The sequence below is a fragment of the Impatiens glandulifera genome, chromosome 3, assembly GCF_907164915.1.
Source record: "Impatiens glandulifera chromosome 3, dImpGla2.1, whole genome shotgun sequence".
Classification (NCBI taxonomy): Eukaryota; Viridiplantae; Streptophyta; class Magnoliopsida; order Ericales; family Balsaminaceae; genus Impatiens; species Impatiens glandulifera.
Window position 1 is genome coordinate 7,349,054 of NC_061864.1, and position 118,913 is coordinate 7,467,966.

At 29.6% G+C, this 118,913-nt stretch overlaps 15 protein-coding genes and 2 non-coding genes across 18 annotated transcripts; 12 read left to right on the forward strand and 5 right to left on the reverse strand.

The window, feature by feature from the left end:
* Nucleotides 1-2,881: 2,881 nt before the first annotated feature.
* On the reverse strand, nucleotides 2,882-5,333 carry LOC124931286 (auxin transporter-like protein 4). Its single transcript, XM_047471719.1, has 7 exons — nucleotides 5,065-5,333; nucleotides 4,746-4,934; nucleotides 4,540-4,652; nucleotides 4,283-4,466; nucleotides 4,108-4,205; nucleotides 3,363-3,828; nucleotides 2,882-3,291 (listed from the first exon to the last, which is right to left on the reverse strand). Exons 1-7 carry the CDS (start codon nucleotides 5,248-5,250, stop codon nucleotides 3,088-3,090), a joined length of 1,440 nt encoding a protein of 479 aa, XP_047327675.1. The 5' UTR covers nucleotides 5,251-5,333; the 3' UTR covers nucleotides 2,882-3,087.
* A 4,740-nt stretch (nucleotides 5,334-10,073) lies between these two features.
* Nucleotides 10,074-12,582, forward strand: LOC124932213 (60S acidic ribosomal protein P0). The gene is made up of 5 exons (XM_047472831.1): nucleotides 10,074-10,553; nucleotides 10,639-10,707; nucleotides 11,149-11,247; nucleotides 11,337-11,729; nucleotides 12,278-12,582. The coding sequence occupies exons 1-5, from the start codon at nucleotides 10,296-10,298 to the stop codon at nucleotides 12,425-12,427; spliced, it is 969 nt and encodes a 322-aa protein (XP_047328787.1). The 5' UTR covers nucleotides 10,074-10,295; the 3' UTR covers nucleotides 12,428-12,582.
* LOC124933187 lies at nucleotides 11,889-11,987 on the forward strand. Its single transcript, XR_007098897.1, has one exon. It is a non-coding gene; the product is annotated as a small nucleolar RNA Z161/Z228 (small nucleolar RNA).
* A 4,340-nt stretch (nucleotides 12,583-16,922) lies between the features above and the next one.
* LOC124932363 (nematode resistance protein-like HSPRO2) lies at nucleotides 16,923-18,404 on the forward strand. Its single transcript, XM_047472983.1, has one exon. It carries the CDS (start codon nucleotides 17,000-17,002, stop codon nucleotides 18,398-18,400), a length of 1,401 nt encoding a protein of 466 aa, XP_047328939.1. The 5' UTR covers nucleotides 16,923-16,999; the 3' UTR covers nucleotides 18,401-18,404.
* An 893-nt stretch (nucleotides 18,405-19,297) lies between these two features.
* Nucleotides 19,298-23,086, reverse strand: LOC124932662 (glycosylinositol phosphorylceramide mannosyl transferase 1). Its single transcript, XM_047473325.1, has 5 exons — nucleotides 22,685-23,086; nucleotides 21,019-21,415; nucleotides 20,089-20,252; nucleotides 19,933-20,003; nucleotides 19,298-19,859 (listed from the first exon to the last, which is right to left on the reverse strand). Exons 1-5 carry the CDS (start codon nucleotides 22,879-22,881, stop codon nucleotides 19,699-19,701), a joined length of 990 nt encoding a protein of 329 aa, XP_047329281.1. The 5' UTR covers nucleotides 22,882-23,086; the 3' UTR covers nucleotides 19,298-19,698.
* Nucleotides 23,087-31,730: 8,644 nt separating this feature from the next.
* Nucleotides 31,731-35,420, forward strand: LOC124931913 (eukaryotic translation initiation factor 3 subunit F-like). Its single transcript, XM_047472495.1, has 6 exons — nucleotides 31,731-31,994; nucleotides 32,917-32,996; nucleotides 33,996-34,225; nucleotides 34,323-34,444; nucleotides 34,579-34,692; nucleotides 35,157-35,420. The coding sequence occupies exons 1-6, from the start codon at nucleotides 31,770-31,772 to the stop codon at nucleotides 35,244-35,246; spliced, it is 861 nt and encodes a 286-aa protein (XP_047328451.1). The 5' UTR covers nucleotides 31,731-31,769; the 3' UTR covers nucleotides 35,247-35,420.
* Nucleotides 35,421-40,388: 4,968 nt separating this feature from the next.
* On the reverse strand, nucleotides 40,389-40,460 carry TRNAW-CCA. Its single transcript has one exon. It is a non-coding gene; the product is annotated as a tRNA-Trp (tRNA).
* Nucleotides 40,461-41,103: 643 nt separating this feature from the next.
* Nucleotides 41,104-41,996, forward strand: LOC124929616 (WUSCHEL-related homeobox 5-like). The gene is made up of 2 exons (XM_047470021.1): nucleotides 41,104-41,560; nucleotides 41,662-41,996. Exons 1-2 carry the CDS (start codon nucleotides 41,179-41,181, stop codon nucleotides 41,994-41,996), a joined length of 717 nt encoding a protein of 238 aa, XP_047325977.1. The 5' UTR covers nucleotides 41,104-41,178.
* Nucleotides 41,997-45,227: 3,231 nt separating this feature from the next.
* LOC124932460 (uncharacterized acetyltransferase At3g50280-like) lies at nucleotides 45,228-46,753 on the reverse strand. The gene has a single exon (XM_047473092.1). It carries the CDS (start codon nucleotides 46,749-46,751, stop codon nucleotides 45,339-45,341), a length of 1,413 nt encoding a protein of 470 aa, XP_047329048.1. The 5' UTR covers nucleotides 46,752-46,753; the 3' UTR covers nucleotides 45,228-45,338.
* Nucleotides 46,754-62,002: 15,249 nt separating this feature from the next.
* On the forward strand, nucleotides 62,003-65,806 carry LOC124929368. Its single transcript, XM_047469712.1, has 4 exons — nucleotides 62,003-62,587; nucleotides 62,752-62,867; nucleotides 64,505-64,745; nucleotides 64,826-65,806. The coding sequence occupies exons 1-4, from the start codon at nucleotides 62,252-62,254 to the stop codon at nucleotides 65,576-65,578; spliced, it is 1,446 nt and encodes a 481-aa protein (XP_047325668.1). The 5' UTR covers nucleotides 62,003-62,251; the 3' UTR covers nucleotides 65,579-65,806.
* Nucleotides 65,807-67,700: 1,894 nt separating this feature from the next.
* Nucleotides 67,701-68,669, forward strand: LOC124929369 (protein LIGHT-DEPENDENT SHORT HYPOCOTYLS 2-like). The gene has a single exon (XM_047469713.1). It carries the CDS (start codon nucleotides 67,767-67,769, stop codon nucleotides 68,409-68,411), a length of 645 nt encoding a protein of 214 aa, XP_047325669.1. The 5' UTR covers nucleotides 67,701-67,766; the 3' UTR covers nucleotides 68,412-68,669.
* A 2,618-nt stretch (nucleotides 68,670-71,287) lies between these two features.
* LOC124929367 (cell division cycle 5-like protein) lies at nucleotides 71,288-76,273 on the reverse strand. Its single transcript, XM_047469711.1, has 4 exons — nucleotides 75,798-76,273; nucleotides 73,947-75,671; nucleotides 72,742-73,023; nucleotides 71,288-72,255 (listed from the first exon to the last, which is right to left on the reverse strand). The coding sequence occupies exons 1-4, from the start codon at nucleotides 75,972-75,974 to the stop codon at nucleotides 71,695-71,697; spliced, it is 2,745 nt and encodes a 914-aa protein (XP_047325667.1). The 5' UTR covers nucleotides 75,975-76,273; the 3' UTR covers nucleotides 71,288-71,694.
* A 12,945-nt stretch (nucleotides 76,274-89,218) lies between these two features.
* Nucleotides 89,219-90,279, forward strand: LOC124929617. Its single transcript, XM_047470022.1, has 3 exons — nucleotides 89,219-89,280; nucleotides 89,377-89,955; nucleotides 90,027-90,279. The coding sequence occupies exons 1-3, from the start codon at nucleotides 89,219-89,221 to the stop codon at nucleotides 90,277-90,279; spliced, it is 894 nt and encodes a 297-aa protein (XP_047325978.1).
* Nucleotides 90,280-95,367: 5,088 nt separating this feature from the next.
* LOC124929618 lies at nucleotides 95,368-96,499 on the forward strand. Its single transcript, XM_047470023.1, has 2 exons — nucleotides 95,368-96,164; nucleotides 96,238-96,499. The coding sequence occupies exons 1-2, from the start codon at nucleotides 95,368-95,370 to the stop codon at nucleotides 96,497-96,499; spliced, it is 1,059 nt and encodes a 352-aa protein (XP_047325979.1).
* A 3,247-nt stretch (nucleotides 96,500-99,746) lies between these two features.
* On the forward strand, nucleotides 99,747-100,609 carry LOC124929619. The gene is made up of 2 exons (XM_047470024.1): nucleotides 99,747-100,264; nucleotides 100,351-100,609. The coding sequence occupies exons 1-2, from the start codon at nucleotides 99,747-99,749 to the stop codon at nucleotides 100,607-100,609; spliced, it is 777 nt and encodes a 258-aa protein (XP_047325980.1).
* Nucleotides 100,610-105,570: 4,961 nt separating this feature from the next.
* On the forward strand, nucleotides 105,571-111,762 carry LOC124931244 (inositol phosphorylceramide glucuronosyltransferase 1-like). Of its 2 annotated transcripts, none has more exons than XM_047471669.1 (10): nucleotides 105,571-105,971; nucleotides 106,099-106,219; nucleotides 107,823-108,008; nucleotides 108,084-108,247; nucleotides 109,792-109,914; nucleotides 110,121-110,258; nucleotides 110,346-110,453; nucleotides 110,557-110,845; nucleotides 110,915-111,038; nucleotides 111,393-111,762. In XM_047471669.1, exons 1-10 carry the CDS (start codon nucleotides 105,678-105,680, stop codon nucleotides 111,538-111,540), a joined length of 1,695 nt encoding a protein of 564 aa, XP_047327625.1. In that variant the 5' UTR covers nucleotides 105,571-105,677; the 3' UTR covers nucleotides 111,541-111,762. The 2 variants fall into 2 exon arrangements, with proteins under 2 accessions (XP_047327625.1, XP_047327626.1); XM_047471670.1 differs by having other exon boundaries at nucleotides 110,560-110,845.
* A 4,794-nt stretch (nucleotides 111,763-116,556) lies between these two features.
* Nucleotides 116,557-117,861, forward strand: LOC124930908 (phosphoenolpyruvate carboxylase kinase 2-like). The gene is made up of 2 exons (XM_047471276.1): nucleotides 116,557-117,376; nucleotides 117,461-117,861. The coding sequence occupies exons 1-2, from the start codon at nucleotides 116,566-116,568 to the stop codon at nucleotides 117,508-117,510; spliced, it is 861 nt and encodes a 286-aa protein (XP_047327232.1). The 5' UTR covers nucleotides 116,557-116,565; the 3' UTR covers nucleotides 117,511-117,861.
* The last annotated feature ends 1,052 nt before the right edge of the window (nucleotides 117,862-118,913 follow it).

Consider the following 118,913-nt stretch of genomic DNA (forward strand, 5'->3'; position numbering starts at 1 on the left):
TTCACCAGCAAGTGAAAAGACAAATTTCAAGGTGGAAAGAATTAACTCTAGACAATTATTATTCAATTTCTATACTATATATATTGCTTGGACATTTCAATCACATAAAAGTACTACGGATCAAGGTCTTACAATGAAGGACAGTTTGTAGGAAGTACAAAAGCATTCAATATGATAGTTATTTAATATTCATGATTGATCAATTGGACCAATTAATTTACAATTCGGTAGATTAGACATGATTAACTCAATAAATCGATGACAATCTTAACATCAAATTGTATTGTATAAAAGAGGATATTTCATATATAAATAGAATCCACTCCCCCTAATTGATTAGAGTTAGCTTAAGGAATTAGTACTATAAAAGAGGAGAGAGAGAGAGGGAGATAGTAATTTTATTTTGAATCAAGAGCTAGCATATAATTGAAATTGAAGTACTCCTGATGAGATAAGCGCAAACAAGCCTAGCTACTAGTGAGAGAGAAGTATATATACTACTCACAGTGAGAAGACGGTTAGCCCTTTCTCGGACGAGATTCTTTGGAAACCCGAAACTTCCCATTGCTTCAATGGCAGCGTCCATCCTCGACAAACCTGTCTGCATGTAGAATCCAGCAAAACAATTACTTAAGAGATCGAATTTAGACAGACAATCAAATGTATATACAGATCTAGCTAGCTAGCTAACACTGATCTAGCTAGCTAGCTAGCTAGTCCGATCGATTAATACACATAAAAGATTATAAATATACCTTCACCATTGCTAGCTAGCTGTTGAGCAGACACACACAAACACGTACAATTACACAGTCTAGCTCTCTCTCACTCTCTCTCCGCGCCGATAAAGTGATCTCCTGAAAACTAGGGTAAATCTATATCTATCTATATATACTGTACCTAAAATAGAAACCAAACCTAGTATACGAGAAAACAAAAATATACTTCTTTTAATTTGTCCAAATATATCCTTCAAACTCATCTTTATTCATTTTTAATCCTAAACTTAATTTGTTTTCACCATTATCTATTACACACTAATTAACTTATACTCATCTTTGCCAATGTCATCTTATATGTATGAATAAATAAGTGCTGGAGATTAAATTAATAAGTATTGTGTACCCTAGATTAAATAGTAGATTATTTTAATCTTAATTATGATTATATTTTATCTTGTTACCTACCGTCTTTTATAATAAAAGCGGTAATATACTTTATTAATTAATCTAAAATATGTATTAATATTTTAAATTGTTTTTTAGCAGAACCACGAATATACGACAAAAGGCGTGAACCTAATAATCACTTGTTTACGACAAATAAATGTTATTTAACTTTACCATCTAACTCTCATTCTTTATTTACGAGAATTCAATGAAGGGTTTTTAGTTACATTTTATTCTATCTTTTTCTTATTCTCAATCTAATCTTTTGATTTTATTATCATTCTTTTTATTATTTTTCTTTTTAAAAGGGAGAATTAATCATTTGGGAAGGAACTTCTTTCTTCTCTTAACATTTTTAATGACAAGAGAACATTCATTAAACAAACAAGTATGATTTAGATACTACAAATCTTATCATTTACCATGAATAATTAAGAAGAAGTTAATTACATGATCTCAAAATCACATCATTACTTCAAATCTTATATCCCATGATTGTCGGAAGTCCTCTTAGAAAATAAATGATTTTATTAAACTGTGAAATTGATTAGTTGAATTTTAAAACATTAATATATAAATACATGTATATATACTAATATAGACGTGAGTTATCTATCTAAATGAGATTTGACATTCACATGTAAACTATAAAAAAAAAATATAGATTTACTTAAATATTTTAATATCAATCATTTATATTATTTAAAATAATTTTTGTATTAAATATTATATATATATGAGTTTGATTTGTTATTTGATTACTAGAAGCTATTTTTTTTCTTGTTAATTTAAAAAAGTTAACCCAATTTCTATAGTTATTGGCCCTAGCCCCTAGTTATGAGTTATAACTAGTTGTATTTACAAATATTGTAAAATGAACACTTAAAAGAAGACGAAAATTGAATTAATTTTTCTATAATATTTTGATGTAAAGCTAATAAGTCTTGAAGGTTGCCAAAATGAATAAGATGGTCCCCAATGTTGGAGCCAATGTTAATTGAGAATATTAGTGCCAAAACTTTGGATCTTAACAAACTGGGTCTAGATTTAATAAACAGGGATGGAACCTAAACATAAATTCAAGTTAGAATTATAGAAGAGAATGTCCTAAGGATCAATTAGTATCTTTCTCATTTGATGAAGATAATAGTATATCAACCTATTAAGTTAGCTCAAAAACTGCAAAAAATAAATAATAATAATAATAATAATAATTAACAAAACCATCTCCACTGATTTTCCCAAATGGGATGAATGATCTGTTAGTTAGATTCACAGGGAAAATGAATTTAACAGAAGGGGTTAAAATGTTTTTCTTGTTTAATTCAGAATATAAGTACTATAACTACATAACCATTTTTTAAAAAATCTGAAAATCTGGAAAAATAAAATGGTCTCCTGATTCAACAAAAGTGTTCTTTGCAGGATCTTAATTAAAATAATTAAAATTCTGGCATCTGGTTATGTTTACAGTAATAACTTGTAATTCCTTCCTTGATACTTGTTCAGATAAAGACAATTTGTTTCAGTGTTTACTATTATTGATGACCATATATATACTGTACTGTATATAGGCAATCCTTGAGATATTGTACTAGACATTTGTATCCTGACATAATGTTTGAATCTAAACCTTGTCATATTTGCAAAAACAGTGTATCAAACATTGAATATAGAAACTATTCTGATCTATATATAGAGTAGACACATGAATAAAAATTTTAGTTAAAACCCATAACCATGATTGATTTATCATACACTAATTAATTCCCTAATGAAAACAAAACAAATTGCATTTACCCATGAATCATGATCAATCATATCACTAGACAAAAACTAACTGTAAGTCTGTATGAGAATTTACTAATTAAAGACCAAATTAACACATTTTGATGAACAAAAACACAACAGGGGAGGGTTAATGATGATGGGGTGATAGAGGCTTGCACTGATAGCATTTAGCAAAGAGCCCAAACGTATCAACCTGCTTGATGAAGTTAGTCATACTCGCCCATCCTCCAAAACCAAAACCAACCACCAACACCCAAACCACCACAAATATATTCACAGCATACATTCCAGTCCAACTGGGTAGAAAGAATGGTGGCTTCTCTACTGCATTCTGCAAAATATATAAATTTGGTCATGACTCATGACTCATGAAACTAGCTAGAATAATTGTATTAAAATTACCTTTCTGGCAGAAGCATCTCTGAAAGTGAGCATATGGGCAAGAGCAGGAATGATGTAAACTGTGAAGCTAACCAAAAGTGCACCCACAGCAGAGTTAATAGGCCCAAAAAATGGGAAGATTATGGCCAAGAACCAAATGGGTATGACCACAGGCAGCCTTGCAACCGCCCTCATGAATATACTCTTGGTCCCGTGCATACCTATCACCTTTTCCCACACAAAGTACAGCGGCGTGCAAGCAAACCCGAATGTTATGAACTGGTGGATCAGCATTAGAATAATGGCGGCCGTACGAAAACCAGAGGCCGGGAGGAGGGAAAAGGCGTTGGCGTGGGTGAGTAGCTGATCGCCAAACGCCCAATAGACTGCGGCAGCCGAAGGGATGGTCAAGGTGAAGACATACATAGTTGCATACAAATAAATGTATTTGAACTTCTTTGGTTTCCACATCGCATGCATTATCTCCCTGCAAATTTTATTTATACTCAATTTTGAAAAACCAAAACAAACTGTTCAAACCCTTTCTTCTTTACAATTTAATTACCAATTAAACCACTCAGTCTTATGACTAGACGTGCACACTACAAAAAGATTGCACTTTTTTTGATAGACAAGGTCTAAAAGACATCTTTCCACTATCAACTCACTTTCATCATTATATTTAGATATTTATTTGAAATCCAGTTTTACTATGGTCAAAATGAATGATTTTTATTTTTCAATCTTCAAGAGAAAGCCTACTTACACGGTGATGGCATGGCCGCCGAAAGTATACAAGATATTGGTGGCCCCAGTGAAATAAAGCACCATTTTGGTGGGTCCAGAATGGGTCACACCATCAACCTTGGTCAAAAGAAACATAATAAAAAAATAATAACAGTTATATAAAAGAAGACAAATGAATTAAGTAAGATAAATACCTGGCCGTGGATTACGGCGGCGATGGTCATGTACCAGGCTGTGTAAGTTGTCATAGCAAGACCGAGAAAAGACCAAATTCTATAATTGTGATATGAAGGTATGAAAACAGTGGTGGCACAACAAGCTCCAAAAATGTATGTCCATGTCCTCTTGTCCAAATTATTATTTATGTAATATATATTACTGCAAACAAAACCCAGAAATTAATATATTGAATTAATTAAACCTGAAAAAATAATTAATTAAATTAGTAAACCTTGCACAGGCTATAAGCTGAATGACGCAGCCAAAGAGGAGGAAGGTGCAATTGAAGGCCAATCCGACGGCTTTCCAGTATGGACCCAATAACCCATCTAATACTTCAAACCACTGTCCGCCGGCGATCGATCGATCGATCAAACTCAAAGTCAGATTAGTTTAGTAAACACATGAAAACAGAGAAATGAAGCAGTGAATCGAGACCTGAATGACATGGTTCTTGAAATTGACATTCTCTTCCTTCTCTTTCCTAGAACGATACTCAATGTATAAACAGCTGATCAGATAGGCCGTCCAGCTACCAAGGATGCCGTAGAACACCTGTAGAATGATGCCGGAAACCATCCCCAGCTGAGCGAAAGAGTAGGGCAGCGTTAACAGAACCTGCGCCACCTGCACCATCCATCCATCCATCATCAACTTTATTAGGGGGGTTTTGTAAAGCTTATTCTAAAATAGCTTAATTACCCATTTCTAAGGATTTTACAGGAATCAATTTGAGATTTTGTATATATATATATACCTGATTGGAGGCGCAGTTGAACCATGCATCATAGGCAGAGCCACCATTCCAGAGGAGGGTCTTGAAATGGAGAGGTTGAGAGTGATCTTGTTCATGTTCATGTTCATCTGAGTTGTCAGCAGGTTGATGATCATGAACAGCCATCACAATGGGATTCTGATCATCGGTCTCTTCTTTGGTTGCCATTTTCTTCAATTAATTCTCCACTACGCAAATTAAGCAGTTAGTGAAAAGCAATGACGAGACAGAGACCTGCTGCTGGAGAGAGATAGAGAGACAGATTTGAGACTCGGTTTGAAAACGTGATAAAAGATATATAGAAAGAGAAACAACCCAATGTGTCTAAATCAAGGTTTGTTTGAATGAACACATTTTCACAAATGTTAGTATTTTTAAGATTTGGATCGTGGTTTTATAAATAAAAATAGTTATTTAAAAACTTTGAGGTGAATTTTTTTTATTATAAAAATTAAATTATATTAATATATAATAATAATAAAATAAAAAATAATAATTTAAATAAAAAATATATATTTTAATATTTTGATTAATAAATTAAAAATAAAAAAATAATAATATTTTTTTATTATATTATTTAAATAACTCAATCCAAATTACTCCTAAGTTTTTTATTACAAAATTTTCTCTAAATTTTTTTATATTTTAACAAAAATTAATTAATTACTCTCAAATCATCACCTCACTTATTTCATTAATCAAAATACTAAAATAATATTTATTTTTTATTTTATTTATATATATCAATACTTTTTTTTTACTAGAAATAATCGTCACCACCTCAAAATTATCACCAATAATTATTTTTTTCTCCATCTAAATTTTAAAAAAAACTTCAATCCTAACATGGCCTAACAAAAATAAATTATTATACATTTTTATTTAATTTTTTTTATAAAAAACAAAATAAAATACTTTAATATTTTAAATATTTTAGTAATAAAAGATAGAATGAGATGGTTAAAAATAATGTGAAGATAAAGAAGAGATAAAAAATAATTATATTTGTTTAAGTAGTTCATTCTTCTTTGCCTCCAATTTCTCTCTTTATCATTTCCACAGGCATGGAATCGACCCAGATCCAGCCAAAGTAGTTGTCATCCGCATATTGCGAAGACCAAGTAACTTGAAAGAGCTCAAGGGGTTCATCGGAAAAACGCCGCGTAGTGGGGAGATTCATCCCCAATTTGGCAAAACTAACCAGGCCATTTTCACCCCTTACAAAAAAAAAAAAAAAAAAAAGCTAAAATATATTATAATTTAGTAATAAAAAAATATATTTTTTTATTAAAAAATCATATTCATTATTTATTGAAAAATTGTTGAGAAATGGAATTTGGAAGAATGATGTGCAAGTAAATGATGTAATTGATTAAAAAAATAATAATAAATTTCTTTTTACATTATTTTCGCCCAAATTTTCCAAAGTATCCTTCTTTTTTATTTATTATATAGTACAAGCTTCTGTGGGTAACTGGTCAACAAAATATATTAAGCCTTTTCCCACAATAAATAATCTAAGTTACTTTTTTTCATTGAAAATTAGACACTTGTCGGAGATCACGGATAATTTTTTAGTATTTAATTTTTAATATTTGTAGTGATGAAGTCAAATGATTAAAAAAATAAAAAATTAATATGTAACTTTTTTTTAAAAACACAAACATAAAACTTTATGAATATTTTAAGTATATTTTAGCTTATTAAGTTTTATTTTAATTATTATTTAATTTATTAATTAAAATATTAAATTATTTTACTTTATTCTTGTTAAATTTTAAATATAAAATAATATTTTAATTATTTATTTTAATAAATTTAAATAAATTATACTTTATCTAATATTTTTATTTCAAAACACTTGTAAAAATCCAAAAAATAAACTAATATCAAGCATTTGCTGCATGGTTGCACCTGTGCTCTGTAGAGTGTAGACTGTGAAAGCAGGCCACCACTGTCAAAAGCTTCCTTTTAATATTAAAAGGAAGACATTATTATTATTATTTTTTTTTTTAATTTTTAGAACGCGCTTTAAATATATACTAACTTTTGTTGAAGCTAGCTTATTCAATCTCAGTTTATTTAATAGTTTATTTTAAGTTTATTTTATTCCGCTTATAGTTTAATTTATTTATTTATTATATTTATAATATTATTTAATAATTAATATTATATATATAAATATAATGTTATTTATATTTATTATTAATAAATAATTAAAACTTAAATTTATTACAGTTTGAATATTTGAACAATGTTTTGTTTGGTAAATTTATTTAGTTGGTACTTTTAACTAGATGGTGCATTTTATTAATATAAAATATTATTATTATTATTTGTTTTAATTTTATCTATTTTTAATATTGAAAATAATTTTTATTTTATTTTTATAAATAAAAGATAATAAATGATTGAGATAAATAAATAATTAAAACGTGTATGTACATTAATTTAAAATATATATTTATAATAATAAAAATTTGAAGAAATAAATTATTAAGTATTTTTTAATAATAATAATTAAAAATATACATATATTAAATGCATTATATTCAAGAGATAAAATGTAAACATTGAAAAGAAATTAATATTATTAAAAGAGATAAATATTCCTCTCGTAACATTTTGCTCTCCTTTCATTATTTTTCATACAAACTTAAATAGTTAGTTAAATTGATTGTATATTTAAAAATAAAAATTAATATTTTTTATTTGATTATAAGTATTAATTTTTAGTCTATACATATTGTAACAAAAAAATCAAATATTTTAATAAAAATGATCCAAAACTTGAGATCGGATATGCCTTTAGAGATTTTTCAATGTCACTAAAGAAATAATTAGTTTGAACAGAGATTTTAAGAATGATTTAAAAGATAATAATATATTATATAAAATATAATGTTATTTATATTTATTATCAAATTTTATATTATTTAAATTTTGTAATTCTTATTTTTATTATATATATAATAAAATTATAATGTGATGTGTAAAAAATGATTAAGTTGAGATATATATTTAAATTTATGTTTTATTATAATAATAATAATTTTATATTAAAATATAAAAATAAATTTTAAAAAATGAAAGATAATAAATAAAATAATTAAATTCATATTGAATAAATAAGAGAATGAATAAAATAATTATAAATAGGTTGTACAGATGAGAAAAAATAAATTAAAAAAAATTAAAGTGATGAGAGAATGAATATTTTATTTTTTATTTTAATTTATTTTCGCTTAATGTCATGTCTTAATCTTGTTCTGGAACAATTTTCATTATATTTAATATAAATAAACCTTTCAAAAAAAAATAATTGAATATAAAAATGGTTTCAGTTACTAAGGATGTATAAAATTATAAAATATATTTAGAAATTAGAATTATGTTTATTTAAACTTAATATAAGGGTGAATAATTTATAAGAAAGTGAAAATTTTATTAATCGAGAAAATAAGAAATAAGAAAATATTGATAAGGAAATGATGGGTCATTCTCTTATTTGATTTGATTAAAAATTTAATTGGAGAGAATTAAAAAATTTCAATCTAGATCACACATCATTTCTATATATATTTATATTTTTGTCAATACTTTATTGTTCTCTATTATTTTACTTATTAATTATACAAAATGAGGTGTTATTTTTATATGTCATTGTACAAATAAGAACTGGTAACAATTGATTTCTAGCAATTTTTTATTATTAAAAAACAGTATTCAATAATTTTTATCTATTTAATGTAATGGTTTGTTATTAAATTATTATAAATAATATTTTATAATTATTAATATATATATATATATATTAAATTATATTATTTATATATATATATATAATTTTAAAAGAATATATACATTTTTTATACTTTAAAAAATATATAAAGAAAATAATATATATATATATTTTTTTAATTATTTTTTATATTCTTCTTAATAATTTATTTTATCATACTTGCTATAAAATTATTTTCAACAATATTATATAAAGTCTTATTAACTGAATTAAAAAATTATATTTATTTTGGTTAGGTTAGTCGGTCAACCCACGATCCAATCTAAGTATTAATTTACTCTCATATATATAAATTAACTACCCGTTAAACCAAACAAATTAAAATTAAACATTATTATTATTATATTAAAAAGTTTTTTTTACTTAATTAAAAACATCAACTCATTCATTTTAATTATGTTAACAAATAAATTGTACATTATAATTTAAAAATAAAAAACATTGTAGCGTAAAAAAATTGACAATTCCCGAGAGAAGAGTTTTTTACTCCATAGTCGCGTTACATAACTAATTTTTTCTTGAGTCTCGAGTGTGACGAAGAACCAAAATTGTATGTTTGACTATAATGTATTTTAACAACATTGATTTATATTTAATTTTGTTTTTTTTAAGTCGCCAACTAATTTAATATTCGAGAAATTGGAAAAAAAAAATTTTACGTATTCAAACGCATTTTAAAGATTTTTTTATTAGTTCAATGCTTGATTATATGTGAGAATGAATTTTCGTGCAACAATTTCAGTCTATATTTTAAACTTTTGGTCATTTAAAATAATATTATTATACACTTTATTATTTATTCAATCTTAAAAATGCGTCTAATCCAAGTCTAAAGATGTATCTATTTTTTATAATTCTGTTCCTAAAATATGCATCTATATAATAATTTTAAATTTAAAATGTAATAAAATAAAATGTTAATCCATAGTGAACTAAAAATGAGACTTAAAAAAAATAAAAGTATATTTCATAATCTAAAACACACTGTTAGTACAACCGTTAGGCCCATCAGGCCCAAAAGGGTCAATAATGGAAAAGCCTCCGATTGAATATTAACCGTTAGATGGAAAAGCCTCCGATTGAATATTAACCGTTAGATGGAAAAGCCTCCGATTGAATATTAACCGTTAGATCTAGGTCTAATGAAAACCACATCTTCCCCCATCATATAAATAAGACGGACACCTTCTCCTCGTCTAAGCTGCAAATTAGGTTTATTCTCTCAAGCTAGCTCGTTCTCCTCTATCTTACTGCAGCTGCAGAATTGTGAGGTTAAAGGGACAGCAAAGATCGTCGCTGCCCACCTTGACTGAGCTGTGCTTAGTCTTGGCCCTCGTTTTACTCTTATTCTTTACTGTAGATACATATATACCTTTTTGTAACGTCTTTGAAGCACTATCAATCGATTCCAATGGCGCCCAAAACCTCAAAGGCCGATAAGAAGATCGCTTACGATCACAAACTTTGCCAGCTTCTCGATGATTATTCTCAGGTTCTCATTACCGCGGCTGACAACGTTGGGTCAAATCAGCTGCAGCAGATTAGGAAAGGTCTGCGTGGTGATTCGATCGTTCTAATGGGAAAAAATACGATGATGAAGCGGTCTATCAGGATTCATTCTGAGAAGACAGGCAACACTGCTTATCTCAATCTTATACCTTTGCTTGTGGTGAGTTCTTTGGTAATTCATCTAATTATGTTATCACGTTATCCAATTTGAAACTAATTACTTGTGTATTGGAAATGGAAATCAGGGTAACGTTGGTTTGATTTTCACTAAGGGCGATCTGAAGGAAGTTAGCGAAGAAGTCGCCAAATACAAGGTAATTCTTATTACATATACTCAAGTTTTCATTTTTGTGAGATATTGAAACATTTGAAAACAAAATTTCATTTCATATTAAGCATAGAATGTTTACATGTATTCTGATAAGTGTGTTTACTAGCATATGCTGTAGTCTTAAACTTTACTTAGATTGTTAACATTTGAATATGTTAAACTGCTTGAGCTAGTTCCATGTTTGAGGTTTTAATCATGTATGTGAGAATGTTCTTAACTTGTTCTTTAGAAAAGATTAATTACTTCAAAATTGATTACTCAATTAAGACACATTCAACATTTTGGCATGCCATTGTTTAGATCATCAGTATTATTATGTTTAATAAAAGTCCATCTAAGTTATCTTCTTAAAAAACATTACTCATAAACTTAGTATTAGGTTTATTTGAGTTTTCCCTCATAATCCTTTTGCAATTCTAAACAGGTTGGAGCTCCTGCTCGTGTTGGTCTTGTGGCTCCAGTGGATGTTGTTGTGCCTCCAGGCAACACAGGGTTGGATCCTTCTCAGACTTCTTTTTTCCAGGTCCATAACAACAACATTGATTGATTAGTTGAAATATTTCTCTTAATTTTAATGACTTTATTCCTCATCAATCATTGTTATTATTTTAGGTTCTCAACATTCCTACAAAAATTAACAAGGGAACTGTTGAAATCATCACCCCCGTGGAGCTGATCAAGAAAGGCGAGAAAGTGGGTTCTTCTGAGGCTGCACTTCTTGCAAAGCTTGGGATTAGGCCATTCTCTTACGGTCTTGTGGTTATCACTGTTTATGATAATGGGTCAGTCTTCAGTCCAGAGGTGCTTGATCTGACCGAAGAAGATCTCATTGAGAAATTTGCCACTGGAGTTTCTTTGGTGACTTCGCTTGCTCTTGCCATTTCTTACCCAACCCTTGCTGCTGTTCCCCACATGTTTATCAATGCATATAAGAATGTTTTGGCAGTTGCTGTTGCCACCGATTACTCTTTCCCACAGGCTGATAAAGTCAAGGAGTATCTCGAGGTACTTTATTTATATTATAAATTACCTTCTATGATTTTAAATCATTTTCTATGAAAAAAACTAGTCCTTTCATGCCAGTTTAAAATACACATCCCTAAAGTTTTCAAATTTGAAATTTAAGCTTTTATTGTTCTTAAGAATCTCATTTAAGTTTATCCTATTCCATATGATGAAACTTGGATTATTCTCACGACGGTCGTCTGAAATGGACACCCTAACCGGTGTACTGATGCATTGTTCCAATTCTTTCTGATGGTCTATCTTCGCTTTATCATCCTTGAGAGTTTTTGTTTATAAACTATACTTATTTCTTATCCTTGTTATTCCCTTTCAAATTCAACGAGCATGGTGATGATTGTATAAACAATTACTGATATCTTCTTGTGAAGTGATCAATTTACCTCCTACTCATTCTGAATGCTCTTGTTTTTTGTTTTTTTAGTCTTGGCATTTCCTAACATGTAGGATATGTTTAACATTAATTTGTTGTTTTGGTATTCACATTTGATAGTATTTCATAAGATGTATGTCTGTCTGACTATCTGCAGGATCCTAGCAAGTTTGCGGTTGCTTCTGGCCCTGTTGCAGCAGCGGCCTCATTTGGGTCTTCGGCCGCAGCCGAAGCTCCCAAGGAAGAGAAGAAAGAAGAGCCTGCAGAGGAGTCTGACGATGATATGGGCTTCAGCTTGTTTGACTGATCCGAAAAGTCGTCTTATTATTATTATATGTTTGAGTTTTGTTGGAAAACGATTATGTGTTTCATTACAATATTGTTACGTGCTTTTGTTTTTTTTGGGTTTAGTTTGTCAGCAAACTTTATTCTTGATGGATTTTAAGATTTATTTAACTTCTATTCTTATATTGTTTCTAATAAATATAAGATTAGCATTAAATCAAAATTCATTAGTGTTACAGTTTTCTCTTTTTTGAGTTATTAATATATTTTCTTTGTATTTCTGTAGTTATATCTGTTTTACAAAAAAAATCATATTTTTCTTTATATTGAAAGCAGCCTAAGATTATGTTATCTCCATTCAAATATTACATTACCCATAATTCATTATCCAAAAATTAAAATATGTGACATTGAACAATTTTTCTTCACAAAGGCTTGTATTAACATGAGTAAAATAGATCCTCCTAAAAAGAGTATGATGGAACCATACAGGGAGATAGAGCAATCCTGGTATATTTTTTAAATTTTACTATAATTTATTTATTTTATTATATATTATATAATTTATTATAATTAAAAAAAATTCAATTCGGATCAAAATTGAACTGATCGAGATATTTTATACAACGTATACAGGGCAGGCCGTCCTAGGTAAGCCCACAACCCACGAACCCATACTAGGAATAATATTCTAAAAAAATATATATATTAATATTTTTAAAAATTAAATTAGGCAGCCAAATTTTTTCCTTGGGAGCCCTATGTTTTTTCAAATTATTCTTAGCAAAGCAAAAGAATATGCTAGCTTTCTAAAACCAATAAGATAGCCTATTTTTTTTTATTAGGGTTAATGTCCAATTCCATATGTGTCAACAACTTAGTTCTTATCATTTTCTTTCATCTCTTTGATCAAATTCTAATCTTTACTTTGGAAATACAAATACCTATTTTTTTTATTTTTTTTTATATCTAGTAATATTGCTGTTTCGTTGTTATTATTATTTTAAATATATATAGCTTGACTCAATTTAGAGCTTGTATGAGGAGGTTGTTTTGGGGTTTTAAAAAAAATTATTTAATTAAAAATAGAAAAAAATGGTTTTTATTTATTTTTGAATAAATTATTTTTTATCTCTCTAGATTTTTATTTAATAATTAATTATATTAAAAAAAAATAATTTTAGTATTTTAATAAATAAATAGATTGATGATGTGATGATTGAGTTTTAGGATAAAAATTTAGTTTTATCCCAATAACTTATTTATCAAACAAGCCCTTAAAGTGTGTTATAATAAAATTAAACTTAAGTAAATAAATGGTATTTTAATTGATTAAATGATAAGGTAGAAGGGTAAGAATAGTAATAATAATAATAATAATAATAAGATATTGTGATGATTGAGAAGATGTATTGAGAGTGCGTCATAAAAAGAAAGATGCTGCATGCATGCTTCCTTCATTCCTAGGAAACCATTCAAATGTCAAATCTCATTTAGCACGCCATAGCCATGCCATTCATGGTTTGTTTGATATTACTTATTTTGCAGGATATTATAATATTAATTATTTAATGAAAAAACAAATTATTTAGTTGAATTCTTATAATATTATTTTATTTAAATTTTGTAAAAATAAAGTAAAAATATTTTAATATTTAAAAATAATATATATAATTTTAGATAAAAATATTTGAATAACTCATATTAAAGTATCTCTTCAGATTTGTTTGATAATTAATTTTTGTGATAAAATTCCGTTTTTATTCAAAACTCGACCATTACATTATCAATTTAATCAATTTATTATCTCTTAAAATATCAAAATTATTATTCCTCATTTTTAATTATTAAATAAAAATTTATAAAGATAAAATATAATTTGATCAAAAAGAAATAAAAATTAATTTTTTCTTATTTTTAATCAAACAAGGATTTCTTAGAAAAAACCCAAACAAAATTCAAAAAAATTATTTTTTTACCCCCACCACCAATATTTATACATATCAACATTACAAATCGAGATTAATTAAGATGAATATTGAATTTGCATGAATCTATCTCTATCTCTTTTTAACCATTCAATTTAATTTAAGCCTTTCCAACTTATTTTAGATAAGCTTGAGTACTTCTTCTTCTTCCTTTATAACTAAAAGATAAGCTCCACTTAATTCTGACGTCCCCCCAACCTATACCTTTCCCGATCTAGTCCTAGTTGTCTTAAAGGTCATACTTTGCCCCTTTTCTATAATTATTATATTTAAGGAATAATTTTATTATTATTATTTGAATTAAAAATTATAATTAAGATCTTTTCTAAATGATAATAGGAGTAATTTTAATTACTTAAATAACTTTATCAATCAAGCTAAGGATTGGTTCATTTTGATATATTATTTAGTGTTATTTTCAAATAAATTTGTTAGGTATATATATATATATATAGATTATTGAACTTGAATGAGTTGGATAATAAAATTAATATTTTTTAATTTATTTTTTAAACCAGTCTAATTTATTTTGAATGATCGATCTCTATATATCAAATAAAATTACTTAAAAAAATAACCTATTTTATTCAAATAATGAAAATAACTATTTAAAAATCCAGTTTAATAATAATAATAATAATAATAATTAGAAATGGGTGACCATGCATAATTGTCTCTCTCTGTATTTCCTTCCGTGTAAGCCAACTAACCTGCCACCTGGCGAACCACTAGTTCCGCCAAACCAATGGGAATCGGCCATGTCATCCCGCCATCTAAGGGCATAATTGCTTTGCTGTAGTAGTAAGATGCACGTGAGAGCGGACTACGTGTCGGAACAGGTGGCCACTCCTCCTCCAAAAAGCCCATATGCTTGCTTAGTTGGACGGCACCAATATCATTCCAATGAGCTCATGCCACGTGGACCCACACCCACCTAATTCTAATAAAGTCGATCGGGGGGTCTATTTTTTCATTTATGAGACGGGTGGTAGCCCAGGACCCTACCCTGGTACAAATCATAAATCTTCACCACCCTCCCTAACAACTGTCATTCTCTCATCCCCTCCCTCCTTTCATTAAATGTCAATTTTAATTTATTTATTTAGTTGATAGGTTAAATTATTGTATGAAAAAAAAAAAAAGAATGTATAGGTATAATATGTGTTATAAAGAGGTTAAGACCTTTTTTTTTTTATTTACTTTTACATTGTCACGTTTAGTTGTCACGTTTACATTGTCACGATATCGGATATTAGATTCGAAAACCTATAAATTTGTGTGGAGATCTTATTGTTTTTCTTAAAAATTTTGAGTCAATTAATTATTTTAATTTATTCATTTGTACCTACCTCTTTTCATGTTATGTTTTTATCTTTGTGTTTAAATAATTTATTATTAAATAAATTATTTTAAAAAATAAACTAAATCTTATAAGAAATGACTAGTAAGTTTAAGAATGATAAGTAAAACATGTATTAAATAAGACTGTTGTCCTAGTTTGTTATATAAATGAGCTTAAACTTGCGGATATGTTTAATAATTAATATATATTAAATAAAATTCAGTATTTTTTTTATGAAATGAAGTACATTACCTAAAAATAAAATAAAATAAAAATATAATAATAATAAAAAAAAAAAAATATATATATATATATGGAGAAATAAAAAAAATAAATCAATAGTGAATTGAAGCGGTTAATGCGGAGGAGGCCATTGAGTCAAAACTTGGCCGCCAAAACATTCAAAACAAAGACGACCAATTAATATATTTAAATAAACAAACAACCTGCGAGACTGAGAAAGAATGGCTGCTGCGGGGCCCATAGGAAGGGAGAGCCTTCTTCGTCGAACTTTATCCGAAACTCAAGGGACCGACCGACACATTTATTAGTTTTTAATGCCCCCATTCTACACCGGTTTATATAAAACTACTAAACTACCCTTATTCCCATCCTTCTTTATTATTATTATTATCGTCATGGCTACGTATATCGAATGAAAAATATCCTATAATCACTTTTTATACAATAAAATTTATAAAATAAATAAAAATCAATTACCAATCAATATCTATCTTTGTCCAAAGTACAAACATAACTTACCTGAATATTTCTACTCTGTCTGAATCCTAAATCTTTTCAAGATGAACTTAATAACTTCATTATAATAAAAATAGAAATAAAAATAAAGGAGTGTTACAATTTTACAAGCAAGCAAACAAGCAAAAGTAGATTTATTTAATTAATGGGTGCATTTAGAGGGGGCATTTAAGTCATAGCGTTAAAATAGATACGTTAGGTAAGCTGGCATCCTATATATCTCATCCAATCTGGATAAGGTTCATTTAAAAAAAAAAAAAAAAAAAAATTTCTTTACTTTATGTGAAATTCTTGAATTTTCGTGATGGCGTCACCGCCCGCAACTTTGAAATTATTCGTTGCTCATCTTCACACGCGGCTTGTTTCTCTCTCCTCTCTCTAAATGGCCACTTATAAATCTCCAGACTCTTCTTAAATGTGAACCCCAACCAAAACCAAAACGAAAGAAGAAAGAAGAAGAAGATATCCATATATATTACACACACAAATACCTCAATATATAAACATGATCGATTTCGATAGGAAAGCAAACATGATTACCTCCGATAAGCAGCAGCCGATCAAGTCCCCCAGGCTCTCCAACAAACTCAGCATCTCAATTCCATCAGGTTTTCGTCTCGGAGAAGTGTCGCCGGCTTCCGATGCCGCCTGTTTAGCCTACGACCACTATCTCCGGCTGCCGGAGCTTAAAAAACTCTGGGATTGCAGGGACTTTCCCAACTGGAAAAACGAATCAATACTCAGACCCGCACTACAGGCTCTCGAGATCACCTTCCGTTTAGTTTCCACCGTTTTCTCCGATCCCAGACCCTACACCAACAGACGGGAATGGAAACGTAGACTCGAGTCCTTGGCAGCAAATCAAGTTGAGCTCATAGCTCTTATCTGTGAGGACGAAGCAGCAGAACCCGGCGAAACGGCACCCACCGTCGGTAGGACTTCCGCCGGCTGCGTTTTAGCTCGGGAAGACAGTTCCGCGGAGGTATGGAAAATGTCATCCTCCGATACCACGGTTGTAAACCGTGGCAGCGAGTCCAGCTTGCTGCCGCGGTTGGCCACGTGGAGGACGGCGGAGGACGTTGCACAGAACATTCTTTACAGCATCGAGTGTCAGATGAGGCGGTGTCCGTACACGTTAGGTCTTGGCGAACCAAATCTAAACGGAAAACCTAACCTAGATTATGATCTCATTTGCAAACCGGCTGATCTGCACGTCCTGAAGAAATGTCCATCCGATCATTCCAATTTCAACCACGAGAATCAAACTGTCTACACAACTCACCAGATCCTGGAGTGCTGGATCCGCGTGGGGCGGGATCTTCTCCAGCGAGTTGAGGAGAGAATCGATTCGAACGAATTCGAAAGAGCATCAAACGATTGCTGGTTAATCGAGAGGATCTGGAAGATTCTAGAGCGGATAGAAGACTTACACATGCTTATGGATCCAAACGATTTCCTCCGTCTGAAGAGTCAACTGGCGGTTAAGTCAGATTCCGCGGCGTTCTGTTTCAGATCGACTTCGTTGGTTGAGATGACGAAGACGTCGAAGAATCTCCGTCACAGAGTGCCGGAGATTATTGGAGTGGAGGTGGATCCTTTAGGCGGACCGAGGTTACAGGAGGCGGCGATGAAACTGTACAGGGAGAAAACGAAAGAGACGGAGTACGAGAAGATCCATCTGATTCAGGCGATGCAGGCGATCGAATCGGTGGTGAAAAGATTCTATTACGCGTACAAGCAGGTGATGGTGATGGTAATGGGAAGCTTGGAGGCGAAGGGAAATCAATCGTTCGTGAGCGTGGATACGGAGGATTTGTTGGCTCATATCTTCTTGGAGCCGACGTATTACCCTAGCCTTGACGCAGCTAAGACGTTTCTAGCCGATTATTGGAGTCGGGATCATTGAAGAAGGGAGAGGCCGCCGATCATAAAAATATATTAATTATTATTATATTATTTGGTTACACGATTTTTTCTTTTCTTTTGTGAAACTCATCCTTTTATATAATATTAATACTTTTTACGATTGATTTATAAAATTTATATTCTTACATTCTAAAAAATTATTTCTGTTTAAATATATGAAATTGAATTCACCATGATGTGGGAGATCAAATATTATTACTATTTTTAAATATATATATTTTTATAAACTGTGTTAATTTTAATAATAGGATAAATAATAAGTTATAAAAATATAAAAATTAAAATTGTATAAAATAATATATATTTTATGAAATATTTAATATATAATTTATCTTACCATGAAATTATACAATTATTTTTTTATAAAATTAACCTATTCATATTATTAGATTATTTATCATGAATACATCTTTTTAATATAAATATTTATAATAAATTTAACCAAATTTACTTTTTTATTAATAAAGGCATAATATATATATAAAATAATAATTTATAATAACTTCCTTTTATTATTATTTAAGTGACTTTATGATATATATATATATATATATATATATATCACTAGGGATAGTTCAAAATGGCAAGGAATTTTAAAACATAAAAAGATCACGAATACTAGTCTCTTTCTTATACATCATATTGTCAATATTTTTATTTTTTATTTTTGTATGTACATGTAAATTTAGTTATTTATAAATATTTTTTTGTTTACATTGCCTAATATAATAGATTTAATTAACATGAATAATAAATTTAATTTGGTAATTCAAGTATCAAAAGTTATATTTAGAGTCTACGGTTCGATTTCTATTAAAATTGCCATGAACTAATAGTTGTGCTAAAATTCAATAAAGATATATATATATATATATATATATATATATATATATATATATATATATATAATGACTATGAAAATTAGCAGCAGTGTAAAAAATTATACTCATTTGTCCAAATGCATGGTATGGTCTACTACAAAACAAGAATCAAAAGAATAAGAAACCACTAACATGACCACTTCACCTGAAATCTACATGGTTGGCTGGATGGCTGGCTGAATTATGGTGTTTCATCTTACTTACTATTGCACCAGAGCACAGGGGTCAATCAAAGGGATATTACTGGGTTGAGGGTTATTATGAGATAACCATACAAACAAACTAGTAGAGTTTTCTATATCAGATTACCAGAAATACAAAAGCTTACTTACTAGTGGAAATGGGACTGGCTGGAAAAGCCAAAAAAGAAAAACGTGATCGGTTAGGTGTGGGTAAATCACCAGAACCAGACATTCCGGCTGTCAACAGCTTTCATGGAAGTTAATGTCAAAGGCATTCGCCCATATTCAGCTACGAACCTGTTAACACAGTGTGACCTCTTTTCAATATGACCTCCCAAACTACTAATTCCTGTTGCACCAATCTCATATATCTTCCCTGTATTGGCAAACCTATTCAAATACTAAACAGAATATTGAAATAGAGATGCATGTAGGAGAGCATTAATTACCTTTCACCCATATTGGGGGAGCATTGGTTGCATTTGCCACAAGGAAAGACATGGCGATATCTTCACAGTTTCTGGTGAATTACATTAAACAACATTTGTATTGTAAGGAGACCAAAATAGAATACTTATTTCTACAAATCATGCAAAAAAATATACCTGTTCTTAGTTATAAATTCTCTAATGGATGCAGGCATCTCATTTGTATACATGGTAAGATACTTCTTGTGGAAAAAGGCTGCCTTTGATAGAACCATACTGTATGTACCTGTCCACCAAACGGACCACCATCCTCCATAAATGAAATTCTCTGCATTTCGTTTCTGCACAAAGTATTTTCTCATTTCAATCCAATTTTAACTTTAGCAACGAAAGAAACAGGAGCGATTCTTAAACAAATAACTATCATGTGATACCATCATACACTTTTCTTCTCTTGATATAAACAAGTCCAGCACTAATAAAACTATATAAGAATTACAGAAGATACAACAGAATAGACCATGAGCATCTTTACTTGTAATTCCTCTATAAGGGATGATTTCAAATCCTTTAAGCAAGTTTGCCAAGAAAAAAACATCTCAACTTGCAACTTATAGAGATTGTTTGATGTAAGTGTTTATTGGTTTTAAATAACTAGATTAGTTGGGGAAGAAAACCTTGTTTGACGAAAAAGTGGATTATATATAAGTTAAATGACTAAAATATATTTTAAAAGGTCACATGTTAACAAATGAAAGGTCTGGAATGATCACAAATATCACATTAAAAACCCCATGTTAAGTGTTTCTGCCATTAGGCATTCAGAACTCTTGCACCAACGTTCAGACATTCATAAATTAAAGCATTTTAGAAGTAGTACTCTAAGCACTGTAAGCCATACTACCACAAACAAAACATTTAATGATATAAAAACCCCATATTTGAAGCACTACTACCACAGAACCTTTAGGACAGGACATAAAGTTGTTATCCTCATTTTGTTTGATCCAACAAGGGCATGAAACTTTGTCAGTCAGAATAAAAGATGATTGAAATGACAGAGAAAAACATATATCGTTAACAGCATTAAGAATTATGCACACTTACTGATTTGTCAGTCCAGTGTAGACGAGGCACAAATCCCACCATGGCATCTGGTGCACTTCGCCAGACAGTAAAAGCAAATTCAACAGTAGAGCAAGGGAATATAATGTCATCATCAATTGAAAAGACAACATCCGTCTCAAGATCCTTAATTTCTTTGAATCGGTTGTTCAGACTATCCACCTTATTGATGTCAAATTTCAATTGGACTTGGCGTCCACCTCTAGAATTTGACAGTATAATGTGGTTCAAATATTTGATAAGAGAGTCTGATGGAGGATCAGGCTCACTCCAAACTATGTGTATGGAGTCAAGCCCACTGCATTCTGCATAGTGAGAAATGGACTGCTTCAGAAGATCATATCTCTTCCAAGTGTTCATCAAAATTGTATAGCCTTTGCTGTTCAAAATATAAAAAGAAAACATAAGTGTAAAGAGCTTATGCGCACACTATGAAATACATAAAATTGCAAAACATTAACTTATGGAAGCATTTCTAGTATTTTTTTACTAGTGTAAAGAGATAATTTGCTTAGTTCTGAAGGTCCAAACACTGATAAAAAACTAATATAGCTACAACTCCAATGACCGAGATATTGTAAATGGTAATCAAAGATGAGACATTTGAAGAATGGGATCTAAAATTAGAACTAACCAAAGAATAGTTATAAGCCTCGGTGAAAGTCATTATGACAAATTGATTATCCACATACACCTCACAAGTGGAAAGCGTCAACAGGCTATTCTGAGTTGACTCAACAAACACTGTTTTTACTTTTGTCAGTACAAGCATATGAATCACATAAACATTTAATAAAACAAGCATTGACATCAAGAGCAAATGTAAGCATGGACATGTAAAAACGTTCTTCAATGTTGACAATATCAGATATGGGAACTATGACAAGATAAGTAGCAAGAGTTGATCTTAGTTATCTGCATATAAAACTAAGTAGTCATTGACAGTGAAACAGAGAAATGACATTATCAAGAATTGGTTAATGGCTAATGTTGTCATTCCAAAATGAGAGGAAAAGAATTCAAATACCTACATTTTTAGACAGAAAGAAAAACATAAAGATCAACTCTTATCTGGGAAAAGAATCCCTATTGACACACTTGTGTAGGAAGCATTGATCTAGTCTTCTTTAAACCCATTTACCACAATTTAAACATTACCTAGAATCTCCAGTCTAAAGCAAAAGCTGCTGAATCTAATACAAGCACAGTGGAAGTGGTAAGTATGTACCTTCCCCAACCAACCTCCTGAAAATCATATAAATCTCCCTACAACATAATCTACACAGGTAAACGGGAAGCTGTGTTTCCAAAGAAAATTGGAGTTGGCTCGAAACAAAAACCTATGCAACAGATAATAAGATCAACAACATTGTAGCATCTAAAAATGGAATTTCTACAGTCCAATTTCCATCTATCTTGGGTAACCTTTTTCTCCAGTCAAAATCAATTGGAAAGTTAAAATTAAGAAACTCCGACTATTTTTGTGTTGAAAGTGAATATATTCCAGATGTGGAAAGAAATGATACAATAGGCCAATGTTGATTCAACTATTAATGACGATAATAACAAATAATCCCGCGCTAATCTTAGTAAAAGCCATCACTGTACTTATTAGTGCTCAATTTAGAAATCAAAATAACTAAACTACCTTGGACCGGGTAGAAGATTAGGAGACTCGGCTTGTTCGTTCCATCCTGTGAAGGACGAAGCTCGGCTAACGAATACGATGAGAGTGATGGCTAAACATCCGCAGAGGACAAGCTTGATCTTGGCGGATCCGACGGCGGAGATCACCGCCTGCCGAACTCTCAGTGCCGTACGCCGGCTGAAGAAGCTGGTTCTCATTAAGTAAGTTGGTGATTCGCCGGCCGATTGGAGGAGTGATTGAGTGACGATCGGCGGCCACCGGAGCCGCCTTTAAGAGGCTCTCGATCGACCGAGTACACTCTGGCTTGTTGGCTGGCTTATCATACGCCGGTAACAGGAAGCTTCATTTGAAATATAATAATTCATTAATGGTCTCATCATCAATAAGCCCCGAATCCGTGCATTTTAGCCACAATGAAGGAAGAGAGAGAGAAATTGTTTTTTATATCTACAAGTCATAAACAAAGTCACTATTTTGCTCCTCAACTTCATTTTTATTTTAATTTGACCCTTAAACTACTCCTTTTGTTTCTTTCATCCCTCTAACTTTGGAAATTATTCTATGTTGCCAGATCTATATACGCTGTCAAGGAGACAAAATCATTTAGGGTGTGTTTGATAGCCCTGGAATTGGCATTGGAATTGGAATTGGAGGGTCCAATTCTAATTCTTATGTTTGTTAGACACTTTAATATTAAGAATTGGAATTGGAATTAGAATTCCAATGAAATTCAATATAGTGTAATTTGATAGTTCTCAATTCCTATCTTTTTAGGTCGGAATTGTAATTCCAAATTAACACGTTATTCATGTTTTTGACATGTTTAACACGTTTTTCACACATTAAACACGTTTTACACGTTTTTAACACGTTTTTTACACGTTTAACATATTTTCATATTTTGGCACGTTTAACACGTTTTTGGCACGTTTAATACGTTTTTGGCACGTTTAACACGTTTTTGACATATTTAACACGTTTTTCACGTTCTTGACACGTCTAACATGTTTTTGACACGTTTAACATGATTTTCACGTTTTTAACACGTTTAACACGTTTTTGGCACGTTTAACACATTTTTGTCACGTTTTGACACATTTAACACGTTTTTCACATCCTTGACATGTTTAACACGTTTTTGACACATTTAACACGTTTTTCACGTCTTTGACATGTTTAACACGTTTTTGACACGTTTAACATGATTTTCACGTTTTTAACACGTTTAACACGTTTTTGACACGTTTGACACGTTTTTATGTTTTGGCACATTTTGCACGTTTTGGCACGTTTAACAAGTTTTTCACATATTTAACACGTTTTTAACGCGTTTAACACGTTTTTGACACATGTAACACGTTTTTTTACGTTTTTGACATGTTTAACGCGTTTTCACGTTTTTGACACATTTAACACGTTTTTTTACGTTTTTGACACGTTTACCACAATTTTGACACGTTTTACACATTTTTCACGTTTTGGCACGTTTAACAAGTTTTTCACATATTTAACACGTTTTTGACACGTTTAACACGTTTTCACGTTTTTGACACGTTTAACACATTTTTTTACGTTTTTGACACGTTTACCACATTTTTGACACGTTTTGGCACGTTTAATAAGTTTTTCACATGTTTAACACGTTTTTGACACGTTTAACACGTTTAACACGTTTTTACGTTTTTGACACATTTAACACATTTTTTTACGTTTTTGACACGTTTAACATGTTTTCACGTTTTTAACTCATTTAACACTTTTTTTACGTTTTTGACACGTTTACCACATTTTTGACACGTTTAACACGTTTTTCACGTTTTGGCATGTTTAACACATTTTTCACATGTTTTTGACACGTTTTCATGTTTTTAACACGTTTTTAACACGTTGACACATTTCACATGTTTTTTACGTTTTTGACACGTTTGACACATTTTTAACACATTTAACACGTTTTAACACGTTTAACACGTGAAAAACGTGAAAACGTGAAAAACGTGTTAAAACGTGTGAAAAGCGTGAAAACGTGAAAAACGTGTGAAAACGTGTGAAAAACGTGTTAAAACGTGTAGAAAACGTGAAAACGTTTGAAGACGTGAAAAACGTGTGAAAAATGTGAAAAACGTGAAAAACGTGTAAAATGTGTTAAAACGTGTAAAATGTGTTAAAACGTGTGAAAACGTGAAAACGTGAAAAACGTGTGAAAAACGTGTTGTAATGTGTGAAAAACGTGAAAACGTATTAAAACGTGTAAAAAACGTGAAAACATGTGAAAACATGTAAAAAAACGTGTGAAAACGTGAAAAACGTGTGAAAAACGTGAAAACATGTGAAAAACGTTTAAAAAACGTGAAAAACGTGTGAAAACGTGAAAAACGTGAAAAACGTGTGAAAAACGTGAAAAATGTGTGAAAACGTGTTAAAACGTGAAAAATGTGTTAAAACGTGTGAAAAACGTGAAAATCGTGAAAAACGTGAAAACGTGTAAAACGTGAAAAACGTGTTAAAAAGTGTGAAAAACGTGAAAACGTGAGAAACGTGTGAATAATGTGTGAAAACGTGAAAAACGTGTGAAAAATGTGAAAAACGTGTTGTAATGTGTGAAAAACGTGAAAACGTATTAAAACGTGAAAATGTATTAAAACGTGTAAAAAACGTGAAAACGTGTGAAAACGTGTAAAAAACGTGTGAAAACGTGAAAAACATGTGGAAAACGTGAAAAACGTGAAAAACGTGTGAAAAACGTGAAAAACGTGTTAAAACGTGTGAAAAACGTAAAAAATGTGTGAAGATATGAAAAACGTGTTAAAACGTGTGAAAAACGTGAAAAACGTGTGAAAATGTGAAAAAATGTCAAAAACGTATTAAACATGCCAAAACGTCAAAACATATTTTAAAAGTTAACATTTTGAACCGATATTTTATTTTACAAACATTGGAATTAGAATTGAATTACAATTCTATCATTTTCCCAAACATAGGAATTGGAATTGAATTACAATTCTATCATTTTTTCAAACATAGGAATTGAATTGTAATTCAATGCCAATTCTCATGGAATTGGAATTAGAATTCCAATTCCAATTCCAATTCCAATTCTCCATCATCAAACACACCCTTAGTTTTTAAAGTATGAGATAAAATCAATAATGTTAATAATTCAAAGGTAAAAAAAAGAAAACTATTATTATTATTATTATATTAGTATTCCAATTGAAGCAGAGAAGAAATATAACATAAGTCGCACAAGATGACGTATTTCATGACAACTGATTAACAATTAATAATATGTATATTTATAGCAAGCAATGATTAATATATAAACCAGATCTTATGGACAGCTTGTTTGATTTTTAGCTTTTTTAAGATTTAATAAAAAAATGTTTTCTTTATATAAAATTAAAATATATTTTTATAAAAATTAATAAATTTATTTATTTATTTTTTCGAATAATAATATTAATGTGATAAATTAATTTTTTTAAACTCAATCAAAATAAAAAATTAATTAAGCTTCATTCCTTTTCTGAAGTTTTCATAATTAGATCAAAAGACCAGCCAAAAATAATAATAATAATTTGATGTGCCTTCCAGTTTCTTAATTAAATTCATGCCTAAATATATGAAAATAACAATAATATGTAAGTCAACAATGTAAAAATTGTCTTTATTAGACATCAATACAAATAAAGAAATTCAAATAATTTAGGCAAGGTATATACAGAGAATATCTTAGTAACCATTATATCATTGACATCATATTGTTATTATTTTTATAACATTTACATATAATAATATTTTTTTTAATTATATTTAAGTTAATATAATCTCTCTGATAAATCCTGAATCAAACTAACATTATACCTTCTGTTAACCATTAATAAATATCTATTGCAGGATGATTATCTATTCTGATTTTAGATAATTCTTAAATTAGTTAAATTCTTAGATTTTAAAATTATAATTATAAAATGTTATGATTTTACAAATTATTTTAATTTTCGAATTTTAAATTTTAAATAAATCAAGTCATTTATAAGACTAAAAGATGCAGTTTGAAATTTTGAATAAGAAAAGTAGAGATGAGAGAAAAATCTTCAATGAGCTATTGTAACAACTCCAAAGAAAATTCTAAGTTATTGGACGGAAATGAAAAATCTTTCATAAAAGAAAAAAAAAAGACAGTGAAAAAGAAAAAGAAAATTAAGTCATTGATTGTGACCATGAACAAAATTCAATTTCAAAGATCATGGATATCAATTATTGTATTTTTATATTATTGATTTTATTGGAACTTAAAATGAATTTAGATTATTTTAGTTTTGTTATAAATTAATTTAGTGCATATTGGAATTCTTATTGATAGTTAATTAGTTAACTGATCCAGGACTAATTACATATTTTCTGATGAAAATATAATCAAAATTAATTATTTTTATCATATTCTGTTATTAGTTTGAGTATGATTTTGTCATTAGTAATTGGTTTGACTATAACAATTATTATTAAATTTATATCCTATGAAATCGTGGAAGCATTTATCGACGATTCAGAAATTACAGTTAGGTGAACTTTAAAAAAAATTGCGGCAAACTTGAATAAAATAAAAGAAAATTGTAAGTCCACTTGATCCCTAACATATGAGGAGTGATAAGGAAAGTGAATTTGGGAGAGTGAATGATGATGGAACTCCGATGTGTCACCACATCACTTGAAAAAATGTGAGAATAGAAAAAAATTGTTAATTTTTCAGCGAATCAGATTGCAACACGTAAATCCCTCTCCCAAATTTTCTATCCAAATCATTTATCCGGCCTTGATATATGTATGCCTATTCTCTTTACATATTATTTTTATTCATTAAAAAATTTGTTGTATACTTGTTGATTATTTTTTATGTGTATAGTTAAATTATTCATGTGTAAGAATTTGGTTTAAATGTTTTATGCTAATAAATTGATAAAATCAATGATATTTGAGAGCACTTAGTGGTTAAGAAATATAAAACACAACCAAAATAGTCAAAAGATAAAATTTTGAGCCTAGCAAGTCATGATATGTCCTACAATATCATAAGCTCATTCAAATTAAATTGCCCATCAAATAATGATAGAAATTAGAGTCAACAATACTCAATTTTTTTTGTCACATTTCTCCACATTGGAGATTAAGAACATTTCACTATAAAACATAAATTGCATCACCCTATGATCAGACAATAGACCTACAAGCCCTAATATCTTTCATTTTCAACATGTCATTAATACAAAATTCTCCAATAAATTACGTTCAATAAAAAAAACTTGAATTTGTGATTTTTGTTCAATTAATGGGGGTGATTCTTTAGTTGGTGTGTTTATTGAGTGATGCTAATAATCACTACAATGAGCCTTTGTGATTTGTGTGAGGTGACTGAAAAAACATCACACAATTCTTCTTGATTGCTTGTATGTGTAATGATTGTTATAAGATATATGTTGTATGTGCGATGATTGTTATAAGATATGTCGTATGTGTGATGATTGTTATAAGATATGTCGTGGAGCATAATGAACGTGAAATTGGTGATTTTGTCGGCTTGGAACTTCAAAAACATTAACTTTCACAATAAATTAATACATATTCCATAAATGATTTGATGAATCGTATTGGATGCGATAGAAATTACATAATATTTTACGTTAAGGGGTGTTGTGTTAAAATATTCAAGAGTTGTTTTATAACCACCCATGTTAAAACATATAATAACAATATTAGAGATCTAATCGGAAATCTGTGTTTATTGTTTAAAATTCATAAAAATGAAACGAACTTTTGATCGAAATTTACATTTTAGCAGATAACTATTTATCTATTTTTCTTTGTTTTACCTTGTACACTCAAACTAGCATTAACTTTAAAACTTTAAAATAAAACACTAAACCACCCCATATGAACCTCATCCTTTTCCCCTTACAATTGTCCTGAAAATATCTTTCCCCAGTTTTGCCTACAGACTGCCTGCCTGCCTAACCCCCCATTCTCTATTAATTGAAAAAAAAGATTCAATAAATTGTTATTATATAACATTTGTTCAATGTTTCTATGTTAAAATCTTGAAGAAGAAGTGTAAACTGAAATTGTATATTGAAAGTTATTATTCAAACAATTACATATCTCCCTTATATAGGAGTTCAATACTAACTAATTAACCAAACTAACTAATCGGTTATTAACTAATTAACAGTTTAATAAACCGTTATTTATTATTTTTACATCCTCCCCTCAAAGAGAAACGTAGTAAAAACAAAGTTTCACCTTGACAAAAACAAGTCGATGAAACATCAAGCTACGATCATGCAACCATCGTCTTCAGCTAGCTCAATTCAGCAAACTTCCATTTTTTTAGCTATCCAATTTAGACAGCCGAGCAAACCCAATTCAGAAAGCTCCATTTTTTTCAGCTACCCAACATAGACAGCCGAGCAAGCCCAATTCAGCAAGCTCTATTTTTTTTTTCTTTTCGAACTACCCGAAATAGATAGCTCAATCTTCGTTAGTCCAATCCACAACAATCATTATGAATTGTCTTTTCTTCATTAGTCACCAGTTTTCAACCTTTGCAGCTTTCGTTTATTTTTCAAAGAAAACTAATTTAGCAATCTTCTTGGTATTGACGAATCATGTCGACAAACCCATTTCTTTTGGTAATTGCAAGGGAATCTTTTTCCACGGCTTCAAGACCTTCAAAATCTCATTTTGATTCGACAAAACCGTCTTTGCCTCCACAAATATTTTTTTCATAGAAGCCAATTTAGCCTTCTTTCATTTTTAGTGATCCAGTAAAACTTCCTCTTGGATGGATCAGTCAACCATCACCTCTCCATCAAATATTTTTGAGCTTCAATTCTTTATTTCTCCTTAACACAGTTTTCACCTTTAAAGGAGATACTTATATACTAACGCTACAACCAGCAGCTGTACATTCTTCATCAAGACAGAATATCCATACATCCACCGAGAGGATCACCAAAAGCTGCTATGTAGTCTGCATCTTCACAAGGAAAAGTATTACCACTTTCCCATAGAATATTGATATTATAACCTTCATCTGTACATGGATAGAATTTTCCAAAATCGTACTTGTGCATAGAGAGTTGGTCTTACACAGTTTGATAATCACTGTCTAACCCTAAATCTAGATCTCAAGTCGGAGAAAGAAAAACCTGATCATCCTGAATCATCATCGTCCGACCAGCATTACATCTCATTGATATTAATCCCAAAATAAGCCCATCAAATCAATTGCAAACCAACCCATCAAAAACATCCACCCGCCGCCGTTTCCATTACTCCGACCACCACCAATTCCGGCGCCATCTTCTCCCCTCCTTTTACCGATGAAGAACAAGAAGAACAACAACAATGGTTGCAACAACAAGGAACAGAAGACAGAAACCCAGTATTATTATTCTCATCCTAACGAGACGAAACTGACGATTTCACTTCCAGTTCTTGATCATCATCATCACTGTTTTCTCTTGAATCGAAAAGCCTCCGACCCATAAATCTTCCTCCACTCTCAATTGCAACCAAATTAGGAGATCGCCGTCTGATCTGTTGTAGAGAAGACATTAGGTTTCTCGGTGAGTTATCAAGAAGACGATATAAATCGTTTTCAATTGAGACAGATTCACGATGGGTTCGTGATCGCGAGTTTGATGATCGCTTAAACGCCTCCCAATCCTTTTCAAGATTATGAAGTTTTTGAGTTAGCAAATGATCTTGATTTTCTACCATCGTTTTCTTCATATCTTCTTCTTTTCTTCTCCTTTTAGTCATTTCATCGAACAGTTTTCGTGCATCTCCTATCGGATTCTGAATATCTTCTTCAACAATAATAATAGAATAAAGCCCTCCACTAATGGCTATTCCTGCCACTAGTAGAGGTAGCGAAAATCCACCAAGATCCTTAACCTTGGTCCTCTGATACCATGTTAAAATCTTGAAGAAGAAGTGTAAACTGAAATTGTATATTAAAAGTTATTATTCAAACAATTACATATCTCCCTTATATAGGAATTGAATACTAACTAATTAACCAAACTAACTAATTTAAACCGTTAGTTATTATTTTTACCTTCTATAATTATTTATTTTATAAATCTAATAATCTTGACTTCATTTTTAAAACTACAGTCAATGTCCCCATCCCATCTAAACCTCCTTCCCGTCCCTTTATTCTGAAACAGCCCGTCTATGATTAATTATCAAATTTTGAATCAAGGGGAGGTCATAATTAATTACTTTTTAGCAGCTTTTTAAATAAAAGATAATGACATAATAATCATTACTATTGTTTAATCATCTCATTAATGGATTTTATAACTATATCATATATATTTATATAGTATTAACCTAATTCTTAAAAATAAAAATTTATATATAATAAAAATATACTAATTATATAGTTGTGGATAGTTAATAACTTAAATCCAATGCAATTGACCATTTTATACTTGTACCAAAAACTAATAATCTTTAAAAAAACGGTGCATGAAATGTAAGAATTGGGTTAGCTTTTTATAATAAAAAAAAGAATACAAAGTTATTATTTGAATCTTCCTAAGTCATAACTCATAAGCATGTGACAAAATTTATGTAGGGTTGGATATTATAAATTTATATAGGGTTCGGATGGGCTCAAAAGTCAAACCTAGCATGAAATTTAATTATTATTATTTTTTTATGATAAAAATATAATATTATTTTATATATTTTTTTAAAAAATTCAATATAATTTAATATTTCTGTTGGTGAAAAAACTTTAAATATTACAAAATATTTGATATTTCGAGTTCTGAATAGTTTAATTTAAAGTTCGAAACTAAATAAATCCTTTCATTTGAGCCTAAAAACAATTAAGGATCCATTTATTAATTTTTTATATTCTGATGATTATTCTTAGAAAAAGAAGAAAGATTAATTTAAATTAATTAACTGACTAAACCGAATCACCTTTTATCTCCAAAACCCTAGTTAATAACCCCGCTTTTCTTTAAGCTTTCGACTTGTTTAAGGAGAATCGAGTTGACAAGAGTAGGGAATGGCGTCGAGCAATCATCAGACAATATTGCAGCTTCCTAATTTTGCTACTAGCGTTTCAGCGAAGGTTCAGCCTCTCGTTATCTTCACCATATGCGATTGTTATGTCCGCCGTCCTGACCAGTCCGAGCGAGTCATCGGAACTCTCCTTGGATCCGTCTTGCCTGATGGAACCATTGACATTCGAAATTCTTATGCTGTTCCTCACAACGAATCCTCCGACCAGGTTCCAATTTATCACCTGCTCTTTCTCTATATCATCCTATTCATTGACAGAGTATCAGTTATTCACATACATGTTGCAGCAGCTTCATTGAGTTTCAGAAGTTGGAAACCAAAAATTCCTTCTTTGCCGGTCTGACTTTAACTGTCAGATAATTATTCTTATATCGTTGAGGTGTGAAATACTGACACAGAGATAACATGGGAGAGGATGTTTATGGTTAGCTTGCAGATTTAGAAGCTCTTAACCATGATGACCTAGACTAGACTGTGTTCCTAGATAACATGAATCACAGTGTTGTATTTTCAAAATTTATGATCTATTGAAAATGGTAGTGTGATATGTTAAATCGGTACAGTGTTGGAAATAGATTTGGAGTACCAGTTGATAAGTTGACATAGAGAACACACTTGTTATAATCTGCAGTTCTTGGAGTTACAAGTTGAAATCCCATTGCTGGAGTCTCCTTTGATCTATTGTAGACAATTTTATGTTTGATTGCCATATTTACTCATTCAATGTTTTTGAGATTGGATTGATAGAAGAGAGATAAAGAGATTTCTTTTTGAAGCAGAATTAGAAACTGATTTTGTGTAAACAAACACATAAATCTTCTGAAAGCCTAGTTGCTTCTTTGGACCTTTTTTCCCCTTCTAATACGTTAGGCTCTTGCTATAAGAATTGATGTTGAACGAGAAGTGGGGTTGCAAATTGAAGTGTTTTGACGAATTCAATCATATTCAATTGATTCTTTGTTATAGCTACTAGGGACCATTTCTGTAAAACATGATATAGTTATTGGCATGTTATATCCTTTCAAAAAGTTATAGGCATGTTATAAATGAATGGTTGTAGAAAACTTGAATTGGCATTTGAAGGAATTTGATTGGTCTTATCTTATTGTTTTTCTTTCATGTTGTTGTAGGTTGCATTGGATATAGATTACCATCATAACATGTTGTCATCCCACCAGAAGGTTAATCCAAAGGAAGTCATTGTTGGATGGTAACTACTTCTAAAACTCCTTGGTATATTCAATTTTTTTTACCGTGTTAGGGTTATAAGAACATCATATTTCTCTATCCTCTTTTTTCATAGTTGTATTTTCTATGATTCCTATTTTTTTTTCCTGTCATTTAAAGATTATCACGAAGATGCCATTCAGAGGAACAAATAGTCCCTCACTCTTTGATATATAGTTGCTTTTACTTTTTCTGTTTTTCAGTTAGACATTAAATCATGTAGACATACAAAATATTCAGATCGATTATTTCTAATAACTGGTAGTTTTTGGGTTCATGTAAAAAGATAATTTTAATGAAATGACACTAAATCGTTTTCTCAAAAAAAAAATCTTTGAAGAAAATCTTATAAATGATTAAGGAAAGTACCATACTTTTTCAGATTTTTAGCCAAGACGATTAGGACTTGGGCGGTGTTTGATAACACAGCTTATCACTTAATCTAAATGATTAAGTGTTTATTAGAATTAAGTTCATTTGTGTACTTTTATTTAAAACCACTTAATTATTTAAGTTAAGCTCAAATTAAGTCAAGAAATAAGCTAAAATATCGTGCTTAATTCAATAAGATATGTATGACTTAACTCGGTAAATATAGTAAGAGCATCCAAAGATTACTCTAACCCCTGAAAATTAATCAAACTACGTCACTATAAGGGTAAAATGGTCTTTAATGACTTTCTCAACATTAGTTCCTCATTTTATGAAATCAATTTACATATTTAAGTACTTAAAAGTCAGATGTTTTCATTTGGTTTATACAAAATTTATTTTTAGACACTTTGACACTTAAAATTTTAAACATTTATCATTTAATTTCAGTTTATGCACCCGTAATTGACACTTTATTTGTGTTATTTTATATAAACCTCCATTCATTTGGCTTATGAATGTTTAAAAAATATACATTACTAGAATACCATGATACATACTATGCATAAATCAACAAACGGTTCATTGTATGTTCTTTTCCATTGTGCAGGTTTTCAACTGGTTTTGGTGTTACAGGAGGTAGTGCATTGATCCATGATTTTTACTCCAGGGAGATTTCAAATCCAATCCATCTTACTGTTGATACTGGATTTAAGAATGGAGAGGCTAGCATAAAAGGTTTTGTTTCAGTTAACTTATCTCTGGGAGATCATCAACTTGCTGCACAGTTTCAAGAAATCCCATTGGATTTATGCATGGTTGAAGCTGAGAGGGTTAGCTGTATGTGCACTCTCTTCGAAAACAACACTCGGGATAAATTTCACTTATTTGATCCTTGATGTAAATATTAATAAGTTTTGTGATTATTAATTTATAGATGATGTCCTCAAGAGCACAATGGCGGACAAACTGCCCAATGATTTGGAGGGAATGGAAGCATCAATGGAACACTTGCTTGCACTTATAGAAGATGTCTACAGATACGTTGATGATGTGACGGTGAGAAGAAGACCTCGCTAGCTTTTCTAATTCCTTAATAATAAAAAATTAAATAAAAACTTTTTGGTTCACTTTCAGACTATATATAGACATTAATTGAGAATTAATTGAGATTATCTTCTTCTTCTACTCAGGAAGGAAGAGTTATGGCAGATAATGACATAGGAAGATTTATATCCAAAACGGTTGCTTCCATTCCCAAAGTTCCATCTCAAGCTTTTGATAAGCTTGTAAATGACAGTTTGCAGGTAAGATAATAGCTTAATTTCTTCTGAAAACTGAAAAATTAAGTGATGAATAATGAAAATATTGAATTTTAAGTGTGAAAAATGAATGCCGAATAAAAGACCAAATGAAAATACCTAAATTTGAAGTACTTGACATGTAAGTTGGTTTGTTCAAACGAGCGGGACCTTGTTTTCTTTTGTACATTTTTACTATATTAGCAAGTTAAGGCATTCATATCTGACCGAATCAGGCTACATATATTAGCTTAATCTAAATAACAATGATTAAATTAACTTAATTTAAACAAGCAGTTAATCATTTATATTAAATGCGATAAGCTTGTGATGCTATGATATAAGATTGATCTCATTTTCCTTAAAAGTGACTAAGAAAATTATATTGTTTGGTGGCTATGTGTGGCTCCTAGCTATGTTATATCTATTGGAAAAGATTCCAAGGCTAATTCGAAACCACCATTTTGCAGGACAATTTGCTGGTTCTGTATTTGTCGAGCATCATGAGGACTCAACTGAGTTTGGCGGAGAAGTTGAATACTGCGGTTCATGCTTTGTGACGGGCTAGCTGTTTGTTGTTGCTATGTTTTTCAATTTGTTTCCTAGCTTCTGCAATTTTGGCCTCCACTGTTAATTCTGCAATTGTGGTTGTGTTACTTGAGAGCAATTTTTAGTTTGTTTACTTTTATTTTGGTAATATATATTTATTATATAAATGATATTCAATTTTTTAATTGATCAAAGTCCCACTTAAAAGACATTAAGTTGAAGGGAGGTGATAGCTGAGGTGACTAACTATTTTTTTAAATAATAATAATAAATGATATTAAGTTATTAAGTTCATTTTATAATTGTGTTATTTGTATGAAAGAGTGAAAGATTTTAAAAATTAGTATTCAATTAGTCTGCCAGTTCATAAAAATCCAATATAGTTGGTCTTTATGTTATTATTATTTTTTATTAAATAAAATAAATTGATGTTCTTGTAAATAGAAAAAGAAAAAGTGTATAGGAAATGATATAAGTTGATTTAATAATATAAATTTGGTTGGTTTGTCACAGTCTAAAGATGCGTGCAGTTTGGTGGTGGTGGGTTTAATTAAGAAAACCGAGGAGAAGGGATGATCATCCGACACGACATAAACATATATATCATATATATATATGACTCTTTTACCTTATTGTTGGGAATTGGAGATTTAATATATTATATATATATATATATATATTAAACAGCAACACCTATATATATATATATAATAGGGTAAGCTAGAGCAGCAAGAACAACACAAATGGACCGTTGATCACTTTTTGTCATCTAGAGAACAACCAAACCACTATAGTACAATCAAATTCAAAACCTTTCTCTGGGGCCGACCAACACCACCACCAAATAAAATACTTCTAATTTTCCAAATAAATCTAATAAATTTTTTCTTACACTTAAAAAAAACTAATTCATTATAAACACAACTCAAAAGTTCAATAATGAACCAAAGGTAACTGACATGAGAACCAAAATCCGTGAGAATCGAATTCGTAATAATTCTGTATCATGTTGTTTTTGAATTTTTGTTAATTAGTTTTCGGTTCATTTCAAACTAAAATAGTCAAGATGGTAATAGGTAGGGGAGCCAATTCTTTTCAATTTTTGACTTCATTGGCTATTTAATGATCAATCCAGTCAGTCTCTCATAATCATAAACATACTTCACAACTAGCCTTCTTCTTTATCTTATAATATAGAATCTAATTTCTTCTTAATTGCTATTTATATAACATATATTTTGTTGAAATTAAGGGTAAAAAATAAATTAAAATAAATATACATATATGTGAGATATTTTACCAATTTATTTTATTATATAAAAATATCCTGTCTATAAAATCAACAATACCAAGGAACTGAATAATTTATAAAGCCACTTACATGACATGAGTAATTGCAAACTAATTATTCATTTATATTTGTCCCAATTCAACATATATATCAAACCCATATAATGTTATTGCATATGCCATTATGGGTTACAGATTATCAGTGGAACCTGCAGATTAATAATATTAACATGGACAAACAAAGTGGATTATTATCTGCCTAATTTATTGCCTGCTTTTCCGGACCATATTTTCACATTAATGTTTATAAAAGTTAAAAAGTTTTTTTTTTTTATCTCATAATTAAATCACAAAAATAGTATCATTTGATTAACACTTTTTCAATTCAAGAAAAATAAATTGAAACATCTATAGACTCATGAATTAATCATTGACTGCAGTACTGATAATTGAGATTAATTATCATAATACTCTAATTAATTATTAACTCCTAAACAGATACCCTTAACTGAAGCCTCAAATATTGTAATTACTAATTGTTTCATTTTTTTAGTTTCATTAGGTTTAATTTTAACAGATCACATTAAAATTAATTTTTTTTAATTAAGGAAAATTAACATGACACTCACACACATATGACACTCCGTTTTTATTGAAAGAGTTTGTCGTAGAAATCAAATTTACCCTTGAGTTTTTGACATGTTTGTATTTTGTAATCTTCACAAGAACATAGATTAATTAATGAAAAAATGTATTACTTTTTTAAAATAAGAACCAATCTATGAATATATATATATATATATATTAATAAAAAAAACCCAATCCATATATATAAAGAGAGAAAAGCAAGAAACTTGGACTAGCTCCTCGAGATAGGTAAAAGGTTGAAGATATATAAATGGACAAGTCATAAGATCCAATAAAGCTTATTCTTTAATATAAATAATATTTTGCAGGCATTCGGCAGTCACCTAGGAATCAAAAACCCATTTGCATGCATGCTTGCTTAATTTCCCATAAAAGAGGGAAATAAAAAGCTATCAAAGGTAGAGAGAGAGAGAGAGAAACAAAGCATGTATGCAATTGCATGCATGCATGCTTGCTTGCTTGCTAGCTGTATATATATGCCTAGGTAGCAGCAGTACTACGTAGTATACCCTAATTTCTAACCAAACTATGATATAAAAAAGAGAAAAGAAAAAAGCATGGTTGCATGCATGAGTTTAAAGGACACATTTATTGGCCAAAGACAATCAGGTCATGAATGTGACTTATCAAAATTAAGCCTTTTTTTTTCTTTCTTGGTCCACCTTCCCTTTCAATTCCTTTATAATATTCATTTTATATATTCATAATTTTTTTTTTTATAACTATGACCTCCTCAACTTAATTTAAGTGTTCTAAAGGAGAATGAAACCGGAAACTTAGTCAAAAATCCAATGCAAATGAATAGAATTTAATCAAAATAGTTAAATATTAAAGGTCTTATCTAATAGATAAATATCTTATCTTTTTTTTTTCCACTAAATTAATGTGAATAAAATTTTAATCACCCTGAAAATAATCAGGCGCCCATAAAAAGTGATATAATCATTTTTCATAGATATATACACTCAATTAACAAATTACCAAATTAATGAGATTGATGTAGAATATTATTTTTCAAGCATTAATTAATTACTAACTAGGTAGGCGCCATTAATATTAATTTATGATCAGCTAATTAATGTTTTGAACTAATTAATTAATTAATCTAAAATTGGAGGGGGTTTAGTAATTTTGTTTTTGGTGTCCTTTAGTTGCTGTCAAGACATATATATCCATCCTCCCACCTTAAAAAAGAGAGCATAGAAATCCCAATAAAGTTTTTTATTGACTGATATCGTCAACTATATATATATATATGCATGTCAGTGAACTTTTGATCACAACCGTCCAATGCAGATCCGACAATGTGAACTTTGACTTTCACACCCACCATCCTTCTATGTCAGCACTTATCTATTGTATATAATCTTAATCAATTAACTAAGCACCCCAAATTAAAAACTAAATTATAAAACCCTAGCTATATATACATATATAATTTAATGTGGGATGTTAATATTGTAATTATATATATAGTTGTATATTTAGATGCAACTATCTTCTTTCTAAGCTGATGATTTTAATTAACACAAAATTCTTGTGGAGGAAAGTGGATATTTTTAATTAATAATTAGGGTTTTTATGGTTAAAGTAAAAAGAAAATAAAGTAGGGAAACTTAAGAACTTCTTTGTCCGCTCGCCGACCGAAACGTTGAACAGTGGCAGCCTTTTGTGTATGTCTTCTCTCTATTTGCTTGCGCCAAGAACTAGGCACAATTTTATACATTAGTTAATTAATTAATTAATTAAATGGATCAAAGTTCTCTCTGTCTGTCTGGCACTCACATCTATTATATTTATTTATATACTATATATGACTTTATTGAATACTTTGATCGATTATGAGATATTTTTTATTTTATTTTATAAGATTATTGTGTATACATAAATATACGTGTTAATTTTATTTAAAGGTTGAATATATATTAAATTGTAAAATACATATTATTGGGTATATTTAAAAATAAAAAATGAATGACGGTAAATAACTGTGGTTGAAGATAATTTTATCGAAAGTCTTCAATCCAAACATTAACAAACAGTTTTTCTCGTCGTTAAGAGGCATTAATTTTTGCCTAGTAAGACGAATAAGAAGGATAAATTCACCGTGACAATAAATGTAAGTCATTTCCATAGTAAAATAGAAATAATAAAGTACGCTTTGGCTAACTCTTTAGATTTTTTAGAATTAATCTGGATAAACGTAATAATAATTACATTATTAATAATACGCATAAGACGATTACGATCACTGATGTTATACGATTTTTCTCTTACCAGATAATCAATAATAAAATAATTGAATGATAACTCAAATATGTAGTGAGTTGTCGATTCAACATTCTTGTAACAAATACGATTTATCATAATATAACATTTTTGCATTCACATATCATTCGTAAAAAAATTATCGTGAATAGTTTTTCATTAAAAAACGAGATCTTGGATGAAATTTTCTCAAAGTTTCTCCCAACAAAAATCATATGAAAACATCTTAGTGAACAAATTGTAGTAATGCCCAAATTAAAACTATCAATGTTTTGTTAACGACTAATGCTCAAAAATTGTACATTTGTTTGTATCCTACAAAAAAATAAAATTCTATTATGCGATTTTTTTTCTATAATGTTTAATCTTTTTTTATATTTAATCGGCAAGCGAAGTCACTAGGTCGATGATCAAACATGTTTTTTATTTTTTTATATATAATAAATTTCCCTTCAAATGATACACCACACGAAATATTTAGACATTTTGGTGAACCAACTACACCAATTTTGACCAAATTTAATCCAATCATCGGTACATTTGTTTGTATCCTACAAAAAAATAAAATTCTATTATGCAATTTTTTTCTATAATGTTTAATCTTTTTTTTATATTTAATCGGCAAGCGAAGTCACTAGGTCGATGATCAAACATGTTCTTTATTTTTTTTATATAATAAATTTCCCTTCAAATGCTACACCACACGAAATATTTAGACATTTTGGTGAACCAACTACACCAATTTTGACCAAATTTAATCCAATCATCGGTACCTAAAGATTATTCGGCTCCGTTGCAAATATACTACACATTTTCTATAGAAGAATCTTATTAAAATAAACAATATCACAAATACCAAGATCTCTTTGATCTTTAAAACATTTAACATTACTAACTAAATGATAAAACGATGAGTTCGAAGATTCTTATAAAAAATTACGAAAAAATGAACCTGACGTGAATCGAACACGCAACCTTCTGATCTGGAGTCAGACGCGCTACCATTGCGCCACAGATCCTTTTGTTTAACATTTTTATCTTTAAAGGATTAATATTTTGGTTAATAAATTTATGAGTTAATGTTTGATTATGTTTTTTTTTGCATATTATTTTAGTATATTATAATTTATGCAATCACTTTGAAATTTAATTGTCTATTGAGTTTTGTCCATGGTAATTGTGACTTTTATTATACTCAATATTATTGGAAAAAAATATCAAAAACTTATACGTACTTCAAGGGTAAAAAGTTGTGCCTAAAAAATAAATATTACAAGTTACATTATTATGATAGTCATTCACTAAAGATAAACATTATTTTCAAAGTTAAAATTCGATAGTTAAAAAATTATATCCTTCTTAGATTCACAAGTTCATGAACTGATGCAAATTTTAGGAAAAACCTGCAACACCTATATATATATGTGTCATTCATTTTTAAATATCTGCATGCCAAAGCCAAACAGACCCTAAGCAAACAGCTAGCTAGGTCATTATTTTTTATATATTAATATTTTATATTAGATAAAGCAGAGTATGAATTAAATAATGAATGATATTGCAGAGTGTTTATTTATTTATTTATTTATTTTATATATATATAGATGCACAGAGCCAAACCCTTTTTGAGTTCAGAGAAGTTTGATCGATCGATCGGTCAGAACCCAAAAGAACTGATATCAGTCAGACCCTGTCTCTCTCTCTCTCTCTCTCTTGTCTTGGTTCAGAAAATTCCATATGGATCACGATGGAATGTCGGGCGGCTTCTGCATAAGATCATCGCGTGGCGGCGGCGGTGCAAGCGGCGGTGGCAGTAAGTGCGGTCGTTGGAATCCGACGGCAGAACAAGTAAAAGTCCTAACAGACTTGTTCCGGTCAGGTCTCCGAACTCCGAGCACCGAGCAGATCCAAAAGATCTCTTCTCAACTTAGCTTTTATGGTAAGATAGAAAGCAAAAACGTATTCTATTGGTTTCAAAACCACAAAGCTAGAGAAAGACAGAAAAGACGAAGAGTCACTGTCCTCGGAGTTTCCTCCCCTCCTCCTCATCCTCCTCACAACAATAACCCCGCCGCCGCTGATCAAACTCACCACAAGTTGCCCCCTAATTCCTCAACATGTACGTTTTTTTTTTTTAAATATATATTAAGATAGCTTAAAGTGAAACAGTGATATTTCCTAAAAGACCCATTTCATGATATTGATTATGTGATGCTGTAGGTTTGATGGATTTAAAGGATGTGGGTGAGCCTGTGGAGAGATCAGTGAGGGAGACACTGCAGTTGTTTCCTTTGAATTCCATCATGAGTCAGTCCCCGGAGAATAATGATCATCATCATCATAAGTTCTTGAGGAGGAGATATAATAATAATAATCATAATTTGGGAGGAGATTATTGCAGCAGGCTGGAGATTAATAATAATAATAATATTAGTGCATCATCGGTGACAAATAATTCGATATCTTATAATGGTGCTAGGTTTGGTTCTCATGGTCAGCAGTACATGACGATCATGGATCATCCACCTTTAGATTTGTGTTTAAGTTTCATGTAGATGATCAACTGATTTGATCATTAATTAATTATTATTATTATATATATAAAATGAACAACTTTTTATTATTTATTAATCTCCCCTATCCCTATCCATATATGGTCGTCGATTCGGATCCAAATGCACGTAGCTCGATATATATATATTTTTATTGATGCTTGAAACTCTAAAAGATGCTTCGACATTCTCCTTGAACTGTATGTGCATGCTTGTTTTTCGGTTCTCTAGTTAGCTAGTTAGTCAATTATTTAATTTTAAATTATTATCCATTTTCTTTTAATAAAATTTTATAATTAGCTAGGGTTGTTGATTAACTATAAGGTGATAAAACAGAAACAAAAATCATATTAATTTACATTAATAGAAAAGACGAATAAAGATTACAATCTACCATGACCTGTAGATTATTAATGGACTGGGAACTAATTAAAGAAGTGGAATCTAACCTTTATGAAGATGGGGAGGGATTTTCTTAGAAAAGAAGAAGAAGAAGAAGAAGAAGAGGAACGTTGGATCTGTAGGGTGACAAAGAAGAAAGACATTTTACATAGAAAAAAAAGAATTTTACAGTTTCAGTTAATTAGGAAAGATATATAGTTAGACTGTAATCTAACAATATTACTATGGGTGATAGAGATATTGTTTTCCTCAAACAAACGAGTTTAGGGTTTTTTTGGGGATGACTTACTATCTCAGAGTACTATATATTACTATGAATGGGTGATAGAGATATTGTTTCACGCCTATGATTCTAGCTATTTATTAAGTTATGTGTTCATATATATACGTACACATGTTATGTTGGCATTAATAACTTGGTCACGCTGCTAAAATGTATTGGCTAGCAAATTATTATTAGATTTGAAATTTTATAGTGTTTATTTATATATGTTTGTGATTTTTTTATGTCCTTTGAATTGTTTGAAGTTCACCAAGTGTTCGAACAAACACACTTTAAATTGGAAAAATAAAGTTGGAATAAAAGTAAAAGTTAATTAATTTAAACAAAACTATCCAATAAATCATTCCTCCAATGTTTATGTGGAGAAGAAACTATTTAATTAATACACTTTTTTTTTTTTCTTTTTACGAAAACAAGAATCTTAGATAATCGTTAACGTCTTTTGTGATATCTCATCTAATCTACTCTACTCGTTCACGAGCCCCGCAAAGATACATCAGTGTTTCAAAATTAGATTGATAAAATAATAGACATGAATATCTTTGCGGGGCTCGTGAATGAGTAAATTAAATGTGATATCACAAAAGACGTTAACGATTTAAATCTGATTGATAAAACAATAGACATGAATACAATGTTATTTTTATATCCTAAGTTGACAATTAAGAATGTTTGCATGTAATCTTGGAGTATATTGAGACAATATATAACATCTTATTAGCTTATTTCACAATAGGAGAGACTTAGAATAACATTATGGAACTTAGTCTCACCTTTTTGTTCTTCAATTGTTTGTTAGTTAATTATGTCATCTTGTCTGCTTCTAGTTAATTAATTAAAGCCAATAATCATGCCTTAATAAGCATATTCAAATAATGTATCTCTTTCTAAATTTACCTACCTATATAGAGACTATAGTGGTTGATTTATTTTAATTACTTCCCGTTTATGCGCCAACAGTACATGTTTTATGCCACTAGCTATATAAATCTAGCTCTTATTGTTAAACATTTTTTTAAATTAATTAATAATGTTATCATTAGTTCATATATATTGCACCATGTACACTTTTTGCTGTTATATATATATATGGGTGTCGTTGTCATTGTCTTGTACTATTATTTGAAAAGTTTAATTAATAACGCATACATATATAAACAATTAGTGGAAACTACACTTTTTTACAATAAAAAGGCATCACTATATATATATGGTAATATGCATGTTTTCAATGACATAAATAACTACATTACATATTTCAAGAATATTATGTCTTGTTTGATATGTAGATTGTTTGGATTTAATTTAAATTATAAATCACCATTCCATTTTTTCAATTAATTAAAATCTTAAATTCTTTATAATATTTTAAAATATTACATGCTAAATACTTTTTTTTAACCAAATTAATAGATCAATATTTGTTTTTAGTTTCAAAAATATTTTTCGAAAAACACACAAGGCCTAGATGAGAAGCTAGCCAGTTCCTGTATAATAAAATGTTGACCCAATTTAACTCGTGGGCTATTATAAATTGGACGAATGATGGCCCAATATCTTACGGCCCATCCATGACTCACAAGAAGAGAAGCTTTCTTCGAATTGTGTACTTACTTTTTCTCGCAAGATAATAGTTATTTAGGATTCATCAGTTCATTATGTTTTTTTAAATGTCCCGTTTTAGTAAAAAAATAAAAGGTTGCAAAAAATGAACTATCTTGTTTTTAATAAAGTGTTTTTGTGATTTTGGCTGTTTCGCTAATCAGAAATCTCGTACCACCAAACTTTGTTTTTTTAACCGTTTTTCTTATTCTCGAACAAAGTCTGGGCATTCTATTCCATCTTGATCCAATAAACAATCGAGTGAAACACTTGTTGACATTATAATAAAGTTTACAAAATTATCCTACTAGTAACCAAGTCTCTAATCTAGTGTCACTCGTCCAAAACAATGTATCACTCTCATGCTAGAAACAAATCTCTACCAAATTTTGGTTTAAAAGGACAAGTAAGTGTCTCCACCTCCCTCGAACAAAAGAAGACAAGTAGCATCCCAAATTGTCGTGAACTTACTAATTTGATTTCTTGTCATGAGAAGCATCCCTGAAACTCAGCCAGCTCTTTTCATGCAGTCAGAAAGAATGAATTGGTGTCTAGACAACTTTCCACCGATCCACAAATAAACCTAAATTGACCACCAAAAAAATTGTCTTATTGAGGATTGTTCCAGGCTTCCAGCCCCATCATAAAAGATTGCTGAAATACAATAGCCTGTTTACAATTCCATCTATTACAAACTTATGAAATTCTAGTTTAAGAAATATGAAACTGATTTTAAAACCAAGGATGAAGAAATTAAAGAATGTATTTATCCTGTCTTCAAAACTTATTTTCATTATCTTTTTGAGTGACCCAGTTCATCCTTTTTCAAGAAAACATAAATTCAAGCGAAAGGTTTCCTCTATCAAATGTTTCTAGCTTCATATTGACAAGGTATGTTTAAATTGTTACACTAACAAATGATTTTTATGGTAATTTAGGACTGATTTAAACTATATAGTGACATCAAAATAAAATCTGTGATACAAATTAGAGAAGATTAGATTAACAGAAAAGTTAACTAGGAAAGAAAGACAGAGTTATTATATCACGTATTATTTTCAATGAGCCGCCGTGATATACTGCATAAATTCTTGGTCGGATTCCAGACACGACATTGTCTCCGGTGCCAAAACCACCTCCAGATCAACGCTGCCGCCGCCAACCCGGCCAGGGAAGGCGGAGATCTTCCCGTCGAACTTATTGGCCCGACCGCTTCTAACCGCCAAAGGTTTTCCCCATCCGAAATCATTCTCGTACATCGGAAATCGAGGCGACGATCCCATCGTCATCATCGCACCATCAAAGTTCCCCAACGGGAAACATCGTGGGTCCCTCTCCCAATCCGCAACAAACTTCCTCACCGTAGCGTCCCCGTGCGCCAGCACGTTCTTGTTCAGCTGCTCCGCGCACCACCGTAAGTCCCTGGACATCACATCTCCAGCGGTTGCATATGTCGGAATACTCTGTATCGCATTCCCGAAATAGTAAGGATCCATCTTCGGCTCCAATCTCTGCCGGTAATTCACCGCCATTCGAAAAGTAGTCATCTTCTCCGACGGAAATTTCCTCGCCCGTGTAACCGCTCGCCATAGAACCGCGCAGAGTGCTTGGAATGACGAAATATCCGACGAATCAAGACTCGAATTTCTAACCCATGTTTTGTCGTTGTTGTTGTTGATCTTCCCCATTAGCTCGGCGACGGGAATTGCGCAATCGAAGTCTACCCATTTCCCCCCGTTTGCTTTCGCTTTCAGTCTCTGAATCGATTCTCGACTAAAGCTAAAGATCCTCTCTTTAATCGGGGCGTCAGCGTTAAATGTCACCTTCGGTCCTCCTTCCGGAATCTTCAAAACCGCCGACGAGATCAAAACCGATTCCCGTTTAAAATCCGGCGATTTCGTAATCCTCCTCGTTCCATTTCTACAGACTTCCGAAAACGTATTAAAGAAATTCCAGAACGAGGTTCCATCAGAGACAGCGTGATTAACAGAGCAACCGATAAACAAACCGTCAACGAGGTCCGTCACCTGAACGAGCAAAATTGGTTTGAAATGGCCGTCGTAACTTACAGTCCGATCGAGCGAGAAAAAACTCTTGGCCGATTCAGGGACGTGAATTGGGGAGAGAATATCGCGGATGTGAAGAGTGGGTCCGACAGCATGGATGAAATCGGCGCCGGCGTCGTTACATGTGATGTAGACATAGCCATGGTGGTCGGTGGTCAATCGGCCGGCTAGGGGAGGGAAAAGAGAGAGAGTTCGGGAGAGGGCATGTTTGAGAAGAGAGATGATGAAATCGATAGGGATAGAAGGGCGGGTGAAGAGAACACCCTTTTGGATGTAGTGACAGGAGAGCATTGGAAGGTCGGAAACAGAGAGCTTGAGATCTTCCATGGAGGATTTTTGATCGGGAAAGACTGTGCATTTCGAGATTACAGTAACATTTGAGGGAGAAGAAGAAGAAGCAGGCATTTTTACTAGCAAGAAGGAATTAGAACTTAATTGAAAAGCCACACTTTTCTTTTCCCTTCTCTCGAGACTGTGTGTGAGAGAGTATGAATAAATGTTCAGTGTGGAGATGATAGGAATGGAATCAAACAGAGTTATTTATAGAGGAAGAAGGCTCTCGGGTTCATGCACTTGAGCTCAAGTGGTGGTTATACTATTATTTATTATTAGTATCAAGCTTAATTAATTAATAATAATAATAATAATAATAATACTTAGCTCAAAGAGTCAAGTTCATTGGATTATTCATTATGTTTTAAATGAGAACGAAGGTTGGAATCCCATTGTAAGTAAGGATCTTCCGGAGGATCCATTTACATGCCGAGTTAAATCTGAAAAATCGGCTTCATTGATTTAGATGGTGAAAATCGAGATTGAACAACTAAAAGAAATATTTATTATTTGAGATCTTTCAATAACCCAATGAACAAATATAGAAATAGATCAGACTTATTCCTCAAATGCTTTTATGAATATTCCTCCATGTTCCCAAATAACATGAAAAGCGTTTTTGAAAGAAATAAAAAAAAATTACAATTGTGTGTAATGCTAATTTTTTCAGATTAGAAAACTTTATAAAATATTTAATAAAATAAAAAAACTGTATGTTAACTAATTAAATATTTTCATTGTATTTACGATTTTAACATTACTTAACTCTTAATTTATTTTGAAATTACTTACCTAACTAATTGATTAAGATTAATTTAACAAATACTTCATTGTTTATTTCAAATAATTTATCTCATCAACACGTTTGGATAATTTAAATAAAAAATAGTCTTTTTATAAGCTTCACTCAAAATATTTTATTTAAGTAAGAATTGTTGTAGTTGTAGGTGGTATTATTGTCTACTAGCATTTAGTCCGTGCATTTGCACGAGTAATAATATAAAAAACCATGAAAAAAATTACAGATAATATTTTTAATTTTATTTTTAACCGTTTTAAGTTTATGGGTGGGTCAACCCACAATCCGAACCAAGTATCCATTTACTCAACATCATTATATATTAGTTAGTTAAAAAGTTAAACTTATATTAATATTAAAACGTCCCCCGTTTATCAAATTTGGTGTTGAATTCAAAATATAAAGTCTTCGTAGCCTAGTTGGTTAAAGAGTTGTACTTGTTTTGTTAGGTTGCAAGTTCGAAACATACCTCTAGCATTTTTAATTTTATTTTTAACCGTTTTAAATTTAAAAACGGGTCAACCCACAATCCGATCCAAGTATCCAAATTAACTACAACTCTCGACCAGGCAATCCGGACACTTTAAAAATTAAGCATCATTATATATATATAGATTAGTTAGTTTAAAAGTTGAACTTATATTAATATTAAAACGTCTCGCGTTTATCAAATTTGGTGTTGAATTTAAAATATAAAGTCTTTGTAGCCTATTTGGTTAAAGAGTTGTACTTGTTTTGTTATGTTGCAAGTTCGAAACATACCTCTAGCATTTTTAATTTTATTTTTAACCGTTTTAAATTTAAAAATGGGTCAACCCACAATCCGACCCAACTATCCAAATTAACCACAGCTCTCGACCCGACAATCCGGACACTTTAAAAATTATCTTGTAAATATGACACCTTGTGTTGGGACGTGTAGATAATATATGAGTGTGACATTCATGCAAATAATTTAAATTTGACTTTACTTTTATTAACTTAAAAGAATTTTATATTATTTGTTTTTTCCTTACCAAACTAATATTATTAACTTTATAATTAACACGAATTTAAAAAAAATAAACTTTAATAAAATTATCAAAATTTCTTAATTATTATTCAGGAAATGATGGGATTGTGTCTTTAACCAGAGAAAATATTTACCAAGACTGCTTTTTATATTAATACTTTTATAATTTTGAATTTAAAATTTTTATAAAGTATTTTATTATTAATGTAGCATTCGTGCAAATAATTTAAATTTGACTATATTTTTATTAACTTTTTTTTTAATATTATTTGATTTTTCCTTATCAAACTAATATTATTAACAAAAAAAAAATTAAAAATTAATCAAACTTTTATAAAATTATCAAAATTTCTTAGGGCTTGTTCGGATCGGGGTTTTTGAAAAAACTTAGAGAGGGAAAAAAATAATGATTGGTGATAATTTTGAGGAGATCATGATTATATTTGATAAAAAGACTTAAAATGTATTGATATATATAAATAAAATAAAAAATAATAATTTAAAATTTAAGATATTTTAGTATTTTGGTTAATAAAATAAGTGATGTAATTGTTAAGAAGCGATCAATTGAAAACATGATTGTCAAGAACTAGACCTTAATTATTATTCAGAAAATGATATAATTATATCTTTAACCATCCCATCACCAAAGACTTTTTTATATTAATACTTTTATAATTTTGAATTTAAAACTTTTATAAAATAATTTAATATTAATAATATATATATATATTAATTTATGCAATTATATTTTATGTCCCAAATGATACATTTTTAATATAGTTTGTAATATATTAAACTTTGTAATTTTAGAATATGGACTTAACTTATTTTAAAAGATAGAAAAAAATGTAAAAAATATTATTTTATTCATTTAAAATTTATATATATATTTAAAAGGACCATTTCATTTTATTTGTCTTTATTTTAAAAAATTATCAGTAAATATATATATGTATATATTTAAAAGGATCATTTCATTTTATTTGTCTTTATTTTAAAAAACTATCAGTAAAATGACAAACTTATTTCTAATTAAACATTGTTTTTTTAAATAAACACGATTCAGATTATAACGACTAAGAATGTTTTAGTGTGATAAGTACGATTCAAGCTTAAAGGGCTATTAATACCTGTTTGCCTAATTTTATTTTCGGTACTTCACTAGTTTTATTATTTATTTAATTAATGGATAATATTTTTTTTATTATTATTAATAAAGTTTATAAGAAAATTCAAATTATTACTTAAAAGGGTTAAGATAATAATAGTTTCAAATAATTTAAAATAAAAAGTAAACATTAACCTATAAAATAATAATAAAATTTACAAAAAAAATATGTAGTTAAATAAAAGTCTTTTTTCTTTCAGCTAAAAGTGTTTTATTTTTTTTCTAAAATATGCACATTATCCTTATAATGTACAAATATATAGAAATATTTTTCAAATACTAATTTTAAAATAATTTATTATTGTTGACTTAATCAACTTAATTTCTTTATAAGAAATAATTATATAATTATTATAATCATATATAATATATCTTTATTTTGTAAGTACATGTTATATGGTTTAATAGTGATTATTACTTTATTCATAATTATATATATATATATATATATATATATATATATATATATTATAATCAATTAATTCAAATAACTTTATTTTCACTCATCTCAATTCTCAACTGTTCATTATTAACAACTATTTATGTTTTTTTTTAATTTCATAAAATTATGATTATCAAATTAAAAGATTCTTTTATGTTAAAACTGTATCATTAATTAACAATATTATTTAATTAAACATAATCACTAATTAATATTATGGCCGACCTTTTACACCCTGTAAGATAACTGTCATTCATTCTGCATGCTAATCCCCAAATGCACCTAATTACAAATAACAAGATCTCTCTCTTCACTCACTTAGTTTCTTGATATCTAAGTTGTCTTATTAGAAAATTATGTCTAAATTATATGTTAACTTCAACTATAAGAAAAAAATTAATTAAAACAAATATATTATAACCTCACTTATTAATAATATATTATTTAAATGAGCTGATTAGTACTGATATATATATATATATATATATACTTGTGCAAAAGTAGGTCGGTCGGATTAATGAGCTGGTTTGTAAATGTAATTTAATTTATTTATTTTTATATAATTTGTTATAATTAGTTTATTATAAATTATATTTTAGTTTCCATTAAATGTTAAACTTTAGCTATTATCATTATTAATATTTTTTTTTGTTAAAACATTATTTTATTATAATAAAACCAAACTAAATTTTTTTCTTATTTATAAAGATCACTTTCTTAATACTGGTCCAACAAATCCAACCTTATCCGGCTTGATATTTTGAATTGTATATCTTTGGAAAGAACTACTTTCAAACCCATAAGATTCTCTAAATAATTATAAATCTTAAAATGTGTAAATTCACTTATTTCATAATATCTATCCCTTTTATTAAGATTTTACTAAATTAATTTAAATAATTTTCTTATAACATATATGACATATCTTAATTATAAATATAAAAGTAAAATAATATATTTTTTTTCATCCTTATACATATTATAACTTTAAAATAGGCCATACATATTTAGTCTTCTTTATTTATAATGAATTGAATATAAGTGTAGATTTTCAAATGGTTGTGCATTGGGCCCTGAATTGACACTATATATACAAGCACACATGCGCACAACTATTTATAAGGATTTTTTTTATTAACTATTTTATGATTTTGAATTTAATATTTTAATTAATTATTATTTTTTATTAATAGTAACATTATTTTTAATATTTACACAACTATATACTTTTAGTTTCTAATGATGAAATTTTAATAATTAAATATGGTTTTTACAAGTATATTAAACTTTTTAATTTTAGAGTTGACTGTTTAAAAAACATGTAAAAAATTATCTTATTGTTTTAGAGAAAAAAACTAGGGACATTCAAAATATATTTATTTTATTTAAAACTTAAATAAGAAAATAAACACAACTAATTAAACGTAAAAATAAATTCAATAAAAAAAAACACGACTATAGTCCAACTTCAGATATAATTTTTTATATAATTGTCTAAAATCTTATAAAAAATTAAAAAAATAAATTTAACTTAGTAGTAAAAATAAAATAAAAGTTAGTTTAAAAATTAATATAAAAAATGAAATTAAGATATACAAAATATTTTTGTATGACAGTTCAAATACAAACGTGAAGATATTGGACAATAGATGGATGTTACAGTTGTAGTTCATTAATGTTGGAACATTGGATTATGTATATAGATTGTAAAATAAGGTAAGTAAGAAATACTCAATTCATTTTTTTTTTATCACTTTGGATGTAACTTTTGCCTACTCACCTACCCACGAGCTTATTTGAAACTTATTCCTTAATAGTCATACGCTTACTTTTTTTTCTTTCTAATTATTCTGATTATATAAGATAATAAAAACAATACAAAGGATTTTTTTTTATTAGGCTTCTATTATTTAACTTATTCAACCAAAACTAATTACACAAAATTTTAAGAGGTGAATTTTCAGTTTGAAATTAATTATAAGTGTATTTAATTTTATAATACACTTATAATTCATATAATTCATTAAGTAATTTCTATTATGTTTTCATTAAGTAATTTCTATTATGTTTTCCAAGATTAATTTAGATCGATATATTTAGTGGAGGAGCTAATCGTCTTTCTAAAAAATTTGCAAGTTTTGCAATCTGATGAGTTGTGTTTTTATTCTTATTTAATATTTCGTGATATTTATAATATTTTATTTTATGTTAGGTCTGCATAAAAAAAAATGATTATATTTGGTATATAAAGTTTTAGTATTTACTATCATTAATCATTAGATGAATCATTTACAAAACGATTAAAAGTTACCTTTACAATTAGTAATTATTATATATTATTTAATTTACACTTTTAATTAGCACTTAAGCAAATTTAAATGGTTCAAGGATTCAAATGAAAAACAAAAACAAATGACTTATAGTTTAGAACTAAAGAACCGAACAAGGAACATGCAAGGATTTTTTCAAACAAGAAACAATGTTCTATTTGTTTATCTCTCCTTTCTTTGAGAAACACCTAGAATAGTTGTATGTAAGGTTGGTGGCTTGACACATGTTTATGTTAACAAGTAAAGTCTTGATTTATCCTCTTAACATTATCTTATCTAGATGATAACTTGACAAATACAATTTTTGTTTGATTAAGATATCCCTAAGTTTTATAAAAGAAATATTATTATTATTATTATGTTTGGTAAAAGAAAGAAATAAGCTGAATAAGGAAATAATTGGATTAAGTACCAATTATATGTTCCAACAAAGTCATGAATTCCATTATTATGTTGAGTACCAAATAATAGAGAGTATTCATATATATGTTTATGGCAAACATTAAGGACCAATTTTAAAATATTTTATTGGTGTCAATCTAATTTTGGACAAGAAATTGTCTATATTTTTCCTTAAAATCATTTTTTATGGATCATCTTATCCAACCGTACGTGGATCATATCATTAGACCGTTATATCTGATCATATCATTTTCACAATTTGTTAGTGCTGTACCATAAATCTGCTCACAACAACATTCATTGGGTGTGCTACATCTGGCCTTGTACAACCATAGTATATATAGTACACATCTTTGTTTGAGGTTTGTTGAATAGTTTTGAATCGTTTAGTAAAAAAATTATATATTTTTATGTATAATCTTTTGTTATGATAATAGAAATAGAAAAATTGATTGCAATCTATAAGTGTATAATTTAATTAAACCTTAATTAATCTGCTATAAATAAATATTCCCAAATAATGCTATATGAGGTACTACGTATGAGACTCAAAATTGGCTCTTTACAAAAGGTGCACTGAATGTGTGTATAATTGGTTGCATGCAGAGTGATCATGTTCATATATCAATCAATGTATGGCAAAGATCATATATAGATAATTAAGGATGCATCAACTTAATGTTTTTTTTCTTCCCATTTTCAGTACATTCATTTTCAATGTATCATTCTATTCTTATATAGTCTTCTACCAACAACGGTTACCAATTAATTAACTCCTATAAATATTTCATTTGGTAACCATCCCTAGCTACCTATATTGTCAAAAAGACCTACTAATATTTTCCCAATATTCTAAATGTATTCTAATCTTTTAAAAAAAGAATATGTTGTTTTGTGAGCTGACTAATAAAATATGCAAAAACTCATTGACTTAATTATTTTAATATTATATATTTATTATTTTAATTTAATTATTTTATTATAAAAATAAAGAATAATAATAATAACTTAATAAGATACATCAAGTAACAGGGGACAAATATAATACAAAATCAGGTAACAAATGAACTAATATAAATTAATAATTTAAATTTAATTGTTTTATTTTGAAATGTTTTGATAACATTAATAATTCTATATAAATATATATTTATAATACATTATTAAAATATATAATAATTTTTTATATATTAAGAACTAATTCTAATAAAAAAGTAATATATATTTAAATTACAATATATTGTAAATAGACTAATATATATATATATATATATATATATATATATATATATATATATATATATATATATATATATATATATATGGCATTAATTTGCTGCATATTCAGTTTGTTTTTCCTTTTCATGCATGTTTAAATGTTATAACTATCAACAAATTAACAATGTTATTATTATTTTTTGTGTTAACTAGATAAATGTGAAATATTTTGACAAGTTTATAAGTATAAATAATTTTTGTAATACATCATTACATTTAATGCCTCTAATCAAGTTTATATATAAATATGATATTACTTTCTTTAAAAAAATATATAGTAATTTATATATTAGGTTGGAAATTAAAGCTGAAATAGCAAATAAAATACTAAGTTCATCACATTTAAATTCCCCATTAGCATTGGGCCAAGAAAGTCACATTTAGGTAGGAGTGAGCAAACGGGTAAACCCAACTCGTATCACCCAACTCATATTCAACCTAAATTTAATTTACCCAACCCATAATTCAACCCATATTATTTACTAATATGGGTTGGGTATGGATTGGGTAACCTAAATTATTTTATTTTCATTTTTTCATTTAACATGTATTTGACTTATTTAACACATTTTTAATCGTTTAACACGTTTTTGACATTTTTAACATATTTTCCACATTTTTGACGTTTTTGACACGTTTTGAAATGTTTAACACGTTTTTCACGTTTTTGACATGTTTAATACGTTTTTTCACACGTTTAACATGATTTTGACACGTTTAACACGTTTTTGGCACGTTTAACACATTTTGATAATTTGAACACGTTTTTCATATTTTTGGCATGTTTAACACGTTTTTAACACGTTTAACACGTTTGACATGTTTTTCACGATTATGACACACTTAACACAATTTTGACACGTTTTTGACACATTTAACACATTTTGACACATTTAACATGTTTTTCATATTTTTGACACGTTTTCACACGTTTTTCACGTTTTTTGTACGTTTAACACGTTTTGACATGTTTAATACGGTTTCCACGTTTTGACACGTTTAACATGTTTTTGACATGTTTTCATGTTTTTGACACATTTAATACGTTTTTCACACGTTTAACACGTTTTTGACATGGTTAACATGTTTTTGGCACGTTTAACACATTTTGACACGTTGGACACTATTTTCATATTTTGACATGTTTGACACGTTTTACACGATTATGACACATTTAGCATATTTTGACACGTTTTTGGCACGTTTAACACGTTTTGACACGTTTAACATATTTTTCACATTCTTAACACGTTTAATATGTTTTTAACATGTTTAACACGTTTTTGACATGTTTAACACGTTTTGACACATTTTCCATGTTTTCCACGTTTAACACGTTTTTTACACGTTTAACTCATATTTTTAACACGTTTAATACATTTTTCACACGTTTGACGTGCCAAAACGTGAAAATTGTGTTAAAAATGCCAAAAACATGTTAAACGTGACAAAACGTGTTAAAACTTATCAAAATGTGTTAACGTGCAAAAAAACATGTTAAACATGTCAAAAATATGTTAAATGTGCAAAAACGTGTTAAAATGTCAAAAACGTGTTAAACGTGCCAAAAACGTGAAAATGTGCCCAAAATATGAAAAACGTGTTGAACGTAGCAAATCGTGTTAAATGTGCTAAAAATGTGTTAAATGAGCCAAAAACGTGTTGAACGTGTTCAATATGTCAAAAACGTGTTAAACGTGCCAAAAGTATATGAAAAACGTGTTAACATGTGAAAAACGTGTCAAATATGTCAAAAACATGTTAAACATGCCAAAAACATGAAAAATATGTTTCAAGTGTGAAAAACGTGTTAAACATGTAAAAAACGTATTAAACATATCAAAAATATGTTAAAATGTCAAAAACATGTTAAACGTGCAAAAAACGTGAAAACTGTGTTAAACTTGTTAAAAACGTGTTGACATGTTAAATATGTTAAAAACGTGTTAAACGTGCAAACAACGTAAAAAAAACGTGCCAAAAACGTAAAAAACGTGTTAAACTTGTCAAAAATACGTTAAACGTATTAAACATGTAAAAAACTTGTTAAACGTGCTAGAAACATGAAAATGTATTAAACGTGTGAAAACGTGTTATAATGTGAAAACGTGTTCAAAATATTAAAAACGTGTTAAACGTGTGAAAAACGTGTGAAACATGTCAAAAACGTGTTTGACATAAAGTTGGATGATAATTAGTTTATATTGGATTAATAATAGAGAATTAAATTAAATTTATATAATTTGGATAATTTGAGTAACCCTAACCCAACTCATACTCAACCCAACCCATATTAACCAACCCAAATTAATATTTTGGGTTAGGGTTGAGTTTGGGTAAACCCAAATTATGCTCAACCTTACAATTTTGTCATTAATTTCCACCATTGGACTAAGCCATTCCATATAGATATGTATAATGAAAACATCAATAATTAAAAGTCACACATTGTCACCAACCCCTCTTGCCTGCAAAGTAGTCACATGGTTCACCATTGTTTAACATATTAATCTCCAAATTGTCTTATCAATCCTAACCCAACCATTAATTGTTTTTAAGGATGTTTTAATCTATCTAAAAATATTTCATATTATATATTTATTTCTTAAAATTAATTTTTAAACTTTACGATATTTATAAAAACTAATTTTTAAACTTTAAAATAATTATAAAATGACACGAAAAAACCACTTATGATATAATGAAAATAAATAAATTTGTGACTTAAAATAGATACGTGTAATCTTCATCACGACGTCACTATACGTACCATTGTTGACTAGTTATCTTGAATTACAAAACAAAACAAAAAAGTGAGATGAATAGATCTTACAAGTTACAATCCAGAAAAGTTAAATGCTGAATGGGCTTGCAATTACTATGTGGAAATACATTGTATGCTATCAATAGTGTCTTCCCCAATAAATTGATGGGTGCATGGTTGTGAAGCACAAAAGGATAAAACCAATCTATTAATTATATTTTATAAGAAATGGGTCCATTTTTTAAAATTTATTTCTAAGTTAGACCCCATATGTAACAAACAATATTATTTGTGATAAAATTAACTAGTCAAACGTATTTCAACTCTTGTGACAAACAAACAAACAAACAATTACTTGTCAGCAAAGAATCGATATTCTTTTGTTAGAATGTCTTTAAATTGACAACATTTTATTTCATTTTCTCTCATTTCATTATACCATATTATAATTATTAGATTTTCTTCAATCAAACTTTTCTTTTCTTTTTCTTTTTGTATAAGATGTGTAAATATATATTTGATTAATTTAAAAATATTCCTATAATTTTTTCTGGCGTTAGTAATATTTGTTTTCGATTTTTTTCATTCTTAAAACAAGGTCGACATACATAAATATATATATTAATTTATTTTTGTAAGAATGGTAGTAGGATATCCAGAATAAATAGACGAAAGGGACGTTTAGTTGTTGTCAAACAGCTACACTCAACTTATAATTATTTAATTTGCCGTGGCATGGGCCATTTTTTGTTGTCGGCCTATTCTTTCATTTTTAATTACTTTTATTTTTTATTTTTTGAAAATATTCACAAAGACTATAATTCAGACAAAGAAAAATGTATTTTTTTTTTTTTTTTAATATAGGAAACTAACATGTCACGACTATTACTTACATCTTCATTTTTATGCGTCATTTAAATGAAAAATAAGATTTAAGTAATATTTGATATCTTAAAAACCACTTTTTTTTTTTACTTTAGCTACATGAGTTTCATCCACAATAAAACATTATGTGCTAATATTTTAGCATAATTCATTCTTTGATAAAAATTATGAGACTTATTTTGTTATTAAAAAAAACTAGAGTTTGACAAGCTTGATTATAAAAATGATTTGAGCTTAAATTAAAACACCAGAATATTCCAGAAAAGATAAATAGGCTAAAATGATGCATAATTTGCTAGAAGTCGAATAGTAATGGTATGGGCCAAGAGAGTTTGTGAACCCATCACTAGGGCCTGGGCTATACTAAAACTTAAGATTCTAATTGATGTAGTTGAATTTGACATTTGTTAAAAAAAAGAGACCCAACTTTATAGATCAAATTTGGTTTTAGAGTTAATTAGTTGAACTTAATGTATATAATTATCTCATATTATGTAAAATCGAGAGTTTAAGTAGAGAGTTTAAGTAAAGTTGAAAACTCGTAAAATCTAAATTTACTTGAAATCGTAAGAGTTTAATTTGAAAAAGTAATAGTTATATATTATTATTATTTATATATATAGTTAAATATTTTATATGTTTAGTCAATTTTAAAAATCTATATATTTAAATATAAAATTAATTAAAAAAACAATAATAAATAAAACACTATAAAAAAATTATACTTAAAAAATTAATTATATTAATTAATTTATTTGAATAAATAATAATTTTTTTTTTAAAATTTTGAAATATAAATTAATTTTCTAAAACGTAAAATCGTAAAATCGAAATTATTTATAAACTCGTAAACTCGTAAAATTTTATTATTATAATTTCAAAATCGTACGTAAGAGTTTACCTATTTAAGAGTTTACTTAAAATCAGACTCGTTAACCTAATATGAATTCGTAAAATTGTAAGATTTTAAGAGTTAACACGAAAATTTTAACAGCCTACTATATATTGTTCACTTTTAAAACTGCAATCTATGTAGTGGGATAATGGGAAAATTGATAAAATGAACCTAAGAAGAGGTCCTATTTTAAAAATAACTTGGCCTAAAAGGTTTATGCAAAAGTAATTTTTTTTTTTTTTTTATCATTTTACTCTTAATATATATTTTTTTTATTTTTTTTTCTTTTCCCCTCATTTTCTCTTCTCTTCTCTTCTTCTCTTCTTCCCTTCCCTTTTCTCTCAGACTCCTACAGCAGCATTGCAGGCCGCACCACGAGACCACGACGGTAGCAAGGCAAGGCGGCGACTCCATCGAAATGGATATGTTCTTTATATATTAGCTATTATATGTTTGATGAAAACAAACTGTAATTTGCTATTATATGTTTGGTATTAGGGTTTATGATTTGTTAGCTAAAATATAAAGATGTAAAGTGCAGTAAATTGCAGTCTACGTCCCCGCAAATTGCAATTTGCGTCCCATAGAAACTGATCTTCGCGTCTCACGTAAATTGTAATTTTGCGTGGGACGCAGACTTCAACACATTGTATTTTTCACTCCACTCACTTTTGTCAATTTCTATCGATTGCAGATCACAATTTATTTGTTAACTGTTTTGTCCTCTATGATGGAGAATGGAAAGTTGATGATGGCAGTGTTACTTCCTTTTTCTCAAGTTCATGTGTGGATATGACTCTATCCAAAAATACTACATATGACGAATTAACTGACATTGTCTATGATGTTATTCGTGCGGACAGATTGAGATATGATTTAGTGTTCAAAATCAAGTATAATATGGCAAGCGGTGAATGGTGATGCGGGGAAACGTACGACGTTGCTTGGCGATCATCCGACGTTGCTTGGCTTGGCGATCGTCGGGGAGGAAACCAGGGAAGAGAGTGAAGGGAAACGGTCGTTTTCGGGGGAGAAGAGGGAAAGAAAAGAAGAGAAAATGAGGGAAAAGAAAAGGTTAAGAAAAAAAATTAAGGGTAAAATGGTCATTTTTTTTAAAAAAAAGGTTAGTTTTACGAATTAGTTTTGAGCTAGATTATTTTTAAAATGAGACCTCTTCTCAGGGTCATTTTATCAAATTTCCCATGAGATAATAGGTGGTGACAAATATATTGATTAATTCACTCACAAAAAACACAAAGGATATTGAATATTGCATGTTTAAGAATCACAATTCACGAATTTGATTTTCCAAAACCAAGTTATTCTGGCAAAACAAAATACCTATAGATGGATGGAGCCTTATCAATGGAAAATATAGTACATGGAGTAAAGTTATCAAGTCATTCTATACATTTGTCCAAATGTATTTTTTTTTAAGAAATTTTATTTCATTAAAAAAAATTGATAAAAGAAAAAAATAAATAAATAATCAATTAAATACACTCAAAAATACCTAAGAAAGAAAAACGAGAAAACGATACACTTGACAAAATAAATAATTAGTTAAATGTATTTTTTTGGTTCATAAACACATTAATGATTTATGAGGTCCTAAATAAGAAAATTCTTGCTCATCTATTTTTTTTTATCAACTTCCTTCTTGTCTAGGTGACAAAAAAAAAATGGTATTTTGTAAAAAAAAAATTACTTTTCAACATTATAATAATAAAAAAAATAAGTCAGATGACCTTAAATAAAAATTGAATTAATGGTTATAATATGAATGACAATTATAATCCATTATAGGGTTTTCCATCAGAATTATCTCACTATGGCCGATTTTCTCGGTTTGACTAGAGGTGTTCAATATTTGGTCTGAACCGAATATCCGATTGAATTCGAATAACTGAATTTAAATTTTATTTATAATTTTCGAACCGAATTTTAAAACAATTCGATTCAAATTAGGTTTTCGATTTGGTTTTTAAGTTCCAACTCAAAAACCAAACCGAAAACCGTATTCATTTTTTATTATTTATTTTAATTATATATTTTACTATATATTAAATAATTTAATATATATAATTAAATAATTATATATGAATTTAGGTCCGCCACTAGTCCTACATAATCTCTAAAACTCTAATCCCTCAATCCTACCGTTTACTCATGAGTCTTGACATATCTCTCATTCTTTCTCGTCGAAAAAGCTCATCACCATCATAAACACCTCTCCACCATCATATATGATTGTCGTCAAAACTATTTTACTTTTATTTCCGTCGTTCAACTACCAAACATTGACGGTCAACCACTAAGCATAGTTTGGGTGATTTATACTCTTTTTATAATTTTAGCAGATAAGAATTTTAACAACTTGTTTATTCTGATAACTCTCTTCAAACAAATTCTTTTGTCTTATTCAAATCAGTTCGATTTTCGAATTTGTTTGAAGAAATAAAAATTCGAAGAAACCAAACAAAAAACTCGAATAACTCGAAAACCAAACCGATGAAACACTTCTAGATTTGACTGGTAACTAACCGAAAAGGAGGGGATATTATAATATTAAAAATACGTTTATATAATTTTATCAAAAGATATTTTTTTTATGTTTTTAAAAGAAAATGGTTTATTGAGTCATGAGGATTCATCGGAATCGAATGAGGCGAAAATGATAAATGAAATAATCAAGGTAGGATATGACGGAATGGTAAGTTAAACACATTTCAATCCCACTAAATAAAATAAAATAAAATTTATGTCTTACAAATATTTTATATATTAAAATTTTATGTTGATATAAAATTTAAAAGATTACTTTTCTTTTTCAATAAAATATTTATGACGTTATAAATTTATTAATATATGATGTGGTAATCCAAAACCGTTTAAATATTTAACGACAGTACGGATTTCGGACTTGAAAAAAAATGGAAATTTGACGAAATGACCTTAAAAAGTCTCTGAAATATGCGCATAAATTTAATTGCGGAAATAACTACTTCAAAATACTTTGACGAAATTACCCCGTCGCGTAACGCGAAGAAAAAGTCCAGAACGATGACGATCGTGTTCCTTCGCGTGACGAAAAGTCCAGAACGATGACGATCGTGTTCCTTCGCGTGACGATAGTGTTCATAAACTTTCCTTTCACGTAACGATCCTACTCTGCGCGTTACGCGTAAAAATGTTTTAACAAGCGCATTTATTTAAGACCATTTTTAGGGTCTTTTCGTCAAATTTCCCAAAGAAAAGCCATTGTTGTGTAATTGATATTAATAAAGTTTGACGCCCGTTTCTTTCCTTTTTCACCATTTTCTTTTAATGCCACATCTTACCTTCCGTTTCAGATCTTTTCATTTCTTCAAGTTATGGTTTTGTATGTGAGAAGGTAGAACAAGCTAACGTTGTCTCTTTTGCTCGATCCAATTCACATCTTCTTCTTCTTCTTCTTTTGCTCGATCCAATTGATTTCCTGTATCTTCCTTCATTCGGTGTCTTTCTTTAGATCATTGGTTCGAATCAATATCGTCTTCTGGACTGGAAATCTGTTAGGGTTTTGGTATATACAGAAAGAATTAACAAGCAAGCATGGCTAATTCCGAGAGAGAATGGACGGATGACGACCGGGAGGTGAACTTGGAAGAGAATAATCTTGATGATTTCACAACTGACGCTTCTTCGTCAAATTCGGGTAGCTCAAGGTTTAGGCTCACGGAGCGACTGGCGGATATTCTCGTCCAGGAAGGCGATGGAGATTTGCTTCTTCAACGTAACGATCAGGAAGATGGAGTTTTTCAGTTTCTTCGGGCTCTCGACTTGCAGGTTATGGGTGCCTGCCGTGCAGATGAGAGGTTGAAGCCCCTGTTGAAGCTGCACGTCTCCGGCGGCGGCTCCGAGGATCGCTTGTTATCTCATCTCAGTCAAGTAATAATCATCTCATTTGATTTGATGGAATTACTGTATTCTATAAACCTATGACATGTTTTAAGACATAAAGTATTCGTAACTGCTCATGTTGATCTAGCTTGTTTATAAGTGTGATGCATAACTAATTCATTTTTCTTGTTCTTGTTCTGCTTGTTATGTAGCACTTTGAGCCCTCTGAAATTGGTATGCTCGCCAGGTGTTTGTGTATTCCTTTGGTTTCCATTCGTGTCGGAAAGATTAATAAGCAAGGGGCACTTATGTGCCCAACTGGAACAAGGTAATCTTGATTCTTTAATATTGTCTGGTACTCCCATCTCAAGCCTCTATTTTTATGATCATTGCACTGGTGGTGATAATTTGCCTTTAATTTATATGGTCTTGCCGTTTTTTGGATTGTCAATTACATCCTCATATCGAATAAATTGAAAGACCTGTCATGTATTAGATGCTTGAACATTCACTTCATTCAGTCTTAATATTTAGGCTTTTCTAATCTTGCAAATAGTGTGTATACCAACTTTATATGGAAGCTGGGTCTACGTTGCATCCACGCATCATATGTGTGAGCCCTCTATTTTAACCAGAATTGGCCACAGCCTGGCCTAAAAGATCAACTTAAACAGATATCAATTGAGATATCATAGTTTGCATCGATTCTCTCTGGGGAATGACTACCACTTTAATCTTCTCATTGAAGTAAAATTCGTGTTAGGCAATTAATATAGTTATCAATTGTGTTGGGGATTTCTGTTACTGCAGTATATAATTTTTTATTTCAACTTGACTTGTGCATTATTGTGTTGACCATAAGTTTATGTTTCTATAAATGTTTATTGTTCATTAATAGTGTCCTTTATGGCTCATATTGTTTACATTTTAATTTGTCTCTCCATTCAAATTTTAAACGCCAATTATGTCCTCTCTGTGTCTGTATGCATTATTTTTCAAACATTTTTCCTTTGTAATAATGGATTGTTTGTTTTATCCGATATTTGTGATATTTTTGTAAATGCAAGTAATTTGCTGACTATGCCTTTGTTTCCTCGAGTCTTCATAGAAGCATAAACTTCTTATTTGGAAGTGTTTTATCATGGATGCCTTGTTCTTGTAACTGACCCCAATATAAGCTGCAATACAGGGTTATATATTTAACTTGTTGTTGGCAACATGTTCATGCGACCAAATAAGTATGTCTTTTCATTTGTAGGTAAAGTCGGACGTATTCTATTATGATATCTGAATTAAGAAGAAGTAAAGGTAGTTCCATGCTCCTATGCCATATGGCTTATGTTAAGTCTGGTTACTTTGTTCATCTTATTATATATAATATATATCATCCATATTCCAGTTGGATTGATATAATTTACATTGTTGTATCTCTTTTTCCTTGTTTCATTTCTTCTTTTGTATGCCATTCTTTGTTACCTGTATTTGCATATTGAATCGTCCGAGAAAATACTAATTGCCTGGTATACTTATTGTAGTTTATCTGAATTTAATTGTTAGAACTATTAATTACAAGGGATATATATCTCTTGCTCATATAATTGACCATTAACTAAGAGCTTGTTTGATGTATGCTTTTCTTTTCAAATAATCTGATTAAAAAGTAGAGTATTTGCCATTTGGGGTTAATTGGCTAAGTAGCTTTTCTTTTGTTTGATGTATGCTTTTCTTTTATAAAGTAAGTGTATTTTAGTTGATGATGGGATAAAATTGCATTGTTTGTTTGTTAGATGTTAACATGCTCCTTCTCGAGTAATTAGACTTTTCCTAAAATAGGTCATTGTTTTGTTTGCTACTCTCTTGGACGGAACTGGATGTTGCATGTGATGACATACATATTGAAGAATATCAATTTCAGTTTGTTGTTGTTTCTTTATTGTTGGCTCATCCTCTTTTCTACTGCTTCAGGGGGAATTTGGATCTCACATTTGTGCCTACTACCTCTGACTTACGGATCTCATTTGTTGGGGATGATGGCCAGACAGAGAGACTAACAACCATAAAGAGAGCCTGCCCCTCTGCATCAGTTGAAAGAATCTCAGCTGACAAATCTGGACGTTCTTTCCTAATAAAGACACCAGAAGGGGAGGTTTTTTACTTTTGGTGGTCCGAGAAATCCAAACTTGTTGGGGACGAGTTACTTAAGAAGGTAATTTTCTGGGGGAAATTAAATTCAACATAAGAACACAGGTGTGGTATATATAATATTCATCTGTTTATAAATCACAGATGGAGAATTTGATAGAAGAGAAACCATCGCTTGCTGAGCTTACAGGAATCTGTGAATCCCGACTTAACCAGTTTGCAAGTCATCTGAGAGCTTATTTTGTTGGGTCAATTGCATTTAACGCTAATAATCCCCCCAAGACTGTACCTTTGGCTGCTGCATTAACAAATTCCCCTCGATTTCGAAACCAGGCAGGAGGGGGGAAACATAGCACTACTGGTTGTTCATCAATCCACCAATGTAGCTTAGGTCCTCGATGGAATTCTTTTAAGGAGTGCCCACCTAAAAATCTGTTGTCTTCTCTTAGGAATGTGGCGAAAGACAAGCTTAAGCGCAAGTTTTCTAGTATTGACGACTTATCACCATTGATCTTGGATACAAAATGTTTAAATATTTGGAAAGAAGACAGCAACAAGCATCAGCTGCAGCAGCAACAAGCCATGGGATTATTATGCTTTTCATCAGAAGCACTTGAAAAATCTGACACCTCGACATCGTCGTCATCATCATCGTCTCTCTTTGTTCCAGAGCAACAACCACTTTTCAGGCTGCCCATTATGGTTTCTTCCTCACAGAAGATTCCGAGTTTCAGTCCTTACATGGATAACATAGATATTATCACGAGTGGGATTGCTGCATTGGGATTAGTTTCTCTATCGGACCGAACACATGGAACGGCATCAGATCATGATGAAAGCAATGGGGAGGACGACTCTTGTATTAGAAGAGCCGGTTTGGGAGAGGATGGAAGTTGACAATAAAATATAATATGATTTAAGATTTCTACATGCCTATGTTTTGTATGTTGTTTGTTGAAGTTGGAGTGGGATTTGTTTTGTTTTCTTTTTCGGAAATGTAAATGTGTCTGCAAGCAAGAAAGAAAGTTGTCTGTCTATATAATATATATATATATATAGTAAGCAGTAGTAGTGATGGCTGAGTTGTGAACATATATATTATTAATTCTCATGAGCAATTTCATAGAGTTGGAGAAACCCTTCTTTTTGTTAAGATATTTTGTAGACCTTTAAAGGTAACTTGTTTACATGTGGACCAGTTGAGGATTGGGGTGAAACAAATCAAATATGAAAGTGCATGTAGTAACTTTAAAACAAAATAAATCGGTAAAATCGACAGCTGAAACGGCTTCGGAAGCCCTAGCCTCCCCCAATTTCTTCTGATAAAGTTTCCCACAAACTTCCATATACTTTTATTTGAGAATAAATTTAAAAAAACAAGTAGTCTTTTGATTTCAAGATCATGTATATTCCCTTTGAAATCATTTAGGATGCTTGGTAAATGAAAATTTTATCTTTTTTTAGTTTACCTAGATGTACATATATATATATATATACATCATATATATTATTCCATTGAACTTAATAATAATAATAATAATTTGATGATAATAATCTTGGCTTACATGATAAAAAAAGGTTATAATTAAAGCAAACATAGAATCATATTAAACAGGGGTTATATATTTATGATGCTTATAATAATATGAACAAATATTGTTTTATATAATAACATTTGATCACCTATATATATATATATATATATATATATATATATATATATATATATATATATATATATATATATATATATATATATTTTGTCTCATTATTTGTCTTAAATAATATAAGCTAGCTAGCTTGATTCACAAACTTTAATATATGGAAATTAAAGAGACTATGACAAAAAATTTGGAAGAATATGCATGGGGCAGCTGCAATGAAAGTTCCTAACTTTTGTTCCTTTCACTTCCCAATAATAATGCCTTTGCATTGTCCCCACTAGTTTTTTTTATTAATTTGTATTATTAGTAACTAATATTTTCTTTTTAGGTTATATAATTATCAAGGATTTAAGTGTGCTTATTTGCTTCACTTTGATATTTGTTTGACAATCATGCATTTGTTTTCAGAACACTTCAATAATATATATTCTAAATGTGTATTGAGTCTTTGTGTTATCTCTTGCAGAAATTTAATTAGTTAAATGTAAAATCATTAAGTTTTCAAACAAATGTACTGGATATACATATTTTTTTAATATAGAATGCTAAACCCATATTAATGAATTTCATGTCCATTTAAAAAGTTTTAAGTTAAAATTAATCTTTATTCTCTTAAAAACAATTCTTGACATTTAAACTATTTTATTGAGTTTACAAACAAAATATATTGTATTCTATGCAAATACAAATAATTTAGTTAGAAAATCTGATTTTTACTAACTCTAAATTTAATGAAAAAACGTTGATTTTGTTAATAAACCAAAAATACTTTATTTTTGTAAAAGACTTTAGATGGCCCTAATTTTGTTTGCCTTTGTTGTTTCTAAATTTTTTGGTTGGTTCAGGTTTGAATTATTTTAATAATTATATATTTGAAAAATAATATTGGTAATGATTTTAAATATATGAATATATTTTTTTAGTAAAAAACTTTAAAGATATTAATATATAATAATAAAATAAAAAATAATAATTTAAAATAAATTATATTTTAATTAATGAATTGAGTGATACAATGAAAGAAATAAGAATAAGGTGAATTTTTTATTATTATTATTGAAATAACCCTAAACTATGCATTATTTGGTCTTAGGGCTCATGTTTCGTTATTCATAATTTTTTTTAAATGTCGTTATAACTAACATTATTATAACTAGTTTCCATGTTAGAAATAATTGAAAGGAATTAAAGAAAAATATGGATACTATATTTCCCTCTTCTTCTCCTTATTTCTTGTAAAACACCTCATCTTATAATTTCCACCACATTCCAAAAACTGGTCATTTCTTGTAAACAAACCCTAATTTCCACCAATACCCATCTTTCTGTGCAGTATATATATAACTGCTCCAGTTCCTTCTCCTCCAGTTAGAAATAAATAAAAACATCATCTCATCTCATCTCATCTCTTAGAAACAAAAATGGAGTTTCTAACAGTCCCTTCAAACCCTAATAATTTCCTCACCATCCCAACCACAAGCACCATTAACATGATCACCCCATCAAAGATCTCCGGCATCATGTCCTCGCCGGCGATGATGACGATGACGTCATCCACACCCCCATTACTGTCTCCTGGACCGGTAATAAGCCGGTACGAGAATCAGAAACGGAGGGACTGGAACACTTTCTGCCAATACCTCCGCAGCCACCACCGCCCTCCCTTGCCCCTCGCTCTCTGCGGTGGGGCCCACATTGTCGAGTTTCTCAGGTACCTCGACCAGTTCGGAAAGACTAAGGTTCACCACCGTGGCTGCCCCTTCTTCGGCATGCCGTGTCCTCCCGCCCCGTGCCCCTGCCCGCTGCGTCAGGCTTGGGGCAGCCTGGACGCCCTGGTCGGGCGGCTGAGGGCGGCGTACGAGGAATACGGAGGTGGACGGCCGGATACTAACCCGTTTGGGGCCCGGCACGTGAGGATCTTCCTTAGGGAGGTTAGGGAGTTTCAGACGAAATCTAGAGGGATAAGTTATGAGAAGAAGAGGAAAAGAGGAAAACAGAAGCAGATTCAAATTATGCAACATGATCAGAATCTACAAGCTCAGTCGAATTCTATCCCTATTACCTAATTAATTATATATTAATAACATCATATAATATACACAATCAAAAGCTAGCGCCAGCCATGGGATGCATGATCATTTCAATGCTCGATCATTACTTACTTTTCAACTTTATTAATGGATCGAGAGATTAGACCACTACTTAAGCTGCCGGCTGACCTAGCTGTTTGTTATATGTGTAACAATAACAAATATTGAACATATATATATATGTGTGTTCTATTTTGACTTACATTAATAATACTTCAATCTCTATGCTTGTTTGATCCTTCTTTACTTTTGATGAATAATTAGTAGCTAGGTTATCATGTTTTTTAGGGTTAGTAGTGTAATGACTTGTTCTAGTTGTTGTTTGTGATTAATAAATGTCCTCGAGAGCTCGTGGACTATAATCCTCATCAAATGATATTTTGATATCACCTTATGAGTTATTATGTATTTTAATAAGTTGAGTTGATAATTTGATTTTCTTTATTTATGTAATTTTCCGATCTCTTATTCTCAACCTCCCTTTCTTTTGATTTATGCTAATTAAGCTTATATATGATGGATTATATAGTACTTTAATTAAATTGGTGTGTTATGGGATTGATAGACAAATTAATCATTTATGTTTATTTGGGATTGACGATGTTTGTTGAAGGTACTTTTGGATGTGTTAAATATGTTCATATTCTCTAGAATCTCTATTGATAATTGCTCATTTTCATTGATCAGGAGTTCACCATGGATGAAATTTCGAATTAAAATCGGTCACCAATTTTATGCCTAAATTATTGGTTGAAATATGTTACAATTCCTTTAAAAATACTTCAAAATCAAATGTAAATGTTCCTTTTCAATTTCGTAGCTAAAAAGTTGTAAAATCTTTTACTAATTTGTATTTATTAAATAATTAAGATAATAAAATAATTAACGCCTAAAAGTGAATGTGTGACACGTACACTAAATAAATAAATATATATAATAAAATAATAAATAAATAAATAATCAAACTGTCCATTAATGAGTAGTTAAATTAAGCAGTGAGAATTTAAGGAAGGAAATATGAGAGGGAATATGTTACATCACCTCATTAATTATTAATTGGAAAAAAAAAAATTATGTGAAAAAAAAAGAAAAATTATTTGATTTTTTTAACCGATCATATTTAATAATAGGTAGTTTCCTTAAAGGTTTGAATTGGAGGATTATAATATGATAAACCTATATTTTTTTTTTGATAATTATTATATATTATTTTAATGGTGGACCAATCTTAAAAAAATGCTTTCAAACTATTAATTTACAATGTTATTATTATAAACGCTTTTAAAATTTGTTCTAAAAACATTTGTGAAGCGTTGAGATAATTATGCATATATTAGTTAGATAATTGGTTAGATTAAGTGTTCTATTTTTATTCTTTGTGATTTTTTTTTATTATATATATAATTATGATTTAATTAAGGAAAAATATAAGTGGAGTAATTTTTGGTGCATAAAATGATTAGTATCTAAAAGGCAAAATAAAATAAATATTTATATATTTTAGTATATATTTCAAATTATTTATTAACATATAATTTAAAATATATATATATATATATTACATAAAAACTTATTTATAAATTAATAAGTAATTTTTAAAATTATATTTTTCATAAATTACTTATCTAAATATAAAATTTTAAATTATTAAAAAATATATATAAATTTAAGTTTGTTACCTAATATATAAATATAGGAGTGACAGGGAGGAATTTGGGTTAGTTCAATGCTAATATATAAATATAGGAGTGACAGGGAGGAATTTGGGTTAGTTCAATGTTACTCGTAAAGGCACCTGTTACCACTAAGGCACATGTATAAAGAGAAAAATAAATTAACAAATAAATAGGGTGATTATTTCACCTTTTTGTGTATAAGTGTCATTTTATGAGTGGAATATGAAAATTTTGAGAGAATGATGTGTTACTATATCATTTGTTAAATAAATGATAAAAAGATATAAATTTTGTTATTTTTTAAAATAATTTGGACACGTAAATTCCTCTCCCAATCATTTATCTATATAATAACTTTTATTTTATTTTATTAATTTTAACCCACTCAATTAAATTAAGTAAGATGTTATTACTTGTTACTTTATTAAGATTTTTAGAAAAGACAAACAAATTCAATTCATTATATGCTGCACCGTTTAGAAGTAAAAGTTTCACTCATGTTTTATAATAATAATAATAATTTGAAGAAACAAAAACAAAATTTGCAATGATGTGACATAGACCAATGGGATTTGGCCAGCACGTGGAAGAAGAGGGACCACTTGATATTCAAAAGCGTGCATCACCGATAGCACGTGGTCTCACGTTTCTATGCTCCACCGTAGGAAGTTTCCACGTGTACCAACGCTTGTGTTGCACGTCAAACCAGACTGCAATTTTCCGTACAAATCTGGCCGACTATTTTTTTTTTTGCCATTTCCATATTTAGATGTGATGGTCTTTTGCTATTTAGAGAACTCCCCCCAGATTCCCTGTGCTTGTGCTAGTGCGAGTTTCTATCCAAACATATGACAGAGATATCGAAATAGATTAAATACATTTAATCTCAAGTCCTTGAGAAGATTAATTTAAAAAAATCTGATAAAATGGATTGTGTTAGCTGAACTAAGGTTCTCCTTCTTCATTGCAGGTTAATCCCAAAGTCTCAAAATCAATATAGAAAAGTAACATGATTCAACTATATATATTAACACATTAACTAGTTATACGTGAAAAGTTTGAAATGAAAATTTAGTTGCATTGAAAAAAGAGTGATCAGATTTCTTTAATTTTTACATAAAATCAACTTACCCATTTAAAGTAAAAAATAAATACTGACAAACATTCACAAGAAAATAGATGCAAAACTTAGCTTTGTAACATTGTAAAAACAATACAGAATCATGCATCAATCAATCCTATCACAAATTCAATCATCCAGAATGTATCGACGAAAGAGAATAAACAAAGATAGGTCTTCGTATTCACCGACTAGTCGCAATATTAAAAAACAACCTCAACTAAATGGGAATGGAGTCTTCCAAGTACACCCGAAAAAAGTATACAAATAATCTTCCCTCAAAGCTACTCCCAACCAGAATTCAAAATTGAGCAAATTAAAACACATCTCAGCAGAGAGAGACCAACCTGACCGACAATCCGGGACATCAAGAAGCTGGTTGCTCGCATCAGACAAAGGGGGGGGGGGGGGGGGGGGATGTTCGTTCATGCTAGAAATACATAAATCCTTCTCATAAGTATTTTCAAGCATCCTCAGCCATCTCTGTCTCCACCTGATCACCGAGATCCATAGTAGGTCCCTGATCTCCTTCTACCTCGCTTGTTACCTGAGTTGTATCATCCATAATGTCGTCATGTATCGAGCCTGTGTCAGTTTCTTTTTCAGAAATATCCACTTGTGTTGGAATTTGATCACCATTCTCTTGCACGGGCTCCTCAAGATGGTCCCCACCATCATCAGTAGACTCTATAGTAGTTTCAGGACCTGGAATGAGATTTTCGTTAGCCACAACACTGGCCAACTCGAGAGCTTGTTTTTGAGCTGTGATCTCTTCTTGAACTCTGTAAGTATCAATGAGCTGCCGGGTCCTCTCATGTTCTGTAAAAAAGTCTCCATAGCGTTTCTGTAAAGTACGTTCCAGTTCCTTCTGCTTCTGAACTTCCGCCCAGAGCCCATTGATTCTGTTCGACGCTGCAAGTTGTTCTTGCTTTTGTAATGCCCTGAAGCACTCGAGTTCAGTTCCTGAAGTGTCAATTTGCTTGAAGGTTGCCTCAATTTGTGAGGCTAGCTTACCAGCTCGCATCTGATCATTCACACACTCTAATGGAGTTAATATCTAATATATGCAACTTTTAAGAATTGAAACGAGAAAATTGAAAAGAACAAAAGGGTACATTTTCTGCTACATTTAAAATTAAAAAGAGCATGAATGAATTAGATATTATACTAGAGAAGTTATCTAACTAGAGACATCAAAAAGAACATCATATTAAAAATCATTAGTATGGAAAATAGTCAATGATGGATAGTGGAATTTTTATCATAACCTCATAAAAATGGTCCTCATTCGAAAACACTTGGATACATAAACTGGATCCAGAAACATGTGGATGAGATTATGTTTAGAAACTAAAATTAGTTAGACATTCAAAAATTAATTGGTTGTTTCTAATCTAGATCCGATACAAAAACAAAAATTACAAGTGTTTCCAAGTGGGGTCAATTATGACTGCCAAAGCAAAGTACAAAGCCAAGGAACATAAAAAAATGATAGTGCTCCAACAAATACCTGGTAACCATTCGTAAGAACTTTAATTTTCTGTTCAAGACGCTGAGCCTTCTTAGTGTCATCATCCATTCTTTTCTTCACAACTTCGAAATCACTCTGTAAAGCAGTGAGCTTTTCAATGTTTCCAGCAACACTAGATAAGCCATAAGAGTTACGAGTGGGGAAGAACATTATGTCATTCAAAGAAGTTCTGTGAGCTTCAACGAATTCATCAAGAGACTCATTCTCATGCCCCATTGCCACACATAGATGCTGAGATTCTTCCTTAACCAGATAGTCAGCCTGAAACCAACATAGACTTACATTATTTTGCAATAGAAAACTGCACTTATTCAACCTCAATTCATGCACATATGATTAAAGGGTGTATATCTCCACTCAAACTCTGCTAATGGAGCTCTATCCAACTTTAAGGAGAACAACAGCTTCAAAGTTCAAACTACATTTTGGCCATAATTCAACATAAAGATAAATGATTTTGTGGAACCCACTGCAAAAAGGGCGCATATCCAACAGATAGAAAAGCTTTCTAAGAAAAGAAAAATCGTTGTTCCCAAAAATATTTTGTCAGTTATGTCCATCATCCTATTGAATATGACTTTTATATTAGGAGAAATGTTTCTCGAAACACTATGAACAGATGAAACATACTTTTTGATCTGTACAGGTAACAATGTTTGTTCATGAAAAAGGACAAATAGGACTCCAAGATTGGAAGAACCATGTTATGGGGAAAAAACATTTGCATTGCACTTAGGCCATCGAAGGGTTGTTTGGATTTAATCCAAATAACCCCTTAACTCATCATCAATCAAATCATTAAAATAATCAACTGAAATACTAAATACCGGATACCTTAGTCATTTAACCCAAATAATCACTTTTCACCAAGCAAGGTTTTTTTCCAAAAAAAAAAATAACTACATCAGACAAGCTCTGAATTTGAAGATTATGACTGTCTTTTATTGTATCATCAATAATGGCTAAGTTATCTATCATATATGAACTGTGGATCATATAAAAAAATTCCATAACTTAGATCCATGAAGTACCTCCTTCGCCTCCCAAGTATACAAGAAAATGGTGAAGTGCATACAAAAATAACATTTGGGAGGACATTCCCACTAAATAAGCCGATGCTATTTATGAAATAGCTAATATGCATAGACATTAAGATCCAAATAAAAAACGAGTAGAAAGGATACCTCCTTCAATTCATCTTCTTCAAAGTCTTCAATAACTGGAACTGAAGCAGACTTCTTATTTGCAGACAGCTTGCCTCCTTTCTTCTTCTCAGTCACCACCTTCTCATCAAGAGGATATTTAGCATTATCATGCTCCAATAAAAGAAGAAGCTCCCTTCTTATCAATTCATCAGCTTGCTCAATTGATGTTGGGGGAACAAAGGAACTCTTGTCTTCATCAGTTCTAATTAATGAATTCTTAATCAGTTCAAGTGAACTAATAGGTGGCCTAGGTAGCTCCCTCTGCAGCACTTTCGATCTCTTCTTCAACAGTGCTTGCTGCCTTGCTTCTTCTTCAGCCTTCTCCCTGGCAACCCTATCAGACATGTCCTCTTCCATCTTCTCTTCAGGCTCTTCATTATCTTCTGGAGCAGGTTGCATTAGAACCTGATACTCGTTCGTAGGTGCTGGAAGACTTCCTAGACCGGTACGCAAAATCCTCTGCACATCAACTTGCCTTCTATGTTCAAGTTTAGCGCTATCATGGATATCCATTTCTTCATTAATATGAAGCTCGTCTCTCATTGGTGTACCTCTTGGAGTCATACCCAAAGAATACCCATCCCTTGATGGAGTCATGCCAATTCTGGGTGTTAGACCTGCAGCTCCAGGAGTGGCTGAAGGTGTCAACATTATGTTTGGAGTCTGAATCTCCCTCTTCTTAGGAGTAACTCCAGAAAAATCTGAAGGATGCAATTCGGGATTTTCTCCACCTAACAATGGGGTCTGTGATTCTCGCAATCGAGCAAGATTTTCTGCTTCCATCATGATTGCATCACCCTTACCAGCAGGTGTTCTTTGTGGAGTTCGAAATGGGGTCATTCCTTGCCTTGGTGTTTGAGCATAATTTGCGAGAAGTGAACGGGTAGCATCACTGCCTTCTGTAAGTTCCTCACTCCCTGTCAGAAGATCACTAGCATAACCAATTTTTGCAATTTCATCCAACTCGTGGTTAGATATTTGTGGAGCTGGAAGCATTAGTTTTGACCTCTTCCGAACAGCTTCGGGATCATTAAGTTTGTTTGCTTGCATTATAGCAGAAGGGGCATCCTGCCTCTGGGCAATTTTATTCTTAGCAACATCCTGCTTACGTAAACGGGCTTCCTTATCCATTCTCCTCTCACCTTCCAGTTCTTCAATAGTGGTGGGGAATTTTGGTTGTTCCACATCCCGATCTTCATCAGCTATATCATAAAATCCAGGTGGTGGCCTCTTCTCAAAGGGAATCTCAGCGTTGTAATCTATTCCCTTTCTCTTTCTCTTCCTTTTCCTATTATCAATTCCCGCTGCTTTAAGTTCCCTTCTTTTTTGGAGGGAAGCAAGCCTTCTAGCCTCCTCAAGCTGTTTCTCCCTGGCTTTTCGTTTTGCTTTCTTGCCTCTGGTGTTGGCTAACCTAGCCCGAGCTTCTGAAAGCATTTCCTTCTCATCCTCATCCATGTCAACAGGATCGGGGCGTGCTGGCTTAGATTCTGGATTCGGATCGATTTCTCCAGGTCGCAATTTCCGTGGATCATCCCCTGCTTCATAGTTTTCATCCTTAGCACAGGCTGCATCAAGAAGTTTCTCGTATCGCTCAAGACATTGAGATGGTGTACGCCCAACGATAGGAGCAATTGTTCTCCACTGAGTGGGCATGAGCTTTGCAAGATGGAGTAATTTTTCATCTTCTTCTCTGGTCCACTCAGTCTACGAGCAGCAAACAACAAACATTAATCAATTTCAATACCAATTAAGAAAAGACCTAGACCATTTTCAAGCTAAACAAATTAGCAGCAAAAACGAATGCAAGTAGAAGAAGATTAATTTTCTAACCTTCTTAATGGAAGGGTCAAGCCACTCATACCAACGCGCCTTGCACTGTTTGGCGGATTTACGAACGAGGAGAGAAGAAATACGAGCCCACTGATTCTTGCCATACTTCATCACCGCTGCCTTAAGGATCTCATCCTCGGTGTTCTTCCACACACCTCCCTTGATCATAATCCTCATCTTCGCTCGATTTGAATCGTACCCAAAAGGGTACTCACTCTACTTTCTTCTAAGTTAAACGAACGGTGGTGAGGCCACTGCGTTTGAGGTTGCCCAAATGCCTATTCCTAGGGTTTGTGCTAAACCCTCCTTACTCTTTCTTATCTAGAGAAGTATATGGATAAGAGTAGAATACATACTAGGGTTTTTTTGGAGACGATGAACTATCCCGCCGAAGAAACGATGCTCGGAAATGAAGATCTCTAGCCAAGGGCTTTTTTCTTCTCTCTCCTCTTCCACTAAGTAAACCGATCTGACTAACCCGGCTCCATATCCTCTTCTATTTTATAGAGTCGGATCTGGGTTTTTAAGGATTTTTTCTGTTTATATTAACTCAAATATTTTCCAAGGAAATTTGAAACTACCTTTAACCTTGGGAAATTGGACGAAATGACCCTAAAAATTGGGTTATTTGACTCCGTGGTCACCCAATAATAAATTTGATCTGGTGACCACTTTATTTTTTTTTAGACGAAATTACCCTTTTCGCGTAACGCGAAGGGACTTCGCGAAACGCGAAGTGAAACAGTGTGAATATATATACTAAAATTTTTTCATTTTCTTCATTTCGTTTCTCTCTCTTCTCTCTCTGTTCTTGTTCGTCGGCGGCGGCGAAACGGCGGCGGCGGCGAAACTTCGGCGACAGCAACTTCGGCTATGCCTTGAATCTACAAAGATAAGAAACCTTAACCTTGAATCGATGTTTATAATACAGATTTATGCTCTTATTTCCATATCTTAATTTCAAACCCTAACCCTAACCCAAATCGATTTATGTTCATGTTTCTAATATCTCCATCTGAAAACCCTAAATCAATTTATGTTCTTATTGTCTATTATCTTCATTTCAAACGATTTATGTTCTTTTTAATGAAACTCTAACCCTAAATCAATTAAATCTGTTAATATTGGTTCATATTTGTTCATATTTGTTCATATTTGTTCATATTGGTTCATATTGGTTCATTTTTTGTTCATCTTATTGTTCTTATGTCGATGATGATATTTGCAGATCATATGGGTTCCGTTTCACGAAGGGCTTCTCGTTACGCGAAGGGCTTCTCGTTACGTGAAGGGCTTCCCTTTATGCATTCATAGAGTATGTGCACACAAGAGGCATGAAAGGTCTGTCTGTAATTTGTATAGATCGATGTTATATTTTATATGTGTGTGTTTATTTCTTTTCCTGATTCCTAGCCCTACATGTGTTTCCTATAGCTGCATATAAACAAGCTGATGGAATAAAGATTGATAATAGAAGAGTGCTTGTCGATGTTGAACGAGGTAGAACAGTTCCAAACTGGAAACCTCGTCGACTTCGTAGGGGTCTAGGAACAACCAGGATTGGAGGTGAAGATGTAAATAAAAAACAATTGGGGAGGTAATTGATTAGGATGCCTTTTACTTTCACAAACCTTTTTAGAAACTCTATGTGAATTTTTTCTTTATATGTTACCTTCTCAATGTATTTGCTGAACAACTTGAGTTAAATTTTGAAGAGGAAAGAATGCAATGATGGTTGTATATCTAATAGAGCTTGCATCCACTACCTATAACAAGTAGACAATATGAGATCTTTTAATCTGCATAATTTTTATAATTTTCTTCACTTTCATTTCCCATCATGTGTAGGGAAAAATCCCGTGAAAAGGGAAGAGATAGAGAGGGTGATAGGGAGAAATCTCGTGAGCGATCTTATGAGAAGTCAACGGATCGTGATGAACCGGAGGATGAAGTGGAGGGATTGTATGAACATGAATGTCGTCAACGACACCATTTCCTCCATTTTTTGTTTTTTTATAGCTATATATATGATAACTCTCTAGTCTAGTTTGAAACTTCTTGGTGAGTATGAATGATAAAAACATTCCATTTTGGTGAGTTTTATCTTAAATTTCTATCCCAAATTGTAAATAACAAAAATATGTTTATCATTTAATTTCTTTAGGTGACAGGATGAAAGTACAATATTACATTAATAATTAGAAAAGTTTCATATATATCTGATTATAAAAATAAAACAGACAAAAGAAATGAATCTTCCTTTTAATTAGAGTATCTAAGGAAATGAAACTTATTTTAATTTCCATTAGGATTAGGTTTAATAATGCAAATTGGATTAAAGTCCCTTAATATGAAGGGAAGTTTATCCAAGTCCAATCTCAATTTCTCTATGTCTCCCCCCTATCAAAATGTAATTCTACAAACAAACCTTTTAACATATAATTATAGAACACCTAAATGAAAACAACTCAATTGTATTGACTATTGAGAAAACCCTTCATCCATAACACTTAGCCGGTTTTCGTCTTGCTGTAAGTACTTCTTCACTGAATTCCGACCCATTTCTTTCAATATCTTCGCCCAAGATTAGATTCGTGAAGCCCTTCGCGTAACGAGAAGCCCTTCGCGTAACGAGAAGCCCTTCGCGTAACGAGAAGCCCTTCGCGTAACGAGAAGCCCTTCGCGTAACGAGAAGCCCTTCGCGTAACGAGAAGCCCTTCGCGTAACGAGAAGCCCTTCGCGTAACGAGAAGCCCTTCGCGTAACGAGAAGCCCTTCGCGTAACGAGAAGCCCTTCGTGAAACGGAACCCATATGATCTGCAAATATCATTATCGACATAAGAACAATAAGATGAACAAAAAATGAACCAATATGAACCAATATGAACCAATATTAACAAATATGAACAAATATGAACCAATATGAACAGATTTAATTGATTTAGGGTTAGGGTTTCATTAAAAAGAACATAAATCGTTTGAAATGAAGATAATAGACAATAAGAACATAAATTGATTTAGGGTTTTCAGATGGAGATATTAGAAACATGAACATAAATCGATTTGGGTTAGGGTTAGGGTTTGAAATTAAGATATGGAAATAAGAGCATAAATCTGTATTATAAACATCGATTCAGGGTTAAGGTTTCTTATCTTTGTAGATTCAAGGCATAGCCGAAGTTGCTGTCGCCGAAGTTTCGCCGCCGCCGCCGTCGACGAACAAGAACAGAGAGAGAAGAGAGAGAAACGAAATGAAGAAAATGAAAAAATTTTAGTATATATATTCACACTGTTTCATTTCGCGTTTCGCGAAGTCCCTTCGCGTTACGCGAAAAGGGTAATTTCGTCTAAAAAAAATAAAGTGGTCACCAGATCAAATTTATTATTGGGTGACCACGGAGGCAAATAACCCAATTTTTAGGGTCATTTCGTCCAATTTCCCTTAACCTTCTAAGCAATTTTGTTAGACATGAAACATTCACTCTAGGGCAAATATGAAAAAAAAAATTATGTTATCAAAATTATATATTGTATATTATATTATTTCGGTTAACTAGAAACATCCCGGCGATATTAAATAAATTTAATAAAAAAATAATTATAATATGTGTTAAATATTTAAATTTTTAATTAATCACGAATAATTTATTAAAATAAATAAGTAGAACGTTATTATTCCACGTTTTATTCACTTCGGTAAAACAATTTATCTTCTCACATATTTCATTCGAATGAATCTCTCATCTCGTGACCTTACATTTTCATTTTGGTCAATCAAATATTTGATTCATATTTTTTAATATTTAACATTATGACCTCACACTTTGATCATTCAAATATTTTATTCATATTTTTGTAACCACTTTCGATTGATACCACATCCCTATCACATTTGGTTAAATGTTGTACTTGTTATGTTAGGTTGCGAGTTTGAAACATACATATAACATTTTTAATTTTAATTTAAACCGTTTTAAGTTTATAGCGGGTCAACCCACAATCCGTCACAAATATCCATTTACTCTCACATATATATCCAAATTAACCACAACTCTCGACCCGACAATTCGGACACTTTAAAAATTAAGCATTATTATATATATATATATATATTGGTTAGTTAAAAAAGTTGAATTTATATTGTTAAAATGTCTCAAATTCATCTAATTTGGTGTTAAATGTAAAATTTAAAGTGTTATTAGCCTAGTTGGTTAAAAGGTTGTACTTGTTTTTGTTAGATTGCGAGTTCAAAACATACCTATAATATTTTAAATTTTATTTTAAACCGTTTTAAGTTTATGGACGGGTCAACCTATAATCCGACTCAAGTATTCATTTAATCTCACATATATATTTAAATTAACAACAACTTTCGACCCAGTAATCCGGACACTTTAAAAATTAAGCATCATTATATATAAAGAGATTAATTAGGTTGTGTTTGATAAGTAAGTTTGATAACACATATTTATAATCACATATTACTACTATAGACTTGAGTAAAAACACGTTAAAAATAATAAGCTCAAATATGAAGCTTATTTTAAAAGAGAAAATAGTTTAACGCGCTACTCTAAAATAAAATCATCCAAAGACCACCGTACCCTTTTAAATTTAATAAAATTACTATTATATATTATAAAGTCGTATTACCTTTCTATATTTTTCTCTCTTTTTATTTTCTTTATCATAATTCATTTAATTAATTTTTTACGAGATTATTTTCAAACATTATCAAATAAAAATATGATTATATCTAAATTAATTATAAAATAAAATAAAAAGAGAAATATATATATATTATATTATCTCTCCTATTTATTTATATATATATATATAAATATATAATAGTATTAATTTTTCTCATAAATAAATAAACTTTCTTCTTTTTCTAGATAAATATATATATTTTTTATTATCTCTAGATATATTTTTCGTTAGTCTCTTTTTTTATTTATTTATATATATATTACGATTAAAAATTTATAATTTAATATATACTAGTTATTATCTAATATGAGTAATATATAGGGGTATAATAATCTATGTATTTGTTCATATATTAATTTTAGATATTATCAAACCAACTAAAATATATCAAACCAACTAAAATATTGAATACTTAAATTTCAAATGTTTTTATTTGTTAATTTAATTTTTTATCTCTAGATATTTAAGTCATTAAGTACTTAAAATTCTTAATTTTTAGTTTTATTAAACACATTTTAGTTAAAAAGTTAAATTTATATTGTTAAAATATCTCGCGTTTATCTAATTTGATGTTGAAATTTAAAATTGAAAGTCTTATTAGTCTAGTTGGTTAAAGGTGTACTTGTTTGGTTATGTTGCGAGTTTAAAACATACATATAACATTTTTAATTTTATTTTAAACCGTTTTAAGTTTATGGGCGGGTCAACCCACAATCCGACCCAAATATCCATTTACACTCACATATATATCCAAATTAACCACAACTCTCGACTCGACAATCAAAACATGAATATAACATTTTTAATTTTATTTTAAACCGTTTTAAGTTTATGGGTGAGTCAACCCACAATCCGACCCAAGTATCCATTTACACTCACATATATATTCAAATTAACTACAACTCTCGACCCGACAATCCGAACAATTTAAAAATTAAGCATCATTATATATATATATATATTAGTTAGTTAAAAATTGAACTTATATTCTTAAAATATTCTGCGTTCATTTAATTTGGCGTTAAATTTAAAATTTAAAGTGTTATTAGCTTAGTTGGTTAAAAGATTGTACTTATTTAGTTAAGTTGCGAGTTCAAAACAAACATAAACATTTTAAATTTTATTTTAAACCGTTTTAAGTTTATGGGCGGGTCAACTGACAATCCGACCCAAATATTAATTTGGGTCTCACATATATATTCAAATTAACCACAGTTCTCGACCCAATAATCCAGACACTTTAAAAATTAAACATCATTTTATATATATATATATAAAAAGTGAATATATTAATTATATTAATCGAACTTATCCACGAATATCCTTATTAAAATAAAATAAATATATAAGATTTAAAAGAACTACGGTAAAGAAAATTAACCGAGAGTTAACTGAGAGATTTAAGAGAAAGACGAAAGATAATTAAAAAAAATAAATAAATAAAATAATATAAGAATTTTAACTAATTATATTATAAATATAGTAAATATGAAATTTTAAGGAAGAATATATGAAAAATATAATATATTATGGTAACGTTTGGTAAGTGGTACAAATTATATAAGGTATAAGTTGTATAAGGGTATAAATTGTAACGAGATATAAATAATATAGGGTGGTATAACTTGTATAAATTATTAATGTTTGGTATGAATTATAAGAAATTGTATAAGTTGTATATGGTTTATAATTTTGTGTTTGGTATATATTATAAGAATGTAGTATAACTTGTATAATTTTTAATTTAAAATTATTTTTATTATTAATATTTATTTATATTATAAATAATATTGTTTATTATTATTATAAATTATTGTATAGCTATTATTTAGTAATTAACATAATTTTAATTAAAATATAAATGATAAATTATGTTTATTTAATTTAAATATGATTAATAATTTTAATAAAATAAATTAAAATTAAAATATTATTTATAATATAAGTAAATATAGAAAATAATAATTAATAAAATTATTGTTATAAAAATAAATAAATATTTTTTAATTAAAATATTGAAATATTTTAAAAATATTTATATTAAAAATGATTATATATAATAAAATATTAAAATTAAATAAAACATATTTAATATATTATATAATAATAATTATATATTATTAATAAAGAGTATAATAAGAAATTAAAAATTAAAAATTAAATGATATATATATAAGAATAGTGTTGTACCTAGAGGACTAATTACTATTTTATACCGAATATGAAGCACAAATTATATAGGGGTATAAATTAATACCAATAGTAAAAATGTAAAAAAACACCATATTAAAACACTATTGATATAGTTTATACTATACTGAGGCTATGTTTGGTACGCGATACTAATTATATAGGTATAAGTTGTAAGGGGTATAAATTGTAAGGATGTATAATGAGGTATAAATTATATAGGTTCTTAATATTTGGTTGAGATTATACAGTATGTATAAATTATATAGATTTTATTATTTTGTGTTTGGTGGGTATTATAAGAAAGAGAAATGATTATATGAGGGAATTTGGTGAGGGAATGACTTGACATAATCTTATTCTCTCAAAAAATCAAATAATTTCTCTCTTTTCTCTCTTTCCTCCCACTTTTACATTTTCCAACCAATGAGGGTGATGCCAAGTTATCTCCTCACCAAATTTCCTTTCTCTATCACTCCTCTATAAGATAAGAAAATAGTAAAAATTGTAAAAGATTATTCTGCCCTTATATTTATATAAATTATTTTTAATTATTATTTTAATATTTATTTTATAGATAATTTATCTTATTAATAAAATTAATATATAATTATTATATAAACTAATTTTTAAAATAAATAATACTATTACATCATTTGCATCATTTTATATATAATTCGTTATAATTTAAATTATATAATTATATAAATATTTATAAAAAAAATATATTAGTTTCTAAACATTTTGTTATTCCATATTATTAGTTTCAATTTCATCCCGTTATAGAGAAGGTTTATAACAAAATATACCAATTAATATTTGCAAATTCTTCAATATTATTTTAAATAGACACAAATAAAATTTATAAAAAATAAATATAAATATATATTTATTATGATAAAATCTCAGTCCAACTAATTTATTTGAACTCAGCCCAACTTAATTCAGTCAAATTTAACCCATCATAAATCCAACCTAACACAAAAATTCATCAACATAGTTGAATGGAACAATAACAAAGGGAACATCAAATGTTATTAACATATTAACAAAATCGAATGAAAAATTCATTTTTCAATAGATATAAAAATTAAACTAAAATCATAGGTTATTGACCAAACAATGAAATCAAATACAATATAAAAATATAGAAGATCAACAACAAAGATAAATTGAACATTCATATTTCATCCGTCGTTAAAAACTATTAAATAAAAAAGTAAGGATAAAAGAAGTTTTGGTTGAAAATCAGTGAAGAAGAAGAAACATATAATATATTTTCGTTAATATTATTTAAACAATGTGCAATGATGAAGAAGAATGATAAAGAAGAACTTATATTTTATATGAAACTTTATAATAAAATTATACATGAGGATAATAATGGAATAAAATTGTAATAAAAACTTTGTAACAGGTTGAATCAGTTATTATTTTGTACCCAATTTAAGGTATAAGTTATATTTTTTAAATTACTGTAGTTACAAAATTATTCAACTAAACATTTAGTGCTATACTACTTACCAACCGGAGGCTATAATATCCCTTTATACCCCAACCAAACATGGCAATATATTATAGAGATAATATATATAGATAATTAATATAGATATTATATATAAATAATTAACTAACCGTCAAATGGCTCCACCCATCCATTGACTCACATCTTTAACCATGAATCATATCTAAATATTTTAACAATTAGAACTAAAGATAACATCAATAACAAAAACAAAAAAGTGAAAATATTTAATTAAAAAACTTATTATCATCAATATGCTTAATTTGAATTTACATTGACTCACATCTTTAACGATAAATCATATCTAAATATTTTAACAATTAGAACTAAAGATAACATCAATGACAAAAACAAAAAAGTAAAAATATTTAATTAAAAAACTTATTATCATAATCTATATATATAATAATACTTAATTTGAATTTATTTGATTTGTCGGATAGTTAATTTGGATATATATATATATATATGAGGAAATTGATATTTGGTCGGATCGTGGGTTGACTCGCTCATAAATTTAAAACGGTTAAAAATAAAATTAATAAATGTATGTTATGAACTTGTAACATAACCAAACATGTAAAACTTTTTAACTACCTAAGTTAATAAGACTTCATATTTTAAATTTTACACAAATTTTGATAAACGCGCGACAATCCTAACAATAAAATATATATATATATATATATATATGCTTAATTTGAAAAACAATTGAGAAATGACTCAGAGTATTAATTAATAAAATCCAATGGAAGAAAGTGAGTACACTATTCATTTTATTAGGACAAAAACAGAATTTTATTCTAATTTGAATCAAACAATACAACAACAAACATTAATAAAAAAACCAGCAAACTAAAATCTGTAACAACATTACAGCATCATGAAACATAATCAACAAGCAATTTCACTTTATCTTGCCTTATATGTTTTGAGTTTGTATATGACTTTATGAATGTGATTTTCCATTTTTGACATAGTTCTCAATTAGCCGGAGTTATAGGATGCTTCGCCATGTGTGAATTAGGGCGAGACCATCAAAGACAACATAATTCCAGATCTGTTCTTCATTCCTTCTTGCTCTTAAAAATATTATAGAGTTTCATTCCGTCCAAATTTGTTTCATTCCGCCCAAATTTGATACACTATTGCTCCATATAAACATTTGAATACATTAACTTTATATATAAACAAAATATTCATATTAATCTAATTTTATTCATTAATCAAAATTTATTTATTTATTCCGGTTAATTTGAATATAACCAACCACCTATACTAGATTTTACTTAATATTAAACATTTTATAAATCATTTTTCAACATCATCTTCAAACTTTATTTGGTGACTTTGTAAATTAGACACAATTTCTTAATGAAATGAATTAACTCTATTGAATATGACTTCATGATGTACAATGGTTCACTAGTTCATGTCTTCCCCCAATCCCTTCCCATTAAATTCTTATGATATTGCACAATTTCATCGTCATATGGATCAACGATAAGTGTTTGAAACAATTAAATAACATTTACATTTAAAAACTCACCAAATTGGTAGTTTAGTAGTAAAAGTTGATTTAAAAAACTAAAAGATCACGGATATGATTCTAACTATGGGACCATTATGGGTTCATGCTAGTTTTCATTAATTAAAAAAATAAAATAATAACAATTACTCTTACTATAAGGGTTTAGGGTTTGAATGAAAACGAGTTTCTTTACTTAATTATAACTCAAGACATTGAATATTGATACAATTCATGTTAGATAATGAGTTCAAACTCATTTTGATAAACTATGAATCGAACAAAATTAAATGTCTATGTAAGGGTGAGCAAATGGGTAAAACTAATCCGTTTTGTCTGATCCGTATTAAATTCAAACTAAATTTATCCAATCCGTAATCTAAACCATTTTATTAATTAATACGAATCGGATACAGATTGGATTGAAAATGATTTGGATAATCCAAACTACAAAATATTTATATATATCAACTTGAAATTAATGAACAAATTTTTTTATTTTTTTTATTTGTTTATTTATTTATTTTTTTATTTTTAAATCAAATTTTTTATTATTATTAAATTTAAATCTGAAAAAAAAATAATAAAATAAATAAATAAATAAATAAATATCGTTTTCAAAGTTATAATAAGTCATATATATATTATATTGAGATTAAATTTAATTTTAAAAAAATAAAAAATATATTTTTATTTAGATAGTTTGGATAATCCTAATCCAATCCGATTTAATTCAATCTGAACATAATTCGACCCGATTTCAATCCATTCCAATCCGAATTAGTATTTAAATTAGTATTTAAAATTCGGATTGGATTTCATATTAATCATTCCAATATTCATCTTATGTCTCTGTCAAATATATATGCTTCATTGATTTTTTGAGGGTGGGTAATTATATGCATGAAAAAAACAAGTATCATATCCTATGCACAAGAGATATACACAAATTACATAACAACATTAATTTAATTAATTATTTACAATAGACCCATGACTCATTTGGATCGTGTAAATGAAGTTAGTTCACATTTTTCAAATTATTTAGTCCCCTCTTTAGACTTATATGACAGTTCTTTTATTTATATGGGAAATATATATTGTCACTTTGATCCTTAAAATTAGACTGTGTGAAAAGAGGTAACCAAGTTTTGATAAAATGACAGTTGAAAAAAAAATAACATTAGTATTTAATTTTGATGGTAATTTTTATTGTCCCAAGTTAATGAAGTTTTCATATTGAATGAGAATATATATATATTTAATTGATCATTTGGTTCGAGCAAATGGTAATTCTTTTAATTTATTAAAATATTTAAGCAAAAAATAATTTTTTTTTAAATCTTATTTAAGTGTTGATTTAGAATAAAAAACTATGTTCTCAAATATCTTTTATTATGTATATATTAATAAATTTAATGTTATTTATTCGTTCAAACTAAAATTTCAAGTTTTTTTTAAAGAATCAATATTATTTATCTATAAAAAAAATGTCTAACTCATTTTTACCTATAGAAACAATTAGAACACATATATTTTGTTTTAAAAATATTTTTTTATTATATATTTCATATTTTCAATTTATAATTTTTTTTAGAAAAATATATGTGAAAAATTAACCCAGTTATTCTTTTCAATATACATTCATTTATTAAATAGTTTTCTTATTTAATTTTAAAATAGTTAATAATAAAAATAAAAATAAATTGCTCAATAAGTTATCGAGCTCGTAAGTTTTTGAGAATAACGATTAACTCCCTAACCGACTGGATTTCTGAAACGAATATCATAAAGCGTCATAATTACAAATGATACGCATCAGACGACTACAATCTTGAAAGTTCGAATATTTCTCTCCAGCCATGCATATAGTCCACCAAAAAATAATTTAGATGATAACTCAAATATGTAAGTTTATCATATCATTCATATCAATCCAAATTTTCAACAACTACTCAAAGACTCAGACATCACTCTTAATAATACTTTACAAAAGACTTCAGATATTAGTCACACTTTCTAATGCAAAAGTAAGTGAGTTATTAAATTCTCGTGACACATACGACTAATCATGATACAATATTTTTTTATGTATATATCATCCGTAAAAATTTCACCGTAAATAAAGTTCAATCCAAATAACGAGATTTTGAATATAAATTTTGATTCTCAAAATTCCTCCCAACAAAAATGATATGAAATCATCTTATTGAACAAATTATAATAATGTCCCATATAAAAACTATTAATGTGTTGCGAATGTATAACATCGAGTTAGACGAAGATAAATATTTTTCTTATTTATCTTTATTTATTTATTTTCAGCTCATTTGATGTGATATTTTTATATATACCATCAAATTGTAGATTTTAAAAAAAAAATTATTCATTAACAAAAATATTTTTATTATATTTTTATAAAATTAAATTTTTAAATAAAAATAAAATTATAATATTCAATCAATTATAAAACAAAATAATATATTTTTATAAAATTCATTAAAAATTAAAAACAGTCCAAAGGAGTGTTTGGTTAGTTAAAGAATTAAAATAGACAAATTAAAGCAACTAATATCATAGTTTGAAGTTTTAAAAATTTATGGCCATTTGAATTTTTTTCAATAAATAAACTTAATAAAAAATTATTTCAGTTAAATATTTAAAAATTTAAAAAAAAAAATTATTTTAAAAATATATTAATACATTTAACTCACTTATACAAAAAAAATAAAAATAAAAAATAAAAAATAAAAAAAAAATCTTCACCTCTATTAATCATGATCTATAATAATATATATATATATATATATAATTATTTATTGATGGTTATAATGTTATTGACCTATAAAGAACAGATAAACGAGAAGAAAAGTGTTGACCTCTGAAAAGGACCCGACCAAGACCTGAATTAAATAATAATGGATAGTTGGATTTTTTAAAATATCAAACCGAACAAGACCTATAACATTATATATTGTCAAAGGAGAGAGAAGCGAGAGCCATTGGCTGCACTATACTGGTGTAGATTCATTTCCAAGAATCGATAATTGATCATCTTGTTAAAAAGAAACCCTAAGTATGAATTATACTAATATCTTATATATCCAGTAATCAATATATGTATGCAGATAAGAAAAATGGTTAATTATCACAAAGAAACCTTTGGAAAATAAGGGTTTGAGATCAAGATCAGAAGTATGAGCATGTCTAACGGGTTTTAGTTTTTCTCTTATTCAGTGAAAGTCGCGCCTTGGTATTAGTATGGAATTAATTGATCCTTGCTGGCTTTATTGAATGAGCGCGTCTTTTCACTATTATCAGTCTCAGTCCATTTCATCAGTCCGAGACCGGTCATATCAGTCACATCTTTTTCACATTCGTATATAATATACACAAACTATCCACCATGATCCTCACCAACACTGCTCCAATATCTATTGATTTCAAATAACCCATCTTCCGGCCACCATGAACACCGTCCCCATCAGCGTTCAAGAACTCAAGCAGTTCCACACAATCGACAGAGACATGTATGTCAAACTAATCTTTTCTCTCCACCACGACCCATTAATGTCAATTCGAATTATGTCATTTTGGTTATGGCTTGAATGCTCTGGAAATTGTAGAAATTTTATCACCCATCTCCTTTCCATGCCTTCTCTTCTCCTAAACTCAATTGCCTTAGAAACTATCACTTGCATTTTCTACCTCGACCACTCCTCCATCCTATCACTCTCGGTTAAGGTAGTTGGAATACCTTTCCTTCAACACATAATAAACAACAATACATTCTCCATACCTTATCTTATAGACAATCGGGCAACGGTTCTCGAATCTATGCAGAAAATCTCTGATACTGTCTGTAGTCGTGTATTCGACGATCTCTTGTCTCAAATCCTTTTACCAAGGCACCAATATCAAACACATGGATCAATGTTTCATTCACGATCGCTTTCTTCTTCTTCTTCGGATGATAGAGTACAACATTTGATGGGTGGGATGGAGCCGAGGAGGAACAATATTGTGGGCATATCTAAAGATCCTAGGGAGCAAGATATCATTACGGTTGACCAAACTCTATTAGTAACAGAACCCACAGTTAGTCCGAGGTCGAGAATGGGGACACAACACGAAAGAATAGTCTTCTTGACATTCTCCAAAGGCTACCATGTTACTGAAACTCAACTTAGAGATTTCTTTGTCGGGTAATATAAACATAATTTACTATATCTTTTACATGCAACAAGTTTTTATAATATAAATAATTTGTTTGCAGACGATTTGGAGAGATAATAGAAGACTTGATTATGCAATATGTGCCGTTGGAGGAGCAACCACTCTATGCGCGGATGATAGTCCATTCCTCAAATGAAGTGGAGACGGTTCTCGGAGGGCAAAGTCGTGTTAGGTTCACCGTCAATGGAAAACATGTTTATGCTCGTAAGTTTGTCCAGAGAAATTCTAAAGCATCAACTAGCTCGTCTTCTCACCAACACTCTCCACCGCCTGACGCCACAACATCGGATTAGACCACCACCATATTATTTTGTGGAATTCGAGATTGTATTTGTTTACCTTTTCAAAGAGTTATTTAAAACTTCTGACAATTCACATATTTCATTTAAGTGTTAGAGTTCATTAAAGTTAATGAATTAAATTCATCAGGTGTATATGTGATAAGAGATGAGGGTTTCTTGGAGACAATGAACTATCCCACCAAAAAGAAACGATACTTGGAAATGAAGATATCCAGCAGTCAAACCCTTGGTTATTCAAATTGATAGTTAGTTCGAATTAGGGTTATTGTTATAACCAGAGTTATTTGAAAATAATGACTTAGGATGATTTTGAGAAAATATAGTATATGTTTTGATGGGTTATTGTTATAACTAGAGTTATTTGAAAAGAATGACTTAAGATGATTTTGAAAAAATATAGTATATGTTTTTGATAAGAACACTTAAAGGTATTAATATATAATGATAAAATAAAAAATATAAGATATTTTAATATTTTGTTTAATGAAGTGATTGAGTCAACAAATAAGAAAGTGAAAAAATATTTTTTTAATTTGGATCATTTAAATAACTCGAACCCGAATAAAGCAAAACCCTAAAATGATAATTTTTTTCCGAACAAGGCAAAACCCTAAAATGATTATTTTTTCCTAACTAGCCCTAGATATAGGATTTTTATTTACTAACATTCTTAGTAACATTAATCTTCAACTTTTTTTAATAAATGATTTAAAACTAAATAAATAAATAAATCTCCATTGAAACCACCAACCACAAACAAGAGAACCCAGAACCCCCCAAACATCCCAGAAGAATCACCTAGCTCCCAACTTGTAAATAAAATTAATATTTTCAATTATGATGAAGCTGAAACGAGGACCAAATTCCATTTTCTAAATATTTTTCTTATTCTTTTTCCAAACTAATTTTTGGAGTAAAATAGTTGTTGAACAATTATCGGAAAAACAACTCTCAACGAATCTGTCAGTTAATTAAAAGGATGGATGAGGTTTTGAAGTTTTTGAAAAACTCATATGAAGAAGTATCATTGGTGATAAAATTTTCAGTCAATAAATAGATAGATGTTTTATATACTGACAAATGAGAGAGAAGAGAGAGCCCTTAGCTGTACTGGACTATTGTGCATGATTTTTTTTTTCTTGTTTTATCCACTTTTTTTCATATTTTTTCAAAACTACCCATCTTTCAATTTTATTCCTAAACTTATCCCTTATTTTTTTAAATCATATGCATATGCAAAAAATCTAGATGACAAACAAAATTAGACGTCTTTGTACAACATATGCTCATTGATTTTTGGAGGGTGGGTACGTAATATTTAAGCATATGCATGAGAAAAAAACAAGTATCAAATTCTATACAAGATATACACAAATTACATAACAACATTAATTATTTATGATTGAACTCAATTGGATGCATGTAAATGATGAAGTTAGTTCACATTTTTCAATTGGATTCTATGACCTTTTTTTTTTAATTTCAAAACGGGACTTACACCAAATATGCATTCATTTCTGAATTGAATAGATGTTTGGTATCTGCCTTAATCCCAACTACTCTCTCTCTCTATTAATATCAACTTTCTTATTTAACCATTTTTTTTCATTCATACTAAACTAAATAGTATTTCATTGTAATCTTATTTAAAATTTTGACTTTATTTTATATTAAATTTAATTTTAAAATAAAATATACAAGAAACATATATGTTTTAATTATATTTTTTTAAAATTAAACTAACACTAAATTTAATTATTATACATATAAGAAAAATGAAGAAAACTTCTTATTATAAAATAATTAACTAATGGTTAAAGTTTTTATATAATTTAAAAAATATAAATATATAATATAAAATATTTTAAGTGTTATAATTAAAAATATATAAAATGTGATTGTAAATTATTTGAAATTATTTTAAAATAATTTTAAACAAATTAAATCTAAGTATAAATTAAATTAAGTATAAACATTTATGTAAATGGTAAGAATAAAATAATTAAATTATTATGAACAAATAGTAAGAGATTTATATTTACAATTATTACAATTAACATCATTATGATATAGTTCATGTAATAGAAATGATGTCTTAAATTGAATTGTGATAATTATGATAAAAAAAATCTTGTTAGATATTTTAAATTAATAAAAATATAATTTTTTTTACTTATAAATATAAATATATTTTTTAAATATAAAATTAATATACCTATCAACCAAACTTATAAATTAAAAAACAGTTTTACTGTTATACTTGTTCATATCAAATATAAATAAATAAATAAAATGAATTAAAAAAATATTTTATAAACAAAAAAATCATTTATAAAGTATTTATATGTTTCCAAATTACCGACTCCAGCTACTATTATAGAAATGATGAGTTTTTATTTTAAACTAAAACTTTTATAAGTTACCCACTATATATATGATATTTAAAATTAGAATTTTATGAAAAAAAGGTAACGAAGGTTTTGATAAAATGACAGTTGAAGAAAAAAATATATTAGTATTTAGTTTTTATTGTCCCAAGTTAATGAATGTCATTGTATATAGATATAATATTATTTATCTATCAAACTTATAAAATGAATTCATTTTTTTTTTATCTATAACATATACAAACAATTAAAACATTTTCATATTAGAAAAAATCGACTTAAAAGACCAAAATATCACATTTTGAATAAAAGTAGAAGAACATGACTACAAGGTGTGGAGTGGACACATACAAACAATTAAAACATTTTTATATTTTAACCCACTAAAGTGGTCGTTGAAAAGAGTCGACTTAAATAATCAAAATGTCACATTTTGAATGAAAGTAAAGGAACACGACTATAAGGTGTAGTGGACACATACAAACAATTAAAACACTTTTATATTTTAAACCAATAAAATGATCGATTTAAAAGATCAAAATGTCAAGTTTTAAATGAAAGAAAGCAACATTACGATAATGTGTCATTTTAGTTTTTTATACAAAGAAGAACCTTTTAAATTTTTGTTGAAAAAAACATATAAGAAAAATTAACACATATATTCTTTTCAATATATATATATATATATTTATATATTAATTATTATATTTTTTATTTATCTCAAAAAACAAGTTTTGGAGCTCATTGGGTGTAAGTTTTTTTAAATATTTATATCATATCATATATTTTTTAATTATTAAATTATTCAATTTATTAACAAAATATTTATAATATTTATTTATATTTATAAAATTAAAAAATTTAAATATAAAAAAACATTATAATATTCAACCAATTAAAAACTAAAATAATATAATTTTTTATTTAACAATATATTTTTATAAAATCCATTAAAAATCCTCAAATATCGAATAAAAATAAAATTGGTGTATTAGTTAAACAATTTAAATAAGTAAAATAAACAACTAAATGAATTTATAATTAAACATAATCCCCCTTAGACAACATAAACATCGAATTAAATAGACATTTTTCCATAGAGTTTTCTTGCCCCTTATTTATTTGTATTTATTTGTATGAGAATACAATAGATGAATAGTCATTCAATGAAAAACCTTTTATTTGAGGATCTTATTTCTTATCCTAATAAACATAGAAATTGAATCACTATGATTATTAACTAATAAAGAGTGTGAGTATTTAAAAAAGATTTTCTTTTGTACAACAGTTTCAAGTTTTTGAAAAATTAAGGTTGATTGAGATTTTTTAAATAATTTCAATTTGTTCAAATATAATTTTATTCACATTTTCATCCATTGTATCATTCACTAAAAATATATTTTATTTAAAAAATATATATTTTAATACATTTTAATTTTTTTTTTATCATAAATTCTTGTGGTCTTATAAATAATCACATTATCATATGTTATGAATGATAATGAAGCGGATCGGAGCACGAATGCATTTACCATCTCTGTCCCGTTTTATTTCAAAATTATTTTTATTACTATTTTCGTCCGTTCGGTTTCAGAAAATCCCTGAGAGACACCTCTATATACCATAAAAATATTTATATATAAACGAATATTTTAATAATATATATTATAATAGATTGAAAATTCATATTTAAAACTTTTATAAAATATAAATAATAAATAAATATATTTATAATTTTAAATATTTAATTGTGTTTATATTTTATAGTGTTGTTCAGGAAAAATATAGATAAAATCGGAAATGTTGAGACACAAATAACAATTCTGCCTTATTCTTGGTCAACTTCATGTCAAACAAAAACAACTTTGACTAATTCGAATAGGAAACGTGGAATGATTATAATTGACATATCCCTATTAGATAGATTAAATATTTTTAGTATTGAGAGTTAATTAAATAAATTTAAAAAATATTGATTAATAAAAGTTATTTTAATATTTTTATTAATAAATTTAATATTTAATTGATCTAAAATAGATGAAATTATATTTGATTAAGGATTTTTTTAAAATATTAAACCGAACAAGACCTAAGTTTATCTATTGTCAAAGGAGAGAGAAGAAAGAGCCATTGGCTGCACTATACTGGTGTAGATTCATTTCCAAGAATCGATAATTGATCATCTTGTTAAAAAAAACCCTAAGTATGAATTATACTAATATCTTATATATCCAGTAATCAATATATGTATGCAGATAAGAAAAATGGTTTAATTATTATCACAAAGAAACCCTTGGAATAAGGGTTTGACAACATAATCAAACGTTAATAACTTAGAAGAAACACCGAGGATGAGTTAGATCTTTAAGATGGTTGTTTTTTCTTTCCTATTCAGTGGGTGGTCGTCGTTGGTATTAGTACGGACTTAATTGACCCGTGTTGGCTTAAATGAATGAGCGCGTCTTTTCACTTTTATCGGCATCATCTTTCCCACCCATTCATTTTCATTAGTCCTCCTCGGACGACCGGTCGGTCATAGCACCTCTTCCATCTTTACACCCTCTCCAACAATGTACCATTTCTATCAGTCACATCTTTTTCACATTCATGTATATATATACACAATTATACACTATGATCTTCACTCACACTACTCCAATATCTATCTTTTCAAATTATCCCATTTTCCACCATGAATACCGTCCCCGTCAGCGTCGAAGAACTCAAGCAGTTCCACACAATCGATAGAGACATGTATGGCAAACTCATCTTTTCTCTCCACCACGACCCATTAATGTCAATTCGAATTATGTCATTTTGGCTATGGCTGGAATGCTCTGGAAATTGTCGAAATTTTATGTCCCATCTTCATTCCTTTCCTTCTCTTCTCCTAAACTCAGTTGTCTTAGAAACTATTAGTTGCATTTGTTACCTTGATGACTCCTCCATCCTATCACTCTCTAATATTAATGTAGTTGGAATACCTTTCCTTCTAAACATAATAGGCAACAATACATTTTCCATACAATATCTTATAGACAATCGGGCAATTGTTCTCGAATCTATGCAGAAAATCTCCGTCAATGTCTGCAGCCGGGCATTTGACGATCTCTTGTCTCGGATACTCTTACAAAGGCACCAATATCAAACTGTTAGAACAATGTTTCATTCGGGGTCGCCTTCTTCTTCTTCTTCGCGGGTGCTTATCCCCACTGATGATAGAGTACAACAACATTTGATAAGTGGAATGAGGCCTGACAGAGTACAACAACATTTGATGGGTGGCATGGAGCCGAGGAGGAATAATATTGTAAGCATATCTGAAGATCCCAGGGAACAAGATATCATGACGGTTGACCAAACTTTGTTAGTAACAGAACTTGTTAGTCCGAGGTCGAGAATGGAGACACAACACGAAAGAATAGTCTTCTTGACATTCTCCAAAGGCTACCATGTTACTGAAACTCAACTTAGAGATTTTTTTGTCGGGTAATATAAACATAAATAACTATATCTTTTACATGCAATGAGTTTTTATAATAAAAAAAACCTTTCATTGCAGACGATTTGGAGAGATAATAGAAGACTTGATTATGCAAGATGTACCATTGGAGGAGCAACCACTTTATGCGCGCATGCTTGTGCATTCCTCAAATGAAGTGGAGAAGGTTCTTGGAGGTCAAAATCGTGTTAGGTTCACCATCAATGGAAAACATGTTTATGGTCGGAAGTATGTCAAGAGAAATCCTAAAGCAACCACCAGCTCGGTTTCCCACAAAAACTCTCCACCGCCATCTCCTGCTGCCGCCACAACATCCGAATAGACCAACGCCATATCTTTTTGTCTAGAATTTGATTAAAACAAAATTCAAAGGGTTATTTAAAACTTGTGATAATTCACATATTTCATTAAAATTCATCAATTAAATCCATCAGGTCTATATGGATAAGAGATAATATACTAGGGTTTTCTAGAGACAATGAACTATCCCATCGAAGAAACGATACTTGGAAATGAAGATCTCCAGCAGTCCAACCAAGGGTTTTTCTCTTCTTCCTTTGTCACTAAAATAAACAGATAATTTTCTATGCCAACTAGCCGACTCCATATTCTAATTAATAGAGTGGATCTGGTCTTTTAAGGTTTTTTTCTGTTTATATAATTTTACTAAAATATTTTGGAATGAAATTTGAAACTTTTTTGTTTTTGTTTTATTTGAGTCAAATTTTGTGTTATTTAATAAAGAGAGAGAAGGAGAGATCAAGTCTTAATAGCAAAATATGACAATAAAATTAAATTCACTCATAACCGACATGAGTTTCAAAACACAGTTGAGTGATGAGAGAGTCAACCTTTCCTTCTAATAAATTGTTGTTTAAAAGAAATTTTTTTTAACAAATTTCTTTTTTTGACAAAGGGTCCTACATTAAAAAAAACAAATAAATTTCTTTTGAAACCACCAATAAAATTATCAAGAGAACCACAAACATCCTAATTGAATCACCTAGCTCCCTTGGCCTCATTCTTGAAGTGAATGAAGAAAATGCAAAATATTTAAATAAAATTAATATTTTCAGTTATGATATATGAAGCTGGAACCATTACCAAATTAAACTATGAATAATGGAGGATGGTTTATTATGGCAAGGCCCCAACCACTCAATAATTATTACATTCCACTAGGTTGAGGGTCTTGTTACTAAATTTGTAGTTGGAATCCCTTTACCTTTTCTGGGTAAAAATATAATATATTATTATTTTTTAATTACACCCTTCCCTACACATCCCAAGTGCTAAATTTGTCTAATTTCCATAATCTTTTTGTGTCAACTTCTTTATTTCCTTTATTGAAAAAACTATTTACAATGGTTGTTTATATTCCACTTATATATTATTTATTCCCCTCAAATTGGTAAAATAAATAAATAAACCATCCTATCTATGGCACTGACTTATTTTTTGGTGATCACAATAGTATTTCCTCCTACTCCAACAAAAGTTGGAGACAAACAATATTTTAATTCAAAATAGAATTGCCTAATAAACATCGTCCAGTCATTCCAAGACCTTCTTTCAACCAACTATTTTTAAAATATTTTTTTTTTTTTACTTTTTATAACCTTTTAAGTTATTTAAATAATCATAACAAAAACAAAAATATCACTCAATTATTAATTAAAATTACTAAAATATACTATATTTTAAATTATTATTTTTTATTTTATCATTATATATTAATATATTTTAAGTCTTTTTATAAAAAAATAATATTTTTTTCATTATTCTTTTAAAATATCAATTAGTTATTTAAATAACCCAAATATAAAACAAGGCCTTAATTTTCTATAAACTAATTTTTGGTGTAATAGTTGTTGAACAATCAAAATTGATAAAAGAGTTTGTTGGTTAAAAAAATGAGGTTTGAAGGTTTTGAAAAACTCATATGAAAAGGAAGGAAAAGTGATGGGTTGTACTAGACCTGCTGTAGATTCATTTCCAATATTGTCTTAAAAAAATAGCTATTTGTAAATAAAATAAGGTGGTTTAATTAGCACAAATCATCCGCTAATCGAAATCGTGCCGAAATCGTACTCTCTCACAAAGTATTACATTTTAACCATTCATATGAGAGAAGAAATAGAAGTTTAGTAAAAAATAATCCTAGATCTCTTAGATATATTATGATATTATATTTTCTATATATAATAAAATATCGTTAAGTTATACACCCCGGTTAAGGGAATTTTAAGGATTCTTTGATTCTTTTATGTTGCACACACCTTTTCTAATACTTTTTCAAAATTACAAATCTTTTTTTTTTTTTTTTCAAATTATTTAATTCTTTTTTTATAAATTTATAAATTATATAATTATATAAATATAAAATATATATAATTAAAATTAAATATATTAAATTAAATCATTAAAATAAAATTTATCTTAAATAGTATACAATAAAATAAAATATATTAAATAAAAAATAAAATAAGATGCATTCCCCAAAAAGTTCAAATTTAGTAAAATAAAATATAAAATATATATTTTATCAAAACAATACATTAATAAACATTAATATAAAATATATTACATAAATATTAAAATAAAATATATTAAATAAAAACTAAATTTATATTTTATAAAAAAACTTATTTTATTTTATAAAAAGAATATATTTTTTTAATATATTTGATTTTAATATTTATATAATATATTTGATTTTAATGTTTATATAATATATTTATAAAATAAAATAATTTTTTAATTTAAAAAATGAATATTTATAGTTTGAATAGAAAGAAGATGTGGATTGCTTAAGAAAGGGAATTGAAAAATGTTAAAAATACAATCAACTTTAGGAATTGGAGTAAGTTTTTACTACAAGAAAATATTTTTGTTTGATAATAATAAAAAAAAATGTAGTTTGTTTGGTTTAAAATATTAAAAATTCTTTCTAATATTTTTTTCTTCTCTTATTAATTAATAAAGGATAATTTTACTATTTTTATATAAAAAATAATTAGATAAGTGAAATAATTATTAGATTTTAGATAAAAATTCATAAAATAACCCTAAAACTCAAATTATCAATCAAACAAGCTCGCGCATGTTAAAGCGTTTTTACTTTCTAGGATGAAAAAGACGCATTGGTATTAGCACAAAATTAATTGACCCTGGCTGGCTTCATTGAATGAGCGTGCCTTTTCACTTATCAGGGCGTCTATTCCCGAGTCCCGACTGATCGGGACACCTCGATTCCATGTTTACACCTTCTCTAACCACATTTTAATCGGTCTGCATCTTTTCCAGATTTATATATATACATAACACAATTATCCACCATGATCCACACACTGTTTCAATATCCATTTTTTTCAATTATCACCCACAATCCATCTTCCATCATGAACACTGTCCCCATCAAGCAGTTACCCACAATAGACAAAAAAATGTATGGAAAACTAATCTTCTCTCTTCACCTCGACCCATTAATGTCAATTCGAATTATCTCATTTTGGCTATGGCTGGAATGCTCTGGAAATCGTCCAAATTTTATCACCTATCTTCATTCCATGTCTTCTCTTATCCTAAACTCAATTGCTTTAGAAACTATCAGTTGCATTTCCTACCTGGATAACTCCATCTTATCACTCTCTATTAAAATTTTTGGAATCCCTTACCTTCAACACTTCGTCAATAACAATACATTCTCCTTACCTTATCTTATCCACAATCGGGCAAAGGTTCTTGAATTCATGCAGAAAATCTCCGACAGTAGTGCATTAGACAATCGCATGTCTCAAATCATCTCACAAAGGCAACAATATCAAACACTTGGATCAATGTTTCATTCAGGGTCGTCTTCTACTTCACGGCCAATGTCCAATAATTTTGGAGTACATCAACATTTGATCGGTGGGATGAGGCCGAGGAAGAACAATAATGTAGGCATATTTGAAGAACAAGAGATCATGGCAGTTGACCAAAATCCGAAGTCGAGATTGGGAACACATCAAGAAAGAATAGTCTTATTGATATTCGGCAAAGGCTATCATCTTACTAAAACTCAACTTAGAGATTTCTTTGTTGGGTAATCAACATAACTAACCATATCTTTTAATTACTTGCAATGCTATAATAAAAGTTCATTGATAAAAATAAAAATTGATTTTGCAGACGATTTGGAGAAATAATCGAAGACTTGATTATGCAAGATGTGCCTCAACCACTTTATGCACGGATGCTAGTTCATTCTTCAAATGAAGTGAAGATGGTTCTTAGAGGGCAAAACTGCATTAGGTTCACCATCAATGGAAAATATGTCTATGCTCGTAAATATGTCAAGAGGAATCCTAGAGCATCCGCCAATTCATCTTCCCACCAACACTCTCCACCGCCAGTTGGAGATGGCGCCACAACATCAGAGGAGGAGTAGTAAGCCAGCATCATATTTTTGTCACCATGGATTAGTGGATTTGAGATTATATTATTTTGTTGTTTTGAAAGGATAATTTAAAATTTGTGATCAAATTTCAGTCTCATTTTTATAAATTTCAATCTCACTAAAATAGTTCCCATTAAAGGTTTCAAAAGTTTATAAGCCGGAATGTAAACAGTTAAAAAGAAAATTTCAAACCTTGGATTTCGATTTATTGGTAGGTTCTGTTGGATCAGTTTTCGATCGATTTAGTCTGAGCTAAGAATCATTGCTGAATAATATATATTAATTTTGAAAATATATATCAATTTCATGGTTGACATTTTAATTATTAAAAAGTGTCTAGGTACCCGTTACAAGTTTAACTAAATTAGGTTATATTTTTTAAGTTTTTTTATTCTCGGGTAGTTGTTTGGCGGTTTCACCTTCATTAAATTGTGCAACTCAACCATTTGAGTTCAGATTGATAATTTAAAAAAAATATCGACTATTTCGATTTAGATTGACCAGTTCAATTTATAAGCTTATGTGGTTCTTATACTCTTAGCTTAAGTGGTAGGATCGAGACGTGCATTTTTAAAAGACTATATCATATTCTCACTTACAATTCCTTGAAATTTTATGGAGACGTGCATTTTTAAAAGACTATATCGATACTGAATATTAAAAAATTACTATATTTTAATTAACACATTTAAACTAAATTATATAAAATAAATATAATATATTAACTACAAAATATAATTGACTTAAAACTATTAATAAATATTGTATCCTTAAGCAATAAACCATTAATCATCCACACTATATAATATAAATTCATTTATACTATATATAAATTCATCAATATTATAAAAATATAAATAAACTTAAAACTGATATTACATAATTCTTAACTAAACACAAACTTAAAAAATCATTAAGTCAATTTTTCAAAAAATAAATATCCTTCTTGAATATATTTTTTCAACACATGTAAATTATCATCTACAAAATCAATAAAGAAACAATCAACATTAACAAATACAAAAAATATAATTAAGATTAAAATATTTAACTAATAACATACTTCAAATCTTCGAAAAAAAAACATAGTTAAATATAATAAAATATTTAATATTTAATATATTTCTAATAAATTTATTGATTTATAAAAATAATTTAGAATTAGTAATGTCTTCTCATTTTAAAAACTCTTCAAAAAAAATATGTGTCTTAAAAAACAGACATTTTATTTTTTGTCTTAAAAAACTAATTCTTTATTTTTGTTTTGAAAAATTGACTCTTTATTTTTTACTTAAAAAATGTATTACTTACCTATATAAATATGTGGTAGTATTGTAGAAGTTAAAACTGAAAAAGAATCTACAAAATAAAGATCGAAGATTAAGTTAATAAATAATTATAAAAATGTAAGAGTTAGAGAACAAACATAAATTTATTAAATAACATTAAAACAAGTAATATTAAATTTAAGAACACAAATAAAAACATTACTTACTTGCAATTTGTTTTGTTATTGAAGACGTGGAGTTGAACAAAACCTAAAAAAAGATGAAGATAGAAGTTGAAGTAAGGTTGAAGGAAGAAAATGAAAATTAAGATCATTTACTCATAGAGAAACACTTATTACAAATAATGAAATGACGGAGTGATTAATGATAAAATAATTAATATATTATATTTATTTAATGATGGGTGTGACTCATGTGTTGGGTTTTGCAACAGCAAGCCACATATCTTCTTAAAAAACAAACTTATAAAAAAATAGTTTTCAAATCGTCTATGACCAATTGATTTATCAAAACTGAAATAGCACAAAACAATAACAACACAATTTACGTGGTTCGATCAAAATCGACATACGTCCACGGGAGGAAAAGTTTCAATAAATCAAATAAATGTCAATAGTAGAAACTTACATATCATTCTCTCAAATGAAAGAAGTGATTACACTATAAATTATCGGGATACTCCGCAATCAAAAGCTCCCCCAACCTCTTTCTTTGAATCAACCAAAGAACAAGAAGAAACCAGAACACCCTAGATTTGTTCACTCTCTTTCAATCTTACTGTCATTAGAGAAAAATACAAAAAATGTATTTATATCTTAACCCGTTTTTATAACTTTTAACTCTAACTCGTTTTCATAATAGAAAACTTTACCCAGTTTACTTACCGAAAGATAAAACCCGACCGCAATGACAAGGAACACCTCAACATTATCATGTGGAATTTGAAAAAACGTTTAAATTTTATCAATATATATATATATATTAATATATTCGGGTATCAGGTTTGGATTTTCAACACTCTCCTACCCGAACCCGATCGGGTAACATTTTTTACTCTCTATTTTCGACCCGAACCCGATCATCGGGTACACATATATCTAGTATACGGGGTACCCATTACCTTCTTATATTAAAAAAAAATATCATGTGTAATTTCAATTTTTTTTATAATGATTTCTTTATTGATTAAAGCACCTATAAAAATATTAATACAAAAAAAATGAAATGAACTAAATTAAATGTTAGAGGTTAAATAATATAAATTTGTAAAAATTAAAATTTTGATGGGAATGATCCACCAATCACACAATTTTTTTCAAGGTAACGACTATCATTTATATTCAATAATAACGAATGAAGAAGGAGAGCAAGTCGATCAAACCAATTAAGCATTGTCGAAAAAATCTCAATCCAAAATACTGAGCGATGGTAAAATTTATTTTTGTCCGAATTTGATAAGTAACGTTAAAAAAAGTTCACCCAAATAGTATAATGATCATATAAAAATATGGTTAAAATAGCGAGAAACTCATATAAATCATTAGAAGCTACAAGTAAAAGACATTCGGTCACAAAAATTCTCCTAACATCCGCTGACAACAGTGGCGGACCTACAAGGGGGGCCTTGGGGGGCCCGGGCCTCCCCCAATCAGGGTAAAACTTTTAACATATTATATATATATATTTATCAAATAAGGCTTTGCTTGAGTGGTTTTGGAGCTGAAATGTATAGTAGAGGTCAGGTGATCAAACCCTGCCTCTAACATTTCTTTAATTATAACCTTATTTTATACCAACACTATTTTCTAATATCTATAATAAACTAACACTTCCTTTTATAAAAATTAATAAAAAAAACTAATTCATAATTATAGTATTCTAATTTCAAATATAATTTTTTTATTTTATACAAAAAAAATTTCTTTCTAAAATACAATATTTATAATAATACATAAATTTTAGTTAATATATAAATAACATTTATTTATATAAGTTAAAATATAAAGAATTATATATAAAATAATGAAAATCATATAATATTATTATTTATTTTAAAACTGCATTTATATTATAATTTATTTATATATATATATTTTATTAATTTTAATATAATTAATAATACAAATTAGTTATAAGAGTAAAATAACCATTTATATAAATATAAGGGTAAAATATTATTTTATATTTTTTAATTTTAAATTATTTCAACAAATAAATGTATATTATTATTTATTTTAAAACTACATTTATATTATAATTTATTTATATATATATATTTTATTAATTTTAATATAATTAATAATACAAATTAGTTATAAGAGTAAAATAACCATTTATATAAATATAAGGGTAAAATATTATTTTATATTTTTTAATTTTAAATTAATTTTAAATTATTTCAACAAATAAATGTATTTGTTAGATTTTATTTAGGGGTTGTGACACATATTTATTTTTAATCATTTATTTTATGTAGGATATAGAATAATGAAGATGTTCTATAAACGAATTTGTACTTCTACATCACATGATCATCATGAGTCTTCTTAATCAATTAATGAGCCTACTAATGAGTCTAATGTTACTGATCAAATATACATGGTTAGAATATAACATATCAAAAGATGCATCATTTTGTTTTTGGTGTTATCTTTTCAAACCTTTAAATAGAGAAAACGTAGATGATACATTTATAGGAGATGAGTACAAAAATTGGAAAAGAGCATTAGTAAGATTCAATCGTCATATGAGAACTTCAAATAGTTGTCATAATGAAGCTAGAATTCAATTTGAATCATTTTAAGATCAAAGACATAACGTGAGAAACGTTTTACGTACACATAGTCGTGATATAGAAATAAATTATCACACATGTTTAACGACAATATTTGATGTAACACGCTTTCTATTGAGGCAATGATTACCTTTTCGAGGACATGATGAGTAAAGTAGTTCATCAAATAAAGGAAATTTTCTTGAATTGATTGATTGATATAGTCAACGTAATGAAGATATTTGTCTTTTTTTGTACCGACTCATGGACAATAATAATTTAGTAATTGTACTTATTAGTATTTTAATGTAATTATCGAGTAAAATTTTAATTAAAAAATATATTTATTTGATAGCCAAAAAATGCTACGTTATTAGGTATTTGGCCCCCCCGAGAAAATATTTCTGGGTCCGCCACTGGCTGACAAGGTTGACGAAATCTGGGTGTCGTAGACACGGAACTGAAAATAGGAAAGAACAACAATGTACGAGCAACAACATTATCTCCACATTAAGATGAACAAGGTACGAGCAACAATATTATCTCTTTTGTTGTAAAAAAGAAACGAACAAAGACTCGAAAAATGATCACCAACACGATTAGAAAGTAAGAGTAAAAGACGATTTATCAAAAGATTGTGAGTATTATTCTCATTAAAAAAAAGTTGAGACAACAAATCCAATGTAACTAATTAGAATGCAACATCGAACAAAAACATGTACCAATTCAAATATCATGGGTGAAAAATGAGTCACAATTATTAGTTTTTGATTTATTTAATTAAACAAAAATATTTCAAAGTCACTTGTTAACCTTTTTTAACGTTAAAAATAAACATTTATGCAACTAATTAATCTGAGGAGTCAGCAATCATGAACTATTAACATATTTACGCGCAGCTTTTGATGGGAGTGGACGACGGAATGCTATACTTCCATGAAGTCTTGCTTTGAATAATAATAAATCTTCAGATCGAAGGCAGACGATCTCTTATTATATGATCCGGAGTGGAGACATCCATCCAATGCGCCTCTTTGCGATGAAATCCATTTCCTGGAAGTTGTTGTTGGGATTTTGGATGCTTGTTCTGTCCTTCTTCTTCACTCTCTCCCCACCTCTGATCTGTGCCAAACAGTCATCTGATAAAGCTTACGTGACTCTTCTCTACGGAGATGAGTTTCTGTTGGGCGTTCGAGTTTTGGGGAAGTCAATTAGGGACACTGGATCTACTAAAGACATGGTTGCCCTTGTATCTGATGGCGTATCAGACAATGCTAAGAATCTCCTCAAGGTCTTTCTATCTATCCCCCCTTTTTTTTCATCTATCTCCTCAAGGATTAGTTGTTTTTGTTTGATGAACACATTAATTTTCCATTTTGCCATGATTAAGAAGAAAATATTTCATGCATGCAATGCAGGGTGATGATTGGATTGTGGAGCCAATTAGTTTGTTGGCAAACCCTAATAAAGTGCGACCACAGAGATTTTGGGGAGTTTATACAAAGCTCAAAATATTCAACATGACTAACTACAAGAAAGGTAAAATCCTGATTCAGAAACACATTCCAGATCTTAATCTAGTTATGAATCCGGATCCACATGAAAAACTCCCAATATATTTTTGAATCTGTGTATTATATATATATAAGCATTAATCATCTATTGTTTTTTCATTGTTTGTATTGCTAGAAGTTGCCTTCAACATCTCTATTAATACACACTTTAACATTTCAAAATAAGAATTATGCCTACCCAGGACCTGACCATTATTCAGTAACTTTTGCCTTGGCATTTTTGTCTTTCTGAATGAAGAACCGATCCCAGGAGATTTCACATTGCTGGTAGTATGTTTTGTTTATGTTGGAGATTATGCTCTTCCTTTGAGACTACTCATTTCCATTTGATCTCCTCAGGATTGTTCTGTAGCTTCTTTCTCCAGTTTATCAGAGTTTGTAACTGTTTAAATGTTCTCTTCTTTGAACCTCTATATAGATATGATTGTGAGAAGATTGATTTTATTTGCCATACTTCTAGTTAGCAGATAAACGTAATAAACTATATGCGCCTGGTTTTTACTCCTATTAAGTACTCATCTGAAAAGAGCCTTTCCAATAATTTGGAAAAACTATTTGAGTCCTGCAACCACTTGGCTCAATTGCAAGTCACTTTTTGTTACCATGAGCTAATGCTTCTTAATTAGTCTTATCTCAGCAATCTTATCATACACCATTTTTTATAAATTTGGTCTCCCTTTTTTGTTACACTAAAATATGGTCTGTATGTGGATTCTTAGCATTTCAGTATTGTATCTTGTGACTTATTTTTAGTCTATTAGCTATTTTCTAGAAATTTGGCATTTAAGTTGTCACATTTTATGATTGAAATTTCTTTGCACTTCATACACAATGTTAATTTAATGATAGTAATCATTGGTCTTTTCACTTCCTTTCTGCAATGTATAATAACTGTACTCAAGAGTGGTCACATAGGGGGTGTTTTGTTATCAACTTTTTTCACATTGATCATGATACGAAATGCGAAAAATCACTGTTATCTAGAAAATAATATGTATCATTTTTAACTTCAGCAATTTTCCATAACGATATCGTGATTGTGACAAAATACCAGTTGCTCAGTTTCCTACACATTTCTTGATCTAATTATTAGTGACAAGTCCTGTTTTTGCATCTTAAATAATTTTGTCAATATCTCTAATGCTTAGTTGTCCCCAACAAACAAAGTAAAACATGCTTGTAAACAAGTTCCTTTGGAAAATGCTAGAAAGGTCTCATTGATTTTCTTTAGATATTGTTGATAGATGGCTGCATAGCAACTTGGTTTTCTCATATATGTGGCTCACTAAAATACTCTTGACAAAGGAACTAAGAGATTTCCTTTTTTTGATCCTGTAAAGAACGTTGGGCTGGTTGTTATCCTATAGAAAAAGATAGCAGGCAAGAACACAAAACTAGCCTCTACTCAAAGCAATCTATTGTTATCTTTGATACGATTCTCTTGTTTTTGTTACTTCTTTCTTCTTATTTTTTTTCCTTGTGTTGAAGTGTCTATTCAAAGTGTTTGATGCTATGAAATGATTCTCGTGGTCATGCTTACACCTTTGTCCCTTTTTTGGTTGTTTCAGTTGTATATCTTGATGCTGATACAATTGTGGTGAAGAGTATTGAAGACTTGTTTAAATGTGGAAAGTTTTGTGCTAACTTAAAGCATTCAGAAAGATTAAATTCAGGAGTCATGGTAGTGGAACCATCTGCAGCTGTTTTTGGTGACATGATGAGTAAAGTAAACACCCTACACTCATATACAGGAGGTACAACATGTATTTGATGTATTGTAAATATTATCTTATTCCTTGTTCAGTTCATTGCAACTTACTGACATGCAGGAGATCAGGGTTTCCTCAATTCCTATTACAACGATTTCCCTAATGCACATCTCTTTGAGCCAAACATACCACAGGAAGTGGTGGACTCCAAACCGTCTCCTGAAATGGAGAGACTTTCAACTCTATACAATGCTGATGTAGGTCTCTACATGCTTGCAAACAAGGTACTGTTCTCCTTTTCGACCTCAGATCATATAGAGTGAAATAACTTGTAGGCTTCCATGAACTAACCCAATAGAAGAATTGTAAAACTTTTTGGTATTGCGCTTCATACTGTACAGTTTGATTCTGTAGTAAAACCAGCTTGGATTAGGTTGATTCTTTGGAAATATGCCCATTGACACTTACAAAGAAAATGATACCCAACAACCAACATGGATTGTATAGTTCTTCTTAAGGATAAAACATTTTTCATCCACAATTAACGCGAATGTCGCATGAATTGTAGTGAAACATCCCAACGAAATAAAATCAAGTATAAGTCATGGCATGAGTTAATCAGAATTCAACATTCCAAAACACATCATAAGAAAATAAATTCCCCAAAACGACTCTAAATAATCATCATGGAACTTACAAAAGAAATGTACTAATTCATCCAAATGTTGATGTCTCCTATAAATAAATAACAAGCAGGGTCAGGGAATGTCCTGTTGTGTACATGACCTTAAATCATACATCTTTTAATAGATAGACCACCACCTCCAGGATTTGAACACATGACCCAGTAGATAGATAGCAAGTGAACCTTCATTCAGAGAAGCTATTGTTTAATTAATATTTTCCATACATGTGGAGAAACTGTAAGGTTAACAGTATAGTTATTAGTAGTCCACTTGAAGCCTTAACGAATTAAAGTCTTACCTGATTTTAAACTTAGTTTATCAAAAGCACTTAATCCTTGAGATATTTATTATAGTGATGAGGAAGGATATGTACATGAGTTTAAGGCTTGATCCTCTGGCACCCGAAAGAAGTGTGCTACAGGCCTAAGTAAATCACCTTACTAAACTCTATTCGTACCCTAACAAGTATCACAAACTCTTGAACCTCAAGTTAGTCAATAACAATTCCATATATTCCAAAGCAATTACATAAGCAAAATAAATAAATAAAGGAATTACATAACTACTTGTAATTACTAACATAACTACCTTTAACTACTATTAATCGCTAGCTAGCAACTACAAACTAATTATAGAGGCAGCATAAGGCTGCCTGTATTGTAACACATATTTGGTGAGGGGGCGGTTGATGTTTATCTGGCTGGAAGTGAAGTGTGGGACAGAACTTAGCTGCGTCAATGTAAGGACACCTGGTTTGCAAGTCACAGTGTATAGATGGGATTGGGTGAAGTCTGTCATGGTGAAAAATACATGAAGACAAGGACTGCTGTGGAAATGAGAACCAGGAGTAATATTGGCTAGAAATCTTCAGATAGAATCTGTTGGAGGCAGTTGTGATCGCAGGTGTAATTTGTCCTGGGACTGATGGTTGGCTGCATGAGTGACAGCTAGTAAGTGATGAGTAAAGAAGGCGGCCACATTCTGCACTTTTTTTTCTTGCCTCACAACTGGTTCTTTAAAATTCAGGATCTGTCCCGGCCTAAAATGATTATAGATATCTATCTACGTGTTCATAAGATGTACATATGGTTGTTACCTTTGAATTGCACTTTGAATCATTAATTGTTGTTTCTGACCATTAGAATCTAAATTTCCAGTGGATGGTGGATGAGAGCAAACTTCATGTAATACACTATACGCTCGGCCCTCTCAAACCATGGGATTGGTGGACATCATGGCTTTTAAAGCCTGTCGATGTTTGGCAGGTATATTAGATTCTTTTAATCTTTATTATCTTCTTTTCTCTCTCTTCTTCTCACTTTGAACTATCATTTGCCTCTACATTTCTACTAGGTTACTTGGTATGATACTTGATATACATATGCGGAAGTTGTATTTCTGCTTTATATGGTTGATGAAATCTTGAGAATACAATTAAAGTGACCTTATTGCTTTTGGTGTGGTGATGCAGAATGCAAGAGTAAAACTGGAAGAGTCCCTACCAGGGACTAGTGGGGGCAGAAATCCCGCTGATGAGCTTATAGTGAAGCTTCTTTTTGTGGTCCCAATTTTCACATTTCTTTTCTGTTATTATCAGTCTATTCTCCAGGTAATTACTTTGTATAAAAATAGTTTTTTCAACACTATGCAATATTTTACTGTTTCTTGAATCTGAAAAAATGCAATCTTTTTGCAGACACGTTCACTAGCTGACCATTTTAGACACATATTTTACACATTCAGATTCAGGACCATCGTTTCTTATTCAGCTGTAGCTTCACCTACATTGGATTCAAACCAACATGTATGTATTTACTCTACCTGTTAATGGCTTGTGATATGTCAATCACAATGAGTTTACTGTTTCAACCATTGACAAACCCTTCTCCCAAATTTCTGGTCTAAAGCAGGTTTCTTTGGGTTCATATTCCAAGGTTCCTCCGTTTCTGGGTGGACTTTCTGTTTCTGTCTGTTTTGTGTCTGTTGTGGTGGCTCTTGGAGTTTCACTCATGATTATTCCTCGACAAGTCATGCCTTGGACTGGTTTACTGCTGATGTATGAGTGGACATTCACTATCTTCATCTTATTATTTGGATGTTATCTCCACTTGGTTCATCAATGGGGAAAGAAGACATCCAACCAACTGGGTTCCATTTCTCCTGATCCAGAATCTGTTGAAAAGGATTCTTCAAAAGGTTAGTTATTGACCTCCACACTTGTTTCAAATATGTTAGTGGCAACCAGTTAATTCATATGTTTTGCAGGTCATCAAACACAGGGATTCTGTTGTGATGATGTGACTTTATATTATGGGCTTGGCATGGCAGTTCTTGCCATTGTTGCCCCTTCTTTGCCGTGTTTGCTGGGGATAACTGCTCTGTTCTTGAGGTAAATGTTATTAATTAGTTGTTTCAGTCTCATCCATAAACTATGTTCATCAGTATGTTTTCTTGCCATCTTTTTATGTGCACTGCTATGCATAATCTAGAGATTGTACCAGTGTTCATTTCTTTGGTACTTCTCCAGGAACCCTGAAGGTAGTTGTAAAAAAATAGATTAAGAACTACAGTAAGTATGTTTTACAATGTGGACATTAGGTTTAGGGTTAGGGGTAGAATTGTAAGGTAGATGAAGTATAATATATAAATAGCTGATAATTCTTGTAATTATGAATTGAATATGAATGAAAATCAAGATTCAAACTCACATGGCCTATTTTCTGGAATCTTCCTTCATCGGCAGGCTAGGTATGATGGTAGCAGGAGGCATTTTTTTGGCATCTTTTATGACTTATGCTTCAGAGCACCTTGGGATTAGGTCATTTTTGAAAGGCCTTGATGACAGGAACGGATCTCGAAAGAAGAACTCCTTTACTAGTACTGACCATTAGAAGTTGAATATAAATCTCAACAGTAAGAGGTATTTATTTATCTTCTTTCCTAACACTAAATATCCCCCCATTTTTTGTTATGTAATTGATTTGCTTTTCCCCTGTGATCCAGCAGCCTGTGTATCATATAGGGGGATCTTGATCTTTAGATGCACTTTTTAGGAATTTCTGTAATTTGCTTCACACTGACATTTTTGTAAAGAAAGATCGTCATTTATGGAATTTTACTTCCAATGTTGCCAGCTCTGGCCTTTAGGGGAAAAATGCCCGACGAACTGAACTGTGACTCTTCTCGTCACAATTCTTGGCTTAACACTGGAGGACAAGTTCCCCTATTAATTTTTAAGCAAAACCAAAATGCCTTTTGACTATATTTAATACTTTTCTTTTTATCTTTACTTTTAAAGGTAAATAGTCCAAAATAATTTCCTAGCACCCTTCCTTGAACTTCACTTAGAACTGTAAGGATCTTTTAAAAGGAGATGGTGGTAGTATAAGAATGAATCAACTTGGACGATTAGGATTTTCTGTAAGAGGATTGAAAGTTGGAACTTTACAGTGAGTAGGATATTGGGATATGATTCAGGCTTCTACTATATTCTTGTTTGTGCAATATCCATCTTTATTATCATTCTGTCACATCGACCTCTTTTTTAACCATACAAGCGAGCCTGTGTTCATAGGCCTAACTTGTTGGGTTGGTGGGAATAAGTGATAAACTGATTAGACAAATGTATCTTAAGATTCTTCAGTAACTAATTATGCCCACCCACCATTTAAAGTGGTGGACAGATACCCTGACCTACCTCAAAATGAAGCCACATGAAGCAATTCCTTAGAAAAAGCTTTGCTTGGCTACCACAAGAAGGATAAACCTTTTGTATTGATGTCATGTCAATGACTAGTTTCTTGAACTGAAAATGCATATACATTGATGATTACGAATATAACAAACATTGTGTTATAACAAACATTGTGTTCTATTGATCATTGTGGTTTTTGGCAAATGTAACAAACAAATATAAATATTTTAGGATCCTAGATGATAAAAAGTGCATAATAAACAGTCCATTAAGGATTAACCAAGTTAAGAGTAGTGCAGTCTGGTCTGGCTCTTTTGTTTTATACAAAAGGAAAACATTAGGTGCACTAAATCAGTTGATGATTGGTCTAATTAGTGTTATTGCTGCTACTCAAATGTTGCAAATTTGTATAGAACATTTATTAATGTTCTCCTCCAATATATCTAATATATCTATCATGATTGTATTTCGGTTGAGAATCTTACCTTTGTTTAAGAATTTTAGTATCATGATTGATTGTTTCATGGTACACTGTCTATAATTAATAATACTATATACTAGATATTTGATATGGCATCCTCTTGGTTTCTGGTGAGTCATTATTATGCCATTAATTTAATAATGAAATCATTTCAGCACTACCAAATTCAATAATGGAGGTAGGAGGAATTTAATAAATTATCAACTTGCATGCTATTTAACTTGTAGAACATGACTATCACTATGGCTATGGGTCATAATAAATTTCTAAATTAAAAAAATAAACTCTTTGTGTTTATTTTTCCATAGATTTCTTCACAACCCAGATTTTTCACTTTTCTCATCCTATCTTGAATATGAGTTCTGAAATCACTCCAAGTAGCCCTTTTTTGGACACAACTTTAGACCAAAACAAATTCGATAAACCTCTCTTATTATTAATATTATTATTAGATTAGGATTGGGTGATTGTATGTGCCGCCCATTTGGGTTGTCGTGCCAGCTGGCTTCGGAAAAAGACAAAAAAATGAGTAAAAAATTATCTTGTAATTGGTTGGTCACCATTTGGACTATTTGTGTGTGGCCAAGGTGTCTCTGTTCTGTTGACAATGACATAAAGAAAGAGAGAAATTTTTACTAAAAGATTATAATTCATATGTTGTCCGCATATAACATGTTGAGTTCAATTTGATTTAGTATATAATTAATTATAAAATATCATTGTTGAGTGTGCCTTATAATACAATTGTTTTATTTTTTGCACTATTAGTTTAGATCAAACTAGCTCACCCCTTGGCACTTACTTTCGGTTTATTTTATTTTTTTAGTTGTTTGTGAGTGTGACAATATGTATATTTGGTACGTTGTTGTCGATGATTTATCCATTCCTTTTCTCCCTTTATTGTGTTGTCTTTGTAGGTAGGTTAAACGTTCTTTTCAAGACAACTTTAATATTTCGAAATAAAGGTTTTAAGAAGGTGGATCAGAGTTAAGTTAATTATTTGATGTTGATGATTTTAGTGTTAATGATTGATTAATTAGGGTTAAACAAGAAACACGGTGTTTGATTGTTGCTGTTAGTTTTCATGTGACTTAGTTTCTATCTAGAGATGCTAGACAGACAATTAATCTAATTCCACATGAGACTTTCTTCTTCTTTTATATTAAAATGTAATATATATTCTTGTATGGATATAACTATAGTCTCTATACATAAATTTTAATAAAAGATAGATTGTAAATAAATATCAAAGAAAGAAAGAAAGGTTGGAAAAAGGGTGTTATTAGGTCCATAGATCTTAGCCCTAGGTCATTCTAATAATGAATGTACTTATTATTGTCCGGATCTGTACTTCAATTTCTCATCTCTCTTTCATGTCGATCCAAGACTTTTCTTCCTTCCATGGAAGAAGACGACAACAACGTTAATGTTCACTTTTTCTCTTCCCAAAAGCAACTTTGATGCACAAAAGCTAGCCCTTATCCAAAGCGTTTGATTTCCCTAATGTCGTACAATACATCTTTTGTCCCTTCTATTACTTTTTTAATGTCACCATAAAACACTCCCACTTTTTCTTTTTTCTTTTTTGGGTCCCCCTTCCTCCACTCAGTGCTTATTTTAATTATTGCTATTTTTTAGAATTTTGGTGACCCAGGTTCAATTTGTGCATGGATCTTTATAAATATTCAATTTGTTGCTAGTTTATTTTACTCTTGGGGTTAACCTAATTATAATAGTGTATTGGGTATTTAGGAGTTTTTGATTTAAATAAATATAGTTTTAACTTTTAATTGATATACCAAATGGTGATTAATATTGAATTAGTATTAAGGCGGCTTTGAGATGAAGAAACAAAAGAGATTCTCAAATGAAGTGAAGCAAACCCAATTGATGGTTACCTTGGCCTACTTTCTTAACTATATTTCTTTATGATCAAGTATATGGAATTAGGTGTTAAATTTAATCAAGTTGATGGAGATTCATTGAAAATGACAATTTTAGAATGTCAAGTCAGCACATTAAGCTTATTAATAGAAACACATACTATTTCAACCTAATTTATCATGGATCCCGTTTAGGAACTTCTTAATTTGACCTAGATTTAGTTCCACATACACCTAAGATAAGTGTCCACGATAAAGTTAAGTTAGAGGAGTTTTGGCCGCCACACCAGTGTGACCGATGTCCAGATTCAGATCCCCGGAGTCACTAGCCATCGCAGAAGCTTTTGTTTTGGTTTGAGGGGTTGCATTGCTTGAGGTTGTATTGATTAGATGGAATAAGATATGGCCAATTTTTTGTGAAGGTAGAATCATAATAATAAAATATTGAAATTAAGGTTCAGTCAAAATTGGAATGATGTGCTATCATACTGCAAATGAATGAACCTTATATTTATAAATTCAATTACATATTCACAATTTCACATAATTAAATAGAACCTACAATAAATAAAATTAACTCATTTATACATCCAATTAATTTGTTTCTAAAAAATTACAATTGAAAAAATAAATGGGATGCGTAATTGACTTTTTTAAGTATTCCTTAATAGAGCCATCAGAAAGGTTCAAATTAGCTCCTTTTATTACACACGTGATAAAAAAAAAAATTATTCTTTCACTAACCAAATTGCATGATTTGCCTAGAAAAGAAATGAATAAATTTTTAATTAATTTTCATTTAATGAGTTACATGTAACAAATTAATTAGTAAATATAAAATAAAATTCACAAAATTAATAAAACAATTGATGATAAACGAGTTCATAAATGTAGAGAAAACTGAACCTACCAATAAAACGGTGTCGGTTCAATTAAATATTTTGAACGGCAGTTGAAACTATCTTTATCTTTAGTCGAATGTTGAGAAACAATGATAATATATCATTTATATATATATATATATGACTGAAATAACATAAATTCGTATAAACTATAAAATAACACATGTAAGAGAGTTTTTATATGATAAATCAGTTCTAATAACTCATTATTGAAAATATAAAAAATAACTACAAATTCAATTATTTCGTCACAGTTACTGTTTAAATGATGCAAATTCGATAAAATATCATCAACATAATCGAAGAGTATGAGCAGTAAAAGACGCACCTAATAATGAGAGTTTTATTTGAATTATACAAATTTGAGAAAAAAAATCCGATCCAACTAAATAGGATATTGAACCAAACAAAACACTAACTCAAATCTGAATAATAAAATAAAGTGATCGAAAAAAAAAAATCAACTTTTATGCATTTTTAAGATTATTGATATATATATATAATCCAATACAAATGAAATATAACCCCTTAGTTTATTATGATATACAAACAAATTTTGTTATATTATTTTGAAAAGATTATTATATTTTCAAAGAATTAAAATTTAAAAATATTTATTCCCAAATTAAAATATTCATAAAAATAAGTCAGCTCACAAACAAGTCAACTCTCCTTATATTGACTTAATTTGATATAAAACAATAATTTATGAATCATAATTCACATTATAAAATGTAACTTTTTTTATAATCCAAATTATTTTCAGTTTAATTTTATATTAAATCAAATATAGTTAAATTTTATTTGAATAAAAAAAAAACATTTTTATGAGAGAGAGAATACAAACGAGAAACGGATTTGAGGATTCGAATATTCTCGTCGTCGATACTCTGGTTTGTATTCTTATAAATAAGCCCATCTTCCTTAACTGCCCCCCTTACAAAACAAAAACAGAAATGTTCTCAAGTCTCAAGAACGAATACCAACTCTGCGAACAGATCGGCCGAGGTCGCTTCGGAGTCGTCTACCGTTGCTTCGATCCGATCTCCGGCCAATCCTTCGCCTGCAAATCAATCGACAAAACCCTTCTCTCCGATCCAATCGATCGCGATTGCATCGACAAAGAACCCAAAATTCTCCACCTCCTATCCTCCTCCGGCGGCGGCGCCGGCAACGGCAACACAAACGTCCTTCAAATCCACAAAATCTACGAAGACGATCACTTCCTCCACATCATAACCGACCTCTGCGACGGCGCCGACCTCTTCGACAGACTCTCTTCCAAACGCACGTTCTCAGAATCCGACGCAGCGTTCATTTTCCACCAACTAATCGCCGCTATAGCTCACTGCCATCGCATGGGAATCGCTCACCGCGATATCAAACCCGACAACGTATTATTCGATTCTCGCAACAGATTGAAGCTCGCCGACTTCGGATCGGCCGAATGGTTCGGAATCGCCGAAGGCAGAACGATGACCGGAGTCGTCGGAACGCCGTACTACGTCGCGCCGGAGATTCTGTTAGGAAGAGAGTACAATGAGAAGGTTGATGTTTGGAGCGCCGGCGTAATTTTATACATAATGCTCTCCGGCGTACCGCCGTTCTATGGCGAGTCATCGACGGAGACGTTTGAAGCTGTGTTGCGCGGGAATCTTCGATTTCCGCCGAGGAATTTCAGATCGGTATCATCTGAAGCAAAGGATCTTTTAAGGAAGATGATCTGTAAAGATGTTTCTAGACGACTATCAGCTGAACAAGTTCTGAGTAAGTCTAGATTATATTTGATTGTAATTATTTGTAGAAATAATTTTGCTAATCTTGATGTGATTGATTGATTGATGAAAACAGGGCATCCATGGATGATTAACGGGGGAGAGATTCGTTCTGTTGAAGAATGAAGATATATATATATATATATATATATATATATATATATATAATTAATCTAGTTTAGTGTGTTAATCGATCGATCGATCGATGGATGGATGGATCTTCAACATATATTGAATCCTGATGCATGATCAGTCAGTTCAGAGGATCGGGATTCTTCCTGAAATTTTATATAAGGAGGAAAGTCCTATTAATTAATATAGCTATATATGATGATGAATTAACTAAATTCTCTTTTATCCTTTTTCCCTTTTGGCAAGAGAGAATCTTAATATATATATATATGAGAGTATGAATAATATGATGAATACCTCCAAGTAACCCTTTTTTACAAAGGAACTTTGGAAGAGTATTTTCAAGATTTTCTTACAATTCTGTGAAATAAACTAGCTTCGGTTGTTCTTGTTGTTTTCTCATTAAAAAAAACACGATGAACAAAACAAAATGGTACCTTTTTTTTTTTTTTGTTCTGTCTTTTTGGGAAGTTTCCAGGAAGTTGAATTGATTTGGCTGATTAATAAGAACATTTCCAGTGAACAGATTATTTTGATTTCTGCTTCTATTACTGTTTGAAGACATTGTCTGTCTGCTAAAACAAACAAACAAGTAAACAAAAAGCATTTTATTTATATTTGTCTTTTTAAGCATTTTGAAGGAGTCACAAAGTATTAAAGCAACATCCCTATTTTTGTCCCTTTTAAAAAAAAATTGTGATCCATTTTCTTTAACACAATATTTTATTAATTTTCAATAGCACATTTCACACCAAATATAAGAAAAGAAAATCACTTTTAGATTATTTATTTTTGACTGATTTTAACGAGTAAAGGGCATGCATTAATTTGCCTGAATTTTAATGTGGTAATCAAACACATTTTATTTTAGCATCTGCCTCTATAAATGATACTTTTAATGGGATAATATTTGACATGAAAAGTTCATGGTTATTATTTGTGGAATGTTTACACATGTGTACTTCACTAAACTGCTTCTTTCAGAGTATTCACCAAAGAATATTCAAAATGTTTTGTGGCTCTTGGTATTATTAATGTTCTGAAAATTGTGATTTGGTGTTTATCATTTTTGGATGTGTGTTTGTTGTTTTATGTAGGCCTAACTATTACTTTAATTAGTATGACCTTTATTTGACTTTTGTTGGTCTATAATCTATATATAAATAATGAATGCAGAATTTGTAAAATATTAACATCATCTTTTATAAGAAGTAATTAAAGACAGTTAATTTAGCATACATGTTTTTGAAGCAGGTAAAAGAATACGTTTTTTTATTATTTTATTTTTATTTTAACTCATTAAGATAGTTCAAGTGCGAAGAGTCTTTTTAAAAAACTCAATGTCATGAGTTTGAATGTTGGGGTCATGCTAGCTTCCTATATAAAAAAAATATATC

What these genes read in the sequence shown, in the direction of transcription:
- LOC124931286 (XM_047471719.1), bottom strand. Translation starts at nt 5,250, where the DNA reads ATGGCAACCAAAGAAGAGACCGATGATCAGAATCCCATTGTGATGGCT. An exon ending in TCAAGAACCATGTCATTCAG is followed by an intron (nt 4,653 to 4,745) that starts GTCTCGATTCAC and finishes GCCGGCGGACAG; the next exon opens with TGGTTTGAAGTATTAGATGG. An exon ending in GAGATGCTTCTGCCAGAAAG is followed by an intron (nt 3,292 to 3,362) that starts GTAATTTTAATA and finishes TATATTTTGCAG; the next exon opens with AATGCAGTAGAGAAGCCACC.
- LOC124932213 (XM_047472831.1), top strand. Translation starts at nt 10,296, where the DNA reads ATGGCGCCCAAAACCTCAAAGGCCGATAAGAAGATCGCTTACGATCAC. An exon ending in ATCTTATACCTTTGCTTGTG is followed by an intron (nt 10,554 to 10,638) that starts GTGAGTTCTTTG and finishes AATGGAAATCAG; the next exon opens with GGTAACGTTGGTTTGATTTT. An exon ending in CTCAGACTTCTTTTTTCCAG is followed by an intron (nt 11,248 to 11,336) that starts GTCCATAACAAC and finishes TTATTATTTTAG; the next exon opens with GTTCTCAACATTCCTACAAA.
- LOC124932363 (XM_047472983.1), top strand. Translation starts at nt 17,000, where the DNA reads ATGATCGATTTCGATAGGAAAGCAAACATGATTACCTCCGATAAGCAG.
- LOC124932662 (XM_047473325.1), bottom strand. Translation starts at nt 22,881, where the DNA reads ATGAGAACCAGCTTCTTCAGCCGGCGTACGGCACTGAGAGTTCGGCAG. An exon ending in TACACTGGACTGACAAATCA is followed by an intron (nt 20,253 to 21,018) that starts GTAAGTGTGCAT and finishes TACTTTGTGCAG; the next exon opens with AAACGAAATGCAGAGAATTT. An exon ending in TCCCCCAATATGGGTGAAAG is followed by an intron (nt 19,860 to 19,932) that starts GTAATTAATGCT and finishes TTGCCAATACAG; the next exon opens with GGAAGATATATGAGATTGGT.
- LOC124931913 (XM_047472495.1), top strand. Translation starts at nt 31,770, where the DNA reads ATGGCGTCGAGCAATCATCAGACAATATTGCAGCTTCCTAATTTTGCT. An exon ending in ACAACGAATCCTCCGACCAG is followed by an intron (nt 31,995 to 32,916) that starts GTTCCAATTTAT and finishes ATGTTGTTGTAG; the next exon opens with GTTGCATTGGATATAGATTA. An exon ending in TGAAGCTGAGAGGGTTAGCT is followed by an intron (nt 34,226 to 34,322) that starts GTATGTGCACTC and finishes ATTAATTTATAG; the next exon opens with ATGATGTCCTCAAGAGCACA.
- LOC124929616 (XM_047470021.1), top strand. Translation starts at nt 41,179, where the DNA reads ATGGATCACGATGGAATGTCGGGCGGCTTCTGCATAAGATCATCGCGT. An exon ending in GCCCCCTAATTCCTCAACAT is followed by an intron (nt 41,561 to 41,661) that starts GTACGTTTTTTT and finishes GTGATGCTGTAG; the next exon opens with GTTTGATGGATTTAAAGGAT.
- LOC124932460 (XM_047473092.1), bottom strand. Translation starts at nt 46,751, where the DNA reads ATGCCTGCTTCTTCTTCTTCTCCCTCAAATGTTACTGTAATCTCGAAA.
- LOC124929368 (XM_047469712.1), top strand. Translation starts at nt 62,252, where the DNA reads ATGGCTAATTCCGAGAGAGAATGGACGGATGACGACCGGGAGGTGAAC. An exon ending in TGTTATCTCATCTCAGTCAA is followed by an intron (nt 62,588 to 62,751) that starts GTAATAATCATC and finishes CTTGTTATGTAG; the next exon opens with CACTTTGAGCCCTCTGAAAT. An exon ending in GGGACGAGTTACTTAAGAAG is followed by an intron (nt 64,746 to 64,825) that starts GTAATTTTCTGG and finishes TATAAATCACAG; the next exon opens with ATGGAGAATTTGATAGAAGA.
- LOC124929369 (XM_047469713.1), top strand. Translation starts at nt 67,767, where the DNA reads ATGGAGTTTCTAACAGTCCCTTCAAACCCTAATAATTTCCTCACCATC.
- LOC124929367 (XM_047469711.1), bottom strand. Translation starts at nt 75,974, where the DNA reads ATGAGGATTATGATCAAGGGAGGTGTGTGGAAGAACACCGAGGATGAG. An exon ending in TTGACCCTTCCATTAAGAAG is followed by an intron (nt 75,672 to 75,797) that starts GTTAGAAAATTA and finishes TGCTGCTCGTAG; the next exon opens with ACTGAGTGGACCAGAGAAGA. An exon ending in AAGAAGATGAATTGAAGGAG is followed by an intron (nt 73,024 to 73,946) that starts GTATCCTTTCTA and finishes TGTTGGTTTCAG; the next exon opens with GCTGACTATCTGGTTAAGGA.
- LOC124929617 (XM_047470022.1), top strand. Translation starts at nt 89,219, where the DNA reads ATGAACACCGTCCCCATCAGCGTTCAAGAACTCAAGCAGTTCCACACA. An exon ending in CACACAATCGACAGAGACAT is followed by an intron (nt 89,281 to 89,376) that starts GTATGTCAAACT and finishes TGGAAATTGTAG; the next exon opens with AAATTTTATCACCCATCTCC. An exon ending in CTTAGAGATTTCTTTGTCGG is followed by an intron (nt 89,956 to 90,026) that starts GTAATATAAACA and finishes ATTTGTTTGCAG; the next exon opens with ACGATTTGGAGAGATAATAG.
- LOC124929618 (XM_047470023.1), top strand. Translation starts at nt 95,368, where the DNA reads ATGAATACCGTCCCCGTCAGCGTCGAAGAACTCAAGCAGTTCCACACA. An exon ending in CTTAGAGATTTTTTTGTCGG is followed by an intron (nt 96,165 to 96,237) that starts GTAATATAAACA and finishes CTTTCATTGCAG; the next exon opens with ACGATTTGGAGAGATAATAG.
- LOC124929619 (XM_047470024.1), top strand. Translation starts at nt 99,747, where the DNA reads ATGTCTTCTCTTATCCTAAACTCAATTGCTTTAGAAACTATCAGTTGC. An exon ending in CTTAGAGATTTCTTTGTTGG is followed by an intron (nt 100,265 to 100,350) that starts GTAATCAACATA and finishes TTGATTTTGCAG; the next exon opens with ACGATTTGGAGAAATAATCG.
- LOC124931244 (XM_047471669.1), top strand. Translation starts at nt 105,678, where the DNA reads ATGATCCGGAGTGGAGACATCCATCCAATGCGCCTCTTTGCGATGAAA. An exon ending in ATTATCAGTCTATTCTCCAG is followed by an intron (nt 110,259 to 110,345) that starts GTAATTACTTTG and finishes ATCTTTTTGCAG; the next exon opens with ACACGTTCACTAGCTGACCA. An exon ending in TGAAAAGGATTCTTCAAAAG is followed by an intron (nt 110,846 to 110,914) that starts GTTAGTTATTGA and finishes TATGTTTTGCAG; the next exon opens with GTCATCAAACACAGGGATTC.
- LOC124930908 (XM_047471276.1), top strand. Translation starts at nt 116,566, where the DNA reads ATGTTCTCAAGTCTCAAGAACGAATACCAACTCTGCGAACAGATCGGC. An exon ending in ATCAGCTGAACAAGTTCTGA is followed by an intron (nt 117,377 to 117,460) that starts GTAAGTCTAGAT and finishes TGATGAAAACAG; the next exon opens with GGCATCCATGGATGATTAAC.